General features: G+C 37.0%; 2 protein-coding genes across 2 annotated transcripts; both read left to right on the top strand.

The window, feature by feature from the left end:
* Window positions 1–38403: 38403 nt before the first annotated feature.
* Window positions 38404–39642, top strand: LOC117326435 (uncharacterized protein F54H12.2-like). The gene has a single exon (XM_033883185.1). The coding sequence runs from the start codon at window positions 38404–38406 to the stop codon at window positions 39640–39642; it is 1239 nt and encodes a 412-aa protein (XP_033739076.1).
* Window positions 39643–47513: 7871 nt separating this feature from the next.
* On the top strand, window positions 47514–134187 carry LOC117326434 (QRFP-like peptide receptor). Its single transcript, XM_033883183.1, has 6 exons — window positions 47514–48320; window positions 87798–87919; window positions 98195–98318; window positions 115701–115906; window positions 121331–121469; window positions 134167–134187. Exons 1-6 carry the CDS (start codon window positions 48006–48008, stop codon window positions 134185–134187), a joined length of 927 nt encoding a protein of 308 aa, XP_033739074.1. The 5' UTR covers window positions 47514–48005.
* Window positions 134188–144179: the final 9992 nt, after the last annotated feature.

Genomic DNA, 144179 nt, shown 5'->3' with positions numbered 1-144179 from the left:
CTCGAGCACTGGGATCGAGTCTGCACGAAGGCGTGTTTGATAAAATTTAAGCATGGATGCAATGCCCCACCAGAAAGAGAAGTTTTATTATTGTTAATGTGTCAGTAAATCTCGACATATAACGGGGGAAAAAAACTTTACATCACAAAATTTATTCAGAGAAAATCAAGTTTGTACGGCGTGCAGCTAGACATGCCCATAAACAAATTATTCGTGCAATGTTTCTTCTTCATTGTGTAATCATTCTTAATTCTGGAATTTGTCAAAACGTTCAAAATAAATACGTTGCCCTCTAATTATACTATTAAATCGTCTAAGTTGGTTTTGATTATGAACAGATCTCCTGCGAATCTGTGCGGCTGTAAATGGGGTTATGATCGGAAGTCTCGAAGGATATACACAATCTCCTAAAAGGTAGCAATTTTGAGGAAGTCAAGTGGCATTCCGCCGCCAGTCGGAGTCCCCAAACCGAAGGTTTGCGCATCGTTGTTATGTCATAAAAAACCGGAAGCGACATGACAAATACGTTACTCATTATCTAGGATGACTTGCGTATGAATACAGTGGTAGCTCCGATGTCCACTGTAATATAATTGTTATCTCCTGAAATATTTACTTCATGAGAAGTGCCAACAATACATCCTTCTGCTTCCGGAATATGCCGCCATCTTCCTCGGACCCGTTGCCTCTTTTCTAGATGGCTATAGATGTCAAACACTACAATCAATTCTGTGAACGTTTTAAGCGCTGCCTCCCAATAAAATTTCCAAAACGTTATTTGATGGATATGCTCTCATCCAAATTAAAGACACTAGCACACTTTTTTGGTCGAGTAACAGTTCGAGGCTCGATAATGCGAATTGGGCATCTGAGCTGATGAACAACAGTTCCATAAAAGTAAAAAGGTTTCCGGTATTTCGCCAGTTGCGTTATAAAATTGTAATCGTTTTTGACTTAAACTATTCCATAAATCGTTTCCAGTGAAGGTTACTGACTCATCATCCATAAATAGTGTCCAGAGTAACCCATAAAGTGGTAAAACATATTCGAACTAATGACTACTCCCTTACATAGACGTCCCGTTATACGTATTAATGAATACTCCCCTTTATTATATGATATTATATAATACGGCCCGATATACGTATTAATGAATACTCCCCTTTATTATATGATATTATATAATACGGCCCGATATACGTATTAACGAACACTCCCCTTTATTATATGATAATATATAATACGGCCCGATATATGTATACATTAGCGGCTTAATCTTGATAACTGTAACAATAGCGTAACCATTAGTTTTAGAGATTTTAACTTTCCTTTGGCGTGTCTTAGGTATTAAAGAGACACAACCGTTCATTAAAGCTTTCTCTTTATGCTCTAATGCCTTCAATCACTATTGCCACAATTACCTTTCAGATATAGCGGCCCTTATTCCTAGAACACTTTTCATGTTCTGAAATACGACATTGATTGCCCGTTGAAGTCATGATGTAAATTCCGTATCACTAAATGTGTTCGTTTTGTTACAGACATCTTGGACTGGTATCGATGAGTACATGTTTCACTAAGTGTGCCTTTATAACAGAGCATTTTAAAGCGTAGGCATAAATCCTAGTTTTCTGTGTATTGTTTGACGTATTTACACTGAAACCCTGTCCAGGACGACTATCGACACATAACTCAGTATTTAGTGGCACGTTACTGATTCTTTGTTACTTGAATATATCTTCCCTTAAAGTGTTGATAGAATAATGGAGATCAAGGCACAGAAAATATTGTAGCAATGTATTGCATGATTGATATAAAACATAGCTATAAATAGTATCTTCACCATTGTTATACTGACACTAGATATGCAGATTTTGTCATGTTGTTGTGATGATGATGATGATGATGATGATGATGATGATATCATGAGGAGGAGGAGGAGGAGGAGGATAAAACTGCCTGGGGAGGGGTCTCTGTTCCAGGTAGAAAACATTCGATCAATTGTGTCAGGGTTGGGGTTTCTATCCAGGGAGGAGACCTTCCTGTATATGTGCCTATTAGCTATATTATGAAGGAATAATGCTGCATTACTATAAACATGTTGTCATTGACTTGTTGACCTAGATTCCCCAACCTTCATTTGCCACCTCTAGGCATCGCCTCTATTATCATTGACAATCTTGGAATAATTAATGGCAATGATGACCTTGGGTGAAATGGACAAATACAATCAATAACTATGTCACTCAAAGAGTACACATTAATTTAATCGTCAAATTAGGTCAATCAATCTTATGTTGGGTAGGGATACCATAAGTGGAATGCCTTTTGAATTACTGAGGACGCTTTGGTAATCATGATAGCCACAAACCTATTTAGGCGTCCTCTTGAACAAGTATCTGAAGACACTGCTCATCATTTACACGATATGACTCAATAAGATTAACACGTTTGTAATAACAAATGTATTTCTCTACTATCAGCATTTTGGTTGCTATTTTAGGTTGTATAATATATAATTAAATAACAATGAGAAATTTAATTAATCCTTTGAAGACCTCTTCCCTATTTCTTGGAGTGAGCCAAATTATGAGATCTTCTAAATATATGTTAAAGTGCATGTGCACATTCAGTTGAAAATTGCGTATGCAGTAAGTAATTTATTTTTCATTGATTTTTCGAAGAACCTATACTTCCAGTCATGATCTACAATTAAGTGAAATAGTTTTTGGTTCTAAATATTCTGCTGACTTAATTGTATGTATTCTTAAAATAGAGCTTTCTATTGTTGTAAGTAATTCTATCTATTATCCATGGTATACTAGAGCAACCTAAGTACAGTCGAATTAGTGTTATGTTGCAGAGAAACCTTTACTTTCTTTAACTCTACATTCATTTCATGTTGATTCGATTGTTATCACAAACAGTCAGTTTAAAACAATCATTCACTAATAGTGTAATTTACATATGTGTTTACAGAGAATAGAACAAACGGTTCCGTACATGCTAATTGAAATACATCAGTCATCATATCGAGTGCACTTTGGCCTGTGTTTAGCCTTTGTAACTATCCTGGTTTATTTTGAGAATGTGACGTTTCTGGTTTGTTTCAGACTTACAAGAAGCAGAAGACGCTTACCTCAAATCTCTTTGCATGCCTTCAGTGATCTGTTTGTAAATCTATATATAGAATTACACTTGCTTGCTCATTGGTAGTTGCGTGTCAGCTCCCAAAGGTGCCGGATGGGATTGTGGGAAAAAATATTTCCTGAATCTGCGAATCACTTGGTTGGATACATTCATCATTTTACATTATCTCTCTTCTCCCCAGTAGGTTCATTTTAACGGCAAACAATGTGGTTGCATACTACTTGAAAACCACGTGAATTACTAGTATTGTGCTCTCTCTGTCTTTCTTTCTCTGTATCTCTCTCTGTCTCTCTGTCTCTCTGTACATTAAATATCAATCTACTTAAAAAAATCAAAAAATCAAATATCCCTTTTAAGTTGCTATTTTATTGTTCACAAACAAACAAAAACAAAGAAAAAGGAAGTCCACAAAATAAAATCGACTTATTAGGCCTAGTTAACCTTAATTCTAAATCAAAATCGAAAGATCGAATATGAATGAACATGATATAAATGAAAGAAAAATGAACAATATGGTGTCTGTTGGAAGAAGTTTAACTCGGTGTAAATCTTATAATATCAGATATGAGGCCATCCATCCATGCATCAATTTGTGTTTAGAAATAAAAGCGTGAGCGTTATCAAATATGCAGGTACATTTCATAGGACTGCTGCCACAAACATATCTTTTCTAGCAGTCTACGATTATGTACATGGCAGTTTTTTTTAATGGAAGCTCAATGCAGAAGACTGAAAACATTAAACGTTTTAAAGGTCATACTTCTCGGACGGTTTTATCGACTTCTATAGACACCCTGCTTATACAGGAAAGACGGCACGGAAACAGAAAGAACATTAAACTTAAAACCAGAAAGACTATGCCTAAAGACAAATATAACCACTCACATTCGTCTGAAATCCTTAATACGAAACCAATACATACTGTTAAAAAGCATTGTAGTGCCACCGTCAATGGCCGTAACATACATGTAGATGGCACTATAACGAGAAGGGAATACAAAAAAATGTAACAATTATCAAGGGTAACATAGAGTGACATTCATATTCACTATTACCATATAAGGGCACATAATATAGGTGACAATAGCATGCTTATACATCACATAATGAAATGAAAACGTTATACTTGGTTTGGCTTATTTAGTTTTACGTCCTATTAACAGCTAAGGTCATTTAAGTACGGCCTCCCGTGCGTGCGACATGCATGCGTGTGGTGAGTGCGTATGTGTGTTTTGGGAGGCTGCGGTATGTTCGTGTTAAGTCTCCTTGTGATAGGCCGGAACTTTTGCCGATTTATAGTGCTACCTCACTGAAGCATACTACCGAAGACACCCTGCAGCACACCCCACCCGGTCACATTATGCTGACAACGGGCGAATCAGTCGTCCCACTCCAAATATGCTGAGCGCTAAGCAGGAGTAGCAACTACCATTTTTAAAGACTCTGGTATGTATCGGCTAGGGGACAGAACCCAACGCCTTCCTCACAGCGGCGAACGCTCAACTAAAGGCCAAAAGTGAGGCATTGTCAAGGGAGACATTAGGAAGAAGAAAGTTAAGAAAGAAGAGAAAAGATAAGATCCCAAATATAGTCGCCTCTTACGATCATGCAATGGGCAGCAGGTACAATTCTTACGCCCTACCTGCAGGGCAGAAACGTTATAATTTTACATTTTTACATGTCCTAATCAAAATAAACAGATAATATGAAAGTAATCAAAACCATATTAAACCGTTGTTGCCGTTGTCGCCGTCGCAAGAGTAGGAGCAGCAGGAGGAGGAAGAGAGAACAGGAAGATAATAAAGTAATAACAATGTGTCGGGAAAGTTGAGAAAATCAATTAGTATATGAAGAAATTCGAAACATTAAAACAATGAGATCGTCTTCTATGGACAATGATTGTATTTGTATGTGGCAGTTTTGACATCTAGAAACAGGTCGGTACCGCCATATATCACCACGTTTAATGCGATATTATAGCTAACGATTATGTTACTGGACATTATGAATGGCATTGATTTTAAAGATAACTGTTCTGTATTTCTGCGCACGAGTATAATTAACTTTTTATGTAACCGTTCCTCCTGAAGGAAATGACGACTAAGTGTCATCAATAAGCTAAACCAAGCTTCCAACGACACCAATACTGTCATTCTGTGATTCTTATAAGAGGGCATTATTATAAAATGTTGTCAATTTGAATTGCTCCACCATATATCAAAAGTTCATATATCTATTACAGTTACCTAAGCAATAGTTAACCTGGAAAGGTCGGTCATGTATTTAACTAGATATGTAATCCAGAGAGTCAAAATCCACCATAAGGTCGATATTTAGTGTACTTGAGCAGTTTTTATTTTCTTCAATTTGGCTCCAATCAACCTGTCTAGACAAGACGCAATAAATCGCAGCAGGCTGCGCGGGATACATCAATCATTTGGTATTGTCTACCTGACTACGAGGGATAAATCAATCATTTGGTATTATCTACCTGACTACGAGGGATACATCAATCATTTGGTGTTCTCTACCTGACTACGAGGGGTACATCAATCATTTGGTGTTCTCTACCTGACTACGAGGGATACATCAATCATTTGGTGTTCTCTACCTGACTACGAGGGATACATCAATCATTTGGTATTCTCTACCTGACTACGAGGGGTACATCAATCATTTGGTATTCTCTACCTGACTACGAGGGATACATCAATCATTTGGTATTCTCTACCTGACTACGAGGGATACATCAATCATTTGGTATTCTCTACCTGACTACGAGGGATACATCAATCATTTGGTATTCTCTACCTGACTACGAGGGGTACATCAATCATTTGGTATTCTCTACCTGACTACGAGGGATACATCAATCATTTGGTATTCTCTACCTGACTACGAGGGATACATCAATCATTTGGTGTTCTCTACCTGACTACGAGGGATACATCAATCATTTGGTGTTCTCTACCTGACTACGAGGGATACATCAATCATTTGGTATTCTCTACCTGACTACGAGGGGTACATCAATCATGTGGTATTCTCTACCTGACTACGAGGGATACATCAATCATTTGGTATTCTCTACCTGACTACGAGGGATACATCAATCATTTGGTATTCTCTACCTGACTACGAGGGATACATCAATCATGTGGTATTCTCTACCTGACTACGAGGGATACATCAATCATTTGGTATTCTCTACCTGACTACGAGGGGTACATCGATCATTTGGTATTCTCTGCCTGACTACGAGGGATACATCAATCATTTGGTATTCTCTACCTGACTACGAGGGATACATCAATCATTTGGTATTCTCTACCTGACTACGAGGGATACATCGATCATTTGGTATTATCTGCCTGACTACGAGGGATACATCAATCATTTGGTATTCTCTACCTGACTACGAGGGGTACATCGATCATTTGGTATTCTCTGCCTGACTACGAGGGATACATCAATCATTTGGTGTTCTCTACCTGACTACGAGGGGTACATCGATCATTTGGTATTCTCTGCCTGACTACGAGGGATACATCAATCATTTGGTGTTCTCTACCTGACTACGAGGGATACATCAATCATTTGGTATTCTCTACCTGACTACGAGGGATACATCAATCATTTGGTATTCTCTACCTGACTACGAGGGATACATCGATCATTTGGTATTCTCTACCTGACTACGAGGGATACATCGATCATTTGGTATTCTCTACCTGACTACGAGGGATACATCAATCATTTGGTATTTCTACCTGACTACGAGGGATACATCCATCATTTGGTATTTCTACCTGACTACGAGGGATACATCCATCATTTGGTATTTCTACCTGACTACGAGGGGTACATCGATCATTTGGTATTCTCTACCTGACTACGAGGGATACATCAATCATTTGGTATTCTCTACCTGACTACGAGGGGTACATCGATCATTTAGTATTTCTACCTGACTACGAGGGATACATCAATCATTTGGTATTTCTACCTGACTACGAGGGGTACATCGATCATTTGGTATTCTCTACCTGACTACGAGGGATACATCAATCATTTGGTATTGTCTACCTGACTACGAGGGATACATCAATCATTCGGTATTCTCTACCGGACTACGAGGGATACATCAATCATTTGGTGTTCTCTACCTGACTACGAGGGATACATCAATCATTTGGTGTTCTCTACCTGACTACGAGGGATACATCAATCATTTGGTATTCTCTACCTGACTACGAGGGATACATCAATCATTTAGTATTCTCTACCTGACTACGAGGGATACATCAATCATTTGGTATTCTCTACCTGACTACGAGGGATACATCAATCATTTGGTATTCACTACCTGACTACGAGGGATACATCAATCATTCGGTATTCTCTACCTGACTACGAGGGATACATCAATCATTTAGTATTCTCTACCTGACTACGAGGGATACATCAATCATTTAGTATTCTCTACCTGACTACGAGGGATACATCAATCATTTAGTATTCTCTACCTGACTACGAGGGATACATCAATCATTTAGTATTCTCTACCTGACTACGAGGGATACATCAATCATTTAGTATTCTCTACCTGACTACGAGGGATACATCAATCATTTAGTATTCTCTACCTGACTACGAGGGATACATCAATCATTTGGTATTCTCTACCTGACTACGAGGGATACATCAATCATTTAGTATTCTCTACCTGACTACGAGGGATACATCAATCATTCGGTATTCTCTACCTGACTACGAGGGATACATCAATCATTTAGTATTCTCTACCTGACTACGAGGGATACATCAATCATTTGGTATTCTCTACCTGACTACGAGGGATACATCAATCATTCGGTATTCTCTACCTGACTACGAGGGATACATCAATCATTTGGTATTCTCTGCCTGACTGCGAGGGGTACATCGATCATTTGGTATTCTCTACCTGACTACGAGGGGTACATCGATCATTTGGTATTCTCTACCTGACTACGAGGGATACATCAATCATTTGGTGTTCTCTACCTGACTACGAGGGGTACATCGATCATTTGGTATTCTCTACCTGACTACGAGGGATACATCAATCATTTGGTGTTCTCTACCTGACTACGAGGGGTACATCACTCATTTGGTGTTCTCTACCTGACTACGAGGGATACATCAATCATTTGGTGTTCTCTACCGGACTCCGAGGGATACATCAATCATTCGGTATTCTCTACCTGACTACGAGGGATACATCAATCATTTGGTATTCTCTACCTGACTACGAGGGGTACATCGATCATTTGGTATTCTCTACCTGACTACGAGGGATACATCAATCATTTGGTGTTCTCTACCTGACTACGAGGGGTACATCGATCATTTGGTATTCTCTACCTGACTACGAGGGATACATCGATCATTTGGTATTCTCTACCGGACTCCGAGGGATACATCAATCATTTGGTGTTCTCTACCTGACTACGAGGGGTACATCGATCATTTGGTATTCTCTACCTGACTACGAGGGATACATCAATCATTTGGTATTCTCTACCTGACTACGAGGGGTACATCAATCATTTGGTGTTCTCTACCTGACTACGAGGGGTACATCAATCATTTGGTATTCTCTACCTGACTACGAGGGATACATCAATCATTTGGTATTCTCTACCTGACTACGAGGGATACATCAATCATTTGGTATTCTCTACCTGACTATGAGGGGTACATCAATCATTTGGTATTCTCTACCTGACTACGAGGGATACATCAATCATTTGGTATTCTCTACCTGACTACGAGGGATACATCAATCATTTGGTGTTCTCTACCTGACTACGAGGGATACATCAATCATTTGGTGTTCTCTACCTGACTACGAGGGATACATCAATCATTTGGTATTCTCTACCTGACTACGAGGGGTACATCAATCATGTGGTATTCTCTACCTGACTACGAGGGATACATCAATCATTTGGTATTCTCTACCTGACTACGAGGGATACATCAATCATTTGGTATTCTCTACCTGACTACGAGGGATACATCAATCATTTGGTATTCTCTACCTGACTACGAGGGATACATCAATCATTTGGTATTCTCTACCTGACTACGAGGGGTACATCGATCATTTGGTATTCTCTGCCTGACTACGAGGGATACATCAATCATTTGGTATTCTCTACCTGACTACGAGGGATACATCAATCATTTGGTATTCTCTACCTGACTACGAGGGATACATCGATCATTTGGTATTATCTGCCTGACTACGAGGGATACATCAATCATTTGGTATTCTCTACCTGACTACGAGGGGTACATCGATCATTTGGTATTCTCTGCCTGACTACGAGGGATACATCAATCATTTGGTGTTCTCTACCTGACTACGAGGGGTACATCGATCATTTGGTATTCTCTGCCTGACTACGAGGGATACATCAATCATTTGGTGTTCTCTACCTGACTACGAGGGATACATCAATCATTTGGTATTCTCTACCTGACTACGAGGGATACATCAATCATTTGGTATTCTCTACCTGACTACGAGGGATACATCGATCATTTGGTATTCTCTACCTGACTACGAGGGATACATCGATCATTTGGTATTCTCTACCTGACTACGAGGGATACATCAATCATTTGGTATTTCTACCTGACTACGAGGGATACATCCATCATTTGGTATTTCTACCTGACTACGAGGGATACATCCATCATTTGGTATTTCTACCTGACTACGAGGGGTACATCGATCATTTGGTATTCTCTACCTGACTACGAGGGATACATCAATCATTTGGTATTCTCTACCTGACTACGAGGGGTACATCGATCATTTAGTATTTCTACCTGACTACGAGGGATACATCAATCATTTGGTATTTCTACCTGACTACGAGGGGTACATCGATCATTTGGTATTCTCTACCTGACTACGAGGGATACATCAATCATTTGGTATTGTCTACCTGACTACGAGGGATACATCAATCATTCGGTATTCTCTACCGGACTACGAGGGATACATCAATCATTTGGTGTTCTCTACCTGACTACGAGGGATACATCAATCATTTGGTGTTCTCTACCTGACTACGAGGGATACATCAATCATTTGGTATTCTCTACCTGACTACGAGGGATACATCAATCATTAGTATTCTCTACCTGACTACGAGGGATACATCAATCATTTGGTATTCTCTACCTGACTACGAGGGATACATCAATCATTTGGTATTCACTACCTGACTACGAGGGATACATCAATCATTCGGTATTCTCTACCTGACTACGAGGGATACATCAATCATTTAGTATTCTCTACCTGACTACGAGGGATACATCAATCATTTAGTATTCTCTACCTGACTACGAGGGATACATCAATCATTTAGTATTCTCTACCTGACTACGAGGGATACATCAATCATTTGGTATTCTCTACCTGACTACGAGGGATACATCAATCATTTAGTATTCTCTACCTGACTACGAGGGATACATCAATCATTTAGTATTCTCTACCTGACTACGAGGGATACATCAATCATTTGGTATTCTCTACCTGACTACGAGGGATACATCAATCATTTAGTATTCTCTACCTGACTACGAGGGATACATCAATCATTCGGTATTCTCTACCTGACTACGAGGGATACATCAATCATTTAGTATTCTCTACCTGACTACGAGGGATACATCAATCATTTGGTATTCTCTACCTGACTACGAGGGATACATCAATCATTCGGTATTCTCTACCTGACTACGAGGGATACATCAATCATTTGGTATTCTCTGCCTGACTGCGAGGGGTACATCGATCATTTGGTATTCTCTACCTGACTACGAGGGGTACATCGATCATTTGGTATTCTCTACCTGACTACGAGGGATACATCAATCATTTGGTGTTCTCCTACCTGACTACGAGGGGTACATCGATCATTTGGTATTCTCTACCTGACTACGAGGGATACATCAATCATTTGGTGTTCTCTACCTGACTACGAGGGGTACATCACTCATTTGGTGTTCTCTACCTGACTACGAGGGATACATCAATCATTTGGTGTTCTCTACCGGACTCCGAGGGATACATCAATCATTCGGTATTCTCTACCTGACTACGAGGGATACATCAATCATTTGGTATTCTCTACCTGACTACGAGGGGTACATCGATCATTTGGTATTCTCTACCTGACTACGAGGGATACATCAATCATTTGGTGTTCTCTACCTGACTACGAGGGGTACATCGATCATTTGGTATTCTCTACCTGACTACGAGGGATACATCGAATCATTTGGTATTCTCTACCTGACTACGAGGGGATACATCAATCATTTGGTGTTCTCTACCTGACTACGAGGGGTACATCAATCATTTGGGTATTCTCTACCTGACTACGAGGGATACATCAATCATTTGGTATTCTCTACCTGACTACGAGGGGTACATCAATCATTGGTGTTCTCTACCTGACTACGAGGGATACATCAATCATTCGGTATTCTCTACCTGACTACGAGGGATACATCAATCATTTGGTATTCTCTACCTGACTACGAGGGGGTACATCAATCATTTGGTATTCTCTATCTGACTACGAGGGATACATCAATCATTTGGTATTCTCTACCTGACTACGAGGGATACATCAATCATTTGGTATTCTCTACCTGACTACGAGGGATACATCAATCATTTGGTATTCTCTACCTGACTACGAGGGATACATCAATCATTTGGTATTCTCTACCTGACTACGAGGGATACATCAATCATTTGGTATTCTCTACCTGACTACGAGGGATACATCAATCATTTGGTATTCTCTATCTGACTACGAGGGATACATCAATCATTTGGTATTCTCTACCTGACTACGAGGGATACATCAATCATTTGGTATTCTCTACCTGACTACGAGGGATACATCAATCATTTGGTATTCTCTATCTGACTACGAGGGATACATCAATCATTTGGTATTCTCTACCTGACTACGAGGGATACATCAATCATTTGGTATTCTCTACCTGACTACGAGGGATACATCAATCATTTGGTGTTCTCTACCTGACTACGAGGGATACATCAATCATTTGGTATTCTCTACCTGACTACGAGGGATACATCAATCATTTGGTATTCTCTACCTGACTACGAGGGATACATCAATCATTTGGTATTCTCTACCTGACTACGAGGGATACATCAATCATTTGGTATTCTCTATCTGACTACGAGGGATACATCAATCATTTGGTATTCTCTACCTGACTACGAGGGATACATCAATCATTTGGTATTCTCTACCTGACTACGAGGGATACATCAATCATTTGGTATTCACTACCTGACTACGAGGGATACATCCATCATTTGGTGTTCTCTACCTGACTACGAGGGATACATCAATCATTTGGTATTCTCTACCTGACTACGAGGGATACATCAATCATTTGTGGTTCTACTACCTGACTACGAGGGATACATCGATCATTTGGTATCTCTACCTGACTACGAGGGCTACATCAATCATTGGTATTCTCTACCTGACTACGAGGGGTACATCGATTCATTTGGTATTCTCTACCTGACTACGAGGGATACAATCAATCATGTTGGTATTCTCTACCCTGACTACCGAGGGATAACATCAATCATTTGGTATTCTCTACCTGACTACGCAGGATACATCCAATTCATTGGTGATTTTCTCTTACCCTGACTACGAGGGATACATACGAGGGATTACATCAATCATGTGGTATTCTCTACCTGACTACGAGGGATACATCAATCATTTGGTGTTCTCTACCTGACTACGAGGGATACATACGAGGGATACATCAATCATTTGGTGTTCTCTACCTGACTACGAGGGATACATACGAGGGATACATCAATCATTTGGTGTTCTCTACCTGACTACGAGGGATACATACGAGGGATACATCATCATTTGGTGTTCTCTACCTGACTACGAGGGATACATCGATCATTTGGTATTCTCTACCTGACTACGAGGGATACATCGATCATTTGGTATTCTCTACCTGACTACGAGGGGTACATCGATCATTTGGTATTCTCTACCTGACTACGAGGGATACATCAATCATGTGGTATTCTCTACCTGACTACGAGGGATACATCAATCATTTGGTATTCTCTACCTGACTACGAGGGATACATCAATCATTTGGTATTCTCTACCTGACTACGAGGGATACATCAATCATTTGGTATTCTCTACCTGACTACGAGGGATACATCAATCATTTGGTATTCTCTACCTGACTACGAGGGATACATCAATCATTTGGTATTCTCTACCTGACTACGAGGGATACATCAATCATTTGGTATTCTCTACCTGACTACGAGGGATACATCAATCATTTGGTGTTCTCTACCTGACTACGAGGGATACATCAATCATTTGGTGTTCTCTACCTGACTACGAGGGATACATCAATCATTTGGTATTCACTACCTGACTACGAGGGATACATCAATCATTTGGTGTTCTCTACCTGACTACGAGGGGTACATCAATCATTTGGTATTCTCTGCCTGACTACGAGGGATACATCAATCATTTGGTGTTCTCTACCTGACTACGAGGGATACATCAATCATTTGGTATTCTCTACCTGACTACGAGGGGTACATCAATCATTTAGTATTCTCTACGCCGAAGTATGGTCTTGTGCCAATATGGTATATTTTGTACTAAAATACAACCACAAAAGAAACAAAATAATTTCAGCCGGAACTGTTTTGTAGTAGCCGGTGACTACATCAATGAACATGAAACAGCAGGTCAGTCGGGGAAAAGAAGGTAGGATGGGTTCTATAATATGAACTTTATAATGATGCAATCAAATCACAAGATTTTGTTTGAAACTTTTATGCTTTATCCACTAGTTCCATTATTGTCGGAGAATACGGACGATATCATCACCCGTTTATGTTCCGTCAGAGCAAATAACAAAAATAGGAAGTAGAGCTATCATTTGTGTCACAAAATATTTGTGTTGTACTTCAGCATTGTGCTGTGACTTGAAAGTACACACGTTGCCCAAATACAAATGGTCGTTTAGCATGCTACAGGAATAATGCTTTCTATGAATAGACATTGGATTGGATACAGATTTTGATTCTCTGAATTCTAGCGTAAAGGTTGTTGTCAAATCAACAAGGATCGCCCCAAGTGTATTTGCTTCTCCGTCAGGAAATGGTGAGATGAGGATATTATGGACAAGGACGACTTTATCAATACCAACGGCACGACGATGATACTTGAGAAACTTGTTTTTAAGAATGAAATCGTATCACGTATCAAAGCAGTATTAAAAAACAGCTATCGGAGGAGAATCTTAGTAATAACCATCGGAAGATTCTCAATATTCTATCGCGATATGAAAGAAAGAAATCGTTAAATCTACACATTTAATATTTTTCTATTTATATTGACAATAGTCGAAAAAATGTGACAATATGGAGCGTGCTTACCTATACATATGTTGCCTCGATTTGTTGAACTCTCTATCGTGTGTTACCAATCACGTTATATATCTCTGTTGTACGTTATACAGCCCTGTCTGTTCATATCATGACCATTCGTCATTTTCACTACCTACTCAATACATGTCAAATGTATGCGTTTGTGTCCGCAATTCAACATTCAACATTCATTTGACACGCTTCCTGCTAAAATATATATATATATATATATATATATATATATAGGGATAGCATTCTGCTTCGTTTACATTGGATTTCTTCATTGCACAGGAACCAATGTAAACAATGATTTATCACTGGCTCGGCAAATTGCTCCACTAAACTCTTACCAAAGTCTTGGATTGCAGTGTTATTCTGATACCCTAAAGTCCAGAAGTGGAATTAATGAATAAGAGATCTTCTCTTCAAGGTCGGAAAACCTTTCCACAAATAGCAGTTTAACAAGAACATTTGAATGTGGAAACTGCGTCATATCATTTCTAATATCGATGCAACGCTTTTGTTTTCTTGTCAGGCATGTTTATTTTAGGAAAGGTTCATGGCGATTCCAGTATATGACCGTGAACGAGCTAGACTGGAACATTTCTGTCTGCATTTTGTCTGAACTTTCCAAAGATTCATCTTACAATAAATCATCTATTTTTCCCCATTTTTTACTGTTTTAAACATTCCTTCACAGTCCTTATCAAAAGTGTTCCAAAATTGCGATTTCACTCATAGATAGCGAGAGCTGATTGACAAACTCGTAATTTCTAATTTCGAGACAAATTGATTAAACTTATTTGTGAATTGTACGGTTGTAATTATCTTTGGGCAATATCGTATATCTGTTTACGATAGAAGTTTGACGTCCTAGGTGCCTGCTAGTGTTTTTGATCGTTATTATTTTTAGAACGTGATGTCAACTGACTTTGACGTAGATTTACATGGTGGGCGACATGACGAAGCGGGAGATGTTTACCTTCAAAAACACCAGTCAGTACTCACCTTTAATTTTTAATGGTCTGTCGTTAAATCTGTCTTAATTTGGTCACATTTTTCATTTTATTTCATAAATTTGAGTCGGCATTATCGATTTAATTCTATTGTATGTTTGTTTATGATTTAATTCTATTGTATGTTTGTTTATGATTTAATTCTATTCCAAGATAAGGGGCCGCGGTGGCCGAGATGTCTCGACACTTTTTCAATAGCCTTCCACCTCTAGGTTGCGAGTTCGAAACCTACGTGGGGCAGTTGCCTGGTACTGACCGTAGGCCGGTGGTTTTTCTCCGGGTACTCCGGCTTTCCTCCACCTCCAAAACCTGGCACGTCCTTAAATAACCCTGGGTGTTAATAGGACAAACCAAACCAAATTCCAAGATAAGTTAATTATTGTCTGTAGTATTTGGATGAGTCGGAGTTAAAATCTATAACAATACAAGTATTATCTGACTTGAACTGTTTAGGGGAGTAGGTTATTTATGATAACACGGAAACTAGAAAATCTTGTCTATATAGGAAAATAGTGTCTGCAAGTCGTACATCTAATTGCAAAACTCAAATCATAAGTCAAACAAAGATACATAAAATGAGAAACTATGGACATTCTGAAACAATGACATAGGTGTGGTGACCACCGGAAAGAGATAGTAATTACAAACTGTAACAAGATTAAATCTGTTTATTACAACTTAAACAGTAAACAACTTTGGATCAGCAAGGGACCCGCCGATAAAATCTGTCGATAATTCAGTGTAGAATAGCTTCCAACATTCCACGGGGAGTACAATTATATACATTCGTCTGAGTAGGAGACATTACAATCACGTACTGCGCACATACATTCTGATCAAAGGTGGTAACAGCAAGGCTCATGCGATCAATCATGAAGCAGCACCAGCAACAACGACGACGTCACCACCACCGTTAGACTTACCTAAGTCATGAATTTATCTTATTCATCATATACAAATATTTGACCAAAGGTGCTGTTGCAGGAATGCTCTAAAACCGCCCACGAAGGAAATCGATTCTTTACCTAATGCCCGGATAGACATATCCATGGGCATCTGATAGTACATATGAAAACCTTGTTCCTGGTTCCGGACATGCCAGAACGAGGCCATTTAGTACCAAAGTCGTAAATACTCACAAGCACACTTTATCAAGTATTTATAATGTCAAACTGTTATTTGTAAGGAAAATTGTACTAAAATTACATTTACATGTATATATATATATATGTATTTTTCATAGCTTTACTGGAAAATATAGTCGATTTCAAGAAATCGCTGTGGGCGGTTCTGCAACAGCACCTTTGCAAACGACGAGGAACATCAACACAATAACTATAGATTTTATAATTCGTTAGTAATTTTCATATTCTAGGACACGTGGCTGTGTTGTTCCTCTCCTCTAGCAAGAATATATGTGGACAGAGCTATGCAATATGTCGTCTACCCAGACCGAATATATAACTATAAAACTGATTGTAAGTTATATTGAATGTGTATTTCTAACCAAAGTACAATAAAACGATGTCAAACTTTATACAAATAACAGATTTACACGATTATCTTGTAAATATTGATATGAGGGACGATACAAGGTATTCTGGGAAGGACATTGTCTCATGTTCTATCAACAATAAAGGGAATGTAGGCAAGACAAGGTAATATAGCGTGCTCCTCTAGGATGAGAACCGGAGTATTGGCAACGAATAAATCAACAAACATGACAACAGACCCAGTGACATATCAACAAACATGACAAAGACCCAGTGACATATAAGCAAATATGACAACGGACCCAGTGACATATCAACAAACATGACAACATACCCAGTGACATATCAACAAACATGACAACAGACCCAGTGACATATCAACAAACACGACAACAGACCCAGTGACATATCAACAAACATGACAACAGACCTAGTGACATATCAACAAACACGACAACAGACCCAGTGACATATCAACAAACATGACAACAGACCTAGTGACATATCAACAAACATGACAACAGACCTAGTGACATATCAACAAACATAACAACAGACCCAGTGACATATCAACAAACATGACAACATACCCAGTGACATATCAACAAACATGACAACATACCCAGTGACATATCAACAAACATGACAAAGACCCAGCGACATATCAACAAACATGACAAAGACCCAGTGACATATCAACAAACATGGCAAAAGACCCAGTGACATATCAACAAACATGACAACATACCCAGTGACAAAACAGCAAACATGACAACAGACCCAGTGACATATCTACAAACATGACAACATACCCAGTAACATATCAGCAAACATGACAAAGACCCAGTGACATATCAACAAACATGGCAACAGACCCAGTGACATATCAGCAAACATGACAACGGACCCAGTGACATATCAACAAACATGACAACGGACCCAGTGACATATCAACAAACATGACAACAGACCCAGTGATATATCAACAAACATGACAACATACCCAGTGACATATCAACAAACATGACAACATACCCAGTGACATATCAGCAAACATGACAACAGACCCAGTGACATATCAACAAATATGACAACAGACCCAGTGACATATCAACAAACATGACAACAGACCCAGTGACATATCAACAAACATGACAACAGACCCAGTGACATATCAACAAACATGACAACATACCCAGTGACATATCAACAGACATGACAACAGACCCAGTGAAATATCAACAAACATGACAACAGACCCAGTGACATATCAACAAACATGACAACAGACCCAGTGACATATCAACAAACATGACAACGGACCCAGTGACATATCAACAAACATGACAACAGACCCAGTGACATATCAGCAAACATGACAACGGACCCAGTGACATATCAACAAACATGACAACATACCCAGTGACATATCAACAAACATGACAACAGACCCAGTGACATATCAACAAACATGACAACAGACCCAGTGACATATCAACAAACATGACAACAGACCCAGTGACATATCAACAAACATGACAACGGACCCAGTGACATATCAACAAACATGACAACATACCCAGTGACATATCAACAAACATGACAACATACCCAGTGACATATCAGCAAACATGACACCGGACCCAGTGACATATCAACAACATGACAACGGACCCAGTGACATATCAACAAACATGACAACAGACCCAGTGACATATCAGCAAACATGACAACATACCCAGTAACATATCAGCAAACACGACAACAGACCAAGTGACATATCAACAAATATGACAACAGACCCAGTGACATATCAACAAACATGACAACAGACCCAGTGACATATCAACAAACATGGCAAGAGACCCAGTGACAAAACAGCAAACATGACAACAGACCCAGTGACATATCAACAAACATGACAACAGACCTAGTGACATATCAACAAACATGACAACGGACCCAGTGACATATCAACAAACATGACAACATACCCAGTGACATATCAACAAACATGACAACGGACCCAGTGACATATCGACAAACATGACAACGGACCCAGTGACATATCGACAAACATGACAACATACCCAGTGACATATCAACAAACATGACAACGGACCCAGTGACACATCAACAAACATGACAACACAGTATACATGATATGTACAATGCGATGTATCTGGTAGTAGGTCCTACATGATATATACAATGTGATGTATCTGGTAGTAGGTCCTACGGGATATGTATAATATGATGAATCCGTGTGATGTATCCGGAGGTAGGTCCTACAGGATATGTATAATGTGATGTATCCTGTAGAGGGTCCTATATATTATGTATAATGTGATGTATCCGGTAATAGGTCCTACATGATATGTATAATGTGATGTATCCGGTAGTAGGGCCTACATGGTATGTATAATGTGATGTATCCGGTAATAGGTCCTACAGGATATGTATAATGTGATGTATCCTGTAGAGGGTCCTATATATTATGTATAATGTGATGTATCCGGTAATAGGTCCTACATGATATGTATAATGTGATGTATCCGGTAGTAGGGCCTACATGGTATGTATAATGTGATGTATCCGGTAATATGTCCTACATGATATGTATAATGTGATGTATCCTGTAGTAGGTCCTACATGGTATGTATAATGTGATGTATCCGGTAATAGGTCCTACATGGTATGTATAATGTGATGTATCCTGTAGTAGGTCCTACAAGATAGTTATGATATGACATATGTGATGGTTTGTTCTATAGGTTGCACTTACAGATCGTAACAAACTGATCCAGGATGTTATTAAATGTTTGCATGTAGGAGGAATATTGAACCATGAGTTTCCCAGCTGTACCTGAAACTACTTACTGCGAAAATTGAACACGATAGCATCATTTACACGATCAACTGACTGCTTGGCTCGCGAATCCAATGAATTGCCTCTCTATCCTGGAGCGTTTTAGTTGATGTGTCTCATAATTCCTCATCAAATCTCCACATCGATATCTTGGTAGCCCCTGATACTTAACCAGGCTCTTCATTTGCACAATACCCGGATGTTTGTCACGTATCAGATGTATGGTTCATGACCTTAAACCCCCATAGCAGAACCTTGTCGTGACAGCTTCTTTAATGATTGCGATTGTTATACGTTTTTATGTATTCGTTCTGACACGTTCCTGCCCACAAACAACAAGATTCCTGTATTTCATTGCACATTACTGCAAGAAGACGAACCGTTATGACAAAGGAGACAATGGTCAACCAAAATGGATATTACCCATTGTCATTCTTGACACACCTAGTAGCTTCAGGAGCAATTCTAACTTGTCAATGATATGACTTTTCACTAGGACGATACTTCAAATTGCCATCAACCAACCCCATCATCCCTTTATCTGTGGAAACTGTCGTTTGAATTTTCGAAAACAAACAAACACGCAAAAACATGGACAGACAAACAAATTGATTGATAAACTTTAACTCCTTCGTCTTTTTCTTGTCATCACATAACTGAAAGCTACTTACTGGACTGAGCACTGAACACATTGTGTTAAAATTTCTTTTAATACTTTGGTTTCTCAGGTGCATATACCCTCAATGTTGTCACCCAATCGGTCGCTGCTGCGCTAAATGATCATAGTTACGTAACAAAAGTAATTATTGCAGGTAAGAAAACTCATGTTGACGTCACAGACAAAATAATAAGTTCGTCTGAACAATTTCCAGTGAATGATGATAAAAGGAATAAATAACAATTCGCTCTACGTATCAGCTTTTGTCTTCTCATCAACTATAGGACATCATATGAGTATTGCAGCATTCGACAAACCTCGGCAGATTCCGGTAACCTACGTCCAAAATGAAGAGTACCGGAATCTGCCGAGGTTCGCCGAATGGGTTGCTGAAGTTCGATTGGAAAGTGTGCACATGCGTGACGAGACAGCATTTTCCTGACTGAATGATAATGTTAAAATTGTGGCCTTGGTTAATAGACAGGCAAACAGGAGATCATTATCGAAAAAAAACCCGACTAGATGTCTTTAAAATCAGCTGTGTGTTTGTAGGGGGCGTTACCTAGCGTTAGAGCTGTGTGCTTGTAAGGGGCGTCACCTAGCGTTAGAGCTGTGTGTTTGTAGGGGGCGTCACCTAGCTTTAGAGTTGTGTGTTTGTAGGGGGCGTCACCTAGCTTTAGAGTTGTGTGTTTGTAGAGGGCGTCGCCTAGCTGTAGAGCTGTGTGTTTGTAGGGGGCGTCACCTAGCTTTAGAGTTGTGTGTTTGTAGGGGGCGTCACCTAGCTTAAGAGAGCAAACATATTTGTATATCTTTTGATCCTATGGATTCCTTTATGAGGAAATATAATATTTGGCTGAGCCAATATCAATTCATGGAAAAATATACTTTAAGAATTACACGATTGTATTCAATAGTATTTCACATTGAATGTGTGTATGTAAGGCATTGATACAATATCACAGTGCTATGATCATGTTTTTCGAAATATTGGGAGGAGTCCCATGTCGTCAATGTTTTTTATTGAAAATACCTACAGTAAGACATCCCAACCCAGAATGTGTATGTTAATATGACACAAAACATAGTAAGCCATCAATTATGGACAGTCAATTTCGGTCAAAATGGTGTTATATTAATATGTTAGAATAACATTGATTGAATGCGCCCTCACACCGTACCATATCAATACCATATTAACCGAAATCAAAGGTCTTTAAGTTTTTATATTATATTTGTACATTTTTACCAGTAACTTGTGTGATCTCCCCTCTCTTCATCTTTTCTTTTACAACAAACCCATCTGCAACCAGGCCAAAATTTTCAACTGGATTCTTATTAACCGTGATAATTGATGCTGTACATTTGAAATTTCTAGTCTTATTATCGGAAAAATCTTTCCATCTTTTAATTTGTTATATTTGTATCGCCTGGTAATACGAAAGAATTATGTGATTAAGTGAAATTTATCCATCAAGCAAACATTTTACGAAGAAATGGTTTAGTAGGTTAGGAAATGTTGTATGAATGATCCTTGAAATATTAAGGAAACAGTTGTTGTAGTTTAATTTATGCAGATTGTGTATCTATTTACTGTATAATTTTACGTTTTTTTAAAGGAGAAGGACTCGCAAAATATAAGTGAATTTACCTGGTGGTCACTCAAGTCTGACCAAGGTGTAAAAATGAAAAAGTTGGCCAGACTGGATTGGTGTTTTGTCAGAAAGATTGCTAGACTAGAATAAACCCTGAATTTCATCTTCAAATAGCATGTTTGTCTACATTGCCCGAGAAAATATTATCAACTGATTGAAATATCAATCTTTCACTATCAGCAATGAAAAGGCCATGTTGCCATTTCAAGTTTCAATGACGATGCTGAAATAAAAGGCACAAGAAGCCTTTTTGTGTAAATTGCAGCGAGACTGGACTTGGTCGATCATCGGTGTCCAGGTAGCTCAATTGGTAGAGCATCCGGCTAGTGTTCGGAGGTCCCGGGTTCGAACCCCGGTCTGGCCGCTACATTTTCTCCTCTCCTGTTACATTATAGTGAGAGTGACGTCTGTCTTGAGTTATTTTCTGTGTTTCAGTGAGAGTAACGTCTGTGTTGAGTTATTTTCTGTGTTATAGTGAGAGTAACGTCTGTGTTGAGTTATTTTCTGTGTTTCAGTGAGAGTACGTCCTGGGTTGAGTTATTTTCTGGGTTTCAGTGAGAGTGACGTCTGTGTGAGTTGATTTCTGTGTTCAGTGAGAGTGACGTCCTGTGTTGAGTTATTTCTGTGTTTCAAGGAGAGTAACGTCTGTGTTGAGTTATTTTCTGTGTTTCAGTGAGAGTGACGTCTGTGTTGAGTTATTTTCTGTGTTTCAGTGAGAGTGACGTCTGTGTTGAGTTATTTTCTGTGTTTCAGTGAGAGTAACGTCTGTGTTGAGTTATTTTCTGTGTTTCACTGAGAGTAACGTCTGTGTTGAGTTATTTTCTGTGTTTCAGTGAGAGTGACGTCTGTGTTGAGTTATTTTCTGTGTTTCAGTGAGAGTAACGTCTGTGTTGAGTTATTTTCTGTGTTTCAAGGAGAGTAATGTCTGTGTTGAGCTATTTTCTGTGTTTCAGCGAGAGTGACGTCTGTGTTGAGTTATTTTCTGTGTTTCAGTGAGAGTAACGTCTGTGTTGAGTTATTTTCTGTGTTTCAGCGAGAGTGACGTCTGTGTTGAGTTATTTTCTGTGTTTCAGTGAGAGTAACGTCTGTGTTTGCTATTTGCCGTGTTTCAGTGAGAGTAACGTCTGTGTTGAGCTATTTTAGAACGATCAACATTAATATTTCAACAAAAAATAACGGAATACAGCTGAATATTGCCTATTAGTAACGAAACCTCAAAATTATACACTGTGTTTTGCACAATTTCCTTAAAAGATAATTAAATCATTTAAAAGAGAGGTAATTTCCTAAAAACAATAAATAGAATTTACGACTTCTAATGGAGTACAATTCATTTAGTTCTCAAGACAATGTAATCAAGTCCACACTAGGTTTTATTTAAATTTAAACTGTCTTCATGTGATGGGATGGAGCCTGAGCTGCTAATGGCCTTGATATGTTCTATCACTTCTCGTTGAATTCAGGGAAATACTGGTTGATGAGTTTCATCGACAAGTTATATGGCGACTATCACGATTTAAAAAAAAAAATCTATAAAGGCGGACGTCTTTGCAAATTGGCATTGTTCTGCTCTCAATGATCACGAACAAGTGATGCGCACGTATATATACGAGTAAACATTAATTTTATGTCAGCACAGAAATGATATTTTCTTCTAGATGCGGAAGTGTATGAATACTTATGTACCCGTCAAAAGCTAGTATCTGATCTCCCGCGATTTCACCTTATCATGAGAGCTCTGTCTCTGTCTCTCCTTCACGTAATCACTTCTGCCCTGTCTCTCCTTCACATAACAACTCCCGCCCTGCCTCTGTCTCTCCTTCACGGTATCGTCCCCGCTCTGTCTCTGTATCTCCTTCACGTCATCATCCCCACCCTGTCTCTGTCTCTCCTTCACGGTATCGTTCCCGCCCTGTCTCTGTCTCTCCTTCACGTAAGCACTGCCGTCCTGTCTCTATCTCTCCTTTACGTTATCGTCCCCGCCCTGTCTCTGTCTCTCCTTCACGTTATCGTCCCCGCCCTGTCTCTGTCTCTCCTTCACATAACAACCCCGCCCTGTCTCCGTCTCTCCTTCACGTAATCACTGCCGCCCTGTCTCCGTCTCTCCTTCACGCTATCGTCCCCGCCCTGTCTCTGTCTCTCCTTTACGTTATCGTCCCCGCCCTGTCTCTATCTCTCCTTTACGTTATCGTCCCCGCCCTGTCTGTCTCTCCTTCACGTTATCGTCCCCGCCCTGTCTCTATCTCTCCTTCAGGTTATCGTCCCCGCCCTGTGTCTGTCTCTCCTTCACGTTATCGTCCCTGCCCTGCCTCTGTCTCTCCTTCACGTTATCACCCCCGCCTTGTCTCTGTCTCTCCTTCACGTAATCACCCCCGCCCTGTCTCTGTCTCTCTTTACGTTATCACCCCCGCCCTGTCTCTGTCTCTCCTTTACGTTATCGAGAGATATGAAGACACTATGGGGGATTTTTCTCTCCCAGAATGCCTCATTCAAGATGGCTGCCAATGTTGGCAGCCATCTTGAATGAGGCATTCTGGGAGAGAAAAATCCCCCATAGATGTCATCAATTCTCTCCCCTGTATCTTGGTTTTCAAATACAGAAGTGACATACCTTTCTTTGTATTTTCTTGAGATTTTATCTTTTTAGGTTCTTTTAGACATCTTCTTCTTTCAATATTTGTTGTTGATGATTCATGGCTAGTCGGGTTGGTTTTCATGACGTTATTGGCTTTCGGCATGCTAGTATAGTATTGTAGAGAAAACTGGTGTGGGTTATCACCAGCCTTCTCTAGAAGACTAATGAATGCTCCCGTATCCCAAAACCCATACAATACAGTGACGAGTACTCACGTTTAGTGGCTGTATGCGTGCATTGCAGGGTTCAGGATCAAAGAGACCGCTCTCTGACACCCCGCGGGATTTTATACTAGCTCACGTGCGGAATGAGCTCCAACCAAGGGAGATAACTCCCCCGATTTTCACTACACTCCTCCCTGTTTTATGAAGGCCCCCTCCTGGACTCTGTACACTCCCTGGGAAGAATTGGTGGGTGGCATGGAGGGCTCCAGGGTTGATGACCTTCCGAGGGACGACGAGGGTGTGGGCCTCCTTAAGCTAGATCTAATCCTATGTCTGTTGTCTAACTCCCATGACTGGAAACGGTGCACTTTGGAACCGTTACTCACATGGGAGATTCTTTCAGAATAGCCGAGATACTAATTTCTGAAATTCTATTTTTGTTTTACTAATAGCAGCTATGTATATAACTGCTGTGTTAGACGACGGTCAGAGGGCTTTTATCCTCAGACTTCCTAACTAACATTTAACTCTGAGTATATATTTAAATATCCAAACTTAAGGGAGTTGGGGTTGTTCCGAAGGCCCCAGCCTGAGAAAACCCAGGGGTTCCTTGAACAACCATTTACTGTTTTATGTGGAGGGAATTTATTGAGGGTTAATGCAACTTACTTCACGAAATTATACCTGCTGAGATGAAGAGTAACTATTTGTGCAACTGATATATGTACAATATTTACATTCCCCTATCTGAGGAAAGGCTTTAGGTTGCTTGTTAAGCCCCAGTTCGGATGAGGGTTCCACTACTAAGTGGTAGGTCCCAGTACCCGACGGTCCTATGGGCAACACTTAAGCCATAACTGATCCTATATACATTAGATGTATTTTAACCAATTAAACCAAAACTGATAGTTTCATAGGATAAAAATACTAGGAGTGTAGTCACTCCATTCCCTCCCCCCTTTTATTGGAGAGCACTCTTGATAAAAAAACTACTTATACTTGAAGTGTACTCCATTCCTTACCCCCTCTCTTAAGAAGAGGTGTGGTCTCTGTGACCACTGGCTATCTGATAACCGGATTGATTTTTAATTATGTATTAGTTCTCAGGGGAGGGTCTCTCAGGTAAGCTATATACCTGTCTCCACAGATTCCTCCCTCTCCACCTGAATACTCAAGGGGGAGCCTGCGGTGATCTTGAGAACTTGTGCTGGAGGTATAGAACCTCACACCTTATCAATCTGTTGGTGTTGTGGCAGCGTGCACACCCTCAGAGGCTCTCGGACCCACAAATTGAGGAGAGATCTCTGGCTGACTGCACGCCCCCCTTGAGGGACTTAAAGTTCCATCAGCACCAGAGTGCCTTGAACTCTAAACCCTCCTTCCGAGAATTAGATAATTCCGACATTTCATCAAGTATATAAATATCAATTGGGATGCTGCCTGCTGAGGTTCCACTGGAACCCCGCGGTGCACATTACTGGTTACATAGACTTTTAAGACTTGCCCCCTTGAGGTTCTACAAATAATTTGGAACCCTAGGAGGCATTTCTCTATTTTGGATATTTAGGGGCTCCACCGTCACCTCCAGCTCCTATAAAGCGGTGGCAAGGTGGCTATCGGGTTTGGTGTTTTAGTGGGGCCCCGGGTTGGTGAAGGAGCATCCCCCCCGAACGTTTCAGGGGGAATGTTGTCGCCCTCAAGGTCCGTCTTCTCCGGCTCTGCCAGGGGAGCACTGACGGGCCCTGGGGGCGAGGAAGTCTCCGACTCCAATTGAGGAGTCGGATTTGCATACGTTTTGGACTCCTCCGTCCCTGTGGACGGTGGAGTCCCTGAGGGAGAAGTCCCACCCACCGGCCCTTTGGGGGTCGATGGCCATGGGGCTTCGGGTTCTAATAACCCTTGGACCTCCCTAAGGAGGTCCTCGAGCCCATCTTCCCGGTGGTGCAATTCCAGGATGTCCATTTATAATCCTGCAACGGAATTGACTGAGAGTTGCGTTGTATGGATAGGAATAGTAGCATTTCCTATCTATATACTCCTATACACCACCTGCATTTGTGCCTACACACACCACCTGTATTCGCTTGCCTAACTTACCTTCCCCCCTCCCGTAGTGTAACCTAGGGTAGGAAGTAGTTGTCAAATCTACGGGGTTGTCTGGTTTGTCTCCCCGTACGCGTTACTGGTTTATTCTGGTCCCCCCTCAAAGTGCTATCGGGAGAGCCAACGGTATTCGGGCGGTTCAAGACCCCGGGGCCTGTTGATGGTTTGTTCGGGGACACCACACTTGGCGGTATGTTACTACCGCTTCCGCAGCCCCTTCCCAATGGACCTTAATGTCCAACTTATGGGGAGTTTTGTCTCCCTGTATAGGAGAGCGATATATATAGGGTCCCCATTCTTCCCCTAGACTGCATGAGTAGGTACCCCCGGGGTCAATCTTCCATGGTTTGGCAGACATACTCAGCGGACCCTGGTTCTGTTGGCGCGAAATCCAACGACACTGCAGATAGCGGCCCTTCAGCGCGTTTTCGCGTATGGGTACTACCGACATGTTTTTAAGAAGCTCTGATCCACCTCCTGGGTTCGGATCATTCTGGGTCTTCCATGACACGTCTCTGTTGGAATGGGCTTCTCCTGGCGGCTCAGTGTGTGGTTCCCTGACAGGAAGGGGCATATGGGGCTCCACTGTCTCTATTCTCATGACGTCCTTCCCCCTTGCAATTTTGAAGTCACTGACCACCTTCATAATGGCATGATCCACCCCAGAGGATACCGATGTGTTGCCAAATAATGGCCCCACCACACTGGAGTTGGGCTGGACCATGACCGGCTGCCGGGTGGTCTCGTTCCAGCTGACATCACAAAATCCTATGGAGTTTGAGGGAATAGTTGTCTGAGCAGTGGACACCATGGGTGGTTCCTGTGTGTTCTCCCTGTAAGGTGTGAGAGGGATTACCTGATCTCCCATTAGTAGCCTCCCAGAGTTCATGTCCAGGATACAGCTGTTCCTGGCTAGGAAATCTACGCCCAGCAACATGTCATCTGTGATGGGTGCTTCACATACCGTCCACGGGGTCACCGTGGTTCCTAACCCAATGAGTAGGTCCTTAATTTCCCATACATTCTCCAGGTTGCCGGTGAATCCTCTGAGCTGTACCCTTTTACCCAGTATTAGTGGTCCATTCATGTGGTACAGCAATCCTCTCCGGATCAGTGTCATAGTGGCGGCTGTATCCACAACTGCTCTTATGGACGTTCCATTCAAAGTTACTGGTATAGTGAGGCTGCTGCCTTCAGAGACCACCAACTTTATTTCCCTCTGGGAGAATGGATCCCGGAACCCATTGTTTGATGATGACGGAGAGCGGGACCGACTAGGAAAATCCTTCCGACGGTCTGGGGACAAGGAATTGTTCGCCTGGACGCGGCTGTTGTCCGTGCCGCCCTGGCTCTTACCATTACCCCACCCTGGTGGCGTAGAGTTACGTCCTCGGTCCCACGTCTTCCGGTCAGCATTAGGGGAACGTTTCCGGTCCCTAGGCAGCAATTGACGCCCTTCATCACCCGTTGACTGTTGGAAACGCCGCGGGGATCCCTCATACCTGGGAGAGCGAGGTCTCCTGTCGGGATTACGATTCCCTTCGCGATAAGGGGGGTACCAACGTGGGTCCCCCGCGGGCGGGTAATAAGGCAATACCACCTCACCTCCACCCTGATTGTGATATGGAGGTGGGGGCTGTGGCTGGTAGTACGGTGAGTTAGCTGTCCCACCACGCGTAAGCGACCGTTTGAGATCATCTACCTCATCGCGTAGCATTTTAATAATCTCCTGCTGTGTCTCACCGTCCCCGGGTTTGGTGCCTTCAGCGAACTCCACCTGTCTACTCGGAAAATGGGACGAACGTGTACCAAATAACGCGCGCTGGTTCGCTACCGAGGCCTTTATATATTTAAGGGCCTTATGAACCGTCTTGGGGTTCTTTTCCATAGCTTTTTGAGCCGCCACCTTCTCCCGGCATCCCTTTAAGAAGGCTTCTGTCGCGATTTGATCTTGGGTGGTCTCATCAGCATATGCATACCCGTCATTGGTAAGCGTTTGGATACACTGAGCGTACTCAGCAAGGGTCTCCGCTTCTTCCTGCTTGGCATACTGGAGCTCGCGCCTAGCTACTACAGGTACATCCTTGTCACTAAACCTCTCCTTCATCTTCTTTTTTAGCCGATGAAAGGAGAGCGCGCCGGGTAGTTTATCTGCATATTCTAGCGCGTCCCCGCTTAGAGAATCAAAGAACCGGTTAATTGTCTTACGCTCTGACCATGCGTTGTCGGCTACTATGCGGTCAAATTTTAGGATGAAGGGTTCCCATCTATCCTTACCAGTAAATGTTGGCATCTTGTGGCGCTGCGGGCTTTTACTGCGATGTCGGTGGTGGCGGTGTCCATCTCTCCGATGTCGGTTGAAGTTGTCACTGGATGACTCCACATTAGGCTCCTCCTGACTCGAGAAATCTAAGTCAGATGGTTCACTGTCCGATGAGTCGGCACGGCGGTTTTCCACTCGGGCACGACGCGTATTGCGGGCACGCCTATTGTCAACGGCCCCTCGATCGGTTGAGCCGCACCGAGAACCGTGGTCGTCCCGATTATGCCTATCATATGTGTGTCCCCCCCCCCCCCCCCCGGGTCCCTATGGTATATTGACTGTCTGTCTACCGAACCTCTACGGGTATACTTAACAGCTGTATTCCCCACGTGGGTCTCTATTCCCATATTGGGAGGAGGTTTACTATCCCCTGAGTTATCCGGTTTAATACGGTTTGGTATGGTGAGGCCATCTATGTACCCTAATAAGGGAGTTTCTACTTTAGGCCTACATACAGGGGCTGTGTGCAAGTCATGTATCTGTGGGTGTGGTATGGGACCCCCCATAATCATTTGGTGGTAGATTGGTAGTAATGTTACCACCATAACCACCCAGGTCCCTGGAACATAAAGGGTCTAAGTCAGCAAATGCCTGGACTCCAGCAGATACTGGGTGCCTGCCTGTTACCTGGGGACCTGGTTGAAATCCATAACCTACAGGTATGTCATTGGCTATGGGTTGAATACCTTTACATGATAGATTGTCCCTAACATGGGATCTGGTAATGCCCATAGTATCCCTAGATACCGGTGGCTGATCCACAGAACTGTTCATGTTGTTCTGAGGTTCTGTAAAACCCCAAGATGTTTTAAATTCTTGTTGTTGAGGCGATATCTGTATCCCCCATGTGTTGGCTTTAGACTGGGGAGGGTATGAGGTAACTTGATCCCTTATGTATCGACCATCCCTAGGTAGTACATTTATGATGCTGTCCAGATAAGGGTTACCATCGTCCTGTTTATCCAGGCGACTTTCTAAGTTTTTACTAGGGGAGTGTGACCCTCTGGAGGGAGCGGGTGAATGGGGTGGTGAGGTTGGCATTAAGTTAATGCCTGTAATTTTCCCCTGCCCTATCCATTCTAGCCAAGTGCTCTTTGTAACCTGATTTCCTTTAGGACAGACAATGTTAAATCCCCATTTCCCCCAATCTCTATTATCTTTCCTGCTGACACCTCCCCTATACCTGGGAGGGAACAGAGTTCCTCCTCTGTTGCTTCTCTTAAATTAATGCAGGGCATGTCTTAAATATGATGATCAACGACACAGGGTGGTGTAAATAAGCAACACAACACAGTTTATATATGCAAAATGGGTGGTGTAGAAATAAACAACACAACACAGTTTATATATGCAAAATGGGTGGTGTGAAAATAAACAACACAGTTTTTACATGTGTTTATCTCTGTGTGGGTGGTGTTTATATAAAATGACACCAATAATACATGTAATTATGTCTAATCTACACTATCCTAATACTAACTTAACACTAATTTCCTATAACTAAGAATAATTTCCCTAACACTAACTACTCTAACCTAAAATACGTGCGATTATAACACACCTCCTCCGTACGCCGCCAAAATATAATGGGCGGCCCACAGCACAGGTGCGTATACGTATAAAAATAACTACCTAAACTAATTTCTAATTAAAAAAAACCTATGTTACTGTATAGTAGTACACCCGGCCTATGTATGCCGCCGATATGGGCGGCCCACACGATCAGGCGTACCAGCAAAAACACGAAAAAAACAAAAATGTTTGTTGGAACGACAATTAAATCGTTCCAACCTACCCTAACCTACAAATAGTTAGAAAAAAAAACCCTAATAGTCCGACAGATTGTCGTTCTGCTCCGTAGACAACATGTGCAGGTCAAAACAAAATGGCGCTGGCACGTGCTGTCCGGAACAGGACGACACTAAGTTGAACAAACATGTTGAAAAAAATAGAATTTGGCGTGAAATTCTCACACACTCTGACACCAGTGTAGAGAAAACTGGTGTGGGTTATCACCAGCCTTCTCTAGAAGACTAATGAATGCTCCCGTATCCCAAAACCCATACAATACAGTGACGAGTACTCACGTTTAGTGGCTGTATGCGTGCATTGCAGGGTTCAGGATCAAAGAGACCGCTCTCTGACACCCCGCGGGATTTTATACTAGCTCACGTGCGGAATGAGCTCCAACCAAGGGAGATAACTCCCCCGATTTTCACTACAGTATGTAGATGGCTAGCCGGGTTGGTTTTCATGACGTTATTGGCTTTCGGCATGCTAGTATAGTATGTAAATGGCTAGTCGGGTTGGATTTCACGACGTTATTGGCTTTCGGCATGCCAGTATAGTATGTAAATGGCTAGCCGGGTTGGTTTTCGTGACGTTATTGGCTTTCGGCATGCTAGTATAGTATGTAAATGGCTAGCCGGGTTGGTTTTCGTGGCGTTATTGGCTTTCGGCATGCTAGAATAGCATGTAAATGGCTAGCCGGGTTGGTTTTCACGACGTTATTGACTTTCGGCATGCTAGTATAGCATGTAAATGGCTAGCCGGGTTGGTTTTCACGACGTTATTGGCTTTCGGCATGCTAGTATAGTATGTAAATGGCTAGTAGGGTTGGATTTCACGACGTTATTGGCTTTCGGTATGCTTGTATAGTATGTAAAATGTCATGACGTTATTTGTCATTTTTGTCATGTTTTTGTCATTTTTGTCATGTTTTTTGTCATGATTTTGTCATGTTTTTATCATGTTTTGTCATGTTTTGTCATGATTTTGTCATGTTTTTGTCATTTTTGTCATGTTTTTTGTCATGATTTTGTCATGATTTTGTCATGTTTTGTCATGATTTTGGTCATGATTTTGTCATGATTTTGGTCATGATTTTGTCATTATTTGTCATGATTTTGTCATTATTTTGTCATTATTTGTTATTTTTGTCATTTTTTATCATGATTTTGTCATTTTTGTCATGTTTTTGTCATGGTTTGTCATTTTTGTCATGATTTTGTCATGTTTTGTCATGATTTTGTCATTATTTTGTCATTATTTGTCATGATTTTGTCATTTTTGTCATTATTTTGTCATTATTTGTCATGATTTTGTCATTTTTGTCATTATTTTGTCATTATTTGTCATGATTTTGTCATTATTTGTCATGATTTTGTCTTTTTTGTCATTATTTTGTCATTTTTGTCCTAATTTTGTCCTTTTTGTCCTTATTTTGTCCTCATTTTGTCCCTTTGTCCTCATTTTGTCCTTTTAGTCCTAATTTTGTCCTTTTTGTCCTTATTTTGTCCTAATTTTGTCCTAATTTTGTCCTCATTTTGTCCTTTTTGTTCTAATTTTGTCCTTTTTGTCCTTATTTTGTCCTCATTTTGTCCTTTTTGTCCTAATTTTGTCCTTTTTGTCCTTTTTGTCATTATTCTTCTGAGAGGACAGACATTCTTCAATTACAGCTGTCTTGGAGATTGGAATCAATTCAATAGAATTCTGATTGAAATACAAGAATTCAAATGACCCTGACGTTTTGAAAGGTGAAGTGAAGTCAAATCTTTTTTTTTTTTTGATAAAGGAAAAAGTTGCCAATAAGTGTATAAAAGGAATCATCGTACGGGAAATATGTATCATTTCTATGATGTTGTCAAATTCAGCATACACCATGTTAAAAATCATTCGGTCTCAAATTTTACCTAAGGTGGAAACTGAGAAAAAGCAAAAGCTGGATATCATTGATAATGTGCATTAAAACAAAAAATGATTATTGGGAAGTGATAAATGATGTAGATCGTACATGTTTACGTGGAAAATTAGTTTGTGAAATATTTACCAAAGATTTATGTGAAGTGCAAAGAACCGATTCATTTCTTAAACAATTTTAACTGTTAGCAGCACATGAAAAGGTATAAAAGGAGTTGCAATGAATATATGAATAAGAAAAAATGTTGTCAAAAAAGCAGAAAGATTTTCTGAAGAAGATATGGTATGATCCAAAACATGTGTTGGGATTCACAGGCCCCAAGAGGTTGTATGAGGGTATAAAAAAGAAAGGCAAACTGAAGATAAGTCTATCACAGGTCACTGCTTGGTTGCAGAATCAAGATCCTTATAGTGTAAGAAGACAAGTTAGACACAAAACACCAAAAGTCAAAACTCCTTTGGTGAGTGTGGATTACATGTGGGATGCTGATTTAGCAGATGTCTCCAATATCAAAGACTATAATGAAGGCATCACTTTCTTACTAGTTGTTGTGGATCATTTTTCACGTTATGCTTGGGTACTACCCCTTAAAAACAAGAAGGCTACAGTGTTGGAGGCTTTCAAAAAGATATTTGCAGAACGTCAGCCCATCATCATCAGATCAGATCATGGAAAAGAATTCTTAAACAACGCATTTCAAAAGCATTGCAAAGCCATTGGGGTCACCCACATTGCAAATCACAGTGCTCATGAAGCTGCATTTGCTGAATCATTTATAGGGAAGTTGAAAAATATTTTGTATAGATACTTGCATTCCAATCAAACGTTTACCTTTATCGATGTGTTACCTGACATCATTAGAAGTTACAACAGTAGAACACACTCTGGTCTGTATGGATTTGCACCCAAGGATGTAGACAATGACACACAAAACATCATCTTTTCCAAAAGAGACCATGAACCTCCCAAGAAAAAGATGCCACACAAATTCAAAAAAGGAGATCAAGTGAGGCTGAGCTACAAAGTCCGTGAATTCCGTCGGGGGTGGCATCAGAAATGGACAGATGAAATATTCATAGTCTCTCACAGATATTACAGAGAAAGTGTTCCGGTTTATAAAGTCAAATATATGATGGGTGAACAGATAGAGGGGGTTTTCTACGCTCAAGAATTACAAAAGGTCTACGAATCAAAAGAAACGAAGTGGAAAATAGAAGAAGTCTTAAAAGTTAAGAGAGTCAAAGGAAAGAAATTAGCGTTGATTAGATGGTTAGGATGGCCAAAAAAATTTGATTCCTGGATCGATTATGATGACATTGATGTGCCCACAAAAACTACAAATAAGCTGAAAAAAACACCAAAATAAAGAAAACCATGGCTTACGTGCGTCAATTTTGTTCTAAAACGTACACGTTGAAAAACTCTCTGGATCATCATATCAGAAGAAAACATTTCAAAGATCTACGTGAAATACCGTGCTCATCATCTGGCAACATTACCTCTCAGGAGAATTTGATATAATTAATGTACCTGAACACACGTTACCCCCAGTACCTAGAGGACATTTCTTGCCCTGGAAGCATCCCTTTACCTGTATGATAGCAGGTCCCACAGGAAGTGGAAAAACAACGTTTGTGAAGAGGTTTATAGACAACATTCAACAGATGATGACTCCCATACCCGATAAAATCCTGTGGTGTTACGGAGAATATCAAACAATCTATGGTTTCATTGACAAAGTAGAGTTTCATGAAGGTTTACCTGATCTAATGGAACTAGACACGTCTGTGAATAATTTGATAGTGATAGATGATTTGATGTCTGAAGTTAACTCTGACGTAACGTCATTATTCACCAAGAAGAGTCATCATTGCAACATCAGCGTCATGTATATAGTTCAGAATTTATTTTGTCAGAGTAAAAAACATAGAGACATCAGTTTGAATACTCATTACATTGTTTTGATGAAAAATCCTAGAGATTCGTCACAGGTCAGGTGTTTGTCTCAGCAGATGTTTCCAGGTAAAACTTTACTGATGGAAGCCTACAAGGATGCTACTCTTCATCCTCATGGATATCTGTTAGTAGATTTGAAACAAAACACTCCTTCAGATCTCAGATTACGCACATGTATATTTCCTGGAGAGTATCAGTTTGTGTATGTCCCCTAAAACTTATATATATATGCTTCATGGACGGTAGATGTTGTTTGACGAAGATGTCTTCATATCTGGAGAAACATTGTAAAGACTTGAGTACTTTTGCCAAGCCGAACCTTCTATACGCAAAGCCATCCTAGAAAAGGCCAGTAAAAGTTTCATATACTGTTTATGTGAGTGCATACAAAACATTCTACAGGGTCGTTTGCCTTTGACACCAAAGCAAAAGAAACGGTTGTCCCGTCACAAACAAAAATGTAGACAATTATTGAAATCTCCGTTCAAAACTAAAAAACGTATCATTCAACAAGGAGGAATTTTACCTGCCATCACATCCATCTTGCTACCCTTGGCAACACAAGTCCTGTCCGGTCTATTTAAAAGATGAAAAAAAAAAAGATACTGGACATGCAAGGTCCCATCACCAACTTCAGACCTAAGCCTCCTGTAGACTCTTTCGTGAAATCCCTTCACCACATTGAGGGGGAAATGGCAAGTACTTTGCAGCGTGAAGATCTTCCACTTGACGAAAAAATGGCTTTGTATGATCAGGATTTAAGGAAATACCTTTCTAGACATCAACAATACAAACAGGATGGTTTAACACCCAAGGTAGTCACTACCATCGAAAATTTTCCCAAAGAGGACCTCACACGTAAACTTGTTTTGCAGAGTGTACCAAAAACTGCTCAATCTAAGACAGAAATGTTGATGGATAGATTAAAACAGGTAGTCCAGTGGAACGACAAAGGAGAATTTGGATATAAAGGTGCCCCGGTGATTTCAGGTTCTAATCTAGTGGATTTAGTGGGCAACGCTACACGTCAAAGGTCTCTGAAACACGTCAATCCTCAGGGGATGAATACCTTTCTAACAGCTTTAAGGGATCTGAATGTCCCTCAGAGCTGGATAAGTAATAAAGAATATTTGGATAAAATGCAAACTGTTGCCTCTACTCCTTTACCAACGATAAGAGAGAATGTACCATCTGAAATGTCTTTGGCTAGACCTCCAGCTACTCTTACATCTATGATGCCATCTCCAGTCACCCCATTGGCTACATCTCAATCTACTCGTACACCATCTCATGTTACCCATTTGGCTACATATCAAGATTTTCATACACCGATACCATCTGGAGCTACCCCTTTGACTACATCTGAGAACACCCTCCTATCTCCAACACAAATGGATTGGAAGGAATACAGTGATGAGAGTGGCTACAACACTTTTTCAACACCCACTTCACGATCAACGTTACCTAGAAAACCGGTTTCAGACATGCTAAAGAAATGGAAAAAATTTAAGCCTACAGATTAGAGCCCGGAAAAAGTATAAAAGTCATCGAAACACTCCAGTCAAATCATAATAAAATGACTGACAATACCAGTGTAACCTCTAAGTGGTTGTTGTTTGGTACCAAACTGCCAAGAGAAGAAATTGTTTTCTTTTGTCAAGTGTGCATCATCTATATCATCATCTGCTGTAGCATCTATCATCTGAGCATAGGTCATCCACTAGAGTCTCTGTGGGTTTCTTTGTTGAGCAGTGGTATTGGCTATCTAATACCTAGTCCTACTCTGAAAAAGAAAGATGTTTTACATAACCCTTCCTAGTAATAGTTCAATGGAGTACTTTCAAGACAATACATTAACAACTTACAAGACACGTTTGCCCCAACATCTAGATCTCAAAGGTTCTTGGGAGATAGGTCTAGCTGAAATTCAATATCCTCACTCTTGGTTCAACGTACGTGAAGGTGAATTGTGGTTGGAGATGATCGTTGGTGGCAGTGACAATGTTGCTAATGTTGAATTTGATCCCGGAGCTGCATTAAAACTTTACGTTAAACCAGGTTATTATCCCAATGTGCTCAATATTTTAGAATACATATGGGGGGCCAAAACAATGGTATCACATGGAGATATGTTCAAGATTTCTACCGATGAAATTGATCAGAGGGTAACTTTGACTATATCTACTGGCTTACGTTTAAATCTCAGTGCTATGCTGACAAAATTGTTAGGATTTGAGTATTCACGGTTTTCTTAAGGAAAACACACTGGCAGGAACATGGCTGACGTTCGTCAAGGTTTCTATTCCATTTATGTCTACTGTCCTTTGGTTGAACCACAGATGGTGGGTGATTCCAGGGTTCCACTTGTCAGAATAGTTCCAATTGAGGATATGCCAGGACATGTGATCAGTAAAGAATTCCAACCAATTCATTATGTACCGTTACAACAACGTCAATTTCAAGAAATAGAAATAATGTTGAGAGACGATACAGGCAAACCCATTCCATTTGAGAGAGGAAAAGTTGTCGTCACCTTACATTTTAAGAGGCATTCTTTAGGTTCAATTTATCAGAACTAAAAGGTCTATATAAGAAATTATTATTAGGCTCAAACTGAAGAAAAGCAATCGATATGAAAGCTGCTCACCAATGTAATAGAAACCTATTTGATAGGTATTACTTGAATCAAGCTGGGGGAGGTGGTAGTGGAAATGTCTTCAGAGGAACGGGAATGCAGAGAGGTCATGGTATAGGAGGTCTGTTTAGAGGTTTATTCAAAACCACTAAGCCTTTACTTCATTCTGGAATGAAGAGCATCGCTCCAATTGTGAAGAAAGGAGTGAGACTTGTAGGAAAACAAGCAATTGATTCTGGCATGAAATTGACTAGTGATTTGCTAAAGGGGGAAAACATCAAAACTGCTGCAAGAAAACGTGCCATCGAAGCTAGAGATCAGCTTAAGCGTAAAGCTTTGCAAGACCTAAGGCCACCTGGAAGGAGAAAAAGGAAAAGAAAAGAATCATCCAATCAGCATAGAGCAAAAGATATCTTTGATGCATGATTCCCCCCAAAAAAGTTCATATATATATGTGTGTGTGTAGTTTATACAGAGTGGCGTTGAAAGATGTCTTTAGTTCATCAGAACTCCTGTGAATGTGTCCAGTCCGAATTAGATTTATTCGATACACCACCCACTCAAACCAGTGTAGAAGATGGATACTGGCATCAAATTGGAACGGTCACATCTGTCAATGATGGTGGCCCTTATGTCTTTGACGTATCAGGAGCTGGAGATGATTACTTGGATCTAGCAAATACTTCCCTCTACGTGAAAGCACAGATCCTCAATAATGATAGCACCAACCTTACTGATGAGAACGTTGCACCTGTTAATCTTTGGTTACATTCTCTCTTCGGGGATGTCAGCGTCTGTCTCAATGAAAAACTAGTCTCGTCACCCAACAATATGTATCCATTCCGAGCTTACCTTGAAACGCTACTCAGCTATGGTCCTGCAGCCAAAGAATCTCAGTTGACCAGTGGAATGTGGTATAAGGATACAGCTGCGCAAATGGACACTGCTGGAAACGATAATCATGGCTACATCAAGAGGAAATTGTCAACAGCAACCAGTAGATCTGTGGAAATGATGGGAAGACTCCATTCTGACCTATTTGCCCAGGAAAGATATCTTGTCAATAATGTGAACATGAAAATAACGTTAACCAGAAGTAAAGATGTTTTCTGTTTGATGGGAGAAGACAAAGAATTCAAAGTTGTCATCAAGGACATCTATCTAAACGTGAGAAAAGTTAGACTGAGTCCATCGGTGAGACTGGCCCATGCAAAAGCCCTGGAAATATCATCTGCCAAATACCCAATCAGAAGAATTGCAATGAAAGTATTTTCTGTTCCAAGAGGAAATCACAATTTTGTAAAGGATAATCTGTTTCTAGGAGAAATGCCTAAGATATTGGTCATCGGATGTGTGGACAGTGATGCCTATAGTGGACTCATCACCAAGAATCCTTTTCATTTTAAAGATTTTGATATTAATTTTGTTGTCCTGAACGTTGATGGCAAACAAGTCCCCACCAAGCCTTTGCAGCCAAATTTCACCCAGAAACATTACGTAAGAAGCTACATGGGTCTGTTTAACACTACCGGCAAAACGTTTCGTGACGAGGGTAATAACATCTCAAAGGATGAATATGGCACTGGTTTTACCCTCTTTGGATTTGATCTGACACCCGACCTTTTCAGAAGTGGGCACATTTCATCTTATAAAAAAGGGAAACTTGTCTTTGGAAGTGCATTTCGGAATTGCCCTACCCAATACCATCAACGTTGTGGTGTATGCTGAATTTGACAATATCATAGAAATAGATCGTAACAGGCAAATTCTTTTTGATTATAGTGCATGATGAATACTTTAGAAATAGAACTGATCCTACAAGCCGTTTCTCCTCATTTTGCAGGGGTGTATGCAAGAAATACATTACCTTCATGTCCTTTAAGTGTTCCTAGTCTCATGGTTTGTAATACTGACCCAGATAATAAACAAGGGCAACATTGGATTGCTGTGTATATAGATGGAGAAAGACGTGGAGAATATTATGATCCTTATGGATTGTCTCCCTTTCATTTAGATTTTATCAATTTCTTAAACCGGCAATGTAAAACATGGATTTATAATCCCGTTGCAGTACAGCATTTGAACTCTCTAGTGTGTGGTCAACATTGTATCTTTTACTTGGTTCACCGAGAAATGGGAATGACCATGAATGACATCACCGATTATCTTCAATCAGAATGGATGCCAATACTTACATTGTAGATGATTTCGTTCGTCATCTTGAACGTTACTTGTTATAATAGTAATGAGTATACATTGTTATTAATTGCAGGTTTTGTGTAATGACTGTATGAATTGCAATTCATAACTTATAAAAATATTGATTGTTTAATTAAGAAATCATTGTTTGTATATACGTTTGTGAATATAATAAAAGAAAAAAAAACAAAGTATGAATTACGTTATTTTTTTCAATTAGAATTCTATTGAATTGATTCCAATCTCCAAGACAGCTGTAATTGAAGAATGTCTGTCCTCTCAGAAGAATAATGACAACATCATGACAAAAAGGACAAAAGGACAAAAATTAGGACAAAAAGGACAAAATGAGGACAAAATAAGGACAAGAAGGACAAAATTAGGACAAAAAGGACAAAATTAGGACAAAATGAGGACAAAATTAGGACAAAATTAGGACAAAAAGGACAAAATCAGGACAAAATCAGGACAAAATCAGGACAAAAAGGACAAAATCAGGACAAAAAGGACAAAATGAGGACAAAATAAGGACAAAAAGGACAAAATGAGGACAAAATGAGGACAAAAAGAGGACAAAAATGACAAAATAATGACAAAAAAGACAAAATCATGAGAAATAATGACAAAATCATGACAAATAATGACAAAATAATGACAAAAATGACAAAATAATGACAAATAATGACAAAATAATGACAAAAATGACAAAATCATGACAAATAATGACAAAATAATGACAAAATCATGACAAAACATGACAAAATCATGACAAAAATGACAAAACATGACAAAACATGACAAAAACATGACAAATCATGACAAAAATGACAAAATCATGACCAAAAATGACAAAAATGACAAAAATGACAAAATAATGACAAATAATGACAAAAATGACAAAAATGACAAAATCATGACAAAATAATGATAAATAATGACAAAATAATGACAAAAATGACAAAATCATGACAAAATCATGACAAAACATGACAAAATCATGACAAAACATGACAAAAACATGACAAAATCATGACAAAAAACATGACAAAAATGACAAAAACATGACTAAAATGACAAATAACGTCATGACATTTTACATACTATACTAGTATACCGAAAGCCAATAACGTCGTGAAATCCAACCCTACTAGCCATTTACATACTATACTAGCATGCCGAAAGCCAATAACGTCGTGAAAACCAACCCGGTTAGCCATTTACATGCTATACTAGCATGCCGAAAGCCAATAACGCCACGAAAACCAACCCGGCTAGCCATTTACATACTATACTAGCATGCCGAAAGCCAATAACGTCACGAAAACCAACCCGGCTAGCCATTTACATACTATACTAGCATACCGAAAGCCAATAACGTCATGAAAACCAACCCGGCAAGCCATTTACATACTATACTAGCATACCGGAAGCCAATAACGTCGTGAAATCCAACCCGGCTAGCCATTTACATACTATACTAGCATGCCGAAAGTCCATAACGTCATGAAAACCAATGCGACTAGCCATGAATCATCAACAACAAATATTGAAAGAAGAAGATGTCCAAAACAACCTAAAAAGCTAAAATCTCAAGAAAATACAAAGAAAGGTATGTCACTTCTGTATTTGAAAACCAAGATACAGTAGAGAGAATTGATGACATCTATGGGGGATTTTTCTCTCCCAAAATGCCTCATTCAAGATGGCTGCCAATTTTTCTCTCCCAGAATGCCTCATTCAAGATGGCTGCCAACATTGGCAGCCATCTTGAATGAGGCATTTTGGGAGAGAAAAATCCCCCATAGTGTCTTCATATCTCTCGTTATCGTCCCCGCCCTGTCTCTATCTCTCCGTTACCTAATCGTCCCCGCCCTGTCTCTGTCTCTCCTTCACGTTATCGTCCCCGCCCTGTCTCTATCTCTCCTTCACGTTATCGTCCCCGCCCTGTCTCCGTCTCTCCTTCACGTTATCGTCCCCGCCCTGTCTCTATCTCTCCGTTACGTAATCGTCCCCGCCCTGTCTCTGTCTCTCCTTCACGTTATCGTCCCCGCCCTGTCTCTATCTCTCCTTCACGTTATCGTCCCCGCCCTGTCTCCGTCTCTCCTTCACGTTATCGTCGCCGCCCTGTCTCCGTCTCTCCTTCACGTAGGCACTGCCGCCCTGTCTCTGTCTCTCCTTCACGTCGGAAGGCCTGTCAGCGTTAGTCATTTTTGTCGTCTACGTCAACCACAACAGTAACAGTGACGTCACAATATCTTCACGCTCAATCCCGAGCTAAATTTGATAATGCCCACAGAAACGGGCCGCCTAAGCACCCATGTAAGTAGCCAATGGGAAGTCAGTATTCCGTCATGAGGTGCACTAAACATATTACCTTTTTTTGAGAGCACAATGAGGAACGAGGGATGGCATGGTATTCCATCTGGAGACAAACACTATCCGACCATGTATAGATATATCAGTCTGGTCTGTTTCTGTTAATTATCTTGTCTTCTAAACACGTACTGATAACTTCCGCCAGGCTGCCGCAAGATAAAGTCTATTTGAAGGCTGCTTGATTCATTATTCGAAAGATATCGGGTTTTTTTTTATATTTAAATGTGATATTCAAATATGCGATTCAATGTGCTTTCTGATATATCCTTGGAATCGGCGTTATGTAAACCACATAACCATGTCGTCGCCAGCCTTGACAATAAGTACTGACGTTATGTATACCACATAACTATGTCGTCGCCAGCCTTGACAATAAGTACTGACGTTATGTATACCACATAACTATGTCGTCACCAGCCTTGACACTAGATACTGACGTTATGTATACCACATAACTATGTCGTCACCAGCCTTGACACTAAGTACTGACGTTATGTATACCACATAACCATGTCGTCACCAGCCTTGACACTAGGTACTGACGTTATGTATACCACAAAACCATGTCGTCACCAGCCTTGACACTAAGTACTGACGGTATGTATACCACATAACCATGTCGTCACCAGCCTTGACACTAGGTACTGACGTTATGTATACCACATAACCATGTCGTCACAAACCTTGACACTTAGTACTGACGGTATGTATACCACATAACCATGTCGTCACCAGCCTTGACACTAAGTACTGACGTTATGTATACCACAAAACCATGTCGTCACCAGTCTTGACACTAAGTACTGACGTTATGTATACCACATAACCATGTCGTCACAAACCTTGACACTTAGTACTGACGGTATGTATACCACATAACCATGTCGTCACAAACCTTGACACTAGGTACTGACGTTATGTATACCACAAAACCATGTCGTCACCAGCCTTGACACCAGGTACTGACGGTATGTATACCACAAAACCATGTCGTCACCAGCCTTGACACTAAGTACTGACGTTATGTATACCACATAGCCATGTCGTCGCCAGCCTTGACACTAAGTACTGACGTTATGTATACCACAAAACCATGTCGTCGCCAGCCTTGACACTAAGTACTGACGGTGTGTATACCACATAGCCATGTCGTCACCAGCCTTGACACCAGGTACTGACGGTATGTATACCACATAACCATGTCGTCACCAGTCTTGACAATAAGTACTGACGGTGTGTATACCACATAGCCACGTCGTCACCAGCCTTGACACTTAGTACTGACGATTTGTATACCACAAAACCATGTCGTCACCAGCCTTGACACTAAGTACTGACGGTATGTATACCACAAAACCATGTCGTCACCAGCCTTGACACTAAGTACTGACGGTATGTATACCACAAAACCATGTCGTCACCAGCCTTGACACTAGGTACTGACGTTATGTATACCACATAGCCATGTCGTCGCCAGCCTTGACACTAAGTACTGACGGTATGTATACCACATAACCATGTCGTCACCAGCCTTGACACTTAGTACTGACGGTATGTATACCACAAAACCATGTCGTCACAAACCTTGACACTAAGTACTGACGGTATGTATACCACATAGCCATGTCGTCACCAGCCTTGACAGTAAGTACTGACGTTATGTATACCACATAACCATGACGTCACCAGCCTTTACACTAAGTACTGACGGTATGTATACCACAAAACCATGTCGTCGCCAGCCTTGACACTAAGTACTGACGGTGTGTATACCACATAACCATGTCGTCACCAGCCTTGACACCAGGTACTGACGGTATGTATACCACATAACCATGTCGTCACCAGTCTTGACACTAAGTACTGACGGTGTGTATACCACATAGCCACGTCGTCACCAGCCTTGACACTTAGTACTGACGATTTGTATACCACAAAACCATGTCGTCACCAGCCTTGACACTAAGTACTGACGGTATGTATACCACAAAACCATGTCGTCACCAGCCTTGACACTAAGTACTGACGGTATGTGTATACCAGATAACCATGTCGTCACCTATATTATACATTACATGAAGGTTCGTGTTACATTGATCGTTAAAGGCTCATAGTTTATTTAACTTTTCATAATTTCAGTTCTTTTTCTTTTCTGTTGTCCTTTTGTCAACCATTGTCATGTGGCACATTGTGAGAAGACATTTGACGAACAAACAAAAATGACGAGAAAAACGTTGTGAATGGAACCCCGCCCTATTCTTGATTTACTCACAACATTCTAGATTCAACGGAATGAACTATGGTGTATAGCAACGCGCAAAATACTAACATTATATGTCTGGATGATTGATATTAACACGGTCTAGTTTTCAATTTAAATATATTTCTAATATAAGGGTAGCACCTCAAGACAAACCAGTTCACTGCACTTTACTTACCAGATATATATGCATTAATGTCGTCAAAAATACAATTTTTTTTTACAAAAATAGTGATTAAGTTGGGAACAACGGCACAGAAAATTTGAAGACAGCAATTGCTGAGTCTGAATGAAGCCTAGTCCCTTTGTGTCATCTGATTGGGTCTGATGTCCGTCTCCTGTACTGGTGTGATTAAATCCGTTCATTTCTAATCAACAGAATCCTGTTAACTTATCGAGTAACGCGTAACTTCCCTTGATCTTTGAAAGGTTTCGGATACAATCACCTCATATATCGGTTTCCATTTTAAATTACTTGCAAAGAAATGGTTTATATGAATAGAACATGTTCTTATTTTCAGATCATAACTATCTTTCTTGAAGTGTTTATGATTTTAAGGATTTAAAAAATCTTAAGAAAGCAACGTCATCAACTAAAGTTATGCACTCTAAGCAATACCGTTGGTCCTTAGACGATAACATCAAGGCGTGTGGCAAAATGAATTTTAAATCATAAAAAACATACAATGGTTTCTGAATTAGTTTAATTTTTAGGTAATATGTTGTTTCTGTAATTGGAAACCCCCTCAGAAATAATATTTAAAATCAAATTTTGTTTGAAACTTTTGTGAAACTGTGTGATTATAATCTTCTTAACTGTCGACGACCTTCTTTGAACATTTGTGCAAATGATTTTTTTTCAAAGTATTTCGTTCAAAAATATCTCAAATTCAAAAAGTTTTGATACTTGATTAACTATCATTAAAAAAAAGTGAAAATAACCTTAGAATGTATTTCCGCATATGTAAATATATGACGGTAGCAACATTCACAACGATATGTTTTGTCACGGTTATATTCCAAAATGGTGAAATCTTTTCTCTGGGATATGAGGGACGATTGAGAGTCATTTAGAATTCAATCTGTCTCACTTTAGCAGAGATTTTGTTACCGACATTGTTACCATTTTACAAAAATACAATTTGTAATATTTTCTCCGTGATTTTTTGAATAATGTTGTTTTCTCAAACAAATGTCAATATAGAAACGTGTAGTGGATGACCACGTCAGAAGCCATGATGAGTCTAATCTATATGAAAGAATGAACGCCGATTGAGACTATCTCGCTTCACTCTTTTCCATAATAATTCAAAACCATATGCTTTATTGAAATTGCTATACGATTTCCACAATACATTTATACTGTTAAACTTTGTGTTGAAATGATTGATATTAAAAATATATGTTTTTGCTATTACTGTTGATCTATAAACAAAATGCTACATTGTACCATGCATAGAGTACATGAATGTTCACACACAGCGTTATTACCTGACCAGCTCTGGTGTGTAAACAATATTAAACATATAGAATTGGTATCTTATCTTAATGCAATGTCTAACCATCATATACTTCATGTTCTTCTCGGTAGTATTCTCAATTATGATTTATCTCCATTATTTTCATTCTTCTATGAAAGAAATTCCGAGAATGGCGCGAAAAATGTGACGTCACAATACGACAATTGACGTTGCGTATTGATTTGAGAAAAAGAATCCCATTTAAAACTAGTAAAATTATAAAACATGTTTTAAATTAGAAAATCATTTTCAAAAATTAATTATAGCGTTGATGTCAATTACTACGCGGATTCATACAGTTTGCAAACAAAATTTGTTTCATACCCTGATGAAACTTTAAAAAAAAGGCATCAATGCTTAATTATTATAATACTAGTATGTGTGTGTCTGTCGGTGTGAGGGTGAGTGTGTGTGTATAACTATGTAAGTGTATCATCATGAGCCTGTAAGCCTGGATGCATTTTCTTTTCTTTCAATATTGTTTGAGATGTACGTGTGTTGTGTTTTGTATTTAGAGGAAACAGAGGAAAGAAGCGATTTATATGACCCGAGTGATATATCAAGCTAAATGTATGTAAAGATATTAAGCCATGTAACATTAAAATGATTGTATTTTTTTTTTTTTTACGAGTCATATTCATGAGAATCTCTGTCAGACAGTCAAATTTTGACTTAACCGAAAACAAAGGGTACACCTACGTCACAGCTACGTCACAAACACGGATACACCGTGGGTGTTTAAGCAGACGACAACGCCGCTTCGTAAGGTAAGATTGATGATTTTGTATTGAAACCGTTGAATTCGCAAAAACTAACCTTGTGCACCGTACCCCAATATCATAGGCCTGTTGTTTTTTTCGTAAATTACGACAGGGTGGATTTGGCGTAAAGTTACGGAATGTTTTTGCGTAACTTACGAACGTTCGTATAAGTTACGAAGTTTTTGTGAAACGCTGAGAATTCGGAAATTTGACTTACGAAAAAATCGTAAATTACTAAGCATTGTCAAACGGTACCGAAGCTAAATGTATGTAGATTCTAATGGTGTTAAGCCATGCAACATTAATATGATTGAAAGATTACATCTCTTTCACGGGTCATATTCATGAGAATCTCTGTGAGAAAGGCAAATTTTGACTCAAACGAAAAGTTTTCTTTACTGTAACAATCTCATGACGTCATGAATGGGATGTGTCTTTGGACATTTACGACATGGGCGAACTACATGATAGATCTGGTTATTTATATCATAAACATAACTAAGCAACGTTTGAACGCAGTGGTGGACACTATAGAATAGCTGAAGCAGGCCTAGGGCGAGCACTTCAGTAAAAAGTCTGACCGCACTTTTGTCTCTATTGTGTTCCAAGCATGTGTCACTTCCCAGATATCATTGACAGAGAGCGCTCCTGTGTTGACTCGTGGTAGTCAGCGGGAGAATCTAGCCAGTCAGCCAGACTTCACAGTCGGTACGATATCGGCAGTATCTGAATCAAGCTCGCTCACACAGTTTCGGATCAAGAGTTTTCATTGTTATATTTACACACGAAAACTGAGAAATGATAATATACTCGAGTATTAACAATGATTTAAAGATGCTGTTCACTAATTATCGCCAAATATTTGAATAATTTCTGGTTTTTCTTTCTTTCTCCTCGATCCTACTACTTCAAAAATACACAGCTATTTTATTTTACATTTTCGTTGCAAACTTTTTCACATATATTTAGGGAAAAATGATTTCCAGTGTCGCGTTTACGCTGTTTTACGAAAATGCGACACTTGTGCCTATGGTGCTTGGAAATACAACTTTGGACGAAACTGATGTATATGACTACGACTATAACTCATCTATGGGTTATCTGCCCCTGAAGGAACTTCTGCCGGTTTCCATGGTGTACGGGATAACTTTACTGTTTGGACTTGTTGGAAATATTCTCGTGATAGTGTCTGTGGCTCGATTTAAGAAGATGCAGAATGTCACGAATGTTTTCCTGCTCAGTTTGGCCACAGCAGATCTTCTATTGGTTGTCGTGTGTATCCCCGTCAAGGTGAGTCAGATAACCTCTAAACTCTCAGGTTTTGGTTAATTCAATATTTCAGTTAGATTTAGTCATTCTAATTATCTCTAGATATTTTCAATGGGTTATGAAAATGGCATAGATCAAGAAATACTAGCAAGACTTAAAAATCCAAAATATTGTCTCGTACTTTAGACCAGTTTCAGACATATTTCAAAGAACTACGTTTCGTTATTGATAATTATTTAATTTAAATAAGGATTCATAGACTGTTACGGGATTAAAGAGTAAGGTTAGTTCGGTCAGAGCAGATAACGTATACTTTATATATAATCATTATTCACACAATTTCGTTCTGGCTGTCTCTTTCCTTTTTTTGTGAGACATTCGGATTACATTTGTATATTCTATGAATCTATTTTCTTGTTTTTCTATATATATTATTTACTCATTAGTAAAAGTTATTTTATGAATTGTACGGTATAACAGCAGTCTCACTGTTCCTTAACTTAAGGAAATTTCTTCACTTCATTTATTCTTCTTTCATTTTCCTTAGAATAGTTTTTTGAGGTTAAGGGATATGGCTGAAACTGGGACCAGGCTAGTCAACTAAAAATCAAACCTTAACATCCATTTAAATTCAAGTAAAGCGGATACTCTGAAATGACATGATTGTGTCTTATATTCGCTGCTTATTTCTGCTTTCAAAAAAAATTCTTGCAGAAAAAGCAACATTTTAACAAAAGCTAGAATTATCTGTTTGTCATTGTTAATATATATATAATATACATGATTATATTAGGTTAAAACCCAGTACTAGGATTCCATAATGTTAACGGTTGATATTTGGATTGTACTGATGTACTGTAACATGCGCTATTTACTTAATCTTTAGTGATTTGAAATTACATTTCCCTTTATCCCTAATACAACCAATAATTCGTCACCCGATTCTTCTAGATAAGAAACGTCTGATATTTTGCTCAAAAGTAATTAGTTATATATCGCTTTAATCTACTAAATTGAAAAAATAGGCTACTTGAATATACATAATGTACTTTAAATCCATTTACGTGTAAAACCAAGTCTTCCCAAGTTACTTGTGGTCCTTACTTGGACATATGGGCCTGATTTATATCAACTATTTTACAACAATTGCGCGCGAGGGTTCTTACCGTGGGAGGAAACCAGAGTACCTAGAGAAAAACCCGCATGGTCATAAAGGTGACTTCCATCTGATACCAATAAGTGATGTTCTCATATTGTACAAACCTTAATAGACTTTTGAAGCTTTGAAGAGACAGCTCCAAATCATATTAATGTTTTCATTCTTAGTGATTTCAGTTTGTAGGCGATAGAAGGAGAAGCATCGACATGACGTTGATTTCATTTCGTTCATGGTCTAACGAGATGAAAGCTTCTGGAATGCTTATGTAGTGGATTGCAGCGGAAATGTAAATTGAATGTATGTGGCAAATAAAGACTAGTTTCCAGCCTATTTCGTGGACACTTTACAGACAATATATTTTGAAATTGAGTAATTTCAAGGCATACTATGTCCATTTTACATTTTGTTCTCATAATGCTTTCATAATTTATCAAAAGAGGTTTCTGAACGATAAAATTGCTAACCATCGAAAGGTATGGTCATTTAGGGCCAAATCTAATCTGTAGGAAATGAAGTATTATATCGAACTGTTCTAAGCATGTCGCTGCTTTACCATTACTGGAACCAAACTATCCAGAGACATATTCCTCATCGCCAATACACACTCTCACATAAAATGCATACCTTTTATCCATCAAGTCTACAGGCCGTAAAACTGCATCGCCATCACGATCGCAGCACATGCCAAACTGTCTGGCCGTCTGACCTTTCTGGTAAAATGTAGTCTGTCTTTCCAAATCTTTTAAAATTCGGGTAAAGCTAAAAAGGGACATGAATTTTCTTTTCGGCTAATCCCTAGGAAAATTCCACACGCAATATTTCCATAGCTTGTGTGGTAGGATGAACCACTCTACGTTGGGAAAATGCATTTTATGATACTGTTGAGGACAATCTCACTCTCATAAAGCTATGCCTGCTGTATTTCACTGTATGTCGTTATAGGCGACTAATTGTGGGGTCCCCTGTAGGGTTGACGTGGCTATCATTTGTCGTCTGTTCAGAGGACAATGGAGAGCCCACGAATAAGGCCCGCTGTTTCTCACTGAATGTTGATGGTGGAAGGCAATTAAACGTGGGGCCCCTGCATAATCGGGGAGTGTTGTCCTTATTCTTTAAAAGGGACATTGAAGAGACAAGATCTGATCATGTGACCCTGGCAGTTGCGAGGACGTTAAACACATAAAACAAATAAAATCAAATATGAAACAACACAATAATGTATTTATTATTCATAGATGAAACTATGCCATCCATTTTCTTACGTCGGGCGTAGATTTACATTAAAAAAAATTAAATTGATATAGCTTTTGTCTGTCTCATTTCTGAGACATTGATGAGTTCCCGATTCTCTGAATAATGACATGGTGGTTGCACAATGTGAACTCCATTACCAAATGTGAACTTCTTTAACAAATGTGAATTCCTTAAACAAAATGTGAATTCCTTAAACAAAATGTGAACTCCTGAAACAAAATGTGAACTCCTTAAACAAAATGTGAATTCCTTAAACAAAATGTGAACTCCTTAAACCAAATGTGAATTCCTTAAACAAAATGTGAATTCCTTAAACAAAATGTGAACTTCTTTAACAAAATGTTAACTTCTTTAACAAAATGTGAATTCCTTAAACAAAATGTGAATTCCTTAAACAAAATGTTAACTTCTTTAACAAAATGTAAACTTCTTTAACAAAATGTTAACTTCTTAAACAAAATTATGGACTCCTTAAACAAAATGTGAATTCCTTAAACAAAATTATGGACTCCTGAAACAAAATGTGAATTCCTTAAACAAAATTATGGACTCCTTAAACAAAATTATGGACTCCTGAAACAAAATGTGAATTTCTTAAACAAAATGTGAATTCCTTAAACAAAATGTGAATTCCTTAAACAAAATTATGGACTCCTTAAACAAAATGTGAATTCCTTAAACAAAATTATGGACTCCTGAAACAAAATGTGAATTCCTTAAACAAAATTATGGACTCCTTAAACAAAATGTGAATTCCTTAAACAAAATGTGAATTCCTTAAACAAAATTATGGACTCCTTAAACAAAATTATGGACTCCTGAAACAAAATGTGAACTTCTTCAACAAAATGTGGACTCCTTAAACAAAATGTGAACTTCTTCAACAAATGTGAATTCCTTAAACAAAATGTGAATTCCTTAAACAAAATTATGGACTCCTTAAACAAAATGTGAATTCCTTAAACAAAATATGGACTCCTTAAACAAAATGTGAATTCCTTAAACAAAATGTGAATTCCTTAAACAAAATGTGAACTCATTAAACAAAATGTGAACTTCTTTAACAAAATATGGACTCCTTAAACAAAATGTGAACTCCTTAAACAAAATGTGAATTCCTTAAACAAAATGTGAACTTCTTAAACAAAATGTGAACTACTTTAACAAAATATGGACTCCTTAAACAAAATGTGAACTCCTTAAACAAAATGTGAACTCCTTAAACAAAATGTGAACTCTTTAAACAAAATGTGAATTCCTTAAACAAAATGTGAACTCATTAAACAATGTGTTAACTTCTTTAACAAAATTATGGATTCCTTAAACAAAATGTGAATTTCTTAAACAAAATGTGAACTTCTTTAACAAAATGTGAACTTCTTCAACAAATGTGAATTCCTTAAACAAAATGTTATCTTCTTTAACAAAATTTGGACTCCTTAAAAAAAATGTAAACTCCTTAAATAAACTGTGAATTACTTAACGACTTTCTTTCAGGAGTGAAACACGTCACTTACACTATTACTGTTCCATGATTTATATCATGTTGTTTATTTACGGAAAAGAAGATAGTCGATTCTTGTGAAAGACATCTTTGAATTGACTAAGAATCATTAGGTTCAGAATAAATATTAATAAAGTTAGAAAAGATAAATGAACATTAAAAAGTAGAGATTTTCCGTGTGAATTTATTTCAAAGTTCACCATTTATGGAAGTAATTAATTATATGATTATTTCAGGTAATCGACTATAAAGGTTTTGGTGACTATTTCCATTTCTGGTTGGCTAACAGTGTCTTTGTTGTGTTTGGTGACAAGATCGTCCAACAGACTATTGACATACCCATAGGAACAAAATATGCCCCTCTGTTGGCCGACTTGATTTTTGTTTTTATTCGAGACTGATTGTATTGTAGAGCTTATCAGAACAGGTAACGGAGATAAAGTGTTTAAATCACCTATAGATACATTGGCTATATGATTAAATAACAAAACCTTTATTAACCATGTATATCAGATAGATACTACAGACTTTCAACATTACCTGCTTACCTCAAATTAACCAGCAGAGATAGCCAAGGTGTGTGTGATAAGCGTGATGGCTTGATTTTTGTTTTCATTTCTAGATAGCAAAATCCCTGCTTCCCCTACCTACTGTATTAACAAATCCCTATTGAAAGACTTGTTCCATTTATCGCCACATCCGTGACAGAAGTCTTGTACTGACGGGAAAAGCTAACAACGAGATATGTAGGTTGTTGAAGACTTCGGGAAAGTTGTATGGAGAACATTATGATCTAGTTGGAAATATTTTTAATGAAAGATGGTTCCTTTGGCATTAACCTTACTCAAATTTTGAGGATGTTATTTAACAATGATTCGACTCAATTTACATTACGGTTGATGAAGCAGAGGACGCCTACCTTTCCGGAACACCTGGTCTTATTTCATTATAACTATTTTTTCAATGGTCCTCATGTAAATCTTCATTTAGTTCGTACTTTATAGCGGTTTTTTTTACTCAGTAATTTTGATATCACGAGCTGTAAAAACTTTTATGTAAAGAGTTAATATCGCCTATATGAGTTTCTATCGTCTATATGAGTTACTATCGTCTATAAGAGTTGCTATCGTCTATATGAGTTGCTATCGTCTATATGAGTTGCTATCGTCTATATGAGTTGCTATCTTCTATATGAGTTACTATCGTCTATAAGAGTTGCTATCGTCTATATGAGTTGCTGTCGTCTATAAGAGTTGCTATCGTCTATAAGAGTTGTTATCGTCTATATGGGTTGATATCGTCTATATGAGTTGTTATCGTATATATGAGTTGCTATCTTCTATATGAGTTACTATCTTCTATATGAGTTGCTATCGCATATATGAGTTACTATCGTCTATATGAGTTGCTATCGCCTTTTAGAGTTGCTGTGGTCTATAAGTGTTGCCATCGTCTTTAAGTGTTGCTATCGTCTATATGAGTTGCTATCGCTTTTATGAGTTGCCTTCGTCTATAAGAGTTTCTATCGTCTATATGAGTTTCTATCGTCTATATGAGTTGCTATCTTCTATAAGAGTTGCTATCGTCTATATGAGTTGATATCGTCTATATGAGTTACTATCGTCTATATGAGTTTCTATCGTCTATATGAGTTGCTATCGGCTATACGAGTTTTTATCGTCTATATGAGTTTCTATCGTCTATACGAGTTACTATCGTCTATATGAGTTGATATCGTCTATAAGTGTTGCTATTGTCTATAAGATTTATATTTTTTTTCATCCTGAAACTTAGAACACATTTTATGTACTATTATTCTGCTAAAACCGGAAATTACCGATGGAACTTCCGATACAATTTTGGCTCCCGGTAGACGACTAAATTATTGATGTGGTTTTGGTTTGCTTTAAAAAGCTTTTATTAACATGTCTGTGCAGCATACACGAAGAATCAAACACCACAGACAACTGTTTTATTTTCGGTTGGAAATAAAGATGAAATGAATATAGAGAGTTCATGAAGCTCTCTCTGGTTATATATATTGTTTCACTGAATGGTTTGAGCGCTAAGAATTGTAAAATCACCGATTGATATCAGAGCTAAGAATTGTAAAATCACCGAATGGTATCAGAGCTAAGAATTGTAAAATCACCGAATGGTATCAAAGCTAGGAATTGTAAAATCACTGAATGGTATCAGAGCTAGGAATTGTAAAATCACCGAATGGTATCAGAGCTAAGAATTGTAAAATCACCGAATGGTATCAAAGCTAGGAATTGTAAAATCACTGAATGGTATCAGAGCTAAGAATTGTAAAATCACCGAATGGTATCAAAGCTAGGAATTGTAAAATCACCGAATGGTATCAGAGCTAAGAATTGTAAAATCACCGATTGGTATCAGAGCTAAGAATTGTAAAATCACCGAATGGTATCAGAGCTAAGAATTGTAAAATCATCGAATGGTATCAGAGCTAAGAATTGTAAAATCACCGAATGATATCAGAGCTAAGAATTGTAAAATCACCGAATAGTTTCAGAGCTAAGAATTGTAAAATCACCGAATGGTATCAGAGCTAAGAATTGTAAAATCACCGAATGGTATCAGAGCTAGGAATTGTAAAATCACTGAATGGTATCAGAGCTAAGAATTGTAAAATCACCGATTGGTATCAGAGCTAAGAATTGTAAAATCACCGAATGGTATCAGAGCTAAGAATTGTAAAATCACCGAATGGTTTCAGAGCTAAGAATTGTAAAATCACCGAATGGTTTCAGTGCTAGAAATTGGAATTTTTAATTTTGTATGCAAATATCTTTTTCCATGAATGACATTTCAAGTGTTTAATCGCTTACAAAATTGTCTAAATAACACCGAATTCACGGCGTTATAGATTTAGTGACTTTAGTTTGTACCATATTGTATCTAAGTAATATGATAATCTCCGTGAAGTGTATTTAGAACATCGTTTCCAGAAGTGAGATTTAAATCGGGGCACGAAAGGAATATCGCGCAGGGTTATTTTTAGATCTATAGATATATGGATGTTTTATAACAGTGCGAGTAAGGAGTTAATTAGTATGACGCTGTGTTAGCTGTCTGGAAGGGAACATGACACGACACAATGGACCCATACTCATGATTAAGTAATCAGGTTATAGGCAACATTGTATTCCAGTTGTCCACTCTTGGTTTACATTGATAATATGCTAATAAAAAAAACTTACCTCTGTCCCTGCACGCGAGTTTCACTTATTATTGTCACTGTTTTTGTATTGATTACATGTGAAAAATCACTTGTTATAAATCACTAACATGTATAAATCCAATCTCCTTTTATTTTTTTGTAATATAAAGTTGGTGTGAACTGTGTTTTCTGTGTTGATGGGCAAGTTGTAGATTTCAGCGTTTCGAAAATTTGATTGGAGAGTTATCTTTAAATAGTAGGTCGGTATTGGGATGGAAGCGAGATCATGACGTGTCCCGTAAAAAAGACGTAAGCAGAATTGAAATAGGTTTCATTTATCCTTAATCTTTGAATACATTTATGTTCAAAATTTGGCCAATGCCCTTCTAGGAGTAAGAACGATAGTAAGAGCATAAACGCTCAAAAAAGAGAGAAAGCTTAAATCTTGTTTCCAATATTTGGGAAGATAGACGCGAGCTTTCTGTGTTCTCATGAAACTTGCATTTTACGCATGTTTTGCCGAAATTTACAGATAGCTGTTGGTTAAGTAACTTCTGTTCATTTGCACCAGAGAAGTGATACATATGCTTGTAAAAATCACTGAATTTGCTATTTATATTTACCCTAAATAGTATATGGAGTAATTTTCAGTAATTTACGTATTATGTTTAATGCCACTGATAGGAGGAACACATTGGCCATTGGCGTCAAAAACAGTTTGTATAAATTCATGAAATATTTTATAGTTGTATCGCTCTGAAAGATCGTTGTTGTCTTTTTGCGTCTATGGGTGCCTAAGTACTCATGCCCCATAATGACCGATTCACGGTTCAAAATAGACTTTTATGTGGTATTGATATATGGCAAATTGAGCATTAAACTGTCTTCATTTGAAAGTTATGGTCCTATTCTCTTAGGATTGCAGACAAATTGAATATGATAAATTTGTCTGCAATCCTGGGAAAATTATAGGACCCTAACTTTCCAAAATGAAAGTACGCGAAATGAATGGTCTTTGTTAACAGTCCTGTCCGTTATGTAGCTCTATAAACATTGTTATTGGACATCACACAACTGAATACAGCGCATGTCGATACTATATACTAATAGGTTTACCTATCTTACCAAACGCAGATTATTATTTACAGTGGCGTGTGTCGTCGGTGAAGCATAAAACGCTGACCAAGTCGGAGTATTTGTTATTTTCCTTTTTACAAGAGTTACCAATCAAAACTATATTTTGAAAATATTTTACCCTCGTTTTACTAATTCCAATTAGAGAAACGGTGCCTTTATGTTGGTATGCTGTGCTTGAGCTCTACAGGAATTATTTGCTGTAAACTGATAAAATACATTACTTGTACTCAGTGTCCTGCGAATACGACAACGTTACAAGGTATTTAGAACTCTTTGACGTGACATTTGGAGTTTTCGGACCATTGTTAATATAATGGCGAGTCACAGTTTCACAAATTTAAGCCGTTCCTTTTATTATCATCTTTTTTTCTTTTCTTCTTTTTAGAACAATGGCTATCAGCACGTGTTCTTCCAATGATTGCATTTGTATTTAAGCTCACATTTCAATGAAGTGTTAATGATCTTAATAACATTTAACACCTTGTTGGCAATTCGACTAACATAAATTGTCCTGTTCATTAAGGATTCTCTCAATTTAAAAACGCCAAAATTATTTAAATTTGCTCCCTGTTGTATTGGCTAAGTGAAAGAGACCAATGTTTGGAGTCGAGTCTCATAACATGCTTGTTTCCTAATAGTGTTGGATGTGTAGTATTTCTCCGCTCTGATCAGTGACACGTTTTTACCTCGATAGGGAACATACTAGCACGTAGCAAAGCCGCCAAGCGGAAGTAAGAGAAATAATGATAATCTAAACCAACTTTTATAAACTGAATTTAACATCAATACGTACAGCGGAAGATATCTTCCTTCACGATATATAATTTAAAATAGTGCTGACTTCACATTGAAATTGGAATAATTAGTATCACGTATGGGTAATAATTTGATGTCAGATCTGAGAATCTGCCGTAATACCATGATATTTTGTCTGTAATAGACTCTACAACAGCATGTTAATTAAAATTTATCTGGTTAAGCTTCCATGTTACACAACCACATATACGTACGGCCGTATCTGTCGATATGGCTTAATGGGTTCACAGAAATCCGCGACATTACTCCCGCAACAACAGACGACACATTCTATAATAAATTCTTGGTCTTAATGGAAAGATCAACGATATTTCAGTTTAAATAAAAGATCCAGCATTTGTGTTTCCATGGCTGATTCAGAGTTCGGATTATAATGGATGATGCAGAGTTTGGGATTTCAATAGATGAATCAGAGTGCTGTTTTAATTGCGTTAGTTTTAATGGGTTAATAAGATATGTTGCTTAACAAATCATAATTTTCTTTTTAGAGAACTATATTCGGTTTTAATGGATGGATTAAAGTCCTGATTTTAAAGAATAGATCAGAGTCTTGGTTTTAATGGCCGAATTAGAGTCTCGATTTTAATGGCCGAATTAGAGTCTTGGTTTTAATGGATAGATCAGAGTCTTGGTTTTAATGGATATATCAGGGCCTTGGTTTTAATGGTTAGATCAGATCCTTGGTTTTAATGGATATATCAGGGCCTTGGTTTTAATGGATAGATCAGAGTCTTGGTTTTAATGGTTAGATCAGAGCCTTGGTTTTAATGGCCGAATCAGGGAGTCCTGGTTTTAATGGCCGAATCAGAGTCCTGGTTTTAATGGCCGAATCAGAGTCCTGGTTTTAATGGATAGATCAGAGTCTTGGTTTTAATGGATATATCAGGGCCTTGGTTTTAATGGTTAGATCAGAGTCTTGGTTTTAATGGATATATCAGGGCCTTGGTTTTAATGGTTAGATCAGATCCTTGGTTTTAATGGATATATCAGGGCCTTGGTTTTAATGGATAGATCAGAGTCTTGGTTTTAATGGTTAGATCAGAGCCTTGGTTTTAATGGCCGAATCAGGGAGTCATGGTTTTAATGACCGAATCAGAGTCCTGGTTTTAATGGCCGAATCAGAGTCCTGGTTTTAATGGATAGATCAGAGTCTTGGATTTAATGGCCGAATCAGAGTCTTGATTTTAATTGATAGTTTAGAATCTTGGTTTTAATAGACGAATTAGAGTCCTGATTTTTATGGATAGATCAGAGTCTTGGTTTTGATAGACGAATCAGAGTCTTGATTTTAATGGATAGATCAGAGTCAAAATGTGATTAGCTTAATCACTTAATTAGTTAAAATCTCTTTTCTCCTTCACTTCCATAGCTGTGTGTGTATACTACTAAAAATAGGTAGGTATGAAGAGACTTACGAGTGTTATAGTCTCATAAAAATTTGTCATGTTAATTTCACCAGAAATGATTACTGTGATTTGCCTATTCACCCTTTGAACGGCTGGGTCATTTCTTTAATGGATAGTCTAAAGTCATGGTTTTAATGGATGAATCAAGAGTTCTGGTTTTATTAGATGGATCAGAGTTCTCGTGATAATAGTTGAATCGGAGTTCTGATTTTAATTGATGAATCAGAATTATGTTTTTATGGATAAATAAAAAGTTTTCGTATTGATGATTCTGTTGATAATGTTGTTATTCCCGGCTAAAATAATATATAATAATAAAAACCGTTAGTGAAAATGACTTGTAGAAAAAAAGTTGCTCTCTAGGTGTTCTATACTGATAGAGATTAGAATTTATTACAGCTAATCGAAAAAAACTTCCTCATAAACCGTGTAAACCGAGGAAGAAATATGATACAAGTCCTTCATTGAAAAACAAGTAGATTAAAAATGTCTTTTTAAGTAATCAAGTACCTGTATTAGAGTCGGTGCTTGACAGAGTAGTGACTAATTCAAATTGATATGACAATATCGAAAGTAGAAACAATACTGTCTAATGACCCCCAGCCTTGAAGTTTATTTTGTGTTTATTATCCGATTTTATCCGTTTTTTTATTTCCCCGAACAAGTTATTTGCAACATTGAAACTCATTTTTAGGCCAGGAAACAAAAATACATAGATGAAATTCAGTTTTGATCTGATTGTGGGAGTCGCAAATGACCACTAAAATGATTCTGCAATGCTAATATGTCGACAGGCAGACTTGTATCTTATGAACTGCTGAATAAGTAGGGTCGCTTAACAGTGCTTGTCTTGAAGGAAAACATGCTGTTGTTTTGAAACAAGTGTATAGTTAGCATCACGCACACGGTCAGACTGAACCCAGACAGATGGATTAATTTCTCTCAGATATAAAAACTGCTTCTCAGACAGTTTCACCAATCTATAGTGATTCTGTGCATATGATTAACATCTCATTCTCGGTTCCTTCACTGCCCCGGATGATGATGGGCATTTGGGAAATCAACACTGATCAGCTGTCTCCATTGACACATTTTGGATCCATGCGTCTGTCCGGCCGTCCGTCAGTCAGTCAGTCAGTCAGTCTAACGGACGGACGGATAGACAGACGAGTAATCAAACAATCAATCAGCCAGTCAATCATGTGATGCACCCTATAAATAGTTGATATAAATTCTTTACGAATTCGCGAACTATTTTGCTACAGTTTCCTATTGTCGGTTTTATTGAATGATATATATCATTCATACACATATATATAGGTGATAAACCGATATATTCTCCTTGATATAATGGTTTAGGCTTTTTGTTCTATTTGTTTCTGGTTTCGATTCTGTATAACTTTGTGGTTCAGAGTTCATTTTCTCTAAGAGTTCATTTATTGTCAAATTTTCGCGGCAATCCGCCCCTTTATCAAAACACAAATAATAATACAATCGCATGATTATATAAAAAGTTTTAGAAAATACAATAAGATACACTAAGATTAATATTTTTGGTAGTAGTTGAAAAAAGACATTTGAAAATATCCCGCGCGTGAAGATGTCGAAGTATTAATAGACGTTTCGTCCCAAAATGAGTATCTACAGTGGACGATATGGCATAACGACCTGATTACAGAACACTATGATGCACTATCGTCCATGAAATGGTAATGGATATATTTGATATATTGTGTATAAAGTCTCTGAGAACAAAGTTACATAAAATGTATAAGAACTGTACAAACAGAAAAAAATGAAATACAAGTGCCGAAATGTCACGATGGCATACAGACTGTCGAGACTGTCGACGACGGGATACAGACTGTTTTGGACTGTCGAGATGCCTAGTCGACGACGGGATACAGACTGTTTTGGACTGTCGAGATGCCTAGTCGACGACGGGATACAGACTGTTAGGGACTGTCGAGACTGTCGACGACGGGAGGCGACCACATTTTAGTTATATGTATACATGTATATGTATATTTATTACTCACAATACATTAGTAGCGATAAAACCACTCTGTTGTTTTATTATCATACAGATAAAGCAAGAAACTTAAGACCAATTGGTGCGAATAGTGCTCTTACATGCTCAATTATAAACGATAGATTCTGGTTTATCTTAAACTAGTAACCATTTAAGTCCTTCTCAGTCGGTTTTCTTTTATAATTCAAGGCAATCCGTAATCTTTATTTATTCATTCAAAATTTAAAGCCATTGACAATATTCTATATTGTTGTAGCAAGGACGTAAAGCCATAACAAAAAAGAGGCATAAGTTTAAAATTCAGATATGTCACAATTAAAAGAAATAAAAGTCTTTCGCGTTTTATACAGTGTGACCGAGCAGGTGCCCTGACTTCGGTATTTTGGGTCTGTGTTGCCTTCTTTCGCTCTTGTAGGCTTTGTCACAACCTTACCCTTATGGAACAGCTAATTTCCGGCAATGTTGCGTCTAAAATACACTGACAATATCACATTGTCGTCTGGTCAAAACGTCAAACGTACATACAATGTCTGGTTTTTCGTTCAGGTCTTCCTTCATCCTCTGGAATTGTGTTCGTTACAGGATAACACGATTTTTTGGTCTCCCTTATGGTCTTGTTTCCTTGCCTAAGGTAGCAGTGTACAGTAAAAATGCCCAATTCTGAAAAATGAGGCACATGTTTTAGATATGTAAACATAGCCAGTTAACCCTATATATTACCTATACTAAAGTACATATGTTTGTAATCTATTCAACATTTGCAATTTTAATACAGCTATGAAGGATAAGTAAATTTATTTTTTCATTTTTTTTCAGACCTGTGAATACCATGGTAGCCATATCAAAAAACTTTAAAAATTGCAAAATATGATGATATTTGACCCAAAATGACACAATTCCCTACACAATTTTTTTCTGAAACCTATTTGAAATTAAATATTTCTATTTCAAAGACAGAATAAATCTTGTTTTGACATATGTTTATCATTAAGTTTTTTTGTTATTTTACCTAGTCTGCGCTATAGGCAAAACAAAATTTTCGGTGTTAACACACTTTCGAAAAATCCAGAAATTTACAATCCGGACAATTTTTTATTTGAAACAAATATGAAGCCTGTTTATACTAATTCGTAATGAATTGCAGTAAACCTTTTTTTAATTTTGTTTATATTTTTATGCATATCATAATACAGGAGTCATTTGCTTAACAAAAAAAAACAAAAAAAAAAATCGTCCATAGCCAGGCAACCCTACTGTAGTCTGTTACCTAAGAAATTTTGATGACAAGGTTGGTATGGTGTCTTTCTTTATTTTCTTTCAGCGTCTCACTTGTCCTCTCCCTGATTATTTTCTAATTCTGCTGACACTCACCCACCTTGACTTCCTCAAAAACTCATGAAATTTTAATAAAGGTGTGTACAGATGAAATGGCACATCCTCATTATTTTACTGTCATTTTCTCTGTAGCAGAATCACTCCAATAATGTTCCAATGATTATTTAGTGCATTATTATGGATTAATATTATCATTTATTTCTTTATTTAGACCAAAATATCACCAGGAAGGTTATTATGTCTAGGATACTCTCAGCTGCCATGGGACAAATTCATATATGTGGTCAAGGTCCAGCCACATCGCTGTCAGATTCCTATTAGCGTCTCTGATCAGCTGATGAGATACATGTGTGTGTTCTATGCAACTCGCCTTCAGACTCTAAGTGTAGTCATAACTATTTCCACTATATAATATTTAAACATAAAGGCATAACAGATGTTCCCTTTAACAATTCAGTTAGGTTCTCCTGCAATTGTCATTTGTCCTAGGATTTTTCTACTTTGGAACAAAAACTGACCCTGATTCCTCACACATCCTGATATACACATGTAACTGATCTCTTTCCTCCGTAGTTTTTAGGGGGCCGCGGTGGCCGAGTGGTTAAGGTGTCCCAACACTTTACCACTAGCCCTCCACTTCTGGGTTGCGAGTTCGAAACCTACGTGGGGAAGTTGCCAGGTACTGATCGTAGGTCGGTGGTTTTTCTCTGGGTACTCCGGCTTTCCTCCACCTCCAAAACCTGGCACGTCCTTAAATGACCCTGGCTGTTAATAGGACGTTAAACAAACACAAACCAAACAAACCAAACCGCAGTTTGTAAATCAGTCCCTGTCATTCCATTTCTTGTTGGCCCTTTGTTTATATATATTCGGCCCTGGTACTGACCTGGGTCGTACCTTTTTCACAGCACCGTGTAGTTCTAGTTGGATGTACTGTTTCCATTTACTGATGCTGTATCTTTTATTTGGCATTGTCTTGTCCTTGACGCTTGACTTTTCTGCTGAGTGTGCCCCTTTTAAATGTTCCTAAACTTATAACATGACAGTCAATCGCGTTCTCTCACCACATGTATTTATATTAAAATGGGTCATTTCACTCCTCATGTTGTTTTCCTTCCCTTCTTAGCCAACGTTTTGAGATTTGAGATATTGGAGCCCTAACGTTCATATACTCTTTGTTGCTGAAGGAATTGTCCGTTTTTGCCTATTGAACTTGCTATTGAAAGACATCTTTGAATTGACTAAGAATCGTTAAGTTCAGTATAAATATTAAAACAGTTAGAAAAGATAAATGAACATTAAAAAGTAGAGGTTTTCCGTGTGAATTTATTTCAAAGTTTCACCATTTATGGAAGTAATTAATTATATGATTATTTCAGGTAATCGACTATAAAGGTTTTGGTGATTATTTCCATTTCTGGTTGGCTAACAGTGTCTTTGTTGTGTTTGGTGACAAGATCGTCCAACAGACTATTGACATACCCATAGGAACAAAATATGCCCCTCTGTTGGCCGACTTGATTTTTGTTTTTATTCGAGACTGATTGTATTGTAGAGCTTATCAGAACAGGTAACGGAGATAAAGTGTTTAAATCACCTATAGATACATTGGCTATATGATTAAATAACAAAACCTTTATTAACCATGTATATCAGATAGATACTACAGACTTTCAACATTACCTGCTTACCTCAAATTAACCAGCAGAGATAGCCAAGGTGTGTGTGATAAGCGTGATGGCTTGATTTTTGTTTTCATTTCTAGATAGCAAAATCCCTGCTTCCCCTACCTACTGTATTAACAAATCCCTATTGAAAGACTTGTTCCATTCATCGCCACATCCGTGACAGAGGTCTTGTACTGACGGAAAAAGCTAACAACGAGATATGCAGGTTGTTAAAGACTTCGGGAAAGTTGTATGGAGAACATTATGATCTAGTTGGAAATATTTTTAATGAAAGATGGTTCCTTTGGCATTAACCTTACTCAAATTTTGAGGATGTTATTTAACAATGATTCGACTCAATTTACATTACGGTTGATGAAGCAGAGGACGCCTATCTTTCCGGAACACCTGGTCTTATTTCATTATAACTATTTTTTCAATGGTCCTCATGTAAATCTTCATTTAGTTCGTACTTTACAGGGTTTTTTTTACTCAGTAATTTTGATATCACGAGCTGTAAAAACTTTTATGTAAAGAGTTAATATCGCCTATATGAGTTGCTATCGTCTATATGAGTTGCTATCGTCTATAAGAGTTGCTATCGTCTATAAGAGTTGTTATCGTCTATATGAGTTGATATCGTCTATATGAGTTGTTATCGTATATATGAGTTGCTATCTTCTATATGAGTTACTATCTTCTATATGAGTTGCCATCGTCTTTAAGTGTTGCTATCGTCTATATGAGCTGCTATCGCTTTTATGAGTTGCTTTCGTCTATAAGAGTTTCTATCGTCTATATGAGTTTCTATCGTCTATATGAGTTTCTATCGTCTATATGAGTTGCTATCTTCTATATGAGTTACTATCGTCTATAAGAGTTGCTATCTTCTATATGAGTTACTATCGTCTATAAGAGTTGCTATCGTCTATATGAGTTGATATCGTCTATATGAGTTACTATCGTCTATATGAGTTTCTATCGTCTATATGAGTTGATATCGTCTATATGAGTTACTATCGTCTATATGAGTTTCTATCGTCTATATGGGTTACTATCGTCTATATGAGTTGATATCGTCTATAAGTGTTGCTATTGTCTATAAAATTTATATTTTTTTTCATCCTGAAACTTAGAACACATTTTATGTACTATTATTCTGCTAAAACCGGAAATTACCGATGGAACTTCCGATACAATTTTGGCTCCCGGTAGACGACTAAATTATTGATGTGGTTTTGGTTTGCTTTAAAAAGCTTTTATTAACATGTCTGTGCAGCATACACGAAGAATCAAACACCACAGACAACTGTTTTATTTTCGGTTGGAAATAAAGATGAAATGAATATAGAGAGTTCATGAAGCTCTCTCTGGTTATATATATTGTTTCACTGAATGGTTTGAGCGCTAAGAATTGTAAAATCACCGATTGATATCAGAGCTAAGAATTGTAAAATCACCGAATGGTATGAGCGCTAAGAATGGTAAAATCACCGAATGGTATCAGAGCTAAGAATTGTAAAATCACCGAATGGTATGAGCGCTAAGAATTGTAAAATCACCGAATGGTATCAGAGCTAAGAATTGTAAAATCACCGAATAGTTTCAGAGCTAAGAATTGTAAAATCACCGAATGGTATCAGAGCTAGGAATTGTAAAATCACCGAATGGTTTCAGTGCTAGAAATTGGAATTTTTAATTTTGTATGCAAATATCTTTTTCCATGAATGACATTTCAAGTGTTTAATCGCTTACAAAATTGTCCAAATAACACTGAATTCACGGCGTTATAGATGTAGTGACTTTAGTTTGTACCATATTGTATCTAAGTAATATGATAATCTCCGTGAAGTGTATTTAGAACATCGTTTCCAGAAGTGAGATTTAAATCGGGGCACGAAAGGAATATCGCGCAGGGTTATTTTTAGATCTATAGATATATGGATGTTTTATAACAGTGCGAGTAAGGAGTTAATTAGTATGACGCTGTATTAACTGACTGGAAGGGAACATGACACGACACAATGGACCCATACTCATGATTAAGTAATCAGGTTATAGGCAACATTGTATTCCAGTTGTCCACTCTTGGTTTACATTGATAATATGCTAATAAAAAAAACTTACCTCTGTCCCTGCACGCGAGTTTCACTTATTATTGTCACTGTTTTTGTATTGATTACATGTGAAAAATCACTTGTTATAAATCACTAACATGTATGAATCCAATCTCCTTTTATTTTTTGTAATATAAAGTTGGTGTGAGCTGTGTTTTCTGTGTTGATAGGCAAGTTGTAGATTTCAGCGTTTCGAAAATTTGATTGGAGAGTTATCTTTAAATAGTAGGTCGGTATTGGGATGGAAGCGAGATCATGACGTGTCCCGTAAAAAAGACGTAAACCGAATTGAAATAGGTTTCATTTATCCTTAATCTTTGAATACATTTATGTTCAAAATTTGGCCAATGCCCTTCTAGGAGTAAGAACGATAGTAAGAGCATAAACGCTCAAAAAAGAGAGAAAGCTTAAATCTTGTTTCCAATATTTGGGAAGATGGACGCGAGCTTTCTGTGTTCTCATGAAACTTGCATTTTACGCATGTTTTGCCGAAATTTACAGATAGCTGTTGGTTAAGTAACTTCTGTTCATTTGCACCAGAGAAGTGATACATATGCTTGTAAAAATCACTGAATTTGCTATTCATATTTACCCTAAATAGTATATGGAGTAATTTTCAGTAATTTACGTATTATGTTTAATGCCACTGATAGGAGGAACACATTGGCCATTGGCGTCAAAAACAGTTTGTATAAATTCATGAAATATTTTATAGTTGTATCGCTCTGAAAGATCGTTGTTGTCTTTTTGCGTCTATGGGTGCCTAAGTACTCATGCCCCATAATGACCGATTCACGGTTCAAAATAGACTTTTATATGGTATTGATATATGGCAATTTGAGCATTAAACTGTCTTCATTTGAAAGTTATGGTCCTATTCTCTTAGGATTGCAGACAAATTGAATATGATAAATTTGTCTGCAATCCCGGGAAAATTATAGGACCCTAACTTTCCAAAATGAAAGTACGCGAAATGAATGGTCTTTGTTAACAGTCCTGTCCGTTATGTAGCTCTATAAACATTGTTATTGGACATCACACAACTGAATACAGCGCATGTCGATACTATATACTAATAGGTTTACCTATCTTACCAAACGCAGATTATTATTTACAGTGGCGTGTGTCGTCGGTGAAGCATAAAACGCTGACCAAGTCGGAGTATTTGTTATTTTCCTTTTTACAAGAGTTACCAATCAAAACTATATTTTGAAAATATTTTACCCTCGTTTTACCAGTTCCACTTAGAGAAACGGTGCCTCTACGTTGGTATGCTGTGCTTGAGCTTTACAGGAATCATTTGCTGTAAACTGATAAAATACATTACTTGTACTCAGTGTCCTGCGAATACGACAACGTTACAAGGTATTTAGAACTCTTTGACGTGATATTTGGAGTTATCGGACCATTGTTAATATAATGGCGAGTCACAATTCACAAATTTAAGCCGTTCCTTTTATTATCATCTTTTTTTTCATTTCTTCTTTTTAGAACAATGGCTATCTGCACGTGTTCTTCCAATGATTGCATTTGTATTTAAACTCACATTTCCATGAAGTGTTAATGATCTTAATAACATTTAACACCTTGTTGGCAATTCGACTAACATAAATTGTCCTGTTCATTAAGGATTCTCTCAATTTAAAAACGCCAAAAATTATTTAAATTTGCTCCCTGTTGTATTGGCTAAGTGAAAGAGACCAATGTTTGGAGTCGAGTCTCATAACATGCTTGTTTCCTAATAGTGTTGGATGTGTAGTATTTCTCCGCTCTGATCAATGACACGTTTTTACCTCGATAGGGAACATACTAGCACGTAGCAAAGCCGCCAAGCGGAAGTAAGAGAAATAATGATAATCTAAACCAACTTTTATAAACAGAATTTAACATCAATACGTACAGCGGGAGATATCTTCCTTCACGATATATAATTTAAAATAGTGCTGACTTCACATTGAAATTGGAATAATTAGGTAATAATTTGATGTCAGATCTGAGAATCTGCCGTAATACCATGATATTTTGTCTGTAATAGACTCTACAACAGCATGTTAATTAAAATTTATCCGGTTTAGCTTCCATGTTACACAACCACATATACGTACGGCCGTATCTGTCGATATGGCTTAATGGGTTCACAGAAATCCGCGACATTACTCCCGCAACAACAGACGACACATTCTATAATAAATTCTTGGTCTTAATGGAAAGATCAACGATAGTTCAGTTTAAATATAAGATCCAGCATTTGTGTTTCCATGGCTAATTCAGAGTTCGGATTATAATGGATGATGTAGAGTTTGGGATTTTAATGGATGAATCAAAGTTCTATTTTAATTGTGTTAGTTTTTAATGGGTTAATAAAATATGTTGCTCAACTAATCATAATTTTCTTTTTAGAGAACTATATTCGGTTTTAATGGATGGATTAAAGTCCTGACTTTAAAGAATAGATCAGAGTCTTGGTTTTAATGACCGAATTAGAGTCTTGGTTTTAATGGATAGATCAGAGTCTCGGTTTTAATGGTTAGATCAGAGCCTTGGTTTTAATGGCCGAATTAGGGAGTCATGGTTTTAATGGCCGAATCAGAGTCCTGGTTTTAATGGCCGAATCAGAGTCCTGGTTTTAATGGATAGATCAGAGTCTTGGTTTTAATGGCCGAATCAGAGTCCTGGTTTTAATGGCCGAATCAGAGTCTTGGTTTTAATGGATAGTTTAGAATCTTGGTTTTAATAGACGAATTAGAGTCCTGATTTTTATGGATAGATCAGAGTCTTGGTTTTGATAGACGAATCAGAGTCTTGATTTTAATGGATAGATCAGAGTCAAAATGTGATTAGCTTAATCACTTAATTAGTGAAAATCTCTTTTCTCCTTCGATTCAATAGCTGTGTGTGTTTATTACTAAAAATAGGTAGGTAGGAAGAGACTTACGAGTGTTATAGTCTCATAAAAATTTGTCATGTTAATTTCACCAGAAATGATTACTGTGATTTGCCTATTCACCCTTTGAACGGCTGGGTCATTTCTTTAATGGATAGTTTAAAGTCATGGTTTTAATGGATGAATCAAGAGTTCTGGTTTTATTAGATGGATCAGAGTTCTCGTTATAATAGTTGAATCGGAGTTCTGATTTTAATTGATGAATCAGAATTCTGTTTTTATGGATAAATAAAAAGTTTTCGTATTGATGATTCTGTTGATAATGTTGTTATTCCCGGCTAAAATAATATATAATAATAAAAACCGTTAGTGAAAATGACTTGTAGAAAAAAAAGTTGCTCTCTAGGTGTTCTATACTGATAGAGATTAGAATTTATTACAGCTAATCGAAAAAAAACTTCCTCATAAACCGTGTAAACCGAGGAAGAAATATGATACAAGTCCTTCATTGAAAAACAAGTAGATTAAAAATGTCTTTTTAAGTAATCAAGTACCTGTATTAGAGTCGGTGCTTGACAGAGTAGTGACTAATTCAAATCGATATGACAATATCGAAAGTAGAAACAATACTGTCTAATGACCCCCAGCCTTGAAGTTTATTTTGTGTTTATTATCCGATTTTATCCGTTTTTATTTCCCCGAACAAGTTATTTGCAACATTGAAACTCATTTTTAGGCCAGGAAACAAAAATACATAGATGAAATTCAGTTTTGATCTGATTGTGGGAGTCGCAAATGACCACTAAAATGATTCTGCAATGCTAATATGTCGACAGGCAGACTTGTATCTTATGAACTGCTGAATAAGTAGGGTCGCTTAACAGTGCTTGTCTTGAAGGAAAACATGCCGTTGTTTTGAAACAAGTGTATAGTTAGCATCACGCACACGGTCAGACTGAACCCAGACAGATGGATTAATTTCTCTCAGATATAAAAACTGCTTCTCAGACAGTTTCACCAATCTATAGTGCTTCTGTGCATATGATTAACATCTCATTCTCGGTTCCTTCACTGCCCCGGATGATGATGGGTCATTGGGGAAATCAGCACTGATCAGCTGTCTCCATTGACACATTTTGGATCCATGCGTCTGTCCGGCCGTCCGTCAGTCAGTCAGTCAGTCTAACGGACGGACGGATAGACAGACGAGTAATCAAACAATCAATCAGCCAGTCAATCATGTGATGCACCCTATAAATAGTTGATATAAATTCTTTACGAATTCGCGAACTATTTTGCTACAGTTTCCTATTGTCGGTTTTATTGAATGATATATATCATTCATACACATATATATTGGTAATAAACCGATATATCCCCCTTGATATAATGGTTTAGGCTTTTTGTTCTATTTGTTTCTGGTTTCGATACTGTATAATTTGTGGTTCAGAGTTCATTTTCTCTAAGAGTTCATTTATTGTCAAATTTTGGCGGCAATACGCCCCTTTATCAAAACACAAATAATACAATATAATCGCATGATTATATAAAAAGTTTTAGAAAATATAATAAGATACACTAAGATTAATATTTTTGGTAGTAGTTGAAAAAAGACATTTGAAAATATCCCGCGCCTGAAGATGTCGAAGTATTAATAGACGTTTCGTCCCAAAATGAGTATCTACAGTGAACGATATGGCATAACGACCTGATTACAGGACACCATGATGCACTATCGTCCATTAAATGGTAATGGATATATTTGATATATTGTGTATAAAGTCTGAGAATCAAATTCGCCAACCTCCCTGAGAACAAAGTTGTATAAAATGTATAATAACTGTACAAACAGAAAAAACAAAATACAAGTGCCGAAATGTCACGATGGCATACAGACTGTCGAGACTGTCGACGACGGGATACAGACTGTTTGGGACTGTCGAGATATAGTCGACGACGGGATACAGACTGTTAGGGACTGTCGAGACTGTCGACGACGGGAGGCGACCAAATTTTAGTTATATGTATATATGTATATTTATTACTCACAATACATTAGTAGCGATAAAACCACTCTGTTGTTTTATCATCATACAGATAAAGCAAGAAACTCAAGACCAATTGGTGCGAATAGTGCTCTTACATGCTCAATTATAAACGATAGATTCTGGTTTATCTTAAACTAGTAACCATTTAAGTCCTTCTCAGTCGGTTTTCTCTTATAATTCAAGGCAATCCGTACTCTTTATTGATTCATTCAAAATTTAAAGCCATTGACAATATACAATATTGTTGTAGCAAGGACGTAAAGCCATAACAAAAAAGAGGCATAAGTTTAAAATTCAGATATATCACAAGTAAAAGAAATCAAAGTCTTTCGCGTTTTATATAATGTTGCCGAGCAGGTGCCCTGACTTCGGTATTTTGGGTCTATGCTGCCCTCTTTCGCTCTTGTAGGCTTTGTCACAACCTTACCCATATGGAACAGCTAATTTCCGGCAATATGGCGTCTAAAATACACTGACAATATCACATTCAAAACGTCAAAACGTCAAACGTACACACAATGTCTGACTTTTTGTGCAGGTCTTCCTTCATCCTCTGGAATTGTGTTCGTTCCAGGATAACACGATGCTTTGGTCTCCCTTATGGTCTTGTTTCCTTGCCTAAGGTAGCAGTGAACAGTAAAAATGCCCAATTCTGAAAAATGAGGCACATGTTTTAGATATGTAAACATAGCCAGTTTACCCTACATACTACCTATACTAAAGTACATATATTTGTAATCTATTCAACATTTGCAATTTTAATACAGCTATGAAGGATAAGTAAATTTATTTTTTCATTTGTTTTCAGACCTGTGAATACCATGGAAACCATATCAAAAAACTTTAAAAATTGCAAAATATCATGATATTTGACCCAAAATATCACGATTCCCTACACAATTTTTTTCTGAAACCTATTTGAAATTAAACATCTCTATTTCAAAGACAGAATAAATCTGGTTTTGACATATGTTTATCATAAAGTTTTTCTGTTATTTTACCTTTTCTGTGTGTAGGCAAAACAAAATTTTCGGTGTTAACACACTTTCGAAAAATCCAGAAATTTACAATTTAATTTTCTATTTGAAACAAATATGAAGCCTGTTTATACTAATTCGTAATGAATTGCAGTAAACTTTTTTTAAATTTTGTTTTTATTTTTATGCATATTATAATACAGGAGTCATTTGCTTAACAAAAAAAAAAAAAAAAAAAAATCGTCCATAGCCAGACAACCCTACTGTGGTCTGTTACCTAAGAAATTTCGATGACAAGGTTGGTATGATGTCTTTCTTTATTTTATTTCAGCGTCTCACTTGTCCTCTCCCTGATTATTTTCTAATTCTGCTGACACTCACCCACCTTGATTTCCTCAAAATTTTTTAATAAAGGTGTGTACAGGTGAAATGGCACATCCTCATTATTTTACTGTCATTTTCTCTGTAGCAGAATCACTCCAATAATGTTCCAATGATTATTTAGTGCATTATTATGGATTAATATTATCATTTATTTCTTTATTTAGTCCAAAATATCACCAGGAAGATTATTATGTCTAGGATTCTCTCAGCTGCCATGGGACAAATTCATATATGCGGTCAAGGTCCAGCCACATCGCTGTCAGATTCCTATTAGCGTCTCTGATCAGCTGATGAGATACATGTGTGTGTTCTATGCAACTCGCCTTCAGACTCTAATTAGTGTAGTCATAACTATTTCCACTATATAATATTTAAACATAAAGGCATAACAGATGTTCCCTTTAACAATTCAGTTAGGTTCTCCTGCAATTGTCATTTGTCCTAGGATTTTTCTACTTTGGAACAAAACTGACCCTGATTCCTCACACATCCTGATATACACATGTAACTGATCTCTTTCCTCCGTAGTTTTTAGGGGGCCGCGGTGGCCGAGTGGTTAAGGTGTCCCAACACTTTACCACTAGCCCTCCACTTCTGGGTTGCGAGTTCGAAACCTACGTGGGGAAGTTGCCAGGTACTGATCGTAGGCCGGTGGTTTTTCTCTGGGTACTCCGGCTTTCCTCCACCTCCAAAACCTGGCACGTCCTTAAATGACCCTGGCTGTTAATAGGACGTTAAACAAACACAAACCAAACAAACCAAACCGCAGTTTGTAAATCAGTCCCTGTCATTCCATTTCTTGTTGGCCCTGTGTGGTTATATATTCGGCCCTGGTACTGACCTGGGTCGTACCTTTTTCACAGTACCGTGTAGTTCTAGTTGGATGTACTGTTTCCATTTACTGATGCTGTATCTTTTATTTGGCATTGTCTTGTCCTTGACGCTTGACTTTTCTGCTGAGTGTGCCCCTTTTAAATGTTCCTAAACTTATAACATGACAGTCAATCGCGTTCTCTCACCACATGTATTTATATTGAAATGGGTCATTTCTCTCCTCATGTTGTTTTCCTTCCCTTCTTAGCCAACGTTATGAGCTTTGAGATATTGCAGCCCTAACGTTCATATACTCTTTGTTGCTGCAGGAATCGTCCGTTTTTGCCTAATGAGCTTGCTTCTTAGTATTTTGATTCGCTTTTCTTCCCTCGTTATTCCAGCATTCTTTTGTAAAAACTTATATACATTGGTTACAATGGGCGCTGTGACGTCCAGCTTTCTTTCCGCTGCACCTTGCTTCTAAAATGTCCTCTAGATTCTGTTCAAGTATCCGGTTCTCCATTCATCTTAGGTGACTTTATTCTCATTAGTCCGTTTTTGCTAACTGTTTTAAACATCAGCTCTCCTATTGCCACTTGCTAACACCGAAACATAGATGCTCTAATTACCTTGGATGGACGCCTACCTAGTTACCAACTTTGTCTTGCCGGGAACAGTCGTAATCTCTGTGCGTTGCGTTGGTGGTGATGGCTCATGACTACCTTTTGACATTGTTTAATTACATCTAAGCCCTTTTTTACAGTCCATGCCGCACATGCATCTGATATCGACTGGTTTTCAATTAAGTGTTGTTTAAAGTACCATGCACTGAACCGTACCTATATCTTTCCCTATCATCCGTCCCGTCTGATCTTATCTAATAACCTGTCAAAGTTGTAAGACTCTAAACGTGTAAACAAGTTGGTTAGTTTAATTTCCTTCAGAATGGAAAGAGCACCTGATGACATTTTGATAAACTGATGAACAGGTGTTTGAATTGCACTTATAGGATTACAGTAAACATTACTAGAGCATTGCGTTTTGTCTTGTCAAATCGCTTCCAAATAATAATCACGCAAAGCTTTTATTTAGAAAAAAAAACAAAAGCAAAATCACAGAATCCTCATTGATTTCAAAATTTCATTTTCCATCCTTTTTAGTGTTATATATCATATACTGGATGGACTTGTCTGCCTTGATGTCTGACAGACACGATTTGTAAGACTTGACCGAGTTAAATCTGCTCTCTAAATTGTGTTTCTTCACACCGCGTACGTTTGTCCTTAGAGTTGAGCATTCGTCCATGTGATGAAGATGATTGGCTCTGTTCCCAAACACTGACAAACCGAATTGTTACTTGTGGCTCACCAATAAAGGGAGACAAAAGGGAACATAACGGGTCCGTTCCGATATCAGTAACGTTCGCTGTTGACATGATGCTACACTGAAATGATAAAATAGGGAAACCTCCTAAAGTTGACAACATCCAACATTAGCAATACATTTCCTTTGTAGCACAGGGACTTGGCACAAATTACGAACCCACGAAACCATATACATACACATATATATATGTATCTATAATACATATATTTTTATGGGCCGCGGTTGGAAATGCAAGAGTCCCTCTGCCTTAGAGGACGTGAAGAAATAACAACTAACATTAATGTCTTCCATTAACGTCAATAAATGTCTGCACAAACCCGATATCGCTCCTACATAGTTAAGTATTCTTGTTGAAATGTCGCTGTCACAGAAAAGTGAACACAATCCAATGTAAATAACAAATAATATCATCAACTGTATTGTAGACTTGTTTTTGTCCTAACTGATAGCACTGTCTGTACGTGAGGCTATCATATTGGGAAATGTGATTACTTTTTTCCTTTGCCGTCCTCTTTATATTACTCAAACACTGTAGCCCTCATTCCCTGTCTGTCCTAGGTGATGCTATTCCACAGACTATATAATTGTCCCTGTATGATGAATATTTTTATTCCTGAACTCTGAGATTCATAATAGATCCTAAACATTCTATACCATTGTTACCAGGGGTGTTAGTCAGTTAGTGGACTGGAAGTGTCTCAGTACAGATGCAGGCAAATGCCTGGACTAGTTGGTTGTCCGCTTGATATTCATGACAACTATTATATTGTGCTTTAGTGTATATTGTTCTAAGCACGAACTTAGGTGGTCTGTAAAATGATTTGCGAAACATATCCAATATCAAGAGATGCATCCCAATTTGGAAAAATGTTTTCGGATTTTAACTTCGGCCGTGTTCGGGGCCTTTTGCGCAGCACAAATTTGTTAGAGATCATTATATGAACATGTTTTGTTATTGCTGGTTTCCATTTCCATTTTTTTTAATTGTCACAATATTTCTCCACATATTTAGATTTGGCAGAACGCAAGGAAACAATTAAGAAAGTATTTGATTTGTGTAACGCCACTATATTAAAATAAATGGTCAATCAGAATGGCAATGAAGACTTGTTGGTATTATTTTACACTTAATCAACCCAAAAACGCCATCATCATAGTCATGGGAACTTCTTGGTTTTGTTTTACGCTTGATCAACGCAATTTTTAAAAAATATATTTAAGATAGCCATAGGAGACGTCTTGGTATTGGTTCAGACCCTATTGACACTAAAGGTCAATCATGATAACCATGGCGACTTCTTGGTATTTTTTCACACCGTATTAACACTAAAGGTCAATCATGATAACCATGGCGACTTCTTGGTATTTGTTCACAACCTATTGACACTAAAGGTCAATCATGATAACCATGGCGACTTCTTGGTATTTGTTAACGCCCTATTGACACTAAAAGTCAATCATGATAACGATGGCGACTTCTCGGTATTGGTTCACACCCTATTGACACTAAAGGTCAGTCATGATAACCATGGCGACTTCTTGCTACTGTTTTACACCCTATTGACACTAAAGGTCAGTCATGATAACCATGGCGACTTCTTGGTATTGGTTCACACCCTATTGACACTAAAGGTCAATCATGATTCCCATAGAGACTTCTTGGTATTGGTGTACGCCATATCGATAATAAAAATGACGTATTAAAAAAAAAATGCAATTAAGATGTTTTTGTAGAATTGTAGACATTGCGTGGTTTCGGCTGCGACTTATTACGGAAATGATACTGTTTGATAGTGCCTGTTTATTATAAAAAAAGATGCAAGTACCGTGTGTTTTACACCTATAAATCTGACGTGACCAAACAAATACACGTTGGCTAGGTAACAGTAGGTTGTACTTGGGAATGAAATAATGGAACTAAACTTAAATCCCATCATGATATTTCTAATTTGTTGTTTTGTGTGAACTTTCGATGAATGCGTATAGGTATGTATCTGAAAAAAGAATAACGAAATCAAGTGATAAACTATATTGCAGAAAACTGTAATATTAAATTGATTTCTAAACAAAACAAAAACAAACATTACATGCAGACGTATCCTTTTCCCCGCCCGCTACATTGTGATATGAATATGTAATATAAAAGGGATCCATGCGGTATATTGTTAAAAAGAAAAACAAAAATATAAAACATTATACAGAAATTATATTAATCGTCTTTGAATTGTACCGAGCATTGCTTGCATTTAAGTGCCTTTGACCCTAGCATGAATATTTGAACACAAACAATCTGATATAAACGTTTTTGTCCTTTTCAAACAAGTTAATTTGAAAGTGAAACATCCTGTAGAAAGATTGTGTAAGAGACTATTTGAGCAATGATATAGGGAAAACACAATAATTCTAAATCAATTCCTATGTACAAAACGTTATTTTAAATATGTGTATTTATCTAGTGAGTTTTCTAGACAACCACTACATTTTAAAACATGTTATCGATATATTACTTCAATTGAAGATAATGTAAAGATGATGGGATATTTCTGATCCGGTAAAAAAACCTCACCAATAAATCTACTTAAATACAACGCTATTGCGTTCTAGATTTAACCACAGAACCACGAGCCTAATCCATTATTGATATCATTAAATGACGGGTGAAGTAGCACTAAGCAACCGTCAAGTCGAAACTTGGAATGGAATGGTGGTAAATAAAATTTTCACAGCAACACAGGGAGTGGTAACTTTTGATTGATTGTTATATTGTTTCCATGTTTTAATTACATACCTAGGGAGTCTTTATATTGTTGTTATAAAAGTCTCTATATAAGTTATTTATGTTGTTGTTTGTAAAGCCTCTACATACGTTATTAATGTTGTTGTTTGTAAACCCCCTACATACGTTATTAATGTTGTTGTTTGTAAAGTCTCTATATAAGTTATTTATGTTGTTGTTTGTAAAGCCCCTACATACGTTATTAATGTTGTTGTTTGTAAAGCCCCTACATACGTTATTCCTGTAGTTGTACGTAAAGCCCCTACATACGTTATTCCTGTAGTTGTACGTAAAGCCCCTACATACGTTATTCATGTTGTTGTTGGTAAAGCCCATATATACGTTATTTATGTTGTTGTTGGTAAAGCCCATATATACGTTATTTATGTTGTTGTTTGTAAAGCCCCTACTTACGTTATTTATGTTGTTGTTTGTAAAGCCCCTACTTACGTTATTTATGTTGTTGTTTGTAAAGCCCCTACTTACGTTATTTATGTTGTTGTTGGTAAAGCCCATATATACGTTATTAATGTTGTTGTTTGTAAAGCCCATATATGTATACCTTATTCATGTTGTTGTTTGTAAACCCCCTACATACGTTATTTATGTTGTTGTACGTAAAGCCCATATATATACGTTATTTATGTTGTTGTTTGTAAAGCCCCTACATACGTTATTAATGTTGTTGTTCGTAAAGCCCATATATATACGTTATTTATGTTGTTGTTTGTAAAGCCCATATATACGTTATTAATGTTGTTGTTTGTAAAGCCCCTACATACGTTATTTATGTTGTTGTTGGTAAAGCCCCTACATACGTTATTAATGTTGTTGTTCGTAAAGCCCATATATATACGTTATTTATGTTGTTGTTTGTAAAGCCCCTACATACGTTATTAATGTTGTTGTTCGTAAAGCCCATATATATACGTTATTTATGTTGTTGTTTGTAAAGCCCATATATACGTTATTAATGTTGTTGTTTGTAAAGCCCCTACATACGTTATTAATGTTGTTGTTTGTAAAGCCCATATATACGTTATTAATGTTGTTGTTTGTAAAGCCCCTACATACGTTATTTATGTTGTTGTTTGTAAAGCCCATATATACGTTATTAATGTTGTTGTTTGTAAAGCACATATAAACGTTATTTATGTTGTTGTTTGTAAAGCCCCTACATACGTTATTAATGTTGTTATTTGTAAAGTCTCTATATACGTTATTTATGTTGTTGTTTGTAAAGCCCCTACATACGTTATTTATGTTGTTGTTTGTAAAGCCCATATATACGTTATTAATGTTGTTGTTTGTAAAGCCCCTACATACGTTATTAATGTTGTTGTTTGTAAAGCACATATATACTTTATTTATGTTGTTGTACGTAAAGCCCATATATACGTTATTCCTGTTGTTGTTTGTAAAGCACATATATACTTTATTTATGTTGTACGTAAAGCCCATATATACGTTATTCCTGTTGTTGTTTGTAAGGCCCATATATACGTTATTCATGTTGTTGTTAGTAAAGCCCCTATTTAAGTCATTTATGTTGTTTTTGGTAAAGCCCATATTTAAGTCATTTTTATTGTTTTTGGTAAAGCCTATATTTAAGTCATTTTTGTTGCTGTTGGTAAAGCCCCTATGAAACAGAAATTGACGTTTCATCCACTGTTGGCATGGCTCCGTTGTAAAATGTCCCCAAAAGCATAACGCTCGTCACGAATTTAAATATAACCGAAACGTAGTCGAGCGGCCATAGGACCAATAATACAGACTAAAAGGAAAGGATGCGCATTTATATCGATTCATCAAAGTGTAATACTCTAGGTGCCTCATTCATCAAAGTTTTATACTCGAAGTGCCTCATTCAGCAAAGTTTTATACTCTAGGTGCCCAATTCATCATACGTTTTATACTTAAAATGCCCTTTCATCATAAGTTGATCCTCCCGATGTTTATTCTCCAAGTGCCCTATTCGTCATAAGTTTATCGTCCCCTTTCACCTTTCATCATAGGTTTATGTCAAATGCAGTAAAACTAAATGTCAGGGTGCTAGATATTCCTGTCACCACCAGCCCTTTATCTAGGGTGTAACATGCTGCCACCATTGGGGACTTATCCGGGTTTTTTTCCCTAAGGTCTCCCTTGATACTGCTTTACTTTTGGCTTTTAATTCTGCGTTTGGCCCTTTGAGGAATGCTTTGAATTCTGTTCTTAACGGTGAGCATTTACAGAGCCAAGTTCGCCGCAAACATTTACATCTAGATTTATATAAGTGCTATTCAGATGCATGGATTTAGGATTACTTTGTGTCAAACCTATCATCAATTTATAATGAATGTGAGTATAGTATGTAATAACCAAACAATCGTGTGACGCATGTTGACATTTGACCTATATATGAATTCTGGTGTCAATGTACCTTAAGCAATTCCAAGTCCTTGCCAGTTTTTCACATCTGTGATAGATAGTCTGTGCTATGATAGTTCGATAATAATCAAAACATATTGGGAATGTAAGCCGGGGCGGAAATTCAATGGCAGTGGTGTTGGCCCTAACGCTGTGAATGCGACGAAAAAAATCGTTCGGCTTAGCGTAGAAAGTCGGGGAGTGACCTAATACAATATCCTTCTGGAATAAGCGTTATATACTGGTGGTCACTTGATTCTAGAGTGTCTGTGTGCCATTTTATAGGCCTAGCCATAGCGGAACGTATCAGTACGGTTCCGTCTGAATGACTTAACACTTTTTGTCCGTACTAAACAAGCGTCTTATACATTAACGCCGATGAAAGATGGACCGTAGCATACTGAAGTTAGGTTGGATGTTTTACTATGGTCACAAAAAACACAATGGGAGAGTCGCATACTAAAACACACACAGATAACTGGCATACAAACCAAACCGTAATTCTAACGCAATATCAATAAAATGAGGGGAAGAAATGAAGACAAATACATTGTACTTGAATATTAAATTAAGACATAATCATGGACAAAAAACAGAAACACACACACAGAACAAAAAATAAATTTAAAAAAAAGAAGAAGAAAAAAAGAAAATAAAAAAAAAGACAGAAATAACACTTACAAAAGAGAAAAGTTTTACATTTATGCATATAGAAACCATCAAAAGAAAGCACAGACATAAAATGCACTTAAACGAAAAACAACACACAAAAATACATAAAAAAAATACACTGTGTAATCCTAGATCAACAATATTTTACTTTAGTATAAATGAAGACAAAATTGTAAAAGGAGAATAAGAGCGTGTTTGGGAAGGTTAACGTTTCCTTCTTCATGGACGACAGCCGTCATGCAATTCTTAGTCAAATCCATGTTAAGTCACATCATCAATTGGAAACCAAGGTGGTGACAACAGAAACACCACCTTGCATATCAACGACCATCGAACGCGTACGACTCCTCATATCACTCAAAGAAAAGGAAATGTCCAATGAGATCATGATGTCGACCGTTACACTTTCCCGTAGCCAGCTATAACCTGAATATTGGTATTCACGTTTCTTTATATATACATGTACACAGAGAGATTTTGTTTCCATACTCATACTATGGTGACTTCATTTTCATTAAAGTTTTTATTATACAATGTATTGTGTTTTCGAATTCATAGGATTGAAAAAAGTGGATCATTTTTCCGGGAAAAAAACATCCTCTAAGATTGCAGTGATTGATAATGCTTGTTCTATTAATGATTTTCATAGAGGCGTACAAATCCATTTTGACAATAAATCTTGATTAAGTGGATATAAAATGTCTTGCCTGTATTGAAAGTGTTAAAATAATGTATTTATATTAAGTTTTATTGATATTACAGGTAAGAGGTAATCAGCATTTGATCGCTAACTGGCCTATACTATGTCATTGATATCGTCAATACGTGTGTATTGTGTCTGTCCATACTGTTGTGTGGCGGTGTGTTATGACGTAAGGAAGGGGTTCAATAGTAATGGGTTATCAATGTGTATATGGAACAAACGTCATTTTATAATCAAACCTTACTGGCTGCAGTATACACGGACGTTGATATCTATAATTGTGTTTATGATATATATGTTCTGCACATAAATCATGAAAAAAAACATATTAGTTTTAATCGGATGAATCTTTTCAGAAAAAGTAACAATCGCATAATAGAGTTTCCATCCAATGTCATTTCTATTTCTGAAATTTGTAGAAAATGTACTCGCGTTGATAGTAGAAGGTAAGTTTGGCTATTGATGTGATGATATAGCAATGCGCTTTGTCGAAAACTTGGTAGATTGGCATCAAATTGAACCTTGTGTTTATCTAAAGAGAGCTTAATATTCATATAATAGTTCGGTATTTTCAAACGTGTCTTCAAAATATGTTTAATTAGTTCAAAACAAATCAAGAACTGAAAGTGTTTTTTTTTTATTTTTAATCTTTCAATATCTGAAGTTAAAAATGGAAATAATGTCCAGCTTTGTCATTTAAACGGAGTTCACGTTGACTTCATTTGCAGCAGGGCGGAAGTCTCTTATCATGCCTGCGGACATTTCCTCTGTTCATATTGCCGTGGAAGGCTGACATCATTAAAACACGGGTGTAATCCATGTTAAATGATATTGCTTCTGTAAGAAAGAGTAGCCGCCGTTTCCAGTTAATAAAATGAACTCTACAAAAAGCAATATAAACATTTAATGTAAGATGCACAAGGCTTTACTTCACTCAAATGAAACCTTAAGGACAAACTTGCCACAAATCTTGATAAAATTGCAGACCGCTTGCCTGTATTCATCATTGCAACAGAATGGCAGCAAAATCCAATTTCAAATGTTCGACTTTTTAAATTTTTTTCTGCTATAAAAACATATTTTTAAATAACAGCAAACGAGCATTTGTTTAAAGGTTTAATATCTTTTTACGAGATTATTTATTTTCATTTAAGACTAGTTCTAGCCATCTAGTCTCCGGTGAATCACGAATTGTACAAATGACACACAACGTATTACCACTTTGGAAAAAAAAATCAAATGTGAGTTAGATACAACAAAGCAAAAAATGAATCAAACTGCATCATTCAGCTGTCCTATACTCGTCAGCGATGCTAAGCTTGGAAATCAGCATTTTCTTTCCTCTCTTGCTGACTGGTCTTTTCGGCTGTGTCTTCTTTAACATCCTTGCTTTGATACATTTAAGTCATTAGGGAAATATGTTTGTCAAAGTCTTGATATAAATTTGGAGAGGGAATAGCTTAAAATCACCCATTTCTCCAAAACGTTTTATCGATCAGTTTTTACAAGTTGTGAGCTTTATATACAGATGTGTTTAGAGAAAGGAACCTGAAATGTAAATGTAATAGGGGTGGGAAAATGGACGACCAGACCGTGGTTCATATCCGGGACCTCTAAACACTAACCGGATGCTCTTCCATTTGAGCTACTTGGTCGCCGATGATCGACCCGGTCTACACTCTACCCTCTCATTTTTAGTCTTCGACCCCAAGGACCTAACAACTCACCAACAGGTTCGGGTTTTCCCTTGTGAAGTATTCACCTCACTTGAAACAAGGTTAGGTCACAGACACCAAATGTAGTAGGATTGGAAAAATGCACGGCCAGGCACGGGTTCGAACCCGGGACCTCCGCAAACTAGCCGAAAGATCTACCAATTTAGCTACCTGGTCGCCGATGATCGACCCGGTCCAGTTCCGCTACGTAACAGACGAAGTCATAAATCATCTACTGCCCGGCCATTGCCTTAGTCAATGGAAAAACATTACGATGGAAATGCTATAAGCTATCCAAATGACTCTACTTTGGACTAATTATTTCTATTTCATCTGATCCTAACATACATGTCTGCTTTGGATTTTGGCCTTTCGCCATGGCCACCAAATCGTTAAGTAACCACTGGGATAGACATAGCTACCATCACGAGTTTTAAAAGCAAAGGAGAACAATAGTTCTAAATTGATCCTGAATGATAAAGCAGAGAGGTCGTTGCCGACTTTTGAGCTCAAGGGAATGTTCCATAACATCACTGAAACAGTATTACAAACGCAACATGGACAAGAACCTTCGCTTTGCCTAATCTGGTCATCGACATTTTAGTATAATTGATTACTACTCTCATAAAATGTTATTTTGCTTGATAAAATCCTTTATAAAATGCATTGCTCCGAGTTCAACTCTGACATTGACATTATTTGGCTGGCGATACCATTCTACAGTATGTTTTAACTGCTTGCCTCTTAACTACATTTACTTAATAAGGAAACGTGTGCAATGCATGCACCATGTGACATTTACTGTAAAGTCAATCAACAAGAATGTGGCTTCGTCATTGTATAATGTGATCGAGTCCAAGTACGACATTTCAGCATAATGGCCCGATAAATGTGCGCATCGGTGACCATTCGTACACATACATTTCATACCTATGTTATCCTAGAAGTTTCGAGGATGTAAAACAAATAAAATAATCAAACAAAAAACAAAAAACAAAAATAAATAAACAATTTTTGTTATAATCCTTTTTAGAATATTATACGATGACCAGAAATTCATCTTTCATCCTAAATCCTGGTAGTACGATTGGTCTTGGCATTGAACTTTATAGTAAATTGTTCTATTTATTTATATACCAAAAACCGAAATGCACTCTGGTTATCAAAACTACTGACCCAAAATCACCCAATTTAGCATAAATAAAATCGTGTAATTTTAATCTCTTACACTTCACACCTCAATGGTGAGAAAAACAGAGTAATACCTTTGAGAGTAAGTGTGCATATCATCTAGCCATAACGAGTATATTTAAACTGAATAACACAGTATGTAAAAGGAAGAGAGATTATTTATTTTTAAGTTTTAGCATAAAATCTCCTATCTGTGTATTCATGAAATGGTGTTCGCAAGGAAGGGCTCAAAAGCCGTCATCGTTCTCCATATGGCTTCACCCTCTTTTTCTGCAGTATGTTACATGCCAGTTGACAACTAGAATCATAGAACCCTTGATAGCTGTATGTAACCTGGTTATGGCGGAACGTTTATCGTTTTATATTGATTTATATAATCGCAGGTCCTCAACTTATATATGAATTCCTAACCATACTTTCAATCTGCTTTTGAAGTGGGTTTTTCTTGACGATAAAGCAACTAAATGTACTGGGAATACCTCATTTGATATCTGATCTTTGTATGTTTTTTTTTTTTTTTTTGCTGTTTTTACAATTCTTATTCGTGCTAATCAGCAGGGAGTCAATTCTAGCAAAAATTAAATTGTTGATACAAATGATGATGGAATTTCTCTCCTTAAAAATCCTAAACGGGAGTGTAGAAGAACGAGACCTCCGACCAGCAATGGATTACATCAAGCATTAGCCCATCAATGGGAGAAGGTTAATTAGCGGAACACGGGAATGAAAGCTTTGTCATCTTACCAAAGGCTATTTAAATACACTCTTTTACATCTGTTTCGAACATTACTTTTGTAAAGATTTTTTTCCCTAGAATTACGCCAGACGATTGGAAAAAATACTTAACGAACTCTCAAATAAAAATGTTGCTACTTCCTGTATTTGTATAAATTACTGTAATCTGATTTCGACTTGAAACTCTAAAAGGGAACATTATAAAGACATTCCATTGAATAACTGGAACCATATGGTGACTGCGGTTAGCTGCCATGCCCCTGATGTTATAGAACTGATGGGGTCTCGAGCAAAAGAAATGAGCAAGCATTTATTTTTGCTATTCACGTTTTGTTGGTTTGTTAGGGATTAAATGTCACAGGAACAACCAAGGTCAAGTGACGACGAATGAGATCACCGTGTGCAGCCTCACAATTGGGGATGTGGTATTGTGGGATATGGGGAGTCGGCATCAGAGCGGCAGGGTGATCATCAAGGCAAGCAAAATTGCTTATATCTTCTTCTAAACATATATATTTTACTTCAAATTATTTGCACAGGTTGAGAGGATGTTTCGGTGACTTAACTGTCAAAAATATTTAGTGTAATTCCTTGCTGAATGTGCAACACTGGACAGTGTCAAATACCTATGCTGAATTCGCTATGCATGCGAGCATTTTCTTCAAATATATCTGTGTTACATGTTTGTAGAATAGGATATCTGCATCTTAGGAAGAGATCAAGTTTTGGTTGCCTTGTTGGTCACCATGCTGCTTCGGTGCTGACTCCCATAATCCCTGTGAGACTGCACACACTGGGGATAGTGCGGGATGCCAGAAGCCACGGTTATGAGGAAGTGTGGGACACCAGCACCCAGGGTTGTCAGGGGAAATGACAAGAAGACTAAAAAGAGATATCTGTGACATACAGTGATATAGAGTAGGAATATACTACGACATACAGTGATATACAATAGGAATATACTACGACATACAGTGATATACAGTAGGAATAGACTACGACATACAGTGATATAGAGTAGGAATAGACTACGACATACAGTGATATATAGCAGACATATCAGTCGATTTGACAGGTCGCCATTATACAAAGACTTTGATTATATATAAAAGCACACCAATAAACATTCTACGTGAAATAAAGACAGATATCGATTTAGTTTTTTGTACTACAGCATACATTGTATCATTGAAGCAACATACACCTCTCTCGTTACTACTAAACTAAAGTATCGATAAATCATCCCATCTTAGTTCTGTCCGAAATCGAAATGAATCAAACGGTACAGTGAGCTGTTCAAATACGTAGCAGTCGTCCGGGAAAATCTGTGTGATTGCACATTTCTTGTTTATATCCTAGCCAGATATTTTCTCGAACCAATCCTTGTTGCTTCATTCATCACAAGCGGAAGTAACACATTTTGTGCACTTTACCTTCGGTACAACACAATTCACAATTGAGTGCAGCGTAAAAGTACCAATCACGCTAAAAAAAATTACATTTTCATGTAATCCATGTCCATGTCTATGAAAAAGACTTAGCAATTGCAACCAGAACCCTACATTGAACCTAAACCACTATCGTTATCCCAGCGTTTTACCAGATTTGTTTCGTATACCGGGATAATGTTGTTGTTTTTTTGTTGTTTTTTTGTTTATTGTTTTTGTTTTCATTACAAAACTGTTTGTTGGATTACCCTGCTTTGTAAGTGTTAAGACTTGTAATGTTTGGCTCATTGAGTGCTTTGTTTACTTATAACTTCTTAGATTAAACTTTAAAGTAAATATTTGATCGCATGAAAACTGACAAATCGCTAGAACTAGATATATTTCAAGATTTTCACGTTACTTTGATATAGATTTCTAACATAGGAAAAATAAATAAATTAAAATATACTTAGACTAATTGTTTAATAATTGATCATGTAAAAACTGAATTTCTTGCAAAAGAAAATATAAAAAGCAACAAAACTTTTTAACAAGGCGTGAAAACAACAGGTTCTGATATAGAACTAGTCAGAATACGACACAATGTGCTAAACATTCTACATCGAAGGACATTGTGTTTTGTTGGTCTGTTATAATTCCTTTTGATATGTACGAGGTATATTCTGAACATTTGAATCGTAAACCCTCATGAAATAATCCAGCGGAAATCATTAATTGGATTAGTAATCTCTCTATTGGTTTATTTTTAAATCAATTTAAATGTAAACACTTTTTTCATTGTTGCTGCTTTGATTTTAAACTTCATTATGATTCCGTCGTGCGATGTGTCAGTACCAAATGCATATACATTAACCATATCAAAATCGACAATTATTTTCTTCTAATAAAGGTTTAATTTCACGTAATAATACTTAAAATCTATCGATATAACGACTTAGCTACCTCATTATAAAGATTTAGTTTCCGTCATTTCTATTTTTCATTATATCCTTAGAAATTAAATCCAATGATCTCCTAAATCCCTTGTCTATGTGTCTTGTGATACACAAATTGTCTTATATATCATTCACAAGAGAAGAGGAAGCAGTTCCCCCTTCAGGTGTGGAATAAGTTCGAATTAATCAGCATGGTTCTGGTTAACGACTTTTGGGAATCGCTGAAGGCCACTGTAGTATTGTGATTTCATAAATCAAATGAACAAATATAGGAAAATAACACGTTTCTGATTATTTATGTGTTCTAAGGGGAAAACAAGAAACGCAAAATTTTCATTGATAAATGGTGCAATTACTTTCAAGGAAAATAAACACACCAATTTATCGAACGCGCAAACTATTATCCTGTCACGAGTAATATATCATTCATTGAGAGAAATAGAGGTTCTTACATTCGTTTCAAATTTAGATTAATTAAACGATTTTTTTTATCTTCTTTTTTTTTGAGCCACTGGCGAGGTTCAATGAAAAATTAGTGTCGTCGAAATACGAAATGAGAACGAATGCAGGATTCTATTTCTCTTGAGGTATTCTGGCACACAGTCCTTAAAACAGCACTTCATTATACTTTAATCTTATCTAAAATGGTGGCGCCCAAACTTTGAAAGGATACTTCCATATTTCCCCTGCCACTTTCAGACTAAAAATAAAAAGTGTTACCCATAATAAGATTTTTTATTTTTTTTTTGAATTAAAAATACGTTTAAAATGTTAATACAACATACCATTGATATGTTTCCTATTTCAGTGTGTGGCTTTTTTCTCGTACACCTGGGACTTTGGGGAAGTGTTATGTAAATTAGTCAACTATCTCCAGAATATATCCATTATCTGTTCCGTGATGAACCTGACTGGACTAAGCCTTGAGAGGTAAGTTCACACATTTCTTCGCCGCTTATTATCATCTTCAATCAGTGTTTTTCGTTTTATTTATATTTTGTTGTTTATACTTTTTTTGTCTTCAATGCCTTTCTTACTAATTATTGTTATTCGATAGTTCAAAGTTAAGCATAAACATTATAAGCAAATAGAAAGTAGTTTACACAAAATGTATGAAACAAACCGTATGAGGCAACTAATGTGTTCTTTTTCTTTTAAATTTGCTTATTCCTTATTCTAAATGATTCTCGGGGGGAAATAGATCTACATTTGCATGAAGTACAAATGTTCAATATTTAAAAAAAAAAAAAAAAAAAAGGATAGGAACGAATTCTTTATGCCAGGGAAGATATAAACTTTTCATGAATCTCACTAGTGACAATTTGAGTCAGAATAAATGTTCTGTGGGGGAAGTGTAGCATATATAGAATAGAGGTTCATACAGCCAGGCGCAGGATGGACACATAAACCCTTTACCGTAAACTACTTGCACATGAAACACATTAACTGTTACTCAATCTAAAAACATGTATGAACATCTAACAACATCCCATAAGGGGTCACGTCGTGGTGACCTTTTGGTCAACCAAATGACAACTTCCAGAATCTTGGAAGTGAATTTCACATGTCCGCATTAGCATGATTAGAGTGCATAGCTTGCATACTCTGTCAATTTGTTTCAAGTCATTTCGTCCAACAAAGCATATAGCTATATACAACGGTGCCGAAATGGTTTGCTTCAGAAGGTGTACGAAATAGTTGGCTTCGAGGACATCGACAAATTGACAATTCGTCCTGAAAGTAAAATACACACATCTCAAAGGTCATCAGAACGTGACCCCTTATGGGATGTTGTAAGATGTTCATGTAACGTAGCGAGAATAACCATCTAGATTTTAATTAGATTGGGTCGGTGACGGATGATGCATCCTAATGCTATTTCACTTGAATCTTATTGCACTATTTTCACCTATAATCGTGCAGACTTTGTCTTCAGTGGAAAACTCTTCAGGAGCAATTATTGGTCCTATATTCCTACAACAATTTTGATACATTTTTGTTTTTATAAATCTTCAAATTCCATTCCTATAATCCGGACGTGTGTTTCTCCTGTACTGGGGTTAGTACACGCCCTCCTTTTAGCATTTTTTTCTGGATATATCCAATTTTATTACAATCCTTAAAATCATATGAGATATATATTTAAATGTTTTACATTTACTTTTCAATGTAATGGAATGAAACAACATTATATTACAAAAGGTCTCTCAAATAATGTTACAAATATGTAGGGATCGTTGTGAAAATATATCTTTTAATTATATGAAATATCTATGACATCATTATTCCTATATTTCTTTGTAAAAAATACAAATATGTAACTTTCAGATATAAATATATCTAATTTATTTACTTATCTCTCACAAAATTTAGATAGTTTGGACATGGATGTGACGTCACGGATGGCAACGGACGCGATTGTCCTGAGCTCCGTTAGACGCTAGGAACAATATTTAAAATCAACACCGTAACAAGGTAGAGATCACGCTTATATTTGGCATGGACGTGCCTAAAGGCACTACCAACCAACAGTTAAAATTTCAAGAGATTTGATACCGGGAAACCATCAAACACCACCATGCCGCAACCAGCCGGGAAACATGGCGACGTAAACAAACAACAAGATAAGGATATAACAGCCCGCCCGACGAGATCATCAAGCAGGACCAGTACAGATAGAGAAAAATGTGCCGAAATCATGCAGATCTTCGAGGATAGAATTAAGTCCTTAGAGAGTCTTGTACGGACTAAGTGCAACGAGGAACAGGTAAAGGAAATAATTAGACAAGAGGTGGATAAAAACAAAGAAGCGATTGAACAATCCCTACACGCCAAACACCCCATTGCGGATACCAATACCCAGCAAGTCGTTATCTCAGAGCTAAATGAAAGGAAAACTAGGGAATCCAACATTATTGTATTCGGCATTAAGGAACAAACTGATCCCGACGGAACTGCAAGAAAGGTGGCAGATGAAAAGGAAATAGAGGAGATGCTCGAGACATGCAAACTGAAATGTGAGGACAATGTAGCCAAAGTAATAAGACTTGGCAAATACGATAAATCCAAGAACAAATCTAAGCCTATCCTGGTTTCTTTTTCATCTCCCGAAAAAAAGAAATCACTCTTTAAATAGATGTCTAATCTTAAGGGCAATTAGAAATACAACCGCATCCGGATCAGTAACGATGTCACCAAGCAGGAACGGGAAGATGAATTACCCTGAGAAATGAGGCAAAATCAAGAGAAAGGAATGAGTCGGGGAAATATATACACCGAGTACGGGGGCCGCCGTGGAACAGGAAGATTGTCCGGCTGGCAGTCAAAAAAGTGTAATGGAGCGCACACACAAACTCAGATGTATGTTTACAAACGCTGACACACTTACAAACAAAATGGAAGAACTAAAATGTATCATCAGGCAGGAGAAATTAGACATCGTTAGAGTTGTTGAGGTTTTCCCCTAAAAAATCAAGGTACCGGGTAAATAAATCTGAGCTCAGTATAGGAGGTTTTGAGATTTTTCCTGGGGAAATCTTTTGACCGATGGGAATTGTCATATATACGGCACACTTTCTAGGAGCAACGGAAATATCAATTAAGAAACAGTTTGATGAACAGCTATGGATACAAATTAATTTGGATAAAGGAAAAACTTTAACAATCGGATGCCTTTACAGGAGTCCTAACAGCGTAGATGAAAATAATATGAATTTATGCGTGCTACTTGCCAACATAAGGGAAATTAAAACATCCCAATGTTAGTAATGGGGGACTTCAACTTAAAAAATATAGACTGGCATCAATGGATCCCGTCCAGGGGAGCAAATAATCTAGAATATAAATTTATCGAGTCGGAAAAATCGATTGATTGGAAGGAAACATTAAACCGTGCATCCGACACAAAATCAAAGTACGAAATATTGTATCAAAGAATTAAATCCGCCATTGACATATACAAAAAAGCAAGCAAGAAACAAAGAAAATGCGGAACTCTCTAGATAGCCAAACTATAAAGGCCATCAAACGGAAACACAGAAGCTGGCAGCGATATATTGAAACAAGAGAAAACGGGAAAATACAACGAATATGTGAGTGCAAGAAACAAAGTTAAAACCATGGTAAGAAAATGCAGAAGAAATTTAGAGCGTGAAATTGCAAAGGAAGTAAAACTTAACCCCAAGAAATTTTGGAGATATGCAAGCTCCAAAACGAAAACGAGATCTGGAATCCCGGATCTGCACATTAAGTGCGGAAACGAAACAATGATTGTGCAAAATGATCGGGATAAAGCGAATGCATTAGCAGACTATTTTTCAAGCGTTTTCACGGCCGAACCACCAGGCTGCATCCCCAGTTTTGAGTGATTTTACTATAAAGAGTCCATGCATTACTGCTGAAATATCAGAGCTACAAGTTTTTAATATCTTAAAGACATTGAATCCCTCAAAGTCTCCTGGACTGGATAATATTCATTTAAAAGTACTTAAGGAAACTCCTGATATACTAAAATCCCCTCTATGTGAACTATTTAACTGTTCTTTTAAATCCGGAGAGCTTCCTGACAGCTGGAAGGAGGGTCAGGTAACTGAAATACACAAAAAGGGGGACAAGAAAGCGCCAGTGAATTATAGGCCAGTTAGTTTAACAAGTGTAATATGCAAAACTTTGGAGAAAATTGTTAGGAAAGAATAATGACCCATCTCGAAAATAATAACCTCTTAAGTAAACAGCCATATGGATTCGTTAGCGGAAGGTCAACTATTTTACAGTTGCTAAAAGTTATTGATGATTGGACAGAGGTTATCGATAAGACAGGATCAATCCAAAGAGTTTACCTAGATTTCATGAAAGCCTTTGACACTGTCCCACATCTACGGCTTATAAGCAAACTAAAAGGCATACGGACTATCAACAGAAATAATCAAATGGATTAAAGTTTCTTAACCAACAGAAAACAACGTGTAACAGTAAACGGAGAAATGTATAATTGGATGGAGGTAACAAGTGGAATCCCCCAGGAAGCGTCTTAGAGCCGTGCCTTTTTGAACTTTACATCAACGACCGTCCGGCAACTCTTAACTTAAAAACATACCTATTCGCGGATGACACAAAGATTTACAATAATAATGATAACTCTAATTTACAAGTAGATCTAGACAAGCTCCAAAAATGGTCAGATAAATGGCTCATGAAGTCTTATCCGGACAAATTCAAAGTTATGCACGTGGAGAAGAAAACTAATAATGCGGCGTTACATTTATATAAAGATGAGGAAAATGGAAGAGTCGAGGTCACATTAGACCACGTGACAAAAGAAAAAGACCTGGGAATTATAACAGAGAACAGCCTAAATTTAAATGATCATATTCACGATGCGGTCAATAAAGCTAATAGAATAATGGGAACTATCCGAAGAACGTACACGTACTTGATAACACTACATTCTGTCTTTTATACAAAGCGCTTGTGCGACCACATCTGGAATACGGGGCTTGTGTATGGAATCCCTATCTCCAAAAAGATATAAATGAGATAGAAAACATGCAAAGGAAATCAACGAAGCAGATACCGGGGATGAAAGATTTAAGTTATGAAAACAGATTGAGGATCCTTGATTTACCAACACTAAGGCATAGAAGACTGAGAGGAGATATGATCCAAGTATACAAACTAACAAATGGAGGATACGATAAAGCTGTCATTGCGGGTTTGTTAATTCCAAACAATAATAAGATAACAAGAGGACATAGTCTGCCACTACTAAAAAGAAGAAGTCGGCTAAATTTGAGAAAATATTCTCTCAGTGAGCGGGTTGTTAATCATTGAAACTCTCTTCCTAATGCTGTCGTTACGTCACCAACGATCAAAACGTTTGAATCCCGATTGGATAGGCATTGGGGGCAAACTGAATGTTTTTATAATCATGAGATAGACAATAACGAACTGGTCCATATTTCGGGAAAAAACTCATTGTAACTTCGATCTGGATATATAGGCTAATATTGCCTGCGTCCAGTAATATTCTTCTTATTATTATTATGGTAAGACAGCAATATGTTTTTAAGGGGCATCTAAACAGCAAATCCAGTCAAAACAGTGATATTTTACATGCCTATAAATTCCTGCTATGGTGTAATTTAACAGAATTACTAGCTTAACTATATCATATGTCATGGCAAATTGCTGTTGACATGTAATTTGTTGAGCTGTTTGTAAATTTCACCAAAACATACCAAAAATGCATGTTTCAGGGGGACATAAAATAATTTGATCTTTATGTGTGTTTAAGACAGGCACTCTTTTAAAGCTGGATGATATGACTATATAACTGTAACCAGACGCCAGGCAGGGGCTGAAGGGAGAGGCCCAAAGCAGTCAAATGTGCTTACATCTCTATAAGTTTCTTAGTAGAACCATGGCTTGTTAAAAGCACACTCTTCTAAGATATGTATGTTAGGTATTGGATAAGGCGGATTATTTCTTGTTTTTTTAATAATTACGTTCATGTATTAAAAGCATATATATATATATATATATATATTTTTTGCAATAAAGGATGTGATATAATATACCACCGTATAACAGTATTACGTGAGAAGAAATCTTGTGAAATGTCATCTTAAATGCATCCTTATCAACGAAAAAAAGATTACATGGCTTACAATTCGACTGTAACAAATCCCAAATGTAATTTTGAAAAAAAACTCATGTTCATTCTGTGAACATTTTCCAAAGTGAGTCATAGGTGACTGTTACACATCTTACACGGGAGATAGTCCTATGGGGAACATCACCAGCGAAAAGTGGTGATAAGACGGCGTCCGGCTGGTGTGATGAGATTGTTCTTGTCCCAAGCGATAAGTATTTGTAAACTCTATCGTTTCTGTCTGATATGTGTAGACAAAAATATGATAGAGATGTTTGATTGAAGAAAAAATGTCATTAGTAGCTCGGTATAAAATCTATGTTATACCACGTACGAATCGTTCCCCTCATACTTGTAAGTACTTGTAAATACGTGGTTAGGGTTTCATATATACCAGTCAACAGTTGTCACATTTCAATGACTATCCCCTTGCTCTCACCTGGGTGGCGGATTTAAACTCCTCGATGTTTGCCGTTACCCTGCTGGCCGACATTATGTCCCCGGAGTTTGTCGCTACCCTGTGTGTCACGGTTAAATTCTTATGAATAGTGCAATCGGTTCTGAATATGCAATCTTATCTCAATGGTCTTTTTAAAACTACACAACTGATTAGAATACTGGGATACTCCCCTTCCCTTGTTCGGCGACAAAACTAAAATACTTGTTGAACTATGCTGCTTATTTTGAATAAAATTCGTGTGGGCAATGTTATAAATTCCCTGCAGCTTATATGATGAAATATTTAATATCGAAACTAATTACTACTTTCAATCAGAATTTGATGTTTTTTGTGTTATAAGTTTATCTGAAAGTAATATTTGCTCGTCGTCTTATTTGTAATTAATGTTTAGATATACTTAGTTTATTGCGGCAGTTAGAGAGTTGACAAAATGAGATATAGATTAAAAAGTGCTTTAACGAGTGGTATATATTTGTTTTTCATATCCATAGGATTAATTTGATAAAGATTTCAGAATTGTTTCACGACCTGCTTCGTTAGAGAAGGGAACTATTGAAACACTTAAGATAATGCTCGTGTCAGTTGTTGATAATTAAAACAGATACTCAGGGAATAAATTAGATTCATTTGTGCTTATTATTATTGAATTTGGTTATTTTCCTATTAATTTTAAACCATTTAACAAATTCCAATTGAATTGAATCATTTTGGTAATTTAATTGAATACGAATAGAATGAACCCTCGACACGATTTGAAAAAGTACATTGATATATAACATTAGAGTTATTTTTTATAAACATGTTTACCAAGGCCAATGGATCAAAACAGTCATGTTAAAACCTTATCACACATGTCGGTACCTACATGTATAGTATACTGTTGTGTAGTGGAGAAATCATTTATGTCATTACAAACACATGTATGTTTGTTACTGAAAAGGATAAGCTAAACATCCTCATTTATCCATATGTCAGCTCTAGAATTAATTTTGATTACACAGTAATATAATCACATTAGCTGACCAAATCTTGTTCAATCTTCCAATTGAATTAATGTTATATCAGAACCAGCAAACCCCCTTGCTAATCATGTTATACAAATTCAGATAATTTTCACATTGAATTATCAAACCAGGATTTGACAGAGATATGCTGATGCTGAGTTTCTATCCCAATTAGCAATTTCTGTGTAAGGCTCTACCTGCATGCTCTTCAAAAAAGGAGATAAAAGACATTTTCTATTTGCCGCTTAAATATATACTTTGAATATAGGACACAGTATAAGTAAAAACTCTTTATCTTGAAAACCCGCTACACTAAACAATACAGAATAGTACATCATCTCGGTGGGTCCCCACCATTAAAATGACGAAAGCAATTTATCAAATTTTGTACGGGGACCAGTCACGATCAGCGAATTGTAAGGGTGATAATTAACTCCCGCGGAAAACGCAAGTCAGAATTCGGAAATACCGTATTGCACGATACGTAACAGGCGTCTAAATTTGTGATCTGATCTTTTCTCTTTCTAGTCGACTTTTTTTTTATGTTTCCCTTAGTGCTGCCCACTTTTGGTGTTTTTGTGAGCGTTCGCCCCCGGGAGGAAAGCTTTGGGCTCTATTAATTCCTTTGTCGAGACAGAGCAGAATCTAACATTGGTAGTTACTACTGCTTAGCGCTCAGCTTTTTTAGAGTGGGACGACTAGCCCATTGTCAGTACAATGTGACTGGGTGGAGTGCTGTCCTCCTGGCTGTTTACAACAGTATGCTTCAGTTGGGTATCACAATCAAATCGGCAACAGTTCTACGCTATCACATTACAGCTTTCAAAAACACGCGCACCTCACACTTCGCATGCATCTCACTCACAGGGGAGGCCACCTTAAATTACCATAGATCTTGATTTGACGTTACAAAAAAAAAAAACTTTTTCAATGGTTTCAATGTACATCCCATTGTTCATACTTCCTCCACTTTTTGATCCTGACTGGTATATCCAATCAATGTAAATATGTTATTTGTGTAGTTATTTGTAAATATGAAACCACTGGAAACCCGGAACTAAGAGTTGTGAGCGTGTAGGGAAGACATTAACGAACTCTTGATTTTCGTGTGAGGAATTCTAATTCTACTACTAAAATCGTGAAAGTAATTGCCTAGTATTATTCACGTGACACGACGCATTGACTTAATGGCAACTTATTGCGAATTCGATAATGATGGATGATTGGCTACTGTAGTCTTCACATTAGAGATGTGCATGCAATCAGCCTGACTATTCAAATTCGATATTGAACCCATCGGCCTTTTTTTCATAGCAATTGGCTTTCTATTCTGGGATACCAAACATAATAAAAAAATCTAAAAGGAGAAACGTGTCCACATCTTGGCAGATAGACGACTAATTTTCGGATATAATATCAAAAGTCATTATGACAAATCTGACAATTATATTGCCCTTGCATCTATGGCCAAGATAATCAATTCCAAGAAAAAAATATCTCCAAACTCCTTGCGAGGAGACACATGCAGGCATCGCTGAAAATCCATACATATATGTAAAATTGACTATTTTATTATAGAAAATTCATTTCAACATGAAAATTGAGACCAATAAAATTACACCTCTGATACTGTATGTCGATCAATGACATTGTCTACATATGATGGGAACAAATTAACTGTCCAAATGTATCCGGCGACACAAACAGAGAATGAAAGGTACTGATTCCATTGTCCAACAGTATACCACAACACAAACAGAGGAAGAAAGGTACAAAAATGTCACTATCCAATAGCATGCAACGGCACAAACAGAGGATGAGGAGAACCTATCAGTTTGGTACTTTTGTACGCAAAAAAGAAGAGCAGAAGAAAAAGCATTAAGGTTTTTAGAGATTTCCACATTAGCTACTTCCTTTTTTGACATGTGACACTAACGTGTATTATTGCAAATCTACAGCAGAAGAAATATTCAAGTAAGACTAATATTTGCAGGAGTCTTCTAACAGGTCGGATGTACCCCTTACGCTGCAAGATTAAATTTCATCTGCTGTATCGTGCATCATTACAGTCGGTTTCTCTATATATTATTTCTTTCTTATTGTGTCAGTCGTCACGATACATCACTTAACATTGTCTCTCGGATATTGATCTGAAGTTAAAATTCCAAAATTCGATCTTATCATTTACAATCAAAATAAGAAGTCTGGTTTACAGGAACGGAAAATCACACAGGAAATAAGCACACCTGTGTTTTCTGAATAGTAAATTTATTCTCTATCGATACATAAAATGTTTAAAAGGACGAAACATCTACTCCATGCAGCTATCTGTTATCCGGCATATTCTGTATTTTTATTGAATTACCTTTAAATGTTGCTTTCCCCGTGTGTGCGTGTGAGTCTGATTCGTGAATATTCTAAACATATTCCAACAATTCCCATGTGGCATGGGCTATTTCTTATTTTAACACTGCTGAAATAACAACGATGCCTTGGTGAAAAGCGTTTTAATGACTACAAAGTATTTCTCAAAGTATAATTTGTTTGAAAAAAAAATAGACCTAGTCAACCAAAATGTTTTTAAAAAATCAGTTAACGTTTCATTGGTGTTTATGCGAACAGAGAAGACAATTCTATATTGTTTTATTGACGAAATAGTCTGGAGATAAAAGTTTGTTAGGGGGATTTGCCATCGTAGCGAGCAATGTGTGTTAAAACCAATCCCAGAAGGAATTATCTGTCTGATATATTAACCGTATATAATGATGAGACGTTGAAATCCCAGTCTACTGTCACGGGCTGGAAATCCACATATATAGATAGTTCAGTGTAGTGAGAAAGTGATTATGGAGACAGATCGAGTGGGTTCATTCAAATCTAAATTATATATTACAAATTAACAACAACAGCAACAAGTCAGCAAAAACAACAACATTGATGGCAAAATATCCAATGTGTCGTTGTAATAAACAAGGACCAGACTCGTATCGAAACAAAAGGAATGATAAAACAATAATGAATGGCTAAGCAATGCTTATGTTCAATACATTTTTGTTTACCAACAAAAACAATAAATTTGTTTATATTTGTAGATATTACGCAATCATACACCCCATGAAGGCCAAGTGTGTGTGCACTATGAAACTGGCAAAGAAGACAGTGATCGCGATCTGGGTGTTTGGCTCTATACTTGCCCTTCCTACATTGGTGGTACAGGTAAGTCATATCCTTTCTGTAATACAACTTGCCAATATAATGACTATTTCAGTTGTACTAGGGTAAAACTATTATGCTACATTTGATTAAAGACGCTTCGCCGCCGACAGTATACAAATAGTATATAAACAGTATACGCCTAAAATGCATGAAATGGAATTCAAGGTATGACAATATCAGAAAAATGATTACGGTGTCTTAAATTGGTAAATTAACAGACCGAACATAGTATGCAAAGTGTAAAGGAGGAGTTTCATCGAGATGCAAATAATGATTTAAAAGGTAAACATACAAGTTGAAACCTTTGGAGGGTTATAAAAACGTAAAGTATGTCACTTGTGGTATGATATCAAAGTACGATACAGTGTATTATTGTTTTCAATCGATCATAATTACTATTTGTCAGAAATGTAACACCTTTAAAATACCACTGCTTTTTAAATTATGTAAAGACACTTCAGGAATCCCATGCATCAAATAGCCCGTATGTTAACCTATTTCGTATAATCAGGCATAGCTTCATATCACCAAGTGGAAATAAAAGGAAATGTTGTTAAAATATTTCAACATTCCAGTTCATAGGCTCCGGTAGAATAATATGTCTCTATAAGACACATGAGGTGACAGGCTTCCGTAGAATACATGTGTAAATGGTATTCCCTTTGTCTGCCTTTTTAAGACACATGAATTGACAGGCTTCAGCAGAATACGTGTAAATGGTTTTGAGACAATTTGGCCAACAATATGTACGCACGCTTTCCATAGCTGTTTAGAGCCTGGCAGCTGTTATGGTACCTCGTTTAATTTTTCTCTGATGATGTTAACTTGAGCCGTACGTTTTTTTCTCTTTCCATTATCCACCACACAATTTTTTGCCTGCGTGTTTAATGCAAATCCAATTTGCATTATTTTGGCTCCCTAATGCAGTTTGTCACTTACTATTGTGCCGATTATCCTCTTGTTTTGTTTTTGTTTTCTTTTATTGTTTACTATTCCAACATTGCCCTTCCGGCCGAACATTTTGTATCCCTTCGCATGTCGAATGAGTGTGGTAATAAAGAATCCTTTACGGTTTCCCCGGCGTTTTAAATGTACGTCTCCGAGAAGACACATATACTGCCTTGTCTCAATCAAATGCCCGGCCCCAAAATGACGTAAAGACCGTCTTGTCTCAATCAAATGCCCGGCCCCAAAATGACGTAAAGACCGTCTTGTCTCAATCAAATGTCCGGCCCCAAAATGACGTAAAGACCGTCTTGTCTCAATCAAATGTTCGGCCCCAAAATGACGTAGAGACCGTCTTGTCTCAATCAAATGTACGTCCCCGAGAAGACATACAGACAGTTCTTGTTCGAAGAATCGATTTTTCATGAAAATTGTATTACTGTTTGTGTGCGAATTGGATAAACTAATGAGTATTTTGAGATATACCTTCTTAATGGATTTGGCGGGTGTTAGATTTGTAACTCTGATTTGTGCCCTGAATGAGGAGAGATGAGAGAGCGTTTTACTCACGTCAAATAGCGACATGTTTATTAAATCAATAGCCTAAACAGATCACCTTCCTGTTAGTTAACATGAGACACAGCAATATATATACATATATATTCAACATTCGTTTTGAATTACTGAATTATAACTGAATAACATGTCAATGCCTCTCATTTCTCATGAAAACTACATCGCAAAATAATTTGATATCGGGAATTTGATCTGACAAAATCGGTGCAAATTTATAGCAAGAGTGATTTCTACAACACTCCTATGTTAACCTGGTATTGGATCATAAATCATGTCTTACTATGTTGTCTGACAAAACGGATTTTTCACAACAGACCAGCTCATCACAGTTTTGTCTATGTCGAAATACCAATGCCCTTTAGTATTTCACAGCTTACTTGCATCTCAATTTGAACAAAATGCAATTTACTTCGATAGCTCTCTTGTTTAATCGTTAGGAGTGAAGTACTGGGAAGTATTCCGAATGACATAAAAAAAATATCGCAAACATATTAAAAATGTCTTTGCTGAGTGATTTTCATTAAGATTTTGTAAAAGGGCATCCTACTTGATCAACGTTATGCGGAGACATGAAACGCTTTTAAAAAGTAACACTGTTATTATTGGAGTAGTGTGAACATATATGAAAGCAACTCTAGAAGGAATCATTCTTATCAATGTTTATGATGATACATATGAAAACAACAATTTGTATACATGTTCTTGCTTTTAATGGGATATAATTATTTTTTCTTTGTTTTCATGGTAAATAATCAAATGTGATTGGTCGAAAAATTCTTTTCATTCTTCTATGAAAGAAATTCCGAGAATGGCGCCAAAAATGTGACGTCACAATACGACAATTGACGTTGCGTATTGATTTGAGAAAAAAGAATCCCATTTAAAACCAGTAAAATTGTACATAAAACATGTTTTAAATTAGAAAATCATTTTCAAAAATTAATTATAAGCGTTGATGTCAATTATTTTTTAGTTTCATCGGGGTATGAAACAAATTTTGTTTGCAAACTTCTGTAAGAATCCGCTACGCGGATTCATACAGTTTGCAAACAAAATTTGTTTCATACCCCGATGAAACTAAAGAAAATGACATCAATGCTTAAATGAAACATTCATAAATGCTACTTCCATAGAAAAACATTTCCGATCGAACGTCAGTCCTACCTCCTGTTAATACCTATATAAATCTAGTCAGGAGCCATGATGGTGTGTAACATATGTAAATCTAGTCAGGAGCCATGTCGGTATGTAACATATGTTAATCTAGTCAGGAGCCATGTTGGTGTGTAACATATGTTAATCTAGTCAGGAGCCATGTTGGTGTGTAACATATGTTAATCTAGTCAGGAGCCATGTCGGTGTGTAACATATGTTAATCTAGTCAGGAGCCATGTTGGTGTGTAACATATGTTAATCTAGTCAGGAGCCATGTTGGTGCGTAACATATGTTAATCTAGTCAGGAGCCATGTCGGTGTGTAACATATGTTAATCTAGTCAGGGGCCATGTTGGTGTGTAACATATGTTAATCTAGTCAGGGGCCATGTCGGTGTGTAACATATGTTAATCTAGTCAGGAGCCATGTTGGTGTGTAACATATGTTAATCTAGTCAGGGGCCATGTCGGTGTGTAACATATGTTAATCTAGTCAGGAGCCATGTTGGTGTGTAACATATGTTAATCTAGTCAGGGGCCATGTCGGTATGTAACATATGTTAATCTAGTATGTAGCCATGCCGGTGTGTAAAATATGTTAATCTAGTCAGGAACTATGTTGGTGTGTAACATATGTTAATCTAGTCAGGTAGCCATGTCGGTGTGTAACATATGTTAATCTAGTCAGGAGCCATGTTGGTGTGTAACATATGTTAATCTAGTCAGGGGTCATGATGGTGTGTAACATATGTTAATCTAGTCAGGGGCCATGTCGGTGTGTAACATATGTTAATCTAGTCAGGAGCCATGTTGGTGTGTAACATATGTTAATCTAGTCAGGAGCCATGTCGGTGTGTAACATATGTTAATCTAGTCAGGAGCCATGTTGGTGTGTAACATATGTTAATCTAGTCAGGAGCCATGTCGGTCTGTAACATATGTAATCTAGTCAGGAGCCATGTCGGTGTGTAACATATGTTAATCTAGTCAGGGGCCATGTTGGTGTGTAACATATGTTAATCTAGTCAGGGGCCATGTTGGTGTGTAACATATGTTAATCTAGTCAGGAGCCATGTTGGTGTGTAACATATGTTAATCTAGTCAGGGGCCATGTCGGTGTGTAACATATGTTAATCTAGTCAGGGGCCATGTTGGTGTGTAACATATGTTAATCTAGTCGGGGTCATGATGGTGTGTAACATATGTTAATCTAGTCAGGGGCCATGTTGGTGTGTAACATATGCTAATCTAGTCAGGAGCCATGTTGGTGTATAACATATGTTAATCTAGTCAGGGGCCATGTCGGTGTGTAACATGTGTTAATCTAGTCAGGAGCCATGTTGGTGTGTAACATATGTTAATCTATTCAGGGGCCATGTCGGTCTGTAACATATGTTAATCTAGTCAGGGACCAGGTTCGTGTGTAACATATGTTAATCTAGTCAAGGGCCATGTCGGTGTGTAACATATGTTAATCTAGTCAGAAGCCATGTTGGTGTGTAACATATGTTAATCTAGTCAGAAGCCATGTCGGTGTGTAACATATATTAATCTAGCTAGAAGCCATGTTGGTGTGTAACATATGTTAATCTAGTCAGAAGACATATCGGTCAGTAACATAATCTAGTCAGGAGCCATGTTGGTGTGTAACATATGTTAATCTAGTCAGAAGCCATGTTGGTGTGTAACATATGTTAATCTAGTCAGGAGCCATGTTGGTGTGTAACATATGTTAATCTAGTCAGAAGCCATGTTGGTGTGTAACATATGTTAATCTAGTCAGGAGCCATGTTGGTGTGTAACATATGTTAATCTAGTCAGAAGCCATGTCGGTGTGTAACATATATTAATCTAGCTAGAAGCCATGTTGGTGTGTAACATATGTTAATCTAGTCAGAAGACATATCGGTCAGTAACATAATCTAGTCAGGAGCCATGTTGGTGTGTAACATATTTCAATCTATTCAGTGGCCATGTCGGTGTGTAACATATGTTAATCTAGTCAGGGGCCAATGTTGGTGTGTAACATATGTTAATCTAGTCAAGAGCCATGTTGGTGTGTAACATATGTTAATCTAGTCAGAAGCCATGTTGGTGTGTAACATATGTTAATCTAGTCAAGAGCCATGTTGGTGTGTAACATATGTTAATCTAGTCAGAAGCCATGTTATTGTGTAACACTAGGGAAACGATAAAACAACGGGATGAAATATAAAGGGGAGATAAATCCGCTTATGAGATCAACATAAAAACGACATTACTATTTTGTATTATTTCATTTTCATGGTAAGTGACAAAATGGTGTCCCCCCCCCCCCCCAAAAAAAATAAGTATTACATATTATCTATTATTATGTAACCACTAAACATTTACAGATACTTGTGGCCTTTTATTCATCCGTGTATTGGAACAATCAGGTCCCCTCCCCCCCTCCCCCCCCCCCCCCCCCCCCAAAAAAAGTCTATATATCGAAAACATTAACATGGAAAGGCATTGTCTGTCATGTTTTGCGACAGATTAAATGGCGCAATGATCACTCATATCAATGTTCATGACCATAGGTTCATTACTTCCTAACAGTGTCGTGTCCCATAAAATGTCCAGTACATAGCTTTTCATGGAAGTGTTACTAGTGAACGGCAACAGCTTCAATGTATCTGCGTGTCATATTCCAACAAAGGCTGGTGAGGAGTGAGTGTAATAAACACGGAAAAGTGTTGTGTCTGGCTAGGTGGATGTTAAATTGTGGTGTGATGTCAAGATTTCAAAAAGAGAGTTCATTTTTATATTGCATATTTCAGATAGTTGACATTTTGATGATAAAGCATATGATATGAATATACAGAGACAAATTGAGAACAAAGAAATGTAAAAATGCGCGGACAGTAAGCTTTAATACTTAAAACGAGACGGACGATGCACGCAAAGCCGACATCATCAAAACTCGGTGTTAATAGCAGGCAGTACGTATAATGCAGTCGTTTATTCTGTAACGACATGCTTTGACAAAATGATCTGCTAACATCTATAGGACATTGGGGGTTGATTATTCAAATGCATAACGCCAGTAACACACTCAAATTCACTTAAGGCTGAAATATTGTTTTAATTTTGCTTGTGAAATTTTGTATAGTCTGACTGTGACTGTTTTATACCTGGTCTGATTGTGAACATTTTGTATATGTTTTTAATGAGAGTACTTGGCGAACATAATAATTCGGTACCCGTGCGTGAAAGTCGACGTTTTTCAGTGATTCAAATACTTTCATGAATCACTGGTTATTCTTCACTATACAAATCTGTATATTTTTGGAATATAGCTTAAAGACAATATATCTAGTGTGATCCTATACCAAAAAATAGAGACACCCAACTGAACATTTGGAAGAAAAAATCAGATTGATAAGGAATTACACAAAAACTGCTGGTATGATTGCACATTCAACATTGTCATGGAATTTAGTCAGCAATATATCGGAGACAAATAATACTAAGTATAAAAATAGAAAGACTCTCAAGGGAAATTGTCTTACAATGCTAATATTTCCCAGTGCGATAAGTCCACGTCAGTATTATTATCAAGTATGGAGTCCGTGATAATTCGGTCCCCAATGGGTCACACTCCAACACGCTAAACAAGAATTCAACAAAAATGAAACCGTACGGCTAACACAATAAAAATCTATCTAGGTAATAAATGTTGTTTAAACCATGAACTGTATTATTTGATATTCTTAAGTAAATAAAACAAGGTTTGAGTTTTCGTATTATAATTCCACCGCACCAGTCTGATTCTGCTTCTGTGTTAGAGACACAGTGCGAATTGCTGGAAATATCTAAATTAATCTCATTCCTGTTTTCTCTTAGAGGAAATGTACAATATGAAACTATTTTACGATGTATTTGATAAGGAAGAGTTTCGGTGTCTCGTTCATTGAACGACCTACTTTTACAGTCCACAGGAATACCAGTAGTATAACACAGAGCAACATTCTTCACGTTCTACATTATATTCCCAGTAATCTATCGCCTATAGATTCACATTCACAAAATTGGATACATCAAAGACACTCCGAGATGTCCACTCCTTCCCCGAAGACAGGGTATAAAATTGATAGACCTTTATCTAATTATAGTAGGTTGTTTGGCACGCGGTCTTCATGCCACTGCAGATTGTCAGGACGGCGGTTTGATTACATGGTCACAGCGGTTAAGCTCGTCATTGTTATGGGGTACGGTGCTCTACGACTAGGAATACTAGTAATGTGTCATTGATGTATTAGCTCTAATTTTCTAGGATTGCTTTGCTATCCTCGATGGCATCACTTAGATCTAGAGCAGATCCGCCTTAAAGAATGTGTAAATAATACTTATCTGTTCAGAAGAGATGAAGAAAGATGAGTTGTTTGTCTTTGAGTACTAAGTATTACGTTCTTGTGTACAGTGCTATATTTTTGTAGAGAATTGTTTAATGAGAAATAATTACGTGATTATATAAAGATTTATTGTCAATGGGCAATAGTTACGAGTTTATATAAAGATTTATTGGCAATGAGAAATAGTTACATTTTATATAAAGATTTATTGTCAATGAGAAATAGTTACATGTTTATATAAAGATTCATTGTCAATGAGAAATAGTTACATGTTTATATAAAGATTTATTGGCAATGAGAAATAATTACGTGTTTATATAAAGATTCATTGTCAATGAGAAATAGTTACATGTTTATATAAAGATTTATTGGCAATGAGAAATAGTTACATGTTTATGAAGATTTATTGGCAATGAGAAATAGTTACATGTTTATATGAAGATTTATTGGCAATGAGAAATAGTTACATGTTTATATGAAGATTTATTGGCAATGAAAAATAGTTACATGTTTATATGAAGATTTATTGGCAATGAGAAATAGTTACATGTTTTAATGAAGATTTATTGGCAATGAGAAATAGTTACATGTTTATATGAAGATTTATTGGCAATGAGAAATAGTTACATGTTTATATAAAGATTTATTGGCAATGAGAAATAGTTACATGTTTATATAAAGATGTACATATGTATTTGCAATGAGAAATAGTTACATGTTTATATAAAGATGTATTGGCAATGAGAAATAGTTACATGTTTATATAAAGATTTATTGGCAATGAGAAATAGTTACATGATTATAGTATACAGTTATTGGTTGGATGTGAGGGAAATAACACTTTTATTGTCCCCCGATACATTAACTATTTCCGAGGCAAAGCCCAAAGAAATAGTCATGTCAAGGGGGACAATAAAAATGCTATTCCCAGAAATATCCATGCAATAACTGTTTTATTATACCCACATTTAAAGTATTCCATCTCTCGATCAAGTGTTCATATCCTCGAGTGTCCCTAGTATTTTTCCCGAAGATAGTCTTTTAGTATGGTTACTGCCGTTTTTATTACCTGTTGTGTGTTAGCGCTGACTTTTCCGGAAACAATCCTCTCCAATCCAGATTATCAAATTCTGTAGATGAAGCCATTTTCCGAAATGTTCCTGTATCATTCGCTCGAACGATTTTATTATGCTTCGTCTTTGACACGAAAACGCTTTCGGACTTTATCGTGATACAATTAAGGGATGGCGAAATTTTCCGCGAAACTTTGAAATAGCACTTTTTACTATTAACCAGGTATATAACATTTTTGGAAGATGTGTTTCAAATAACATTTCTATTGTCTACGTTTTATATAGTGTAAAATAAGGAAAAATATAATAAAAAGATCTATTGAGAATGATAAATAGGTACGTGTTTATATTATACAATTAAAGCATTTTGATTTCGGTCGATACATGATTGTATTGCATTTTTGCCAGTGAAATATAGAAATTTATCAAACTAATAAAACTTATATTTTCACTGCAGCGATGAGCAGTGAAAATATAAGATTTTGCAGTGAAAATGTAAGTTTTCCGTTTTTGACCAATCAGAGCGGACCTTTGTATTCACTTCGTTGATACTTGCCGATTTTTCCAACCGAAGCGGAGATAGATAAATTGGTTATTTTGCTGTATTTCTGAAATGTTCAGACTAGTTTTTGACTAAATACTCACTTGACGTTAGCTATTCATGCACAGCTTCTCCTATAACAGCAGAAAACGCTCAAATTGCGTTGATCAGTCCTTTCAAAATGGCGCCGTCAAGTTGACGTGGAATAACGTCACAAAGAGATGACGTCATTACTGATTCCCGCACTTTTTGACTATCAATTTTTCGATGTTTTCAATTTTGTTTTTAAGTATATGAAATGCAATAAAAAGAAAATTGAATTGTTTCCCGTTAAATATAACATATATTTCAGTCGTATGATAGAATATTTCGATATTTTTCACTCGTGTTTCGCACTCGTGAAAATATCGATATTCTGTCATACTCGTAAAATATATGTTATATTAAACGGGAAACCATTCAATATCCGTGTTGATATGAAAATGTATAGACAATGAGAAATAGTTACTTGTTTATATAAAGATTTATTGACAATGAGAAATAGTTACGTGCTTTTATAAAGATGTATTGACAATGAGAGATAGTTACGTGTTTATATAAAGATTTATTGACAATGAGAAATAGTTACGTGTTTATATAAAAATTTATTATATATTGTGTATTTATCCATATTTTCATTGGCTAAATCGCTAACACGTGACTTTTGATAAATAGCGATATTAACTGGTTTCGAAAGCAAAACCAGTTAATATCAAAAAACCAGTTAATAACACCGACGCTAAAAATAGATTCTGGAAATACACTACCGGAAGTTACGTAATACCATAGCAACGCATAGGAAATGACTGCGTCTGCTGTTTCGCCGGATTCGAGTCCTAAAAAATTGCGGTTGCGTCTCTAAACGATGAGAACATTAACAAGTTAATGACAGAAAAGGATTCCATAAACACAAGAAGAGCGACAGACTCGGCTGCATAAATGTTTAAGGAATATTTAAAAGAAAAGAACGTGGCAGAGGACGTTGAGACTTTGAACTTTGAGTTGAGTACGTTTATCATTTCATCATATATACTTTGATTATATAATAAAACAGTTATGGACTTTTTACTTGGTTAATATGCTCTGATATTAACCAGAATGTAACCATATTGACAATGAGAAATAGTTACGTGTTGCAGCAGTATCATATATCTATTTATATAAAGACAGAACACATATTGTTTAATGCTGATCCTATCAGCTCGGTCCTGTCACCAACAAACATAAACAGGTAAAACCAAACTTGCATTTGCTGATATTGACACCCATCCGACATGTTCATCTTGCAATAACGCCATCAATGCCTGGAATACCGGGAGAAAGTAATTATTGAGGCAAAGTTGTGATTTTTATTGAGGTAATTCGTGCTCAATCAACCTATCAATGGCATTGTTTCTAGTTGTACCCTCGGTTTTAAAAAATATGCAGCTGGACAGTTACGTTAGTGGGTTTTTTTCATAAATAATTTTTGTCCAGACCATAAGCTCTGAACTATTGCTGGAAAGTATGTCAATGGAATTTGGAGGATACTTACTAAAGCGGTGTGCAATGCACTGCCGTAAGGTCACTGTGACATTGGTCGTAAGGTCAAAGGTCAAACAAGTGCGAATGACATTTACAATTATTTCTTGTTCGTGCCTAAAAGTCAACGGTCAATTGGATGCAAAACAATAACGACCTAGTAAGAGAGAAAGGAGAAACGTTTCCTTCACATGTTGATGTTTTCACGGTTACCAATGGTGTTTTTTGTTTTGATGTTTTCTCAGTATGGAAGGTTGTTTTATTTCCTTTTGATTCGGTATCTTAACGTTACCCCCGTGATAATCTATTTCTGTTTGTTAAGGTGTGTCCCCGTTAAAGATGATGTTTTCTGTTCTGTTCTTTTCTTTTCTTCTCGCATTTTGATCATATGTCCATTCCGTTTATTTTGATTTTCATCAGTATCCGTTGATGTTGTTTTACCTTTCGTTTTTGTCTTTCCTGTATCATATGTATTTCCGTTTGTATTGTTGTATCTTCGGTTCCCGTGGATGTTGCCTTTCTTTTTGGTTTGGTGTGTCAACTATATGCGATTGTGTTGTCTACTCTTTTGTTTTGTTTTTCCCTGAGTACCTAATAATGTTGTCTCTCCTTTTGTTTTGGTGTCTCCCCGAAAGTTGGTGAAGCTTTCTATTCTTTGTTTTGGTGTATATACGGTTCTGAATATATTTAATTTCCTTTTATTTTGTTTATCCTCGGTACCCGATTGCATCTGTCCCTTAGTTTCACTCAGCTCCCTCATTACAATAGTAAACATTTTGTTTTACACAATCAGATGAAATAGAAGATATGAAACAATGGTAATATACCTATAAAACACACATATCTGTCAATTAAGAATGAGTGATAATGGCTGAGACTTAAGCCTAGCTTCCTTGACTCATTAATTGTGAGTGTGATGTACTGTAGAATATTCTCTTATTGTGACGAGTTTTAAACAATTCCTGTTATTCCTGATGTGTGGCTTGACATATGACTAACTTATTGATGTTTTAAACTTCATCATTAGTCAGAATCTCTAAGGTAAGTGTAAACATCAATGCATGTCTTCATTACCTTGTGTCAGCAAGGAGCAAGGCACGAAACAAATACATCATACATTTATCGATCAAAGAGTTTGAACTTTTGACATTCTCCATGCCTTATAACTGAAGACATCCTTTTGTAATTTTTATGGAACTTTCCATCATTTAGATACACACTATAAGAACACATAAGGAAAAAAACCTTTCTGGCACTTTTCCAAAGTCATTGAAAGTGATATCAAAAAGGATATGAAATGTGTTTTGGGTTACCTAACTAGAAGCTCGTTTGTGTGAATCGAATGGTTGAGCCTTATATCAATTTCTGTGGAGATATGATAATGCTTCTGTCCATGTTAGCTGTCATGGGAGAGCATCACTCTTATGTGTGCTTTGGATATTTGTGATTATTTGGCACTTTAACCAGTCCATAAACCTCACAATCTTGGTCGTTAATATATCGACCCTGAGGGAAAAGTATAAATAAAAACATATGAGTTAGTTTTCATTGGAAATGACCAATCCAATTAACGATAAGCATGTTTGCTTTAAATCAATTTTCAATTACGTCATCAATTTTACTACCACTATGCAATCTCGATATCTAATTATTTCAACGGCATTCTGTTGTTTCTTAAGTAGTATCATAATTAATTTTCACACCCACCCACTCAGTCTCACCACTGCCCGGGACTTTCTCAAGCATAGTGACACTGGTCTACGACTTCTGTCGCATGTAAAGAGTCAAACTACTACTTCATTCTCTCCCGGGGATCGATCTACGGTTGTATGTATGGAAAAAGTAGCAATTTATCTTTAATTTTTACCTATTAATTGTGTTCAATTATACCGCTAAACGTTTTGAGCTTATACATCAAATGGAGCAAGAGTATGCAATTTATGAACGTAAAAATCTTTATACAATATCATTAAGATATAATTCAATCAATTCGCTGAAAAGGTCTATTGCATTATAGAATAAGGGCATATAAACATTTAATTAAATAGATGTACATTTGATAAATCGAACCTGGCTGTGTCATTACCATGACGTTTTGGAGTTTACATTACATATCAGTTGTAGGGATCAGGGCTACGGATAATGACCGACTATTCGGCCATTTTTTTCGAATCTCTAGCTCTATATGCCTCGGGTCATGTTTCTATCGATAAAATGACCATTACAGGACAAACAACGTATTTGAATTACAAAAACACAAATACATAACTCTCTTTGAGCTGTACCCAATACTATATTGGTATCCAATGCAAAATTCATATTACCTATTATCAGTTTATTTGTTTACTTCCAGACATTCTTCAACCTCATACATCAAAGCAAGTCACGCACATAAACATTCATTATCTGTCTAGTTGATAGAAACATTGAACTTACCAAATGGGAAACAATATCACTCACTAAAATCATTTAAAACATGTTTTCCTTGGTATCGACTGATAAACTACATTGTATAACTATTCTTGCTGAAATCACCATTGACAAAAGCATTACCAATTCTTCGACCGTTACATCAATGCTTTTATGAAAAGCGGTTACATAGATACGACACAGACGCTCTGTTACACGTCTTGTTAGACCGATACAGGAACAGAACTCTCTTAAAGTGGCGTTTGAAAATAGCAATATCCGGTGACTGTTGTCAGACGCTGAAACACTCTGCAGGCACAGTGTTGGCCGGGTTTAGATTGTGATATGAGACACTTGTGACAATATACAAGACAGACAAAATTAACACCCTGCAGAGCTTACAGACGTCCTCAAGGTCGTTCTAGTATTTGAAGGTATAAGGGATTATATGAATCATAGCAGAATTTGGATTTAGGAAAGAATAAAACTGAACGAAATCTGAATATAACAAATACGTCCACTTTTTCTACACTAATGCAGTATACATGATATGTGTATCTTGATCTATGAAAGCCTTACAGGAGCATTGTAGGACAAAATATAAAGTAGTTAAATTGGTGGGTAAGTGTTTCTTTCACTAAGCCAAATACAGAAAAGAGCATATAAAAACCAAAGCTGAAAAGATAGACTTGGCTAAACATTGTAAACACAACATTAACAAATAAGATACACTATCACTTTTACTGGTTTAGAAACTATCACTTATATTGGTTTAAAATGAATATGCAATGTAATGACGAGACTTCATTAATTGAGACTCGGTAAAGTGTAAGATTCTTTTCCATTTACTTCATAAATCTAAATATGTGTTTATCCTTCTATGATTTCGTTCCTAGGAATGCCCTTCCCTGTCTGTGATTTGAAATAAAACAACATGCATTTTACAACCATATTGTTTCACCAACTTGATCAATGTATTCCTCATTTGCTATCAAACAAGATAAATGTAAACAAACGGTTATGTTTAACAATGATATTTTACTTTTATAGGCATATTCAGGTTTTATGTACACCGTTCCATCCTTTGCAATATCTCTGTATATTTCCGAAACACTTAAGACGGGAGTTATGATGGGCCCCAATGGACTGGAAAGTCACGTGGTGCAGGGTTTTTAGATCGACTTAAAGTCATTAACTTTTCGCAATGTGTGTTATATTACCATTCAGTTTATACTCCTTTGTAAAAGTGAAGAATAATATACAATAGAAAAATCCTTTTCTCGGTAGCAGCATACCAGCTTACAATTTTCATTAAATCTATATATATTTATATACATTGTATAAGAAGAAATGTATTGGTCTTCTTAATTTCAGCTTCCTGGTTGTCAACTATAATGTTCTGGACCGGTAAAGTTTTCTTTTCTTCAGTTCACATCTGTGTATGATGATTATACCATACTCGACGTTCTGGTCTTTGGAGTCATCAATGCATTATTCCTTAGGGGACATATATCAGCCAGCACTGCGCACGTGATAAAATATCAGGTTTCAGCTCTGATTGTTTGTTTGATTGAACCGCTGGAAATAGCATTCAACTTTATCTGTTAATCATGAGAAAATCATAAATAGAAAATGTTCATCTGATATATTCACTGTATCTAAACTTGATTTATTATGCAATCATCATAAAATACGTCACAAAACTTTGCATGATTAGCAACGTGCAGTGTCTGAATAAAAGAGGAAACCAGAGTACCGAAGTCTGGCAGTAACCCCGAATCTTTCATGTTCATTTGGGGTATCACACCTCGGTCGCCTTGATACGAGGGCTGATTGATATGTTGTGAACCTCTTATTGAAGGATTTGATTTTTGCCGGACACACTGTATTTTTTTCAACATAGTAGCCTTCAGTATTTATACGCTTTAGCCAGCAGTGTTTAAGGGTCTCAATGCTACTTTTATAGAACTCCTTTTCTTGGCTGTTCAGAAAGTCATCCACTGCATGTATGACGTCATCATCGGATTGAACGTGTCTGCCTGAAATAGCGGTTTTCAGTTTTTGGAATAGGTGGAAGTCTGATGGAGCGAGATCAGGTGAATAAGGCGGATGCTCAATTGATTTAAAGCCACAATCGTGAATGGCAACCATGGCAATGACAGGCTTGTGAACAGGAGCATTGTCCTGATGGAATAACACACCTTTAGTGAACTTCAGTTTAATATTTTCTGGTAACGGCATCAGAAGTGGATCATAGTATGTGTCATTGATTGTTTGTCCATTTGGAGATAATTTATCAGCAAAATATCATCTGCATCCCAGAAAACTGACACCAAAACGTTCCCAGCTGATGGAACTGTCTTTGCCTTCTTTGGCGGGGAGAGCCAGGGTGCTTCCACTGTTTCGATTGTTGTTTGGCCTCTGGGGTAAAATGATGGACCCATGTTTCATTCAGTGACAAATCACTGAAGAAAGCTGGCAAGATCGTCCTCAAAAAGGTTAAGATTAGCACGCGATAATGTGCGCCTGGTGTGCTTCTGATCAACTGTTAGAAGTCTTGGAACCCATCGAACCGAAAGCTTTCTCATTACAAGATCCTCGGTTAGTATGGAAACTCTGCTGGCTATCTATCTTTCTGTGACTCGTCTGTCGGTCATAACAATATCATGAATTGTATTGACCATTTCAGGGGTTCAGGGGTTGACAGGCCTTCCACGACCGGGGGATCATCCTCAAGGCTCTGTCGGCCGCCCTTGAATTCCGCCATCCACCTTTTCACTGTAGCATATGAAGGGGCCTCTTTCCCTTGTGTTGCTACCATATCATTATGGATAATATGCAAATATTGGATCACTGCTCTTTCACCAATTTTGTCCATTTTACGTAACTCGTAACTTATATCAACTATAGCACTCGACTACTGAGAACAGGTTTCTGAAACTAACTCGATATATGTCCTATATTGCCTTAGGAAGCGCTGTTGTGGGGCGGAACTTGCAAGTGTTCTACCTTCGCAATAAGTTAGTTACCTGTCTGTGTAACTACTAATGCTAGTCTGTTCTTACTTTTCTGTCTTGTTCTATGCAAGGGACGAAATATGTTGTTTTTTTTTTGTTTTTTTTTTTACAAGAATGGGGAAAGCGTTAAGTAAACTTGATATCAGAAGCGACTAATGTGAGATGTCCTTCACAGAGGGATTCTGTGCAAGTGCATCAACCATTTGAAAATGGATTTCTTTGGTGTGTATGCCTAATAATGTATAAAACTGCATCATACAGATATTCCGTTCTTGTGAGGATGCTATGTACAGAAGAAACCTTAGATTTCAAGATCTGGATGGGTAGGTGCAGAAGATCCATAATTCAATCATTTACAATGTCAGATTTCAATAATCTACAATATCGGATTTCAATAGAACGTTAAGTGCATGTGTATGGATCAAAACATGACAAGTAGGTTACAAAAAGTGTAGAGACTAAGCAAGCCACCAGCGGTGTCTACCACCTGTAATTTCAAGGAATTGTACAAAAACACACACAAGATATTAACTCCCTTCAAAAGAAAGAGTTGTGATCCTTCTGTGCATTAATTCAGGAACAAACTTCTTCTCGTCAAATAACGCTCAGATGTCACAGTTGATGTTTCTCCATCCTCCTCATCAAAAGTGTCCAATAATTCAAGAGCTACTCAGTAGTACTGGTATTTGTTGTAAGAGTTTTTTCGACGTACAAGTTGGGATTTTTGTGTTCCACACATACTCGTGTCCTCTTTGGTGACTTGTTCATCAAGCATAAAGTGAGATACATTAGAGAAACAAACGACAGCATTACGGTTTGAATGTTCATGCATCCATGTGGCAAACGCAATGCGGAAATAAATAGCCTTCAGATGCTTAATAATGAAAAGTTTATACGGTGTGTGTTTTAAGTCAAATTAAAAATTATATTAACATAAGAAGTACCTATATTTTCCCTTGAAACTCGTCTCACATATTTCTGTGGCGCTTAGTCAATGTTTCCATCATTTCTTACAATCTTTTGCTCTTCCACATAACACCTTTCTTCTGTTGATAATTGCTTCGTTCTATTCAAATTGGAGATACTTATAAAACAATTTGTTATAGTTAAAAGTTTAACGTCTGGGTAGGGTACTTTGTTTTCTATTTGGCTTGCTGACCGCTGTTGGAGATTGACAATAGAGATAACAATTTCTTACAACATCAATATGAATGTCCTTCATTTTCATCCATCTGAACAAAAAGCTAGGCGTAAACGATTGCTTATTTGCTGGGTTTATCGCCCCGTGTCATTTTGAGCAGGGCCCCCTTGTAGTAGTTGGTGACTACCTCATTGAACAACATACGGGAGGCCCGTCGCATGCCATCCCGACCAATAAGGGTAAAGTGTCTTGCCAAAGGACACATTCACGATAGTAGAGACCGGTCCGTTTCTCAGCTTTCCGAGAAACACAAACCGACACAGGTAGGGTTTACGTGTTTACCGAGTTTACGGGACTGGAGCTCTAACCGAATAGGCTATCGGGGCCCTGTCATCAAATAGCTTAATTATGACGTCATCAGTTATTGTGTTCATATTTTAACTATTTCTAATGACATGTGTTTTTTTTTATCATTTCAAATCATTTGATTTTTAAACGAACGTTATAATCATTAAGTCGGTAATGTTTACTGAATTACCCTACATGTCGCTGATCGCTTCTGATTTTTGTTAATATGGTTATTTTGACAGAACCATCAGCGTGTGGGGAAACGACAGATAGCCTATTGGTGTGTACTGGACCAGGAAAATGCTACATACAGAATGATGCACGGCATTTACATGTTCCTCATCATCCTCGTCATTCCTTTCTCTCTCATGTCGTTTGCATATGCCAGTATCTGTCGTCGATTGTGGCTGATGAGATACCACAGAACGGACGCCACCAATTATATTGGGTAAGTAAGATCAACTCAAGTGGTCAAGATTAGCTAAACAGGAGTCGCAGAAGTGGTCAAATTAACAAGGGTCATGATTATATATAGGAACCGTAGAAGCGGTCAAATGAACACGTGACATGTATATCCAAATAGGAGACGCTGGAATATCTAAATAGTGACCGCCGGAGTTGCCAAATGAACAATATAACCATACCATTATGCTGATCAGTGAAAAAACGCTAATTCATTCATTATCTTTCGAACTTGAAATGGAAATGGGGCTGTGAATTATAGTGCATGCATATGGCATAAAGGGAGGCATTTTAATTAACAAAATTACTATTAGATTCAGACATCTTAGTATTGGGACTATTTTACCTCAAATACATTTCATGTTCAAAAGAGAATCAATAGTTATGCTTAAAAACATGATAAAGTCAAATCCGGTCAAACGAACGTCGATACTAGCTGCTATAGACACTTGTGAGCATAAGGGCATGTTTATTTTGTGAAATACACTTGATCCACAGTTACGTATGTTTTACCGAAATTTACAGGAAGCAAAACAAATTATATGTTGCCAGCAAAATTCATGGTTAGCCGTGCTTCATACTGACAACTGATCAAGTAACTTGCATCATAGTAGTGATTTGTGCTATTTCCATGAACCTTAGATATGAATCTGGTAATATAAACATCATATACATGTACCTACTCATGGATATAGAACTGTGCCGTACAGCTGCTGGCCCTGGAGGGGTCTTTGGCTGGGTATCTGCCAGAGAGGGCTATCTATGAACGATTGTACGGACATATGAAAAGTACGGGTATACATTGTTACTTTCCTAGATTACACAAGAACACAGGCACAAATAAAATAAAAGTCGAAATACAGTCTGTAGTAAGTTTGTAGTCCCTGTTTAGTTGTTTAAAAGTGATGTGTTTCCTATGTGTCCACTGTTTGATTGATTGGATGATTGTTAATATTTGTACATTATTTCTGCTGGCCTATACACCGATGTTGGTAATACGCTGCAAATTACCGCAGTCAATAAGGTAAATAAAGTGCATAATTAGCACCAAACTTGGTCATTTCTATATTGAAATTAATAGCTAATTGGGTGGTCGGGTTGCACAGTGGTAACACATTTGCCTTTCACTTAGGCGGACGGGGTTCGATTCCACGATCGGACGTGAAACAGTTAAGGGTCACCTGTCCGACCACCTGGGTTTTCTCCAGGCACTCCGGTTCTCCCTACACTAAGTATCTATCCGGGTCAACAAGCACAATGATTATAAGTTGGTTTTGCAATATTTCGTAAAATAAATAAAGTTTAAATTAATACAATATTAAACGAAGAGAGAGAGGGTCTCCCTCATGCTCCACTCTTAGGTACATAATATTGTATTAATGACAGAACCAAATAACGACTTTTATTCTTCCTTTTGTGTCCTGGGCTCAGTGTAAAGTATGGTCGTTCAGGAGAATCTGCAAACATCACTCTTGGAGTGTTTATTTTGTCACTTTTCTATCGACAAACATTGACGTCCTTTTCTATGAAAAATTTAGCCTCTTGTCCATCCCTCGACTACCGAAATTCAATATGAAGATATTTTCTATTAGGTTTTACCTGAAATTATGCTACAATACCTTAAAATTATCTATGCAAACTGGTTCTCGTTATGATATGCACCGAAGCTCTGTCGCTATATTTTAATTTGTTTCTGATGAAATCATGTTTGTATTTGCACACAAAATGTGTTAAAGTGGCAATAGACGATGCAAAAAGGGTGTATTTAGTTAGCGATACAGAGTTTCAAGAGAGTATGGCCGTCGTCATGATGTCATTGAGAATTAACTCAATGCCTTTTTGGATTTGAAATCGGGCGTGTCCGCTTTGAATGTTCAAACTCAATGTTTTCTGTTTGTCCCATTGTAACAACCTCAGCCATCAATTTGAGAACCTGATAGCACCTTGACTTGCTTTAGATAGAGAGAGTTGTCTAGGAAATACGAATACGTTAACCTTGCGGAACGCTTGCTTTCTTTGTTCGTATTTTGCAATCGTTTTATGAATTAGTCGTTCCGTTTTACACACTTAAGTATTAAAGTACTGTTATAGAATGTTGATCAACACTCAAATCTACTTGATGGGCTAAAGCCTGGTGCTAGATATAATGTTTATTTTTGGAGGGTGACCTGATACGAGTAGACCATAACAGTATGCTTTATATTAAGATTTTGTTCCCTCAATTCAAATTACACGTTAAATAATTGTATTGCAACTTATTACGATTATCAATTTTGAACAAGAAAATAAAATTTCCCTGGAATATTTAGCATATTACCAGCGTCATTATCATATTTTTATTTATATTTGTTTTAAATGGAAATCAACAGCAGATTATATGGACGGTCTATTCAGTATAGCCAGTCGAATCTGAATGCTAGCATGCATATGTAGCCAGTTTAAATATTGGATTGACAATAAACTGTCCCAATATATCAAGTTGTTTCAGAGGATATCCACGCTTTTGTTACTGCAAACTGTTGATTAGAATGACAGCTTAATCACATTTTGAAAATTGGTATGGCTTTCTATTTGTATAAATCATCACTTTGTCGGCAATATCCGGTAAAATTTCGTAATAAACTGTATCAAATATCTCACTTGAATGTCATTTTCAAACGAAATAGTCACTCTTGAAATTATTTTTGTTTGAAATAATCATAATTTCAATGTAAAAAACTTGGAAAATATCGGTTACGTTCAATATGATTGAAGATCTTTAGTGTAACAATAAATCTTCACGAAAACAAATTCTGATTGATATTTTTTTTAACCTATTTCTATTCTTTTGGTCGCTTCATATTATCACTTTGAGCCCTTCGAATGAATGTCTAGTCTTAGACGCACGAAACAGCTGTATGATGCAGTTTAATTTATTTTGGCTCTTGTAAATCTGTCATTTTTTTTAAATCCTATGAATGTCATATTGGAAACAATTCTTTGATATTTGAATCAAATGGACCCTTTTGAGAAGCAGGGGAACGCTGGTCGTACACCTTAGCTGACTGATGATTAGGTGGAAAGTAAAGATCGAGTAAGCGGCTAATGTGGAAGAAAATAATTATGAAATTCTGATTAAATTAGTCCAACAGCATTGTTTACTTTGTCCTTTCTTACAGTTTTATGTGGAAGTTTTCCCTGTAGAATTTTCTGCCTTGTTGTATTCACACAAAAATAAATCGATACACTACGTGTCAATATATCAATACATTGTGATTCTTATATTGCATCGAAAGTGTAAACGTGGGAGGTACACGTTATCAATATTTTAACAATCGAAATAAATAATTGTCTTTAACAAATTTAAGAAGGTGTCCTAGCTAAGCTGTTGTTCAAAATACACACGTGAATCTCTCCTATAAAGACCAATTTAATACTAGAAAAAGTGTATGTTAATGTATGAATGTAATCTACATCAGTAAACTCTGTTTTGTCTGTCTGTCGTTCTAGGACTCATCTTTGATACAATGGACCAAATGTGAATATCAAGGCGGAAAATCGAAAAATTAAAATTGATCTAACATTGTCAACATGTTAAGCATGATAACTTGATATCAGATCATTTTGAAAAGAACAAGAAAAATGTGTGAACATTCTGAACCGACGCCATTGTTTATAAGGACCGACACGTGACAAACCTTGGGGCAAGGACATGTTTAGTAATAGATTATAATAGTTACACAATGCGATGAGATTTTATTCAAATGTCAATATATTATATTGAATATCCGGAAACCACCACTTACTGTTTAAAACTAACTCCAGTTACTCGATTTAAATATGGCTGTTGCAAAATGTGATGCGTTTAATCCAAACTAAAATAGGAGATGCGATTCTCCCTCTGGATTGTAGCTCTAATTACAATTAGAAAAATCACTTAACTTTTGTTACATAATCAAATAATTTTAATTGTTTTTGTTAAAATTTACGACGTGTTGTACAAACTCAATTAGGGAATGAAGGAAAGTGTTTGTGGATTCTTTATTGGTGATCTAAAGTCTCACTCTTAAACAGTGAAGACATTTCGGCTAATTGAAACAGATTCAAACATAGTGAAGATGGTATCATAATGTCACTGACACAGGGGTATACCCACGTTTGGATGGTGGATTAATTTAGTGTATTAATGTGAAAATGTGTTACTTCAGGAAAGCAAAATTATAATAAAATGTTGAGTACTTGGCTATTTCATTTTGATTAGCCACAATTTAGTGTTGAACTTTGAAATGCCAATTGGTCAGTAGGCGTCTTCTTCGATTTTCTTCAAGACAATTACAGTCTATGCTGTTTTGCTGAACGTGGTTTCAGTTTAGTAGAGGATTGTACAAAAGACACTAGGATATTAGCATCTTTCAAATTTAACTGCATCATAAAGCTGTTTCGTTCTTCAAGGACTCGTCAGTGATGATAAGGGCTGAAGCAAGTGTTTATACCGAGGAGGGGACCAATAAACTCAAAATAGATTCAAGAAACGTCAATTCATAATAAAGCCCGATAAATAAATGCATTTCATATTTTCATCTATATAGATTTGAAAAGAAAGGTCAAAAGGATATTGTTTTTACTATCAATGTTTGCTCCCGTGCAAATATTATATTTTATATAAATTTCTTTTTTTCTTGGATCGCCTTAGTTTATGGGTGTTGATACCTAATCTGGTAAGTAACTGGCAGCATAAGTAATATATTTAAAAGACTTCATCTCGATTGACTAGGTACCCGCCTAACAGTGTGTTGGGTCGAAAAACCCACTATATTTGTGAGAAGACAGATAATCACGTGGCAAAAAGATACCCCATAATGCATAAGGCATATTCCCGATCAATCCCATTGCACAAATGGAATATAGACACTTGCATCGTCACTACTTAATTGTGGATTCATCTGCCTCCAAATGCAAAACTAAGATAATACAGGGAGAATGAAAAAAAAAAAAAAAAAAAAAGAGAAGAAGCTGATTTTTATTGGGGAGCAAAAATTGACCGCAAAAACACGAGTACCCATCTTGAACCGTTTCACCATTCAAATGAAGTAAAACAGGACATATATGAAGGCTCTGGAAACATCGGGGATTACAGTCCACCACCAGTATCTACCACCTGTAATATCAAAGTATTGTACAAAAGATACACAGGATATTAGCATATTTCAATGCAAGTAGAGTTAAAATGAATAAACTGCATTCTTAAGCTATTTCGTTCTTCTAGGACTCGTCAGTGATGCAACAACAGGTGGTCTCAGAAGAGATTTTCCAAATGAAATATAGGTGTCTATATATTTTTAACGAATATACAGACACAAAGAGGAATCCGATTCTTTCATTAGTTTGTTCTATGTCTTAACTATGTCTAACTGGCGTTATTGTGTTCCAGTGAGGAAGAATCAAAGTCGTATACAGGGATTTTACGTAATGCCTCCGGCCGTCCAAGCTGTCAAAGGAACGGCGAAGCGCTAATGGTTCTTCGATCACGAAAGTCGCCAATAGGAGAAGAAAATCAAACGCGTAAACAGGTAACGGTTATTCTTATCATTTATTTCAAACAAAGGTCCATCATTACAGTATTTTATGTTTAAGAATGCGTTAAGGAAGCAAATTTTAATACAAATTAAAAAAAAAGAATATAAAAAGAATGTAACGACAAAAACCAACGTCTTTTAATCAGTTTCGGAGAATGTGGAACAAACATCAACCTTTAATTCTATTACGATATTAACTCCATGGTGAATCAAGATCGCCTTTCGGATTAATTCAACCTCAATTTTACATCAGCCACTGGTAACTTTATAAAATACAACTTATCTAAACATCATAGCTTTCTCTAGAGTTGAGCAAAAAAACTAAACGTTTGTCTTCACATGTAATAAAACGAAAACAGTGATAAATATGGTCCTAATTGAAACTGTATTAAGGATGGAGACACCATGAGCAGGTCTGTATCGATGGTAGGCACTTGAATGGCATAATAGAAATTATTATCATTATGACTACAATGGAATTTCTCTGTCATGACTAGACGTCTATAATGATATATTTAATCAACGTCATGCCTAATTCATACGAACTGTATTAATGGTACAGTTATTATATTTGTCACTAAGATGTATCTGTTGTATACAGAACTAATTCAATAGATATTGTAAAGTACTCAGGAATAAAAAAAAAAACTTTGATGAATCGATTCATGTAAGGGCGGCCATGTCGATAAAGATCAGGGTTGTAGACAAATGAAATCTGGCGTAAAAAAACAACTTTGTTTTGAAATCCGTAGCTATTATTCATTTGTGGTGACATTTATGGCTGACTATTTTTGGTCCCAGTGAACGGCGAGCGGCCTTCGTATATAATTGACTTTCAGCACAGCTATTCCTTATTCCATTTTACTATCCTGTTTAGGCAATCGTCCGAATGATGTCATGCTCGTTTAAGTTAGTGAAGCGAATTATAAGACGACTGACATTGACATATATTCCAATAACTTAAGTGAACTCCTAAAAAGACTTTTGTCAACCCGGATATATGTTCTAAGACCAAAACGAGACAATAGTTCAAGTGTCACATTCCTACATCAGTGTGTAAAGGTTCATACGACGGTGATACATTTTACCCAGATGCCTGCTGTGCCAATATTCATGAAAACGTTCTCATACTAACACAAATATTGATGAGGTGATCATTTCATTGTTCCTGGTTGTCATAATAATGTATTCAAAGATTGGAGAATCACGGGCAAGACAAATGCAAATTTCATTTTAAATGTTTACTGATTCCCATCGAATGATTATAACAATTTTTAAGATAGATTGTTTGAGTACAGAATATTGAATATGATAACGAGGATGTTTATTGTACTGTCTTTTATTTAAGTATGATTGGTAACCGCGTTGGCTCAGTCGTTAAAGATCTTAGATGTATAGTTTTATCCCCATTCGGCGCAGCCTTGCTTTTCTCCTAAAACTGATATAATGGCATTGTGCTGTGGCGTTGTAGATGCGTCCTTGGTCAAGACACTTTACATTAATGGCGTTGAGATAGCACCCCGTATGTTGTTCAGTGATGTCCACCCCACAATGACCATAACAGCATTCAACAATAGAAATGATCTTCTGGTCTGAACAATAAGCTAGTGAAGAAACACAATGGAGAATATGGACATGATAGCGAAACCGTAATTCTGACCAAAATCGATAAACCGCTGGCAAAATACGAACTACAAAATATAAATTTGCATGGTTTGTTTTTTGGGTTTATCGCTCCGAGAATATCTAGTGTCATTTTGAGAAGGATCTCCTTGTAGTAGGTGGTAGCTACCTCACTAAACAACATACGGGAATCATATCGCATGCCATTCAGATTAAGGGTAAAGTGTCTTGCCCAAGGACACAGTCAAGACAGCACAGACCGGTTCGTTTTTTAGCTTCCCGAGAAACACAAACAGACACAGGTAGGGATGAGAAATGAGAATTAGGGTGGTGACAATGGAACCATTACAAATATTAACAATTAAAAGAACATTATCAAATGAAATAATGATATCGACCATAACACATTCTCATGGTTTTTATCAACCTGCATCTCTCGAAACCTCGTGATGTTGATTTTCTGTCGGTATATATATATATAATATTTAACAAGACTTATAAACTCCAATTCCGGTTCATTAATTCCTAGACCACAATATTTCATCCACTTTTTATGTAAAGTAGAGTAGTTAGATAGTTGATGATAATAAAATGTAGCTCATCAGTGCAGTAAAAACAAGATTAATCAGTTTGATATTTTTCTATATTTCCCAGACAAATTTTTTTAATAAAGATATGTTTTCTTGTATTTGTCCTTATAATGAAAGTTTATATGACGTGGTGACGTTATATTAAAACCTTTTATCCCAATTAAGATATGTCATAAAAAATATTTGAAGTTATACAGCGTTATCCTGTTCATTAGGTCGTCGTTTATACTTTTTATGTTATCTTTTTATTGTGATAACTCAAAAATGAAATAGTCTGCTAACTTTGGAGAAAAAAATTCACACTTAAATTATCAGCGACTACGCAACTTACTGTTATCAACGAGTACGTAACTTTATTTACGGTTTAGAAATGCTAGAAGATTTAACAATTATATTGACACGAAGACAAATGTTGATGAAATGCACAACGACTTCGACAGGACCATAAGTCAAGAATATTGATAGGTATCGGTGGTACTCTAGACGTCAACATAAAGGACAGGCATGGAAATCTAGATCAAGGCCACAGACGAATAAGTTGTATGGCAAGCCAACTTAACATGTATTCAAGGAGCAATGTCGATTCTTTATTTTATCGAATTATAAGAGATATCTTATATAATTATATAAGATATCTTATATAGCATATGAGATATCTTATATAGCATATGAGATATCTTATATAATATATGAGATATCTCATATGCTATATTAGATATATTATCTATTTTTTCTGAAATACCAGATCGACATTGCTCCTTGAATAAATGTTAAGTTGGCTTGTCATAAAGTTTCGTTAACGAGAGACATTTCCTTTAGAAATTCGGACGATAATGACCTGTAGGTCGTCCCTGTGGACCTGACGTCATGCGCTATTGCTGTTAAGAAAATCAGAATGTCTTTTCACCTAAGTACCTCATGTAAATTAATAAACTAAATATACGTGTTATTAAGAAAGGTTTTACGGTTAGATAGGTATATGTCAATAACTATATGACTATGGTATTAATACTGTCATAATGAAGACATAGTGAAAGGAGAATGACCCAGAAACTGTTTAAAACGTTTGGTTGAAAACGTTTTGCAGACATTTAAACCATTAAAAATGTTAGTTCACTGAAGTTAAAGAAATGAACCGGCGATATAGAGCAAAGCAGACAAACATAACACTCGAAACAAATCTTCCATGGCTTGGTATATGTCCGATCTGGTGTGAATAGCAACACCACATTTTGGTGTACGTTATACCTGTTTTATGACATGTTTGTCGAAAAACATTAATAAGTTCGTTACTTCAGAAATCTGTCTTCAACAGACAGAGGTTATTAACTTTGCAACGTATATCACTGAATCGACAGAACTAAGTCCTTTTTCCTGGTGCAGCTTGCTGAGGGAAGTATTTAATCAACCAAAATATGTTACCGTCATCAGATTTGCTGCAACAATTAATTAAGTTGTCTACGTTGTCATACCGTTTCTTGTGGTGGAATTCACGTCCACAGAATCGTTTATCATTGCCGCAATCAGAAAACAGTCGATTTAAAGAAATTCCATAAATATATCAATGTCGTTTGATCCATGTCGCAAAACACTACAAATCAGTGATTTTTGAATGTTTCTCATTTCTCTGATATTATACGCATTGTGTGACATAAAGAATAAAAAAATGTAAACAAAACACTGTTTTTTTTATTAAACATTGATGAACATATTAACAATTTGTAATTGTAAATAGAGATCATTAAAAAAAACATTATAAGGAGACCATGTGCCTCAAGTTTCTTTAGTCATATCTGTAATACTAATATCTTTTAAGTTCATTTGATGTCACGCTCTCAGATGAAGAGCCGGGGTCGTGAAAAGCCAGCAGGCATGTGTAGGAATTAGCTTCGTACATTACTGAACGTGATAGTAGTATAGGTCACCTCTCTGGTGATTTTGTGTGCATGTTTTTAAGGGTAATGCTTATACATTATCAATTATATGCCTAGTTAGTTCCCCTCGCGCGTTTGTTTTTCCAGCATTCGACAGTTTTGTAGGTAAATGATAAAGATATCTCTCTCCTGAAATCATGATTTTAAAAGTAACGACATTTATAAAAGGAACTGTGGGGGAATTTTCTATTTTTGACATCAATAAAACATTACTCCTACTATTGGTAGGCATGGTTGACCTTCAAAAATCACTTTTCTTGCAACAATAAATACAAATTATGATATGTTTTTCTTGTTTAAACCAATTTGATTAATCGAAATATTAAAAAGATATCTTCTATCTTCCCAATTCTGCGTTTTGCATTTTGATTCCTGGGGTTTCAGCATATTATCGACATTCTCACAGTAATATTTTTTCCATAACTAGTCCTGTGTTGGTATAAGCCAGACTAAAATGAGAGACAGAAGAACATTTTAAAAAGGTTTCTCGAGATCGTGTTTATCTCTATTTGTACGATTAGCTTATTTCCATTCTGGACTCCTACAGTCTGGCGACAGGACGAGCAGGTGGTAGGATTCACTGCCAACACACAGAATACCCGGCTCTTATTGCAATTAAATAGTGATCCGCAAAGCCACAGGCAATTTGGAATGCTTACACTAGATAATTATACATGATTAAGATGAATACTGTTCCATGCTAAGGGAAGGGATACATTTTGGTATTGTATTTTGTAGACATGTTTTCTCCCGATTCTTACTCAGACGATTTCACTAACAACACAGATGATTTCTTTCCTCGCCCACTATCGTGTTATCTGTTTTCTCTACACTAATCCTTCCACCATGATTAACAACACCATCGCATGCAAAATTACCCGTGTTTTAGCACCATATCTGGTATGAGATATATCCTGGAATAAACTGAAGTTCTGTAATAAAGTAGGCCTTTTTAATTCAGATGCGGAATTAATACAAAGCTTTTGAGATTGGTTTTTTTGGTGTAATCCAAAATGAAAATGTTTGTTATTATATATACGTTGTTGAATGAAATACTGTTTATGTATAACTTTACTTTTGTGTGTGTATATTTGAACCATAAAAAAACAACACTTTTCACAGTCTTAAGAAGTTATTTGAAGAGTGACTTTATTATGTTATGGTTCTTTAGGATTAATTAACTATGGCCTTACGACAAGTCATTAGTTGTATCTGTTTCTTGATATAATACTCGGCCTCCCACATGTTGTGTGAATAATTATACCTGATAAATCATCAAAAAATTAAATCTGACGTTTCGTCCATCAGTCTTGTATAGTATTATGCATTCATTGTCTTATCGATGTTGGTCTTTTTATCCATCAAATTACATTTATAATTATAAAAGTGCTAATGAAGGCTTTGAGTTTGTTATAAAATGCCTGTATCTTTCTGTATTTGTAGGTAATAAAAATGTTGGTGGCCATTGTGATGTTGTTTCTACTTTGCTGGGGACCAATCATGTGTAACAATCTCCTGGTAGCACTTGGCATCCTTGACGACCTACATATGGGCTACCTAAAACCCATGCGTCAATTGTTTCTTCTGATGTCCTACTTCAACAGTTGCGTCAACCCAGTTGTTTACGGATTCATGTCCAAAAACTTCCGAAACTCCTTCCGAAACACCCTGGCACTAGTGTGTGGCCATCAGACTGTAATGACAGTCAACGACAACGGTGTCGTTCGGTATTCATTTCAAACTCGGTCGACATCGTTCATTTCCGGAAGACCCAATTTACAGCTGCAGGATTGTACTGGAGACAAAATTAAGACTACTGTACATGAGGCGGAATCGTAATTCAATCCATGGGAATCATTAAATGCCCTATGTTACATTTAGAGTGTTCTATCTAATGCTGTCGTTGAGAGGGTGAAGAAGAGCGTGGTAAAACACTGGTGGGCCTTCTCTCTCTTGTGCACTTGATTAGTCGCTTTCATTTGCCATAGATTGAAAAGGGAAACTGTAAAATGTATGAAAGTGATACCTGCTCACGAAATCATTTCATGTAATTGTTGCAAATCTCATAGAACGCAGAGAGCTATCCTCGTCAATAAACGTGACAGGATGTGACGTCATAGGATAGCTTAATAATCCGAACTCAATAACAACTGCTAATAATGCTCCATTCCATAGAAATTTTCTTCATTTCATCACCAATTAAACCGCTCGCTCCCACTGGGGTAATTTGTGAATGCAAATCAGCTTGTTGATCAAACAAAATATCATTATAAGGGATCGAGATGAACATTTTCACCACAAAACGTCAGCGAAAATGTTCATTAATTATAAAACTACAGCATACCGATCATAAGATCTGAAGAAAATACTTTGTTGTTGATTTGCCGTTTACTTTATTCAGTGGGGCTGTGGTGGCCGAGTGGTTAAGGTGTCCCAACACTTTATCACAAGCCCTCCACCTCTGGGTCGCGAGTTCGAAACCCACGTGGGGCAGTTGCCTGGTACTGACCGTATGCCGGTGGTTTTTCTCCGGGTACTCCGGCTTTCCACCACCTCCAAAACATGGCACGTCCTTAAATGACCCTGGTTATTAATAGGACGTTAAATAAAATAAACCATACCAAACCGAAACCATATTCGGTTTAAAAAACCAGCATCATTATGTATGTAGAAAAGACAGTATCTATATCTCCTAACAATTTTTTTTTAAATGATCCCCCTTTTAGTTTTATGCGCGGTACATTCTTACTTTCTTCACTAGCCTCAAATAATTTCACCTACCAATGTGATTTAGTTTTGTCTATCACAATTCCCCTGATTTTACATCAAACACAATGTCATATTTTGACTCATCAGCAAAATACGTCGTTTTCAAATCAAACGAAACATGTTCTTATTCATTCAACTTTTTTAAGTGTATCTTTATCGAAGTGATTTTGGTTGATTTATATGTAAAATCGTTTAACCAATCCTTACGTTTATATTGTTTATTAAAATAATTTTATTTACCCGAAACGCTGTGTCTCTCTTCTCATCCCAAATGTCAATTGTCCATGAATATTACACGAGCAATGCGATGAAAATGGGTAGGTATACGAAATTAGTATTGGTACGATATATCCTTATTTATGACAGTGAAAAAACCCAATGTATGGTATGTTTCAAATGTATTTATTAACCTTGAGAGCCATTGCCCTGGAAACTAGATATTTTTTTTAAATCGTAAATCCTTTGACTTAAAGTATCAATAATACGCGGTGTATATATTTGTATAGCAATATTAATTACATACAATGTATATTGTGTATGTGTATATATTTATTATTTGTTCAGCCTCGTCGTTTCGATAACAGAGAATCTAATGTGAATGTACTTTTATGGTGCCTAAACTACTTACTTCACAAAATAACTTATTACCTAATTAAAATCATATCATAAAGAAGATTGACATGAATTTCAGTTCCATCTGAGAGTTATGAATCAAGTCTAAAATTTGCATTTTACCGAACCTCTGGTGAGGTCAAAATAAAAATTCGTGACGACTTTCATATAATTCATATGATTATGGGAAACAAAGTAAGATACTGTTTATCATTTTTTAAATATTTTTTTTTTCAAATATTCATAGAAACAACACTTGATATGAATTATAAAATGGTAATATTTTCACTCCTTGCTTCTGTCGTTTGTGAAGTCACGATGCATGCTACTCCAAAATGCTAAAATGTCAAAATCGAAACCCACAACCAATCATCGCTTTGTTAGATGGTATAACACAGCCAATCACCACACTGTTATATGTTATTACACAGCCAATCACCACTCTGTTAGACGTTATTACACAACCAATCAACGCTCTGTTAGATGTTATCAAACAGCCAATCACCGCTCTGTTAGATGTTATTACACACTAATCACCGCTCTGTTAGGCGTTATTTCACAGCCAATCACCGCTTTGTTAGGTGTTATTACACAACCAATCACCGCTCTGTTAGGCGTTATTACACAACCAATCACCGCTCTGTTAGGTGTTATTACACAACAAATCACCGCTCTATTGGTTGTAATGGCGGTAACAAGGTTATGACCTCTTCACTAACAAGGTACTAACCTCTCCACCAACAAGGTACTGACCTCTCCACCAACAGTATACTGACCTCTCCACCAACAAGGTACTGACCTCTCCATCAACAAATTACTGACCTCTCAACCAAGAAGGTCGCGACCTCTCCACCAACAAATCACTGACCACTCCATCAACAAAAAAACTGACCACTCCACCAACAAAGTACTGACCTCACCACCAACAAAATACTGACTTCACCACCAACAAGGTACTGACCACTCAGCCAACAAGGTATTGACCACTCCACCAACAAAGTACTGACCTCACCACAAACAAAGTACTGACCAATCCACCAACAAGGTACCCACCTCTCCGCCAACAACGTACTGACCACTCCAGCAACAAAGCACTGACCACTCCAACAACAAGATATTGACCTTTCCACAAACAAAGTACTGATCCACTCCATCTAAAACTCCTGCCAAATACCATTCTGAAATTGGCTGTTTAAAGACATGGTCCATTCGCATCCATCATCAAAATAGTATTCTTCGAGAAAAAAATAAAAATGAATGCTCAGTCCGTTCTTATCAATTTTCTAAACTTCGAAACAAATTACATTAAATGTCAGCTTTTAATTATAGGAACATATTCTGAATGCTTTGCCTACGAACATTAAAAAACCTTGAGATTGTACCTTGCGAAAATAAATCAAGCTTCATTTCAGTTTGATCAGTGAAAATAATCGTTTGTGCATATCTCTACTTCTGTATTGTAATTATTTTGTACCACCGCAGGCGATTCTCTCTATATGTGTCTCCTTTGTTTTTTATAGAATTGTTTGCAAGTTTTGGGGAAACAATGTCAAAACCAATGGTATATCAGAGGATTAAATCTGTGTAAACTATCCTCTGTCTGAGTCTTCCACGTCTGTGTAAACTATCCGCTGGGTCTCCCACGTATGTGTTAACTATCCTCTGTCTGAGTCTCCCGCGTCTGTGTAAACTATCTTCTCTCTGAGTCTCCCGCGTCTGTGTAAACTATCCTCTGTCTGAGTCTCCCACGTCTGTGTAAACTATCATATCTCTGAGTCTCCCACGTCTGTGTAAACTATCCTCTGTCTGAGTCTCCCACGTCTGTGTAAACTATCCTCTGTCTGAGTCTCCCACGTCTGTGTAAACTATCCTCTGTCTGAGTCTCCCACGTCTGTGTAAACTATCCTCTGTCTGAGTCTCCCGCGTCTGTGTAAACTATCCTCTGTCTGAGTCTCCCACGTCTGTGTAAACTATCCTCTGTCTGAGTCTCCCGCGTCTGTGTAAACTATCATATCTCTGTGTCTCCCACGTCTGTGTAAACTATCATATCTCTGAGTCTCCCACGTCTGTGTAAACTATCCTCTGTCTGAGTCTCCCACGTCTGTGTAAACTATCATATCTCTGAGTCTCCCACGTCTGTGTAAACTATCGTCTGTCTGAGTCTCCCACGTCTGTGTAAACTATCCTCTGTCTTAGTCTCCCACATCTGTGTAAACTATCCTCTGTCTGAGTCTCCCACGTCTGTGTAAACTATCCTCTGTCTGAGTCTCCCACGTCTGTGTAAACTATCATCTCTCTGAGTCTCCCGCAGCTGTGTTAACTACCATCTCTCTGAGTCTCTCACGTCTGTGTAAACTATCATCTCTCTGAGTCTCCCACGTCTGTGTAAACTATCCTCTCTCTGTGTCTCCCACGTCTGTGTAAACTATCATATCTCTGAGTCTCCCACGTCTGTGTAAACTATCCTCTGTCTGAGTCTCCCACGTCTGTGTAAACTATCATATCTTTGAGTCTCCCACGTCTGTGTAAACTATCCTCTGTCTGAGTCTCCCACGTCTGTGTAAACTATCCTCTGTCTGAGTCTCCCGCGTCTGTGTAAACTATCCTCTGTCTCAGTCTCCCACGTCTGTGTAAACTATCCTCTCTCTGTGTCTCCCACGTCTGTGCAAACTATCATCTCTCTGTTTCTCCCACGTCTGTGCAAACTGTCATCTGTCTGAGTCTCCCACGTATGTGTAAACTATTATCTCTCTGAGTCTCCCACGTCTGTGTAAACTATCCTCTCTCTGTCTCCCACGTTTATGTAAACTATCATCTCTCTGAGTCTCTCACATCTGTGCAAACTGTCCTCTGTCTGAGTCTCCCACGTCTGTGTAAACTATCATCTCTCTGAGTCTCCCACGTCTGTGTAAACTATCCTCTCTCTGTGTCTCCCACGTCTGTGTAAACTATCCTCTGTCTGAGTCTCCCACATCTGTGTAAACTATCCTCTGTCTGAGTCTCCCGCGTCTGTGTAAACTATCCTCTGTCTGAGTCTCCCACGTCTGTGTAAACTATCCTCTGTTTGAGTCTCCCACGTCTGTGTAAACTATCCTCTGTCTGAGTCTCCCGCGTCTGTGTAAACTATCCTCTCTCTGTGTCTCCCACGTCTGTGCAAACTATCATCTCTCTGTTTCTCCCACGTCTGTGCAAACTATCATCTGTCTGAGTATCCCACGTATGTGTAAACTATTATCTCTCTGAGTCTCCCACGTCTGTGTAAACTATCCTCTCTCCTCCCACGTTTATGTAAACTATCATCTCTCTGAGTCTCTCACATCTGTGCAAACTGTCCTCTGTCTGAGTCTCCCACATCTGTGTAAACTATCCTCTCTCTGAGTCTCCCACATCTGTGTAAACTATCCTCTCTCTGAGTCTCTCACATCTGTGCAAACTGTCCTCTGTCTGAGTCTCTCACATCTGTGTTAACTATCCTCTGTCTGAGTCTCCCACGTCTGTGTAAACTATCTCTCTGTGTCTCCCACGTCTGTGTAAACTATCCTCTGTCTGAGTCTCTCACATCTGTGCAAACTATCCTCTGTCTGAGTCTCCCACATCTGTGTAAACTATCCTCTGTCTGAGTCTCCCACGTCTGTGTAAACTATCATCTCTCTGAGTCTCTCACATCTGTGTAAACTATCCTCTGTCTGAGTCTCCCACGTTTGTGTAAACTATCCTCTGTCTGAGTCTCTCACATCAGTGCAAACTATCCTCTGTCTGAGTCTCTCAGACCAAAGACACCTTTCCCTGATGGTATCCCTTACATAGTTAGTTACACTGAGTTTCTCAGACCAAAGACTTTCATCTGATAGTATCCCAAACACTTTGACACGGAGTCACACTCTTCCCTACAGTTTTGCTAAAACTGATATTTACTGAACATGCAATTTACCTAAATGATGTTGCTATTGTTCTGCTATTTGATATGGATGGGACAGCCATTATATGATCAATTGTCTAATACTCCCTGGAGGTTCCAGACTCCACCATCTATTATATTCAATGATGTCATTCTGCCTTATTGTTTTCATTACAGGACGGCTGATTACTGTCTTTTTATTTACAACATATAAATTATCTTACAATAACACGCTGTCATTAATTCTCTGTCTTCCATTCTATCACCTTCATCTGACATTACTAAATTTCATGTCCTACTCCTGATTATATAACATACTGTCTTCACACTTCTCCATTCTACACGGTCATATACATCTAGGCAAATTGCATGTTTTACATAATTTTACAGAAAGTTTCGTTTACACATGATTTAGGAAACAAACTTTGGGAACACCATATTTTACCAGAGAACGCACAATATGATGTTGAACAGCGTTTTATATGTATATAACTACCTGGCCTTCGGTTATGTATCATACCAATGTGTGTTCAATTAGCAGATGCCATGGCTGAAGTTATTAGACATGGCCCATCTAATCACTCTATGGACTTCTTGACTATATTGATCGTGTATGGCTTCAGTCAGACCTGGTGAATGTGAAATTTGATTTGTAGCGGAATCTCAGAGAAGCCGGAAATCAAACTACACTACCACCTCAAATTACTATCTATTTCGTAAGTTGATTTTGTCTACGGTTGTAAATAATCAATTAATGTTTATTTAATAGCAGTACATATTTGTCACCAGAGGCTGTTATAAATGTCAGCAAAAGATTAATTGATCTGGAGTCCATATTGATCGTAACAATATGTTACAGATGTTCAACAGCTACCAATTTGGGGGGAAAAGTACATCAAAGCCAGAATGAATATCATTATATCCGGAAGAGAGTGGTCAACTGACTTTGAAAAAAGACAATATATTAATAAATAAACAAGTAATATAAATATATAATAATTCTGTATATTAGACTTAAACCAGAGTGAAACCTGTTGAATATAAATTCGTAAAAGTGATTTGATTCCTGGCTGGCTGTCGATTTCTGTATGCAGAGTTTGCTTAGATTTCCCAACATGGCATATCCATGTGATCAAAGAATCTGAGTAGGTGTCTGAGGTTTTTGTTCCTTATCAGAACACGTCATAGATATAAGCCTTGAATGTTGTGTCATAAATATTTCAAATTTGTTGTTAATGTGTTTTCCTTTTTTATTATCATTACAGTTGTCTACGGAAGCCAGTTAGGGTCCATCATAACACATGAGCTTAAAATCAAGATCAAAACAAATATCTCTACATTAGGAATTCGAACAATGTATTATCTGTTAATTCTAGAATAAAATAATGTTAAGCCACAAGTAATAGCCTCGTTTGTCAGTAATTACATTGATCCTACCAAAAATATAAGTTCATATCCCTTACAAAGCAGCTATAAAGACCAGAATATGCCTAGTTTGTAGATCAAGATTTAAGCAGCATTCTATATCTTCAGTCAATATTTCTTCAATTTGACTTTTGTTATCAAAACTCTGTCTTTTGTTTGACATGAAAACTTCCCAAAATATAATAAAACTCCCTCACGATCTGAAAATCCAGATATTGATGAGACCAAGGTTGTATCTATAATCCAGAAATTATTGAAGGAAATAGATCTTTCAGAACATATATATTCTCATGGTTTCTATATCAACTTTCATGTGTAACTTTCTAGTCTAAATGTGGTCAGTGTTTGTAATTTTTGTGGTGAGAAGAAGAGCTGCAATCTTGCGACTTCAGTCGCTCTTTAGCATATGAACCCTAAACTACCATCAAAGTTATGCTGTTTTGGCAAATAATATTAAAATATTAGTACAAAATACACAACCGTAACCAAATTAAAGTAAAATATATCCACCGTTATGATCTTGGTATGGCGTTTTTATGTTCGTCTTCAGTAAACTCGTATTTTATATCAAAATGACTTGCATGCACAGCTACAGCTTATGTTGTATGAATATGACGGTATTATATTAATATCTTCATAATGTATAGTTTATGTTTTGTCTCGTTGCTATAAATTGTATATATATCTACATGTATTAGCCGAAGATTATGAAGACATTGTGTAAAAAATATAAATTTTATGATTTCTTGTGATTATATTTATAGGATTTTCTACAAATCAAACTATCCGGAAAGTGATTTCCAGATACCGATAAGTTTAGGAAAAATGATAATGATAATGATTTTGCTTCATATGACTATTTCATTAATCCGGACCTCGCAACCTGATTGTCTACTGTGGCTCCGACAATGTATCTAAAATAAGAGTCATCAAAATATAACGAGAAGTCAAATTTTAATATGACTGACGATCCAGATAAAATAATCCATTTCTCCTCACACTTTGTTTGCTATATGTCTGTATGGACAGTGTATCATCTTATGTACTTCATTTTTTTCATGAAAAATGATTCGTTGTAAATAAAGCTGACACAAATCACGTTGCTGTGTTTTATATATGCTTGTCACATACCGTGTAATGGACACACTGGTAGAGGGAAATGTGGGGGCGACAAAGGGAGCGGAAGTTCCGCATTAAGTATCCGCGTGCTTTCGGGCTGTTATTATTTTCCAACGAACCGTTGTTCAAAATTATACTTTACATATAATTACGGTTTCACTTAATATCTACATATATGATTAATATTCATCGAGTACAACTACGACAAGAAATTCAAATCTTTATCTTCGGATCATCAACGCTTAGTGCATATGATAGATTGTGCTAAATAAATGATAAATAACAGTAAAACAATTGACGAAGGAAGACAACTTTATGACTCGTGCCCTGACAGGGCCTTGAACTCACGATCTGCGACACCCAATCGCCTAGCCAGAAATACCCGCAGCTTATACCGCTGCGCTACAACGGCGTTCGTATATGATTATATATATCTACATATATGATTACATATATGATCATATATATAGAGAGAGAGAGAGGGAAAACGAACAAATATCCACAAATCACAAACCTTAGTCATGCAATTTTGTAGTTAGCATCAACGAACAATTGTAAGTCACACAGATAATCAAACCTGAAAAATAACTACCACTTGCATTTCAAGAACAAAATACAATCAGACTTTATACGTATCTAAAGTCAATTCTAGTAAAGCAATGCTCCTATTGTGTGGTATAGACTCATGCGAACATAATGGCATTGGTATGTTGTGCAATATATGTGATACACATGAGCTAATTGTATTCCCCTGAGACAGATATATTTCGTTTTATTGAAATTTACAGAGAGCTTTAACAAATTACATGTCGACAAGGCCCATGGTTACCATGATACATACTAACAATTGATTACGTTACTTCTGTTTAATTTCACCAGAATAGTTATTAATTTGCGTGTGAAATATCACTAGATTTGCTATTTAAATGAACCTTAACTACATCATTTTACCTTACACGTGCACTGAATAATGCAAAAACAAACATTAATCTTGTTTTTTTCAGATACTAGTTGCGAAAATGAACCACAAAAGTAAAAACACATTTCGTGTGGTTAAACCAGACCAAGGCCAGCATACGTATTTCTGACAGCTTTACTACTGCTTTTAGTTTCGCAAAATCGTACTATTTCATTTCAGAAATATTTTATTAACAATACAAACATAAATAAATACAAAGTATTGTCAAAAGAATAAGACAACAGGCGCAATGCCTATATCAGTCTTCTTCTATTACTTCCGGTTCTATAACTATAACCTGCGTAATGCTAACAACTACTGTTTACCTAAGTTTAGACTTCATTTTACTAACACTTCCTTTTACCCTCTACTATTGGACTTTGGAATAACTTGGAACCTAACGTAAGACAGAGCATGTCAGTCTCAGTATCAATTGACTTTCTTCGTAAGCTTAATGGCGTAACAGTTCCCTGTTATTGTTTGATTGGTGACAAGAAAGCTAATATTTTGAACACCAGATTACGATATAGATCAAAAATGCTTTTGTCTAATTTCTATGTAAAATGGACATTGTAGTATAAAATGGAACTCAATTTCAATTTCATTATTTTGGAAACATTAACAAATCAATGGTATTGTGTTAGATACAGACATTTGGAAATGTCCAAACCACGACATCGATGCCACTTCCCTCTCCCTTTATCGCCATTGTTGACCTTTGAGATGACGAACTACAGTCCGGCGATGGAATGACTGCCGGTGGGTGTTCTTCCCTTCACCAGTATGAAGCACAATGAATCCTTTTGTGTCTATTTTAATGGTAAAAAGACAAATGTCAAAATCATTGTTTATAATAAAAAATGATGTTAGAGATTCAGATTCAGACTCAGATTCAGATATGTTTATTAAATTGTCATGTATTAAAGTGTCTGCATTTGTACATTATACATAAAAATACAGGCATAATTTCATTAAAACATGAAAATACACCAATACCCAGCCATTTGTGGCTTATGAGACACTATTACTGTACATGTAAAATTTTCTTATCAGAATTAATTTGATAGATTGCTGTTTTTGATTATCAACTTTTGATAAAATTCTTTGTGTTCGCTGGTCCATATAAAACGATGATTTGGCAACATCCTTTTGTAAATTATCTTCTTTCATAAGCAATATAAGCTTATCTTTACTATTTAAAAAGTTTGAATTTTGTGATATCGCTTCTGCCTTAACGAAAATATCTAATATCAGAATAAAAATCGCAGTCAATAAAAGTGTGAGTTTCATCCTCAACACACAATTTGATGTACAATATTTACAATAGCACATGTAATTTAGCTATATTGTGCTTTACTTCTTTAATCGAAGGAATATGTTAAAACCTTCAAAATCAGCGACTATATCTGATCTATTAAGATATAGTGTCCTCCGCATTAAATCAGATAACTCATACAATCATTGGTATAAAACATAGCGCGAATGTATTGTGTCACATATCTTAAAGATTCAATATGCCACATTTATTGGACACATTGCACAAGGATAGCAGGTGAATATATTTACAATATCAGGAAGATTTACGTGTTTTTGATATTTGTATCAGGTTTCACCAAATGATTGAGTTGGTAAAACATCATCCGATCCCGTTAACGACAGGCATGTGGTGATTCCATTATAATGTCATCTAATACACAGTAGCTTGGGATAAATTCCAACAGCCAATATATCAATAAAAGGAAAGCGAAACAGTCGCAGAGGAAAGTGGATAAAATAAACTGTTTCGTGACCTTGTTGTCAGAATCCAGGACACATACATATGACATAGGGTGTAAAAAAATCCGGGCAAGTTCATTTTCGTTTAAAATAGTATACGACTAACCCCTGTAAAAATAATTTCTTTTGACTGAAATGTGAATTCAACCGAATATCATCTGTGTCATTGACAAATGTAATCTTCAAAATAGATGGCTTATTCAGTTTAAGTTATATCTGGAACTGTGTCTTAGACTATTATTATTATTACTGTTTTTTTCTTATTTACTATGCTTCCATTACATTTTTTTCGAAATCGTATCGAAAATGAATACAGAAACATATCTGCCTGGGATCGTGGGAAATGTATCTGCCCAAAGATGAAGCGTTACCTCAATCAAACATGGTGTATTTTGACATTTTAAAAAGGTCCTACTTTACAAAATTGACAAAAATGTCAAAACAATATTTGGATCGTCATTATTTGTTTCTGCTGTCAAGGAATAACGATTATCAAATTTTATAGATTTATTTCTAAGCATGAAATATGCCTAAAGCTAATACGGTCGGACATACCGGTATAACACGGATAGGAAACAGGAGATTTGGTTCAATTAAACTACTTCGTGCATTTGTTTGCTGAGTTACCGTCCCGTTAACAAGCAGGGTCATTTTGAGGCGCGAAAAGTGTAGTAGCTGGTGACTACCTCATTGAACAGCAAACGGGAGGACCGCCATACGTCATCTAAAGTCATTGCAGCACAGTATTTCACCAAGTCGCAAACATAAACCAGTGACATAGGGACTTGGCACGAATAATCCAAGGTCCATATATATATAAATATGCTCTTATTTTCCTCAGTTCTCATTGGTTAAACATTTTCACGTGAAGGTCAATATTTCAAGATATTTAATTGATGTTTCTATTTTTAGAAACACCGAGCCAATATTGCCTTTATGTCGTCAAAATAATTGTGACGTCACGATGCACCATAAAAAATCATGTCATGGAGTTGAATATGATTCAATTCAATCCTTCTACAGATGTTGTTTCATATCTAATATAAAAATCAAGGGCATTTGATTAAGTAAATATGGTGTTATACCAACCTGGTATAATCTAAAATAATGATCGAGGGCGACGATATACCACTATATTGACCATGAGTTGGGAATCGTTCCAACTCGTTGTGCCGACTGGTAATGACATAAGACGCTTAAGATGTTCTAAAACTACAATAAATTAATGAGATACAGACATAAACTGAATATTTCCAATATGTATATATGTCATCGTATTCATACCTCTGTAATTGCAATAAAAATTAAGTTAAACTTCTATAATTATACTAGTACTACTTTTTTCACTATCCATAATCGAAAGTCGGTTTCTAAGCTCCAAATGGCCGCCACCTCGACATCTACGAGGGTTTCGATGATTAAATAGCAGCATATGTAAAAATGTGATTAGGGTACCTATATAATGACGTCATAATCTATCGGTGACAGTACTCCCGATGTATTGCTATTGCCGACAGAAATAAGTACATTCGTAACAAATCAGATGCTTTCGCTAAGATGCTACATAAAGGACTTGACCGGAATCAGCCGATGTGTGATTTGAGTTAATTGGTGTACAGGATTCTGGGATATTATTTATCATCAATCCGTTCATTTATCTTGTCACAAACAGCCATGAATTAGTGAGGAACAAAGACAGTTAAGGAGAGATGTTCAGCTAATAGATTTTAACCTTTGTCCGTTAGTAATTTATCTATAGAGATGAATGGTAGTGGTTGGTCACTGCTAAAAGAGGTCAAACAGGCGAGTGGTCAAGTGGGGCAAATTGAATGCGAGACAAGCGGGATGGTTTTCTAATTAATTTTCGCCATAGGAAGACGCTGATGTGTTTTGGGGATTGGCTGTAATTGATCGTTCCAAACTGGGCGGTATCAGTCCGTGAAGTTTAATCAGTAAACAATGCAAAAGTATTGGTATGTGAAGCAAAGAGCAAAAGAAATATTAGCTTCCCAGTCACTAATGCATCTTAGAGGATCGCATCAATACATGCAGGAGAGAACACTGGACGAAATAAAAACAAAATATAGAATTGTACCAAAGAATAGAATCAGGACAAGAGACCAATGGAGAAAGTATCAGAATGAAACCAGGAAATCTGAAGAAAAGTCCTCTCTTCTGCTTAATCTAAGTTACATCTGTCACTGTCACATTCTAAGAATGGGTCCGGAGTAGCGGAAACACGAAGCATACTAACAAGATTCATCAAACTTCATACAGAAGTTATATAGCATTTCCTAGTTAAATACGAGTAGTATATACGCCTGTCCATGTCAAAATGACATATATTCTTCATAGCTGACGTCCTGATAATACGAGCTTTCTTACTTGACTATTAATGTTTAACAGGCTTCATACTATAACGTCTGTAAAGTTATTATGGCAGCTGTTGTTCAAGGTATTTAAAAAGTCTTTAAAGATAATGTTAAAAAACGCGAACGGTTAACATTCATGTTACAGTATTTAAATTTCGTATAACTTTTGAAGCCAAACCGTCGGTACTTGCACGATATCAAGAGGGACATTGTACAGTAAAATATGTACAAATGGCCACAACAATATAAAGAAGGTTATATTGGTTATCGAGCTTGTTCGCGCCTTCTCTTGGCTCTAATAGAGTGTGTTGTTAATCGGCAGTCAGTAATATCTTGAGATGTTATAAGACACTACACCACAAAGATTCATAACTCCAAAAATTACGTTAATGTAATAATGATTATGCAAATCTTACGATTTTTTAGGTTTTAAGTTTATCCATGAACAATGACCCAAAGCATTGAGCAGACATTGCACACACTCACGTGAGAATCTATCTTCGACAGGTGTGAAACAAGCAGTTTATCTTCAAGAATTTTGCACCAACAACACAATTTTAATATACGTAAAGGGGTCATGCTGTATAATATTACTCTTACTGCATCTTATTGTATTGTCTAGTACTGTTTATATATCATATGATTGTTTTTGTATCCTCTGTATCTTGATAAAGAGGATTGCCTCGAATATTTGACATTTCTCATTGTCAAAACTGTTATTGTAACAAAAGTGGTATAACATGAAAGTCTTGTGCTGTTTATAAACAACAACCCATGCTGAGTTATCTTGAGAATTCGTCGATTGATGTTATCGCTTGGATTTCTCCACACAACATCTATTACGTTATTCGAGCCATACAAGTCATTTGAATGACAATAAAACACTTTGAACAGATGAGGACAACCCCAGATGCTGGCACCAGACCGAATTAATCTTTTCTGACATAATTTCATTCTACGGAATCCTATATACTCGTCCGCCCGCATCAGTAATGACATAAGCACATGACATATACAGAAATTACAGTAGACATAAGATGATTTGTTGTTTGGGATTGGCCGGATTCACATACGTATCTAGTATCATGACGCCTTATTTACACAGTTATATATTAAACACATTCAAACAGCCATTAATCACATATCGGGGTCATGGTCGGTTTGACTTCATGTAGCTGACTAAGGCTATAGTTAGCTAGAGTCACCTTTTCGGTCATTGTTGCTTTTCGAGAGGAAACGGAAAAACAGCTCCTTTTCGCTTTACTTTTTGCCGAGCAGAAAGAGCGAAATAGGTTTTTTAAACGGCGTTAAAGCGGAACGACTCCATACGACTTCCTTGTAATGGGCATTTTTCTTAAAGAAGCACAAGAAAAAACAAAAAGGTGCCGTTTTATGAAAGTAAAACGTCCCGTATTTGTCCCAAAGTAGCGCTGTGTAGCAAACTAAGAATGGAACTTTTTCGCACAAACGAAAAAAAAAAAAAAAAAAAAAGAAAGAAAGAAAGAAAGATTCGAAAAATCGGCGTTTTACTTTTCGACCCGAAAAAAAAAAAAAAAAAAAAGGATTGGTCCTTATCATCCACCATACTTATCCCTTTTATTTACTGGTTTTTGACTGATGTACGTTATGATGTGAGCTTGGCATGAACATATGATCAGGTTTCGCCGAAGTAAACTCGAGTGATGGGTCTGGTTTAACCGTAGATCTTTTGTATATTTAAAGTAGCATTACTCAATCGCAATAGTTCGCCCATTTCCGCTTAGATTCCGATTCCAAGCCTTGACGGCATTAACCGAGATAGTGCCGTCTTGGTGATCTATAATCTAACTGTTCCTGGGCATTGTTTTTCTTTTTTTATAGGACTAACTAAATACCGCCATGATAAATATCTAATCACTTAAAGTATTATTTAATCAAATGGAGGGATGAGTGGGGTAGGGGGTAATTTTAACCTATACGTTGACTGAATTTCAGATGGACCTCGAATCGAATTAGAGAGTAAAAGCGAAGTAATAACTCTTAATGATCAATATTTTCCTAGTGTATAAGCTTCAAATATAGCTCTCCCGTTTTTTACTTAGTTTTTTTTTTTTTTTTTGCGGAGAAAATGTCTTAGGAACTACGTTAGGAGCTAAGTCTTTAGTTATTGGCCCGTCCATCATCCTAGCAAATGTATGTGGAATGACTCCTTGTAAAGGAATACTTCACCAGCACTATTATGGATATGAATATAACAGACCCAGGTGGTCGGTAGGCGAGTTTCCTCCCGCCCAGACATGATGTTTAGACCAGAGGAAACTTGGGCTAGGTGTTCGAATGACAGAGTGGTAACACACTTACCCCTCATCTAGGCGACCGGGATTCGATTTTCCGACCACGTGGGTTTTCTCTTTGTACTTATAAATAGTAACAATGTAATTACGCCACAGTGACATATTTATAACAGAGGCACTCATACATAAGCCTGCTTTTATTATAAGGAGTCTATGGACACACGAGGATGTCGTTTATTTTTACCGACTTTTTTTTATCTAGGCCCAGGTGCAAACGAGCAAAGAAAAAATTTGATAAGAAAGAAGGACTTAAAAAAGAGAATAAGATACCGGGTCATCTAGTTACTTTCTTCAAAATAACAATATTGGCACTTAAATGTCTTCCGTGGCTAAATAGACATTGACAATTGCTGGAGATGCTCTTTTAGCGTCCGTGGTTAACCCAGTTCATTGCCAGAACAATTCACTGTTGCTGTATTCGTAGAAAATCAATGCTTGCCGTGTCTGTTTTGGGACGTAAACTGTTTAGCTGGACAACACCAATGATAGCTCAGAAGCCTATACCCCTCATTACAGCTTTCGACTTAACTCTATTTGTGACAGACAGCCAACCTAAGTAGGACGTTTTGTCCCAGATATAGAGTCATTATCATCAATTTGACCTTCGTCCGGCCCTTCTAACTCATCACTTGTCACCTGGCGTCTCATTTATCCCAACTTTCGAGACATTACGAGTTCGTTGTGTCGAAGTCAATTAATTCATATGACATCGAACTTAACCATGGACAATTCTTATTTTCCTTTTTGAGGAAAATGAGCATTTTGATTTTAACGACTATACAATCAGAAACAGAGTACATTTTCACATCAAATGTGGAAAAGGGTATGATGAGTACCTTACAAACATATCACTTTAATCGCTTAGATACATTGTAGAATATGGATCTGGTTCTTTTTATTCTTATACAACCCCTAATTTTGTTATTAAACATGCCCTATATATATACTGAAAAGGAAAAAAAAGACGATTAGAAATTTCCCTGTTTACATGACACGATTGTTGTAGAATGTCATATGTTTTAATTGAAAGATAGTGAACCACTGTGTCTTCTGTAAAAAGTTAACCCGTGTACGTTTAGGCCTTTGGTCCAGGTTGACCTGGCCTCTCCCCAATAAAACAGTTATGGGACGAGTTATACAGAAGGTTAAGACATAGCCGGATCCTCGAATCAACGTTGCTAAGTTGACGTTGGCGCTGGATGAGGAATGGAACTGTATATCGATGAAGAGTGTCTATATATCCTACTAAATCAATGCATAAAATAGTCTTGCAACCACAGCAGCTCAATGGGAGC

This window comes from Pecten maximus, chromosome 4 (genome assembly GCF_902652985.1).
Source record: "Pecten maximus chromosome 4, xPecMax1.1, whole genome shotgun sequence".
NCBI lineage: Eukaryota > Metazoa > Mollusca > Bivalvia > Pectinida > Pectinidae > Pecten > Pecten maximus.
Note: the sequence above shows the minus strand (reverse complement) of the source record. Positions and strands in the feature narration are given on the sequence as shown.

Excerpts from the sequence above, each read along its gene's own strand:
- LOC117326435 (XM_033883185.1), top strand. The coding sequence starts at position 38,404 with ATGTCTTTAGTTCATCAGAACTCCTGTGAATGTGTCCAGTCCGAATTA.
- LOC117326434 (XM_033883183.1), top strand. The coding sequence starts at position 48,006 with ATGATTTCCAGTGTCGCGTTTACGCTGTTTTACGAAAATGCGACACTT. Across the intron at positions 87,920-98,194 it reads ACTGGACTAAGCCTTGAGAG|ATATTACGCAATCATACACC; the intron begins GTAAGTTCACAC and ends TTATATTTGTAG. Across the intron at positions 121,470-134,166 it reads AAAATCAAACGCGTAAACAG|TTGTCTACGGAAGCCAGTTA; the intron begins GTAACGGTTATT and ends TTATCATTACAG.